Source organism: Ranitomeya variabilis, chromosome 6 (assembly GCF_051348905.1).
Source record: "Ranitomeya variabilis isolate aRanVar5 chromosome 6, aRanVar5.hap1, whole genome shotgun sequence".
Classification (NCBI taxonomy): domain Eukaryota; kingdom Metazoa; phylum Chordata; class Amphibia; order Anura; family Dendrobatidae; genus Ranitomeya; species Ranitomeya variabilis.
In genome coordinates, this window is record NC_135237.1 from 489165344 (window position 1) to 489309522 (window position 144179).

Below are 144179 nucleotides of genomic sequence, written 5' to 3' on the forward strand. Positions count from 1 at the left end.
TAGCATACTCACCCTCCTGGCACATCCCTGCTTTTCCGTTGGAGATCGCGGTGTGCGTTCAGTGCTTACACATACCGCGATCTCCTGGGAGCGTCACTCTGTGGGGTCCAGACTGCGCCGGCGCTTGCGCAGTCTATAAAGGCTTTGGACAGAGTGACGCTCCCAGCGTTATATTATAGATTTAACAAGAAAGGCCTCCAGGCCCTCCTTGAATTTTAGTAGTGAATCAACCATTATAACATTATGTGGCAGAGAGTTCTGTAGTCTCACTGTTTTTACAGAAAAGAATCTGTGTCTGTAATTAAGATTAGATTTGAGTAAATGTTTTTGCCTTATTCGTTGAACACAGCCAAACGTCAGAGTCAATGGGAGTAGAAATTACCAAATATATTCGGAACCGATCATCAAACATAAATTCGGCACAAATAGGGTACCAATATGGCACGAATATGGCAAATTCAGATTCGGCGACCGAATGCGAACAAATTTGCTCAACTCTAATTAAGATTAAACCTTCTTTCCTCTAGACGTAGAGGATGCCCCCTTGTCCCAGTTGCAGGCCTAAGCGTAAAAATATAATTACAAATATTTTAATACTGTCCCCTCATATATTTGTACATTGTAATAGGATCAGAATCCTTATCTAAAATTTTGTATGTAAAACGTAAAACTCTTTAGGTTTAGGTCTTATTATTTCCTTGAGTGTTGTACATGGCTGGTTTTAGCTCTGGTGAATTAAGGCAGGATTATGGCCAGTGGCAATTTATTTATTTTACTCTCTTATCTAGCACCATTAATTTTCATAGCCAACTTTACAAACATCATCATCATCGCTGTCGTAGTTGAGGATCACAATCTATCTATCAGTATGTCTTTGGTGTGTGGGAGGAAACGAGGGAAATAACACAAATACAAGGAGAACCCACAATTCCTTGCAGAGTTGTCATTGGTGGGAGTTGAACCTAAGTCTACAGTGTTGCTCACTCAGCCACCATCCTGCCTGGCTAGAGGTTAAGGTAGGTACATTAGATAGCTGTTGGTCTATTGCTTCTTTGGTCAGTTCTCATTCCCAATCTCCCAAACACATGAATGCTCATATTGGGGAAGCATGCATATGCTTTGTATGGGGAGAGAAGAGAAGAGAAAGTCATACCTAGACACCTCTGAGGGTGGTTTGTGTTTGGAGAGAAGGATCAGGCATCTGAATTCAAAATACCGGATCCTTCTCTTGGACAACATAATAATTGGGAGTCCTCAATCCTCTTTAGTCCTACCAATATCTCTAGAGTCAGCTTAGGGAAGCATGGTGGCTTAGTGGTTAGCACTGTTGCTTTGAAGCACTGGAGTCCTGGGTTCAAAACCCACCAACTCTGCAGGGAGTTTGTATGTTCTCCCCATGCTTGTGTGGGTGTTCTCTAAGTTCCTCCCACACTCCAAAGACATACTGATAGAGAATTTAGATTGTGAGCCCTAATTGGGACAGTGATGATAAATGTCTGTAAATATGATGGCATAATAAATAGTTTAAATTAATGTATGAGGCTTTTAGTTGCGTTGTCTAAAGGGAATCTATGGCTGACCTAAACCCATCTCCTTTCTCAGTCCGCATTTCTGCTCTTGCCAGTAGTTTACGCTGAAGATCTGTTTCTTCTGATTGGCAGCTACATATTGGCACAAGCGCCTCACAAATTCCCAAGGAATTCAGTGAAAGTAATAGTTAAAAGAGAAATAAACACACAATAAAGACATATACACAAGCTACATTTTTATTATTATGTCTGTCATTTTAGATTTCAACAAAACGTGCTAATGCTAATCCCATTTTACAGATAAGGTGGTAATTTCTTTACAATTAGTAATATTAACACTATAAATATTAATAGCTTTTATCAGTGGAATATAACAATGCAGTATTATTCATTTCTAAAGTGAAAATTCCAATATGTATTCAATAAACACGACACAACAAAAATGATGATGCATTGTAGAATATAGTGCAGTGCAAAAGAAAAGAATGATTTGATGGATTGTGTTCCAGTATTCCTGTAAATGTCATGCTTTATTGCTGCATTTTTATGAGGCCATTTTAATGTGTGCCTCTGCAGGCTGATGCTAGAAAGCTTACTAAAGAGATTAACTCAGCATGTCCTGTAATAATAGATAATCCTGGACTGTTAACAATATAGAATTTAGTAGCTGAATATATGCAGATTAATTCAGGGGTGCCAGAGAGAGAAAATAATCTGTAGGAAATAATGGCTACAGAAAGCAACAGACAGCACCCCTAAGTACCAATTCATATTAAGATGGAATTTACAGCAATGCTTTAAGATCATTTCTATTTATTCAATGAAAACTTACCAGGTAGATGCTCAAAAGGACTTGTGATAATCTCTGCCTTGTTAAATATGAGTTTTACTTATTTTAATAAAATGGGCAATTGGTACTATGACAAAATGAAAACTCAGATTAGAAAGAATACATATATACAGTATACATAGTATAGATAGATATAAAAATGTCAGTCACATATATGATTATTACAGTGCTTGGTTAGCTTACTAAACATGTATTTTATTAGTAAATAAATTATTTTCTGAAAAAAATGGCGTGAGGTACCCCTAAATTTTATTAACCAGCAGGGGGAAAGTGGACAGTTGGGGGCAGATGTTTATAGCCTGGGAAGTGTGCAATACTCATGGAGCTTCCTATGATTTTAATATCAGCTCACGGCTGTATACTTAGCTTTTACTGGTTATTAAAATGGGGATGCCCCAAAAAATGACATAGGGTCCTCTAATAATTGATAACCAGCAAAGGCTAAGCAGGAGATCCTGCATTGCGTAATGTAGATGCGTTTTTTTCTGGCAATGGGTTTGCTTTATGATGAACCTAATTCTGTGGATCAGGCAGAGAAGATCTTGCTGGCTTTGTGTCAGGGTCAGGATGAAGCAGAGGTTTACTGTCAGAAGTTTAGGAAATGGTCTGTGCTCACTCAATGGAATGAGTGTGCCCTGGCAGCGATTTTCAGAAAGGGTCTTTCTGAAGCTATTAAGGATGTTATGGTGGGGTTCCCCACGCCTGCGAGTCTGAGTGAGTCAATGTCTTTGGCCATTCAGATTGATCGGCGTTTGCGGGAGCGCAAACCAGTGCACCATCTGGCGGTATTTTCTGAGCAGAAGCCTGAGTCTATGCAATGTGACAGGATTCTGACCAGAATTGAACGGCAAAATCACAGACGTCAGAATGGGTTGTGCTTTTACTGTGGTGATTCTGCTCATGTTATCTCAGATTGTTCTAAGCGCACAAAAAACTTTGCTAGGTCTGTCACCATTGGTACTGTACAACCTAAATTCATTTTGTCTGTTACTTACTTTAATTTGCTCTCTGTCATCCTACTCAGTTATGGCTTTTGTGGATTCAGGTGCCGCCCTGAATTTGATGGATTTGTCTTTTGCCAGGTGCTGTGGTTTTGTCTTGGAGCCTTTGCAATTCCCTATTCCACTAAAGGGAATTGATGCCACGCCATTGGCCAAGAATAAACCTCAGTACTGGGCTCAAATGACTATGTGCATGACTCCTGTACATCAGGAGGTGATTCGCTTTCTTGTGTTACATAATTTGCATGATGTTGTCGTGTTGGGTCTGCCATGGCTGCAGGCTCATAATCCAGTCCTGGATTGGAAAGCAATGTCTATGTCAAGTTGGGGTTGCCAGGGGATTCATGGCGATGCTCCTTTGGTGTCAATTGCTTCTTCTACTCCTTCTGAAGTCCCTGAATTTTTGTCGGACTACCAGGATGTATTTGATGAGCCCAAGTCCAGTGCCCTACCTCCTCATAGGGATTGTGATTGCGCCATAAATTTGATTCCTGGTAGTAAGTTCCCTAGGGGACGACTTTTTAATTTGTCTGTACCAGAACATGCCTCTATGCGGAGTTATATCAAGGAGTCTTTGGAGAAGGGGCATATTCGCCCGTCCTCGTCCCCTTTGGGTGCGGGGTTCTTTTTTGTGGCCAAGAAGGATGGTTCTCTAAGACCCTGTATAGATTATCGCCTTCTAAATAACATCACGGTCAAATTTCAGTATCCTTTGCCACTGTTGTCCGATCTGTTTGCTCGGATTAGGGGGGCCAGTTGGTTCACCAAGATAGATCTTCGTGGAGCGTATAATCTTGTGCGTATAAAGCAGGGCGATGAATGGAAAATGGCATTTAATACGCCCGAAGGCCATTTTGAGTACTTGGTGATGCCTTTTGGGCTTTCTAATGCCCCTTCTGTGTTCCAGTCCTTCATGCACGACATCTTCCGAGAGTATCTGGATAGGTTTATGATTGTGTACCTGGATGATATTTTGGTCTTTTCTGATGATTGGGAATCTCATGTGAAGCAGGTCAGGATGGTATTTCAGGTCCTGCGAGCCAATGCCTTGTTTGTAAAGGGCTCTAAATGTCTCTTCGGAGTCCAGAAGGTTTCCTTTTTGGGCTTTATTTTTTCTCCTTCTACCATTGAGATGGATCCAGTCAAGGTCCAGGCTATTCATGACTGGACTCAACCTACATCGGTAAAAAGTCTTCAGAAGTTCTTGGGTTTTGCTAATTTTTACCGTCGCTTCATCACTAATTTTTCCAGTGTGGTTAAGCCTTTGACGGATTTGACTAAGAAGGGTTCTGATGTGACGAATTGGTCTCCTGCGGCCGTGGAGGCCTTTCAGGAGCTCAAACGTCGGTTCTCTTCGGCTCCTGTCTTGCGTCAGCCGGATGTCTCTCTACCTTTCCAGGTCGAGGTTGATGCTTCTGAGATTGGAGCAGGGGCTATCTTGTCGCAGAGAAGCTCTGATGGCTCTGTGATGAGGCCATGTGCTTTCTTTTCAAGAAAGTTTTCGCCTGCCGAGCGGAATTATGATGTTGGTAATCGGGAGTTGTTGGCAATGAAGTGGGCATTTGAGGAGTGGCGACATTGGCTTGAGGGAGCCAAACATCGTGTGGTGGTCTTGACTGATCACAAGAATTTGACTTATCTCGAGTCTGCTAAACGGCTAAATCCTAGACAGGCTCGATGGTCGCTGTTTTTCTCCCGTTTCAATTTTGTGGTTTCATATCTTCCGGGTTTGAAGAACGTGAAGGCTGATGCTCTTTCTAGAAGCTTTGTGCCTGACTCTCCGGGAGTTTCTGAACCGGCTGGTGTCCTCAAAGAAGGGGTGATTTTGTCTGCCATCTCCCCTGATTTAAGACGGGTACTGCAGGAATTTCAGGCCAATAGACCTGATCGTTGTCCATCGGAGAGACTGTTTGTCCCGGATAGATGGACCAGTAGAGTCATTTCTGAGGTTCATTCTTCGGTGTTGGCAGGTCACCCGGGGATTTTTGGTACCAGGGATTTGGTGGCTAGGTCCTTTTGGTGGCCTTCCTTGTCGCGGGATGTGCGTTCCTTTGTGCAGTCCTGTGGGATTTGTGCTCGGGCCAAGCCTTGCTGTTCTCGTGCCAGTGGTTTGCTTTTGCCTTTGCCTGTCCCGAAGAGGCCCTGGACGCATATTTCCATGGATTTTATTTCGGATCTTCCAGTCTCTCAGAGGATGTCTGTTATCTGGGTGGTTTGTGATCGTTTTTCTAAAATGGTCCATTTGGTGCCCTTGCCTAAGCTGCCTTCCTCCTCTGATTTGGTTCCACTGTTTTTTCAGAATGTGGTTCGTTTGCATGGTATTCCTGAGAATATTGTGTCTGATAGAGGATCCCAGTTTGTGTCCAGATTTTGGCGGTCCTTTTGTGCTAAGATGGGCATTGAATTATCTTTTTCATCGGCCTTCCATCCTCAGACAAATGGCCAAACCGAACGTACTAATCAGACCTTGGAGACTTATCTGAGATGTTTTGTTTCTGCTGATCAGGATGACTGGGTGACTTTTTTGCCATTGGCTGAGTTCGCTCTCAATAATCGGGCTAGTTCTGCTACATTGGTTTCGCCTTTTTTTTGCAATTCTGGTTTTCATCCTCGTTTTTCCTCAGGTCAGGTTGAGCCTTCTGACTGTCCTGGGGTGGATTCTGTGGTGGATAGGTTGCAGCAGATTTGGAACCACGTGGTGGACAATTTGACGTTGTCACAAGAGAAGGCTCAGCGCTTTGCTAACCGCCGTCGCTGTGTGGGTCCCCGACTTCGTGTGGGGGATTTGGAGTGGTTGTCTTCTCGTTGTGTTCCGATGAAGGTTTCCTCTCCTAAGTTCAAGCCTTGTTTCATCGGTCCTTATAAGATTTTGGAAATCCTCAACCCTGTGTCATTTCGTTTGGACCTCCCAGCATCATTTGCCATTCACAATGTGTTCCATAGGTCATTGTTGCGGAGATATGTGGTGCCTGTGGTTCCTTCTGTTGATCCTCCTGCTCCGGTCTTGGTCGAGGGAGAATTGGAGTATGTGGTGGAGAAGATCTTGGATTCTCGTGTTTCGAGACGAAAGCTTCAGTACTTGGTTAAATGGAAGGGCTATGGTCAGGAGGATAATTCCTGGGTTGTCGCCTCTGATGTCCATGCGGCCGATTTGGTTCGTGCCTTTCATTCGGCTCGTCCTGATCGGCCTGGGGGCTCTGGTGAGGGTTCGGTGACTCCTCCTCAAGGGGGGGGTACTGTTGTGAATTCCGTCTGGGCTCCCTCTGGTGGCCTTTAGCGATACTGCGGGTCTGGAGATGGGCTCAGCTGCCTCATTTCCTGCTTTGCTGGTTCCTATTTAATTCCACCTGCACCTTTGTTTGTTGCCTGCTGTCGTTGTATTCAGTACTGGTTCTGATCTCTCTGGACTTCCTTGTGACCTGTCTCCATCCAGAGAAGCTAAGTCTTGCTAGTTCATGTTTGCTCATTTTTCTCTTGAAAATGTGTTTCATTATATGATGAGTTCAGTCCAGCTTGCTTATATGTGATTTTTTGCTTGCTGGAAGTTCTGGGGTGCAGAGTGCGCCCCTCACATCATGAGTCGGTGTGGGGGTTCTTGTATTTTCTGCGTGGATGTTTTTGATAGTTTTTGTACTGACCGCACAGATCCCTTGCTATCTTCAGTCTATTTAGCGTTAGCGGGCCTCATTTGCTTAAACCTGTTTTTCATTACTACGTTTGTATTTTCCCCTTAACTCACCGTTATTATTTGTGGGGGCTGTCTAAACTTTGGGGTCATTTCTCTGAGGCAAGTGAGGCTTGGCTTTCTCTCTAGGGGTAGTTAGTTCCTCAGGCTGTGACGAGGCATCTAGGTTTTTAGGTAACGCTCCACGGCTGCCTTTAGTGTGTATTGGATAGGTTCAGTGTTGCGGTCAGTATAGTTTCCACATCCCCAGAGCTCGTCCTAATATTCTGGTTTACCTATCAGGTCAGTTTGGTGATCCTACCACCGGATCATAACACATAACATTAAAGGGTTCACAGGAACACTGATAATAATAAGACAAATAAATGGTAATGTAAATAATATAATCCTATGTCAAGTGTTATTCAAATGTGGATATAGTAAGGAAGAAACTCCAAGGGAATAAGAGAAGTGGAGTAATACATAATACATTTACAAAAAGGTATCAAAGAATTTTGTACAAAGGTGGACAAAGACAGGATTCACAGTTGGCACCCTGGGAATAGAAGATTTGGTGGGGGGTAGTCCCACAAAAGTGTCAATATTCAATATTAGAACATAGTGTAGACAAGAACTCTCTATGTGCAACTGGTGGCATTTAACTTCATGTGAAGCCAAAAATATGCCATTAGGAGATAAAGTGCTTGTGCTAAAGATGTGACTAAATCATGCTTACACTGGTTACTGATAATATCAAAATGAAGTAACCAGTGAGAGTGCATATATATATATAAAAATAACTTGTTTTACTGACACTTACCCATTTTATATATTGCACGTGCACTGACCGAGGGTTCCCAGGGGCAGAGCAGATCTGAATGGGGGAAACCCTGGAGCTTGGCATACTGATTTCAGTGGAAAAGCTTTGGCTGTCACTATACCGGGGCTCTGGGTGTCACTACTGTGAGTGGGGTAGGAGCTGGAGGTGGCTCGCGACCCTCTCTCATAGCTGAATGTGGCTCTTAAGGTCAGAAATGTTGGGGAACTGTGCCTTATAGTATTCTTCACCCGTAGTTAGTAACCCTGAAAAATTGCTACACCTTGCTCAGGCTGTTAGTTAAGTCTGCAAGAGGTTGTGATGACCATACATATGTCAGTAAAATGTAACGATTTACTTAAATTAGCCATAGAACCTCATGCCATAAACATTTCTGCCTTTTTTTGCAGATCTCCAAATCTAAAAATCCACTTAATTATAAGCAACAGTTTATGGAAACTTAGGGTTTGGAATTTTTCTCGCATCTGGAAACCTAAACACATCTTTCCTATGTGTATAACTCTTAGAAATTACTTCAGATTTGTCCAACTCAAAAAAACTGCATGAGAACATAAGTATCTCAGTATGTAGGTATAGATAGGCGTCCATATCAACAATTTCAAATCCGCTTGTTTCTCCAAGCTCTTCCAGCAGTTAAGGCTTAATACATATGAAGATGTGCCCTGTGAACTGTACTATTAGCATTCGCTCCCTCAGAAGTGTCTAATTGGCATTGCGCTCACACGGCCGCCGGTAACATTCACTTGGCTTTCTATAATAGTTGCTTAATCAAAATCTTCACATGAGCGCATCCGCCACCAGAAGGGCTTTTTCCTCACTTTTAGGCACAACTTTGTAATTTTCTGACACATTTACCATGTAAAGTTCTGCACAGTATTATTCCGCATTCTACAAAGAGGATACAAGTAAAAAAACATGAGTTTCTCTAAAAGAGGTCAAGTGCAATAAAGTGCATTAGTGCAGCAGACAGGAAACAAATACAGCGATTGCACAGACTCTACAGCCAATGGGAAAATCAATTCTATTTCATTGCCAACCAATAACAATATATTGCAAATGTCTAATAAAAGAGGGACATTAGAAAGACTCGTGGATCACGACAGATGTCTGGAGCAGGAGATCTCAACCCGAGGTCCATGGATCCCTCCTCATACTTAAAGGGTCTGTGGATAGCATCAGGGGATCTATAAACATGGATGGGGAAACATTACATGATTATTTTCTTAACCTAAAATTGAAATTTGCTGTTTTTCAATTACTAATATAGGCCTAGTTTATAATATCAGGTGCAGACACAGAAAAAAGGAGGTTCCCTGTGCAGAAACAATATATGGGCACAATGCAATCCAATAGCTCATCACAATGCACAATTCCACCTGCTTTGGATGGTGAAGTGGGCCCCTTACCTCTTGGGCCATTGTGCGGCTGACCAGGTTGTACCAATGCTATGTTCGTCCCTGCATAATATTATATTTGCTACAGGAATCTCAACATGTAATTTTCAAATTCTATTCTTAAGGTGAGACTATTGTCAAAAACAGAGTATTAAAGGGTCCATGATGTTGCTTTATGGTACAAGCTATAATCACAACGTACTTGAAAAGGTTGCGATAAGACACTTATCCATCAATATTAACCTTTTCTTCTGCGTTTCGTCTAAATCTATGTAAATGCAGACCTGAGTTAACTTTTTTGCCTTATGTTTGATGACTCTAAATATGACAATCAGAAAAAAACAGAAAACTTTCCGATTCACATAATAAACTTGTCATATCGCATCTTTCAAGAAAAGCAGCCAGACCTCTCTCAACTAATGATGAGCGGGTGTGCTCGTTACTCAAGATTTCCGAGCATGCTCGGGTGTTCACCCTGAACACATGCAGGGAATGCCTGTTTGGTAGGGAATCCCCACATGTATTCTGGCTGTCTAACAGCTGCAAATCATGCAGCTGCGGGGACTCAAACATAATATACGAGCACTCCCAAGATACTCGGAGATCACCCAGGCATGCTCGGAAAACTCGAGTTTCGAGCAGACTCACTCATCACTGCTCTCAACTGCTCTCTTTGATGCCAGAAAAACATGTCCATCACCAGGACGGATCTGCCCCCAGAGATGGCTGGCGGGAAAGTGCGGAAGGCACCGCCAGGAAAGCCGTGGAGGAGAGAAGGAGAAAGACGCTGGAATGCATGGCTGCATGCTACCTGGTAAAGACACTGGCGGACAGCAGTGGAGAGCCACCAGAATCTACCGACACCTGTGGAGATGTCCCCAGTCCGCAGCGGCAAGAAACCTCGAACCTGAAGCCTAACTTGGACCCGAAGCTCCGCGCCACGGAGATGGCGGAGCTGGCAAAGCTGGCCCAAGGACTTCTACAGACCCAGATGACAGCGGTGGCCACCTGGAAGGAGTCCCTGATCCGCAGAATGCAGACCAAAACCCACCGAAGCTTACCACCAGCGCTCACAGCCCCAGCAGAGTCGGAAGGAGCGATGCTGCTGCAGGAGATGGTGCCAGCGACAGATCTGGAGCCTGCACCTGTAACCCCGATGGAGCCAGAAAGTAAGTCGCTGCCGGAAAGAAAGACGACACCGACAGAGAACCCGGAGCTCGCACCAGTGACCTCAGCGGAGCCAGAAAGCGAGACACCGCAATTGGAGATGACCACGCCGCAACACCAGGCCCTGCAACCAACACATCAGGCCCTAACAAAAATGGAACAAGACACCAACACCGGCAAGACAGGTATGCAATCTGCCCCAGTAGCTGAAGACACCCTAGTGGGACCCCTAGCAACCCCCCACTGACTATACCACCTGGTCAGACAGTAATAGTCACAGTAACCTGGGACCGTATGACTGACATAGGAGACGCACTTACTGAGCCAATGACACCTGTACCATCGCCCCTGAAGGCATGCAGGCTTAAAGAGGCTGTCCATTGGAGTCACCCAAAAACGGACTTAATGGGATTCCCTATAGAGGCCCAATCTGTGGTTAATAGCGTTAAAATCACCGAAGACTACTGCAAACGGCAGATACAAATACTAACAGCAGAGGAAAAACAGTGTAAAACCAAATTGACGCTATGGAACAAAGGAACATGCTAGCTAAAGCCCAGTCCTGTACAGCTAGACCTACTAATAGTGGACCTATCAGAAGAGGAACTGTTGTCTCCTTCAACTTGGACAAAGGATGGGGATTTATCAGGGAACAAGTAGGACACAGGGAACTATTTGTCAACCGCAGAGAGGTGGAATCACACGTCTTAAGGGGACACCCTGACCGTGACTTATACCCTGGAGACAAAGTGACCTATACCCGGCACCATGGAGAAAGAGGATACTATGCTCTTCATGTTAAAAGGTGCCTAGGATAACATGCCTATAACCGTGTAGCCACTGCGAATGGACAGCAAACCCGGGCTACACAGACCTCTTTTGAACACTTTTCTAAGGAGTCACCTGCTGACCCCCGTGCTAAAGAACTTCCCCAGTCAGGAAGCTGTGCACACCAGGACCTGCCCTGGAAGAAACAGTAAAAAGACATTCACCTGCGTGAAAGTAAAGTTGTGAATATGTTATTTTGATGTTTTTCATTACAGTTTAAATGGACAATTGTTATCTGAGAGCTCTTTTATAAATAGTTTGGCACCTGTTCCGGTGCCCTTCTTTGATATTGTCATGCACTGGTAGCGTGAGCAGGACAGTATGTATACCTGTTTTGCTTTACAGATTTGGAGCAGAACTACCTGACGCAGCAGAGACCAGGACTGGTCAATGCGCCTTAATGTTTAAAAAGTTGTCACTTAACCTGTGTGCATTTGTATAATGTTATTTTTGCAACGTTTAAGAAACTGCACCTCCCATAAAGGGATTTTCAAGTTTAACCTGTTTACACGCACGTCTAAAAAAATTGTCTTTAACCTGTATTGCATTTTTTTCTTTTCCCAGTCTGGGAGTACTGGAGTTAACTGGGGGGAGTGTAACACCGCAGGTAACCGGTTCTTACAGTGATGTTGCCTCCCTTTGAAGGAGGGTGATATCATGCGTGGAGGCAAAAAGGATTCTCTTTACCAGGTAAGCACACACATGCAACACATTCTGAATGCAGGCCAGGAGGGGGAGCTCAGGACCTGGATTCAGGGGAGCTTCCCCAGCTTTAAGTCTGGAGGAGGAGTGAGCCAGTCTGAGAGAGACCGTGGACAGAGTTAGTTGGTCCAGTGAGACCAAGAAAGTTAGTTGGTCAAGGAAGACCAAGGAGTTCAGTTGGAGAGAGACATAGAGGCAGAAGGAAGTCTGAGAGAGAAGACAGCGGAGTTGTGCAGCCAGGACTGAGCTGTGGCTCCTGGGAAGATGAGAACCTGAAAAATTGTTGCATGCAGTGGAGCATTGAGGAAAGGAGCGCAGGAGTGGAGCACAGCTCAGAGAGGAACTGTGATTGGGCACTCTCAGAGTCAGAGCGCCGAAACTGGGTACCAGGAGCCCGAGACTTTTGTGGGACTCTAAGACTCGAAGCAGAACCGGAGGGCACTAAACTACATGTTAACCGCCAGCACCAAGCCTGAGGTACAGCAGTACTCTAAGAGCCCGGGTCGTGGTAGATACCCTATAAAAAGGCTCAAACTGCCTACCGTGCAGGCAACTGTCCCAGGACAGGAGAGAGAAGATTCCTTGCCAGCAAGCTACAAGCAGCAGGGACCTCACCATCTTAGCGCAAGTAGGAAAGGCTTACGGACCTCACCTGGGAGAGGGATCACCTTTGCCTCCAAGCCGGCCGGACCACATCACCGCCTGTACCTGGTACCCTGGACTGTGGCCTGCTATCAACAGTAAACCAGGTAAGGAATTTACAACTTGTGTCCTTCACTTATTCGTCAGCCCTCACCATCTTGCCACACACCTTGGGAGCCCTGGGGACCCCGCTTCATCTGTGGGAAGGGTTACTATCATTGCTGAAACAACATCCCCCAGAGGAACCCTTTAAAGCAGCGTCAGTCCACCTATTGACCGAACACCACAGGTGGTGTCACGACAGACTTTATCACAATTCCCCTTTAAAGACCGTTCCTCTTTTACAGTGAGTACCAGGGCCACGGACCGGGTCACAGCTACCGTGACATCCCCTTTAATAGTGACGGGACCCGGTGCTGAGTACCCCGCTGCCCTGGTGGGTGACTCATAGGCGACTCTTAGGATCTTCTGATCTATTTTTTTAGCCTTATTGTAGTGAGATGCAAAAATCAAAATGCGACATTTCTGGTGTTTTGATTTTTTTTTATTTTTGCATGGAATGTGTTAGATAGCCTTGAACACCTGCATTATATAGTGCTGTATGCCAAGATTGCAGTTTACAGTGAAAATTGTGGGCTCACATGAAGGTCAGCCTTTGGTTGTGCTTCACAGGAGTCCAAAGATTACAGGAGGTTCATGGCTGCCATTGCATCCTATTGACTCTGTAATCAAGCAAAAGGGTTATGAATGTCTAAACCAAACATGCAACTTATAAGCCACTATCAGTGACTTAATGTCATTTGAGTGGCGAACCAGCATTGATCAGTCAGCAATGATGTTTAGATCAGGGGACTGTGACGGCCATTGTAAAACCTTCAGCTTGTGCCTTTAGAGGTAGTCTATTGTGAATTTTTATGTGTGTTTAGGATCATTCATTATCCATTTGTAGAAGCCACCATGTTTTCAACTTCAGCTATATTACAGATGGTGTTATGTTTGTTTCAAGAATTTGTTGAAATTTCATTGAATCAATTCTTCCCTCTACCAGTCAAATTTTCCCCGTGCCATTGGCTTCAATACAACCTCAAAGCATGATTGATCCACCCCCATGCTTTTTTCTCCACACAATACCGTTGATCATTGTAGCCAAAGAGTTCTACTTCAATTTTATTGGTCAACATGATTTGTTTCTAAAATACACCAGACTTGTTTAGATGTTCTTTTGCATACTTCTGATACTAAATTTTATGGTGAGGACGCAAGAGATGTTTTCTTCTGATGACTCTTCCATGAAGGCCATATTTGTGTAGGTGTCTCTGAACAATATACCTCAACTCCAGAGTCTGCTAAACCTTTCTGAAGGTCTTTTGCAGTGTAGTGGGGGCTCTGATTTGCCTCTCTAGCAAACCTATGCACAGCTCACACTGAAATTTTGCCTGGTCTTTCAGACCTTATCTTGACCTATCCTCTACTGTTACTGTTAACTGCCTTTTCTTAATTACATTTTGAAAGGAGAAAAGGGCAACTCAAAAATGCTTTGCTATCTTCTTATAGCCTTCTCCTGATTTGTAGGTGCAGCGCCCCAGAGTTCTGGTCGTTGCAGTAATGTCGTTCTTCCACCAGGGGGAGTGATGTTACGTCTGAAGGCAATAAAGGAGATCTTCCTACCAGGTATCACAAACCATACACCACACTTCACACTCCAGACCACCAGGGGGAGCCTTGCTCCTATCTACTAGGGCACTCCTCACTCTATGGCTCTATGAATCTATGGCTACTGTTTTTTGGCACAAGGTTAGAGGAGGCTGGGTTTTTATAAAGCTGGGGAAATTTGTATCACCTGGCTCTTCCTAAAGATGATAGTCAACAAGACATAACCCTAACAAGCTACCGTAATTAAGTATTGAAACCTTGATCAAAGTTATCTGAGCAGACAAATCTCCAAGGGTGCCCAAACTTTTGCTTTGACCCATTTTCCTTTTTGTAATTTTGCAATTTTTAAAAAGACTATATATATTTATATATGTATGTTTTTTTTCTCAATATCTGACATGAAATCAGAATAATTTTTTCCACTTTTAGGTCAATTAGGATTACCATAATTATTAATATTCGCCAAATGCCAGAATAATGACAGAGAGAGAGAATGTTTTAAGGCATTTTAATTACTTACTGCAAAGTCAAAAGTTTACATACACTAAGATTACTTTGCATTCAAACAATTCTACACTGCCCATATGATGATGTCATGTGATTGAAAGATTCTGATTAATTAGAGACACACCTGTCAGGTCCTTCCGGACGTGGCTATACCAAATATGTGTAGTTTTATTGTTTTGGTTTTTTTTCATTCAAATATTTATTTGGAGATTCAATATCTTTTGATTTTTTTTTATTATTTATGATTTTTTGTTAAAATATTCTTACAATTATTTAAACTTTTCTTCACAGTGTGCGTGAGCATGCACAGTGTTCATCTTCCAAGGCCACCATTTTGCTTAAGGGCAAGTTTGCCCACAACATTCTGGCTCACAATACATGCATACTGAGGCTTAAATATAAATCAATTAAACCACGTAGGTCATAATAAGAGTGCATGGATGGATTACATCGACACTCCACGCCACATCTCCAAGCAGCCTTATGCACAGTATAATCATATGAACAAAAGCCTCCATCCATAGCCTTTCATATATCATGGCCCTTTATAGAACAAAACTGCAACCAAATAAGGCAGCCCGGGAGTGTCCAAAAAAGACTTCATAATGAAATTTTTGTTTTTCAATATTATTACATTATATATATAATAATAGTAACCGCCATACTTCCATGGATATTTTCTTTTTCACATATCTGAAAAGAGACAAAAATAAAACATGTGAGTATATATCATAAAATATATCATAAAATATTTAACATTAAATATTCCACAACCACATATACAGAGAATCAAAGCATACAGCTCCCATATCAAGGTGGGATTTATACTATTGTGTGTAATTTAAAGTCAATATTAAGTCCTCCATGCTTGAGAGTCTTAAGCTCATAAATCCACCTGAGTTCCAACTTTTTGAGAGTCTGAGTGCGGTTACCACCTCGCCTATGTATGGGCAAATGATTAATAATACGGAATCTCAATTGATTTCCGAATGACCTTTTTCACAAAAGTGCTTAGGTACAGATAGGTCCTTTCTTTTTCACGAATATCGCATCTATGTTGGTTGAGACATGTTTTAAGATCACGTCATCTCACCAACATAGTACTGTGGACAAGGGCATTGTAACATATAAATCACAAACTCAGATGAGCACGTCAGGAAGTGTTTAATCTTAATTTCTTCTCCCGTTGCTGGATTGGGGAAGGAAGGTCCTTTTAGCATCAGTGAGCAGTTGACACATGAGAGGAACGAAAAACACCCTCTCCTTTGTGTCCGCGTCATTGATGTTTGTATAACCTTTCTAAGAGGACCTACATCAGATTTCACCAGTTTATCACCGAGGCATTTGCTTCTCCTGTATGCCATAATTGGGGGATTTTGGAACTCACTTACCCCAACAAGTCCTTTACTCAGGGTTGACCAATGTCGTCTGATGATTTTTGCAATGGCATCACTCTCTTCACAATACTCACTAACAAAGGGAATTCTTTTTGAACTATTTTTTTCCTTTTGTACAAATAAATCCTTTTCTTCCACATTGCTAGCCTTAGCCCTTTGTCTATCCAGAATCTTTTTTGGATAGCCGTGCTCTCTAAACTTAGCTTCCATTGCGTTTAAGGTCATATCCAATTTCAATTCGTCTCCCACAATTCTTTTTGCCCTTAAGAACTGCCCATAAGGTATCGCCTCTAACATCTTTCTAGGGTGATGACTTGAAAAATGTAAAACATTATTCCTGCCTGTTTTTTTAGAAAAAAGTTCTGTACTCATTTTGACCCCTTCTTTGATCACAAGCACATCAAGAAATTGTAGTCTATTCTCAGAGCTTTCCATTGTGAACTTTCCAGTTGCATTAATCGTGTTCATATACTCAAAAAATATTTCAAGCTCGGTTAAAGTACCAGTCCAGATCAAAAAAATATCGTCTATGTATCGCCACCATCCCCCAACCTTAGAGAAACGGGGCGACACATAGACGAACTTCTCCAACATACCCATGAGTACATTTGCATATGAGGGTGCCATGTTAGCACCCATGGCGCACCCTCTTAGCTGTTGGTAATACTCTTCTCCAAATAAAAAGTAGTTTGTTAAAATCACTCTTAACAGATCCAAAATCATTTTACAGGCCTCCTCTGAAAAACTGCACTCACTCAGTCTTTTCTCAACTGTAGCTATACCTTCATTATGTGAAATTGACGCATATAGTGAAACTGCGTCAAATGAGTCCAACATATCCTGTTCCCCCCCTTTCAATCCTTCAAATTTGACCAAGAAATCCGTAGTGTCCTTAATAAAGGACTTTGCCACTTGTGCCAATGGATTTAAGACCCTATCAAGGAAGACCCCAAGGCGACTGAATACCGAATTAGATCCAGCCACAATGGGGCACCCTGAAGGACTCTGAATGCATTTATGCACTTTCGGTAAAGCATATATCACAGGTGTACATGGCAGAAGGTTAAACAGAAAATTAAATATATCTTTATCAATTATCTTTCCTTCTAAGGCAGAATCTAAAATTGCCCTGATTAGTCGATTCACTTGAAATTTAGGATCATAGTACAATCTTTTATAGACCTGTTTGTCCTCAATCTGTCCTTTTATTTCACTAACATATATATCCTTGTCCATGATGACCACGGCCCCACCTTTATCGGCTTTTTTTTATAACTATCGTGTTATCATGGACAAGATCATTTAAGGCCTCTAATTCTTCCTTCATAATGTTGGGATTTTTGAACTTTTTTTACAATTGATCATCTCAAATATTCAACATCTCTAGTCGCTGCTTCTATAAAGGCCTCCATCGCTGCTGGACTGCTTGGTGGCATGAACATACTTTTATTACTCAAACCAAATTTACTCAAACATAGCTCACTTTCCTGGACTGTCTCCTTTCTACTCTTGTTACTGAACCATTCTTTAAGTTTTATAGCTAAAAAATGTACCCAAATGAACTGTGCATTTGAACCAATCTATGTGTGAGTTCAAACCATACGACAAGCCTTTGTTAAGCAAATCTCTATGTAGATCAGTCAATACCTTTTTAGAGATATTTATAATTAGGTTTGTGGGCTGTTCCTGGTCACAGGGGGTCTCAACGGGCTTGTTGATTTTTCTGTTTCGCTCTTTTGTCTTGTCTGTTTCTTCCATTGCGGTCTTCCTCCTCTCCTCGTCCTCTCCTCGTCCTCCTTTCAGCAGAGGGGCGTCCAACTCTACTAGAAGTAATTATATGGTTAGCATTGGTTTTCACATTGTTACATCTCCTATTGTCTCAATTTTTATCCTTATGACCTCTCTTTCTCCATCTGATGTTATCTTTCTGCCAGTTATATACATTTCCTGACTTATAGTCCTCCACATCACAGCCCCATTTTTTCCTTTTAGAATCCTCCAATTCAGCTCTTACTTTATCAAATCTACCCTTTACCACATCTTGAAAAGTCTTCCACTCTTCCTCCTTCAAACTCTCCTTAATTTTGGTGGTTAAATCCAAAATGCCTTCCTGTAACCCTTTCAGTTCCAACTGTAAATACTCCACATTCAGTAAAATAATGTCCATTGCATATTTGTTAGATATGTGGCTGAACCGCATACAAAATTTAACATTGTTCATCATAAGATTAGGTCTAACATTTGATCTCAAGCCTATGGGTATAATTTTCGCTCTATAATACTCCCCCAGTGTAGTTAAATGTAGTTGGAGGGTTAAAATTCTCTTCATCTCTCCCTCGTATTTCCTTTTCAAATCCAACACAGTGGGATTATTTAAAAAGGCACCATCTCCTCCTATGAGCCGCTCACCATCCTCCTCTTTATGAGAATACACCTGGATACTTGGTAATATCCATAATCCACAGACACCAAACAAGAAAACAAATGAAAACAAAAAAATTTAAGAAAAAAAAAAAACTGTGTGCAAAAAAAACAAAAGGACAAAACTATACTAATTAAAGAATATATACTGTATGTATATACCGTATATACTCGAGTATAAGCCAAGATTTTCAGCCCATTTTTTTAGGCTGAAAGTGCCCCTCTCGGCTTATACTCGAGTCATTGTCCCAGGGGGATCGGCGGGGGGAGGGGGAGCAGCGGCTGTCACATACTCACCTGCTCCTGGCGCGTCCCTGCATCTCTGGTCTCCGGGTGCTGACAGCTTCTTCCAGCGTTGAGCGGTCACATGGTACCACTCATTACAGTAATGAATATGGACTCGACTCCACTACCATATTCATTACTGTAATGAGCGGTACCAGTGACCGTTCAATGCTGGAAGAAGCTGTCAGCGCCCGGAGACCATCGGAGTTGCAGGGACACGCCAGGAGCAGGTGAGTATAATGGGGAGGATGATCAGCATTGCGCGATATTCATCTGTCCTCGTTCCACCGCCGGGCTCCGTCTTCCGCATCCTCTGCTGTGATGCTCAGGTCAGAGAGCGCGATGACGTGGTTAGTGCGCACCCTCTGCCTGAATGTCAGTGCAGAGGACGCGGAAGACGCAGCGGCGCCCGGCGGTGGAATGAGGAGCAGGTGAATATTGCAAGTGCTGGGGGCCTGAGCGATGAGAGGTGAGTATGCCATTTTTTATTTTAATCGCAGCAACAGCAAATGGGGCAAATATCTCTATGGAGCATCTTATGGGGCCATAATCAGCATTTGTGCAGCATTATATGAGGCAAATATCTCTATGGAGCATCTTATGGGGCCATAATCAGCATTTGTGCAGCATTATATGTTGCAAATATCTCTATGGAGCATCTTATGGGGCCCTTATTAACTCTTATGCAGCATTATATGGGGCAAATGTGTCTATGGAGTATCTTATGGGGCCATTATTAACCTTTGTGCAGCATTATATGAGGCATATTTTAATATGGAGCATCTTATGGGGCCCATCGTAAACTTTATGGAGCATTATATGGGGCGTATTTTGTACGGAGCATCTTATGGGGCCATCATGAACTGTATGGAGCATTTTATGGGGCTCCTGATTCAATATGGATATTCAAAAACACTTAACCTGCTGATGTCTCAATTAATTTAACTTTTATTGGTACCTATTTTTATTTTTTCAATTTACCGGTAGCTGCTGCATTTCCCACCCTAGGCTTATACTCGAGTCATTAAGTTTTCCCAGTTTTTTGTGGCAAAGTTAGGGGTCTCGGCTTATACTCGGGTCAGCTCGAGTATATACGGTATATATATATCTAAGATAGCCTGCTGTATTGTTACCTAAATGGGTTAAAGGAAAACCTAAAGAGAAATGAAGGGTTGCAGGTATAAACTAACTCAGTGTTACAGGTTAATAATTAATTATAGTGACAGTGAATGATAAGAAGGAGATGTTGTGTTACTTGTTGCGCTGCTGATGTGCAGGAAATATATGTCACTTGTTGTCTCTGTTGATTTTAATGAAGATCTTCCAGGAGTGTAGAATGTGCTGGTGGGGTCACTGCCGGTTCACTTCAGCGGTGGTATACCACTAACCGACATGTGGAGAGTGACATCACTAAAGTTCCAACTTACAGTCAGACTGCTAGAAGGATAGAAGTGATCCGTTATCTGATGCATTTCAAAAGCATACGGCTTTCTTCATCCTCCCTGATGAAGATTAGGATTTATTTTAACTGTACTCCAATATACACATGCTTCCCCTGATCTAAAGCGTCATTTGGTATCTACATTTTTATCACTTATTATTACTATTTTAGACAACATGGTGGAAGTTGTTCACCAAACCAGGCATTTGCGGGAGATTTTATTGTATTTAGTGCCAGTGGTATCGTGTGGTCTGATGAAACTAAAATTGAACTTTTTAGGCATAATGACCATCCTTACGTTTGGAGGAAAAAGGGAGAAGCTTGGAAGCCTAAGAACACTATCCCAAACTGTAAAACACAGGGGTGGTGGCATCATGTTGTGGGTTTGTTTTGCTGAGGGAGGGACTGGTGCACTTCACAAAATAGATGGCATCATGAGAAAAGAATATTATGAAGCAACATCTCAAGACATCAGCCAGGAAGTTAAAGCTTGGGCAGCAATGGGTCTTCCAAATGGACAATAACCCGAAGCATACTGCCAAAATGGTAAAAAAGTGGCTTAAAGATAAAAAAAAGTCAATGTTTTGGAGTGGCCATCACATAGTCCTGATCTCAGTCCTATTGAAAATGTATGGGCAAAGCTGAAAAAGCAGGTGCGAGCAAGGCAACCTGCAAACCTGGATCAATTACATCAGTTTTATATTAATACACCTGCTTTTTGGAGCAAAAATGCAGCAAATCCGCAATCATTTTTATGCTCATTCATGAATTATTATAGCGTTTTTGACTGACTTAATTGAAATCAATGGGTGAAAAAGCACTGAAACAATTGAAATGCTGCAGATTTAAATATGTACCAAATCTACAGGTCACTCTCCTGGCATCAAGAATCCCCTCAGGTTTTGTGACAAATCCGTGTGGGAAAAACGCAATGTGTGCACGCAGCCTAAGGGCTTGTACCCATCAGAGTAAAAAAAAAATAAAGGCTATGTATATAGCTGTGAGCCGATATTAATAGCCTGGGAAGCTCCAAGGGTATTACCCCCTTCCCAGGCTGTAAACATCTGCCACTAGCTATCGGCTTTCCCTCCACTGGTTAATAAAATGTTGGGGGATTCCATGCCATTTTTTTCAGAATATAATTTAATATCTAATAAAATACATGTACAGTAAGCTACACACGCACTGTACTAATTCTGTATGTGACTGATATTTTTATATCTATTCTATGTGTATACTGTATATCCTATCTATTCTATTTTGTGTGGTCAGGCTGTGCTGTTACTGTACGCGACAGATGAATTGCCGGCTTTTCAAAGGACATGGGTGTGTACAAATCAGATGGCACTCGCATAGTTCGAGTGCCGTGCAATTTTTTTCTCGCACCCATTCACTTGCATTGGTTACTCTCATCCGAGATACGAGGACAATTGCAGCATGCTACAAATTCCCTGTCCGATTTAAAAAAAATCACAGATGAGCAGGGAATCATAGATTAACATTGGTCAAAGAGCAATACGATTTTTTATTGGATTGCACTTGTCCGTTTTCCTCGCAGATGAGTTTGAGCCCTAATTATGGAAACAATGAGTGTTATGAAGGATAGAGAAAGATGTTATCATATTAACATATGACTAGTATTTTATGTCTGCCCCTACAGTAAAGGCATTTGCACTACTTTTTAATGATACATACAGAGAAGTTTAATATTAATGAATGAAATTAATCATTAAAAGGGAAACTACAATTTCAGATGTGAAAATTGGCCCAATAAGCACAATCAACAAGAGCGTCTAAGATATTATTACTACACTGTTTTATATTATGTAATTATCCTACCCATGAATAAATGATTCCTTTGTGTTTGGATCCTTCATAGGATTTCAATAACCTATATTAAGAATACAATAAAAACAAACATAACTTCACCAGGTTTTAATATAAACATGATGAGAATGCAGATATTAAAAAAAAAAAATAAGAGAAATATTAAAACTGTAGGATTTTTATGGTACATTGTAAAATCTAAATGATTAGCCACTGTGGCATATGGAAAGGGTAATTTGAAAAGTAACTTATGAATTCAGAGGAAACTCCAGTAACAGAAACGTCATGAATCATTTTAGCCTTATTGTTTGCTAAGTAACAGTCTGAGTTTACAGATTTCTCAGTAAGTTGTGTTTGTCTATTTAGTACTGTGATTCTCTGTATATGGCCGGCGTCACACTACCGTATAACACGGGCGAGTGCTATGCTATAAAACATTGCGAGCACTCGCCCCAGTGTTATTCTATGGGGCAGCTCAGATCTGCCATTATTTTCTCATGTTGAATCGGTATGAGAGAACAATCGCAGTATGCTTCATTTGGCAGCGAGACTTGGCTCACTCTCACATATACAAGTCTATGGGTGTGAGTGAAACATCGGACTGTACTCAGATGTCATCCAAGTGCAGTCTGATATAGAGTATACCGAGACAGGCAATGGAGGCAATAGACAAATTAATTTCTCCGTGTTCTCTGTATCTGTGCTGCGATTCTGTCACGCAAGAGGATCAGAGCACTGACACTCGGCTCACAGTCGCTGCAGAGCAGGAGCCGAGAGTCATCAGTATATAACATCTGATGTCATATGCTAGTGTGATTCCAGCCTATACAGCATTTACTTTTGTATTGATATACAGGGTGGGCCAGTTATATGGATACACCTGGGTGGGCCATTTATAAAGTTGCATCCAAAATGGCCGACTTCAAAATGGTCGCCATGGTCACAACCCATCTTGAAAAGTTTTCCCCCTGCCATATACTAATGTACCACAAACAGGAAGTTTATATCACCAAACATTCCCATTTTATTTATGTTTATCCATATACATGGCCCACCCAGGTGTATGCATATAAATGGCCCACCCTGTACATTTATCTGACCCCAGTGGGCCTACAGTCACGTGGAAAAGCCTGATTTCAGCTCTGGAGCCTAGTGATTTAATAGTTCAGTTTGAGTTTTGGGGTTGACACAATCCCTTTCAGGAGAAGCAGGCCTATTCCTGTAATATGCTGCGCATATACGTAGTATGTTCACAAATATGATTTAGCATTTTTCTTTTCTTAACTATGAGATCTACAGTTGGAAGACAAGTCAAAAAAAAACATTATTGGATAGAAGACAGATTTGGCATATTGGATTTTAATGTGCAATCTGCATAGAGCAGCGACTAATTCTCCTCTCTCCTAGTCAGACTAAGCCCGGCTTCAGACGGATGTATTTCATGGTCAATTTACATGTAGACCAGGTGGACTCCCCAGGATACAGCAAAGCCGTGGACAAGAAAAGCTGCTAACACCAAACTTACCAGATTAACTTTTACTGATGAATGAAGATAGAGTGTAGTGATGAGCGAACGTACTCTGATAACTGCTGCAACCCTGCAAGTGTTGGGGCAATCCCTGCATGTATTGAGGCTGTCTACCGCTGCAGGGACTCAAATATACTCATATAACACCCAAGCATGCTCGGATAACAAGTTATCCAAGCACGTTCGCTCATCAATAAAGAGTGCTTTTCCAACAACAAAGAAAAAAAAAATTAGCTCACATGCATAGTCAGGACTGACCATGACCACTGTGCTGCACCACTCAGTAGGCCCGGAAGTAGTAATTACAATGCTATAATTTACCTAATCGTGCACCCTCATAAGTGCATTTTACCAATGACTCTGGAACAATCAAATGAATGTCAGAGATGGCCTATTGGTGGTGCAGCATAGCAGCTCACAAACTTACCAAAATGACTCTAAGCACAGCTCCCCACAAGTGTGCAGAAGACCTCAGCCGAAGTTGGCACGCGGAGGGTGGAAACAATCCTAGGTAGAATCCAGTTATCGATTTTTTTTTCCACACTGAACTGTGTATCCCAATGAAGGATGGCTTAAGTGTGGATAAGTTCACATAAAGAAAGATTTATAAACTGTGGTGTTCACTTTAAGAACCTCATGAGTATGATGGGTCTTCTCCCTGGAACACCTCTGTATACTCTGGTAGATTCCACTTTACTGCTGTGGACTCTATAAGGCACTGGTGGATCAAGAAGCTGAGTCTTCTGAACACTGGTTCAATCAAGTGTCTGTATCTGCAAGTCTACGTTTGGTGGCAAACTATGTATGTGTGTACACACTTCTGCCATGATCCCTGCAGTGAGCTAGAGATCAAGACTTACCGCTCTACGTCTAGTCGCTGTAACGCTGCAGAGTGATGTCCACCCTGGCTGATGACTGCATGAGCAGGGGGTGATGAGTCTCCAGCTGGCACATGATACCATTGCTGAATCCAGCCCTCCAGATGCATCTCCGATACCAGCTCCTAGGGATTTCGGCTCAGCTCTCTCCTGTCGATGTTGTAACTGTAAATTTCTCCCCTGTCGGTAGAACTGGAATGGGATGGTATCCTCTATTATCTGCTGTGGTCTTTGTCTCCCTGGGACACATGGCTTTGAAAATGGCACTGAATGAATATGCAACATATCCTCCTTCTTCTAGCTCTCACCTTCTTTTCCCCAAGATGATCAGGATCAGCACATTCCTGTGATGCACTTCTTCCTAGTTGTTTGTGAGTCGCCCGCCCCGGGCTGTGGGGTACTCGGTACCAGGTCCAGTACTTAAAGGGGATGTCACGGTGGATGTGACCCAGCCCATGGCCCTGGGTGCCCAATTGAAGGGAATGGTCTTTTAAGGGTTTAATAAAGTTTGTGTTCATGACATGACGCCACTTGTGGTATTCGGTCAGTGGGGACCGACGCTGCTTAAAGGGGTCCGCTGGGGTGATGTTATGGCAGCTAGATGGTATAACTTCCCACAGGTGAAGTAGGTTCCCAGGGCTCCTGGTGTATAGATGAGGATGGTGAGTGGTGCAGTAAAGAACGAGGACATGGGTTTGCAGCCTCTTTACCTGGTTTACTGGAGACTTCAGGTATCCACAGTCCAGGGCACCAGATCACAGGTATAGGCAGGGTCCGGCCGGCTTGGAAGCAAGTTCAGAGTCCCCTCTACCAGGTGGAGATGAAAGCCTTCCTCAAAACGCGGTGGTGTTGTAGTTCCTTATTGCCTATGGCTTCTAGCAAGGTCCTCACAGTTCGTCTCTGTCCTCCATAAAGGTGGGACACCAACCCGTATGACAGGTGTCTCTATCATGACCCAGGCTCTATGTGCCACTCTGCCTCCTGGGTTTTAAGGTGCACAGGTGATTTAGAATCCAGCTGTCCTGATAGTTTTTGCTGTGCCTCCTAGAGTCCGACACAACCTCGGTCTTCCGGCTAACAGAATCTGCGCTCAGCCAGGGAGGTAGCCCAGTCACAGCTATCCTTCCCAGATGTCACTCTCCTGTGATTTGCTCCCCTGCACACTTTCTACAAACTGTCCTTTCCTTCTCCGTTCTCTTGCTCCTGAAGCTGCAGCAACTCTGGCTACAAGGCCCCTTCAGTCTTTCCGACACTCACTGTCTGACTACTCTCTTCCTGTCCTCCTGACAGACTGCTCCCTCACTTCCCCTCCAGCCAGAATATATATCAAGCTTCCGGAAAGCCGGGTTCAGAGCTCCCCCTTCTGGCCTGGAGTGTGAATATGTTGCATGTATGTGTTTAACTGATAGAAGAGATCCCTTGCCTCCAAGCGTGACATCACTCTCCCATGAGGAAAGCAATGCCACTGTGACTACCAGGATCATGGGGCGTCACATTTGCACCTCACTCTGGCCAGGGCTCGATTTGGTGCTTTCAAAATGCAGCCTAAACTAGTATCACAGAGTCCGTTTAACATGGCTGCTGCTTCACACTGTTGACTCAAGTACAGGCTGTGATCTATTAGTATACCCAAGTCTTATTCACATGTGCTGTTGCTTAGTTCTATTCCTCCCATTCTGTAGATGTAATTTTCATTTTTCTTAACCAGGTGTAGAATCTTGCATTTCTCCCTGTTAAATACCATTCTATTAGTCACTGCCAATTGTTTAAGCATATCTAGATCCTTCTGAATCCTTTCTCTCTATCCCTCCTACCTTTGCATCATCTGCAACCTTCAGTTCTATTATCTAGATCATTTATAATAATGTTGAACAACACTGAGGCCGAAATAGAGCCTTCGGGTAACCCACTTGAAACACTCTTCCAATTGCATGTGCAACCATTTATTACCACTCTTTGAGAACGATCACAGAGCCAGTTATGAATGCACCAAACCGTAGCCTTGTCTGTCCCATACTTTATGAAATGCTGTGCTGAAGTTGAGATATACAGTGTAGGGTTGAGCGACTTTGACCTTTTTAGGGTCGAGTCATGTTTCACGAAACCCGACTTTTTGAAAAGTCGAGTCGGGCGAAATTGGCCGATTACTGCGAAAAGTCGAGGATCGGCCGGAACACGAAACCCTATGCACGTCAATGGGAATCATTTATTTATTTATTTATTTATTTATTTTCTCTCTCTCTCTCTCTCTCTCTCTCCCCTCCGTCCCAGCACAGAAAATCTCGTGTTACACATTGCAAATCCCTACTGCGCACAAGCAATAAAATGATGATAGCCATGCACGCCCCTAACCCCTATGTCATCACTCTGCCCACACTCCTTCATTGGCTGAAAAAATGGCGCTAAACGCGTCATACGAAACGCGACTTTGGCGCCAAGATCGCGTACCGCATGGCCGACCCCACACAGGGATCGGGTCGGGTTTCATGAGACGCCGACTTTGCCAAAAGTCGGCGACTTATGAAAATGAACGATCCGTTTCGCTCAACCCTAATTCTGACCCCTTTAAATTTTTCACTCTTTGTTTCATTGTAGCCATTTGGTCAATTCAAAAAAGTTCATTTTTTTTTACATTAATGTACACTCTGCACCCTTTCTTGACTGAACAAAAACAGAAATGTAGAATTTTTTGCAAATTTAATAAAAAAGAAAAACTGAAATATCACATGGTCAGACCCTTTGCTTAGTATTGAGTAAAAGCTCCCTTTTGAGCTAGTACAGCCATGAGTCTTCTTGGGAATCATGCAACAGGTTTTTCACACCTGGATTTGGGGATCCACTGCCATTCTTCCTTGCAGAACCTCTCCAGTTCCATCAGGTTGGATGGTGAACATTGGTGGACAGCCATTTTCAGGTCTCTCCAGAGATGCTCAATTGGGTTTAGGTCAGGGCTCTGGTTGGGCCAGTTAAGAATGGTCACAGAGTTGTTCTGAAGCCATTCCTTTGTTATTTTAGCTGTGTGCTTAGGGTCATTGTCTTGTTGGAAGGTGAACCTTTGGCCAAGTTTGAGGTCCAAAGCACTGGACATGGCAAAGAAGTACACCTGCGCAGGAGTGCTGTGCCAGGAGACAAAAGGATGCGTTATCCACACGAAGCAAGCAGCAGGGCGGGGATAGTAAGAAGATGGGCCGGAACAAGACCAACGACGCCCATCGGACTGGACCAAACGGCAGGTGAGTATAATAAAAGGTATTGTTCTTCTCTTGCTGATCGGTTTGGGGGCTTATATCCAGCATTAGACTGTAGAATGCTGTATATCAGCCCCCAAAGGTGATGGCCGTATCTCTTATCGGTCAAACCTGGTGACAGGTTTACTTTAAGCTCTGTGTTCATCCATCCTGATCTCTTAAAAACCTTCCAATTTTTCTTCTTTTTGGGATTGTTAAGGATTGTACAGTGAGAACTTTATTTAGCAAAATCTCCCATCCTTCTTGGATATTTCTGTCCTTTAGCCATTGGAACTTCCCTGCCCTCTTTCTGAGTCCATTAAAATCTGCCTTTCTGAAGTCCAACCTTAAAGTCTGAGTCCTCGCTGGTCTTCCTCCACTTGTAATCCAAAATTCGAGGATAGCATGATCGCTGCCTTCTAAATTACCAGCCAAAATAGAAGTAGTCCAGAGAAGAAATGTGGAAAAAACTGGTGGTAATAGTTTGCGAACCTTAGAAACCACTGGATGGCTTTCAGATCGTCTGGATAGGGCCACTTTAAGACGATGGATACCTTCTCAGGATTTACTTTCATGCCGGTCTTGGAGATGATGTACCTAAAAAACGGAAGAGATGTCTGCTCAAAGACACACTTTTCATATTTGCCGTACAGACAGTTCTTCCTCAATCTCTGCAGGACCTGGCGAACATCCCTTCAGTCCGAAGGCAGATCAGGAGAGAACAACAAGATGTCATCTTATTAAGATGTCGTATACTACCAGACATGTAGAGACGGTCCCGGAAGATGTCATTCACCAGTTTTTGAAAGACAGCAGGGGCATTACAGAGTCCAAAGTGCATTATCCGATACTCATAATGGCCATCTTGGGTATTGAAGGCCGTTTTCCATTCATCTCCTTGACGTATTCGGATCGGGTTGTATGCCCCGCTAATGTAGAGCTTCATATAAACTCTGGAACCTTTGAGTCAATTGAACAAATCAGAGAGGAAAAGCAGAGGGTATTTATTACTGATAGTATTTTGGTTGAGACCCCTGTAATGAATACATGGTCTCAGAGAACCGTCATTTTTGTTCATGAAAAAGAAACCTGCTTGAGCCAGGGAGGAAGATTTCCAGATAAATCCCCTGGCAAGATTCTCTACAATATACTCAGACATGGTACGGATCTTGGACTTCAATAGGGGATAGATTCAACCTCATAGAGGGGAAGCACCTGGTAGATGGTCAGTAAGACAGTCGTATGGTCTATGAGGTGGTAGATTCTCCCTCCTTTTTATCAAAGACGTCAGCATACATCCAGTATGCAACAGGCAAGCCAGGCAAATTAGATAGAGAAACTGGAGGTTGAGCAAGACGAAAGGGAACTAAACATCTCTCTTGGCACTCCTGACCCCAATGGAATACTAATCTGGATCTCCAATCCAAGACTGGTTCATGAATTTGCAGCCATGGCAGACCTAGAAGTAGAGGGTGAGACAGGCCCAACATTACATAGAGATTAACCGTTCTGAGTGTAGCATTCCTACTCGAGTTCTTCACGAATAGGATGGTCTCAGACAGGGGTTTGCCATCCACAGAAGAAACCACCAACAGATCCGGAAGACGTTAGATCGGAATCTGATACTGTACCACTACAGCTTGATGAATGAGGTTACCGGCGGAACCGAAGTTGAGGTAGGCCGACTTGACAAAATGGACGTTGCAACAGGACAAGGACACTGATAGAGTCAGTGATGGAGAGGATTGATTTTCGCCCTGGGTGACCTCTCCAGCAAACCATAGGCTCAGGCGTCTCCCAGTCTCTCTGGACAGGAGTGTATTACATGCTTAGGACTGCCACAATAGAAGCACCTTCCCTCGGATCGGTGAACCTCCTGACGATGCTTGGTCATTTTCTACCGGTCTACCTGCATGGACTCATGAGAGGATGCCGGAGCTGAGGTTTGCTGCATGACCAGTCTTTGAAAGGTAAGATAGGATCTTGTCCTGTTGGTCTTTCTGGCGGGAGACCTCCAGGTACAAGTCAGAGATAGAGGAAGCCTGAAAACCAGCAGATTCCATGGCCTGTACAAACTGTAACAGATGGGGTGGTGAAACCACTGTGCCATGATCCGTGGAGAGCCTGAAGGGGCGTGATTAGGTGATTCACCAAGTCAGACCTCGGGTGCATGGCGGCTGATGAGACTGCGATCTTAGGAGAGTCGAGGAAGGGGGAACCCGGAGCTACTCCAGAACTGATCTTGTGTGGATGGCAGCTGACCCATAAGGAACAGGAGGCAGGAACAGCCAGGAATGATAGACTTGGCAAGTACTGTCTGGCACGGCGGGTATAGTGACTGGCACCACAGACACACAGACAGGTACTGGTGGGCAAGATTGGTATCTTGGCAGACAGGTGCAGGTGGGCATGGCTGAAAACCCACTTTAGGTTGGTGCGTGCTGTCCCTTTAAGAGGGCAGGACCGCACATGTCCAAAGCACAGTGCCCGGGGATCTGCGAGCCGTGAGCAGACCCCATGCAGCAGCAGGAAAAGAGGGAAGGAGTGCGGGGCCACGGCTGTGGGTGCGTTGGCGTCACTTCTGGGAGGGTGGTATCATACAGAGATGCCAGAGCTACACTCTGTCTCCTCTGAGAGTTTGTGTTTAGGGCCAATTACATGTTGGCAGTGGATTAATCTCTGTGCTGTCCAACAGTTCACATTGCAAGATGTCATGCAAACGGTTGGTGGTTGATTTTGGATGACAGTCAGGAGCATATTCCCCATCACCTTATATAGAGACCACAATATTTAGAATGACCATGAATCTCCTGACTGAAAACTATACCCTCAGGTCCCAATAGAGCCAAGTCCATGTTATCCTGACCTCCTTTTTGTGACAAATACCGTCTTCAGCCACCTGCTTAAATGTATTGCCTTATAATACAGAAATGGGTCAGGAACTCCCAATCCACCCGAGGATCTTGGGTATGTAAGGAGTTTGTAGGGTAACCTAGCTGGCTTTCCATATAAATATAAGTATTAAGGATTTTAAATTCCTGAAAAAAAAATTGTGGTACATGTGCAGGTATCATATTCATAGTATATAAGATTACTGGCATTATGTATGTTTTAAAAACATTAACACGTCCCATCCAAGAAAGTGTAGGTAAGTTATAGGACTTCATCAGAGCGTCCACTTTCTTCAATAAAGGAGAATAATTTGCCTGAAATAGGTAGAAGTGATCTCTGGTTATCAATATCCCTAAATACTTTATGGAGTTTGTGGACCAGGAGAAAGGAGTCTGTCTGCGAAGAGTTGTTAGTTGAGAATTTGACAGGGTTATATTGAGCTTCAGATTTTGAGGTATTAATTTTAAAGTTAGATAACAGGCCAAATTGATGGAATATATCAAGAAAATTCGGGAATGCTTGAGAGGGATTGGTGATGAGAAAAAGTAGATGATCTGCAAAGGCTAATGTTTTAAGTTCTACCAAACCCACTTTTAACCCTACAATACGTTTTTCCTGTCTGACCTTTTGAATCAACGTCTCTATAACTAAAATAAATAGGGACGGGGACAACGGGAAGTCCTGTCTAGTATCATTATTGATACCAAAGCTTTCTGATAGAGTGCCATTAATCCTATCTCTGGCCGTAGGTTGTGAATAAAGAGAGAAAACAGCTGTAATAAACCACAGCGGGAAGCCAAATTTGATTAAAACCTTCTCCATATACCTCCAACTCACCCTATCGAAGGCCTTCTCGGCATCAGTGGACAGGAGAGTCAGAGGCATACCTTGATTCTTAGCGAGCATTATAGATTGTATAATTTTTGTCGAATTGTCCTTATCCTCTCTTCCCCTCACAAACCCCGCTTGATCCATATGAATTATCTTGAGAAGGATATTACTCAATCTTCCCGCTAAAATTTTGGACCATAATTTTGTGTCAGAATTAAGTAAGGATATCGGTCTATAGCTGGCACAAAGGCCGGGAACCTTTTGGGAGGACAGTGATAAAGGCTTCTAAGGATTGTTTAGGTAAGGACTGGCCATCCAAATAGGAATTAAATAGCATTACTAAATGGGGTAATAGAGTTTTACTGAATTTCTTGTAATGGACAATAGGGAGACCTTCCGGGCCTGGGGCCCTCCCGTTAGGAATAGTCGATAAAGTGTCTAATATTTCTTTAGGGGTAACAGGGGCCGTCAGTGGGGAGTGGTCTTCTAGAAGCAACTTATGGAGATTTAAAAAATTAAAAACGCCAAAGTTACATTTTTGGGGGCGTTGTAACATTGCATTAAAATGCAATAACGGGCGATCAAAAGATCGTATCTACACCAAAATGGTATCAATAAAATCGTAAGCTCAGGGCGCAAAAAATAAGCTGTCACTTACCTTCTGATCCAGAAAAATTGAGAGACTATGGGTCTCGTAAAATTGTGACTTTTTTTTTATTTTTTAGAAACTTTGGATTTTTTTCACCACTTAAATAAGGAAAAACCTATACATGTTTGGTATTTACGAGCTCTTAATGATCTGGATAACTTCAATGGCAGGTCAGTTCTAGCATTTAGTGAACATGGTAAAAATAAAAAAATAATTGTGGAATTGCACTTTTTTTGCAATTTCACCGCAATTTGAATTTTTTCCCATTTTCCAGTACACTATATGGCAAAACTAATGGTGTTGTTCAAAATACAACTCGTCCCGCAAAAAACAAGCCCTCACATGGCCATATTGACTGAGAAATATAAAAGTTATGGCTCTGGGAAGGAGGGGAGCGAAAAAAGGGAAATCAAAAATGGAAAAACCCAAGATAGTGAAGGGGTTAATTGTCTGGACTTGCACCTTTGATGAGAATTGGTTGTCCTCTCACCTATATCTCACCTGATGAGGTAATAGTGTCATTCTCCTGGTTCAAAATCTGAGAAAGTTTAGACTTAGGTGTGAGCATGCCAAAAATATCTGAGAAGGGAATATGCATTTATTGTATTGCTGAGAACGTAAATAAGTAATAGGTCTCTGAGTGTTTCAATTCTAAGGGAGGTTCAAAATGAACTGGAAATTAGACTGTGCAGGATTTAGTGTTGAGCGATACCGTCCGATACTTGAAAGTATCGTATCGGATAGTATCGGACGATACCCGAAAAGTATTGGATATCGCCGATACCGATACCCGATACCAATACAAGTCAATGGGACACCAAGTATCGGAAGGTATCCTGATGGTTCCCAGGGTCTGAAGGAGAGGAAACTCTCCTTCAGGCCTTGGGACCCATATTACTGTGTAAAATAAAGAATTAAAATAAAAAATATTGATATACTCACCTCTCCGGAGGCCCCTGGACATCACCGCTGGTAACTGGCAGCCTTCTTTGCTTAAAATGAGCGCGTTTAGGGCCTTCCATGACGTCACGGCTTCTGATTGCTCGCGTGCCGCTCATGTGACCGCCACGCGACCAATCACAAGCCGTGACGTAATTCTCAGGTCCTAAATTCGGAATTTAGGACCTGAGAATTACGTCACGGCTTGTGATTGGTCGCGTGGCGGTCACATGAGCGGCACGCGACCAATCAGAAGCCGTGACGTGATGGAAGGTGCTGAACGCGCTCATTTTAAGCAAAGCAGGCTGCCGGTTACCAGCGGTGATGTCCAGGGGCCTCCAGAGAGGTGAGTATATCAATATTTTTTATTTTAATTCTTTATTTTTTACATGGATATGGATCCCAGGGCCTGAAGGAGAGTTTCCTCTCCTTCAGACCCTGGGAACCATACACTGGGAACTTCCGATTCCCGATACCACAAAAGTATCGATCTCGGTATCGGAATTCCGATACCGCAAATATCGGCCGATACCCGATACTTGCGGTATCGGAATGCTCAACACTATGCAGGATAGAAGGTAAGTAATAGAAGAGGATTATTATGCTATATGTAGACATCACACACACGATAGAAACTCCAGAAAACTCTTCATAGATCTGTCCACCCAATGTCCTGCTCTACTGTATGTTTTATAGGTTCCTTCTAATCTCTTTAATCTGTCACATTCCTTAATGAATTCCACTATTAGTTTTTCATGCGAGTACAATCTGATTTTTCACACTTAGCATCTGATTTACATACTAATGCAGTGCGATTGTTATTCCATTGCAATGCGATTTTAGCATGAGCTTTTACATAAAGCAATTCTCTGTCATTTACACATCGTTTTCAAAGGAAATATTTTTCAAAACATATATACAGGATAGATAGATAGATAGATAGATAGATAGATAGATAGATAGATAGATAGATAGATTTTAAAAGAAGCCGTGTACAGGAAAATCACACCCAAGAGGATAGGACAGATAGATTATATACAGTACATATACATAGAATAGATATAAAGATGTCAGTGACATATACAATTAGTGCAGTGTGTGTGCAGCTTACTGTACATGTATTTAATTATTAAAAGATTATTTTTCAGAAAAAAAATTTGTGGGCTCCCTCATAATTTTCTTAATCAGTAGAGGGAAAGCCAATGACTGGGAGCAGATGTTTATAGTCTGGGAAGGGGGTAATACCCATATAGCTTCCCAGTTAATTAATATCAGCCCACAGCTGTATACTTAGCATTTACTGGCTGCTAAAATGGGGACTCCCCCAAAAAATTACGTACTGTCCCCCTATAACTAATAACCAGCAAAGGCTAGGCAGACAACTGCTGGCTGATATTAATAGCCTGGAAAGCTCAATTAATATTAACATCTAATAATAATAATAATAATAATCATTAATTTTATATAGCAACCAACATATTCCACAGCACTTTACAGTTTTTGCACACATTATCATCTCTGTCCCTAATGGAGCTCACAATCTAAATTCCCTACCAGTATGACATTGAAATGTGGGAGGAAACCGGAGTACCTGGGGGGAAACCCACACAAACACGGAGAGAACATACAAACGCCTTGCAGATGTTGTCGCTGGTGGGATGTGAATGCAGGACTTCCAGTGCTGCAAGGCTGCAGTGCTAACCACTGAGCCACCGTGCTGCCCAACATCTGCCCCTAGCCATCAGCTTTTCCTCTGCTGGTTAAGAAAATTACACGGGAGCCCATGCCATTTTGTTTCAGAAAAATAATCTTTTAATAATTATGTACATTAAACTGCACACACTGTACTAATTATATATGTCACCAACATTTCTATATCTATTTATTCTATGTGTATATACCGTATGTAATCTATCAATTCTTTGCTGTTGGTTCATGCTGTGATTTTACTGTACGCAGCTGCTGAATTGCCAGCTTTTCACAGGACATGTGTAAAAATTGGACAGCTCACATGGTCCAAGTGCTGTGCAATTTTTTTCTTACACATATTATCTTCCATTGCCGAATGCAATCAATTTCCAATTACAGTCGCAGCATGCTGTGATTTTTTTTCAGTCTGACCTTGATCCGATCCAACCTGGTAAAAAATTTGCAGATGAACACACAATGATAGAATAACAATTCTTGATTTTTAATCGGATTACAATTCGACCGATTTCATCAGAAGTGGAAATGAGCCCTTATGAGGAATTTAGTGGCAAAGTCTATTTTGCTAAGAAAACTTAAACATGAACTGATATATTTGTTTCAGCCATAAAATTTTATTTAAAAAACATTATCCTACATTGTATTTTTGATAGTGTGCCTTGAGGCTAACTATAATAAGGTACAGTCAACTAACTGTGCAGCAGCGCCCCTGGCGGTGTGGAGGTATAATAGTCTGATTGGGTATTATTTTGCTCCACATCTATAAATAATACATAATGAGGCACAACAGGCAAATGACTTTTCTAGAAGTAGTTCAGCAATACTAATATGAAATGCAATCCTGTTTTACGTGTAATCAACCTCTTTCAGTGAAGTTGATAGAGCAGCTGCAGGGTTTGACCTCACTTATACCCAGCAGATAAGAAATGCAGGATGTAGGTTTATTATTCTTGGGAGAATACAGTAGAGAGCACAGCTGCAATTGACAAGGACATTTATGATTTCTTAGAGAGAATCTATAAAAGGTTTAAAATATACACAGATGTCATTAAAGTAAGATAACAATACATGTCATGAATATACATTCAGTATTAAAAACCATTTTATGGTAATTAACTAGATTATAAATTAGATTAGAAAAAGGGTATGACAACTAAATAAAATACAATGGAGACGCAAAAAAAATTTGAAAAACAAATGTGACTTCCAACAATGATAAAATAACTTTGATGATTGTTAATAAGGCTCAAGTCCAACATCAGATTTACGGTACATCTCAAGAACCCATAAGCACAGATTGTTTGGGGCTTTAGGTTTCGTCTATTATGTAGGTCACGTCTTAGGTCGGGGTCACACTTGCGAGTGTGATGCGAGAAACTCGTGCGAGTCTCTCAGATCAATACCCCACACTGCCGCCGGTACTCGGGACCGGCGTGTGCGGCTGCATGTATTTCTATGCAGCCGCACACTCTGGTCCTGAGTGCCGGCGGCAGTGCCGGGTATTGATGTGAGAGACTTGCACGATTTTCTCGCATCACACTCGCAAGTGTGACCCCGGCCTTAAGTCAAGTATGGCTTTTAGTGTTTGTCTGTTCCTACAGAAAATAAAGTTAGACATTTTGAGCACTTCACAATCCTTAGTTTAGTGCCTTCTCGGATGACCAATTTCTTCTCTCACATTTGTCATCTGGCAGCTTAAAAATGGCTATCACGAACAGGCTTGGCGCAAGCTACTCCATTTTCTAAAGCTCAGGGGTTGCCCTGTCCTTCACTTTTTAACCCCTATACAGGGATCTGGACTTACACAAGGGTACTTGGGCTATGGCCACAGAGTCAGCTGCTGTTCAGTGGCGTAATCTGGCAAAAAAGTCACATAACCAGGTTGGATCCAGGAGGTCACATCAGGGACAAAAAGCTAGCGGGCAGTCAAAGGTCAAGCCAAGGCCAAATAATAGCAAAATCAGAACAACAAACAGCACAGCAGTGTACACCAGGATAGCAACACTTTGACTGGCAGTAGAAACTAGCTCTCAAGAGTTTATACAGAACAGCCCCACCCAGTGCTGACAGCAGAGAGAAACCAGGTGCAAGATTAACCCCTGTAGCTTCTGGACTGGCTAGAACCACAAGTCCCAGGACTAAAATAGGATTGATGCTATCGCGCATCAGCCACAACAACGGTGTGGTGTCGTCTAGTGGCCAAAGCAGAAACCAGCCCGGATGTTACAACACTATTATTTACATTTTCCCTTCAGCAGCTGCTGTTCCCTGGGTCTCATATGCAGATGCCTACTGTGCCTATAGAAAAATATTTTTTTCTCACAAGCACACAGTGACTCAAAGATCAAACAATCACATAACCTTTGACACAGTCTATTTACTCTACTATTAGCTTGCTTTTTCATTTGATTGTTTTAGACCTTTTTGTATTGTAAAAGTTTATAAAACCAACTATACAAAAAAAAGGACAGAACTGATTCAATTCAAAGGTGTAGCCTGAGGTCCTGCATGGGTAAGTAAAACACATCTGAGTGGACAGCCAACTTGTAGTCTACAAATAAAGAGGTGCACCATAATCTGAGTAGTTGTAGTGGGCACCTCAGCAAACAATAATTATTATTACTAAACAAAAGACATTATGCCGGAGTCACACTTAATGTATGAAAAATCAGTCCGTTTCTCTTGGCCGAGAGTAGCAAAAATGTTCTCTGTATGGTCATCCGTGTGTAATGCGTTTGCGATGCGATGATGAGATTTTCTCGCACCTATGTATCCGTATGACATGCGTATGGCTTTACATTTCTCACTGCTTTTCCCCAATGAATTTAATGGCTCAGTGGGCAGAAATGAGGAAAATGTGTGAGTATTTCTCGAAAGTCACGCTGATGGTCCGTGTGGTGTCGAGGACTGGGCCTCGGTGTGTCCATATCTGTGGCAGTGCAGACAGAAAGGTCTCTAACAGTGAGCAGTTTTGTCTGGAGGGGGACTTCTGGGTGGAGACACAGAGGAGAAAGTATTGTTCTGGGTTTGTTCCCTGGAGCGTGAAGGTGGAATAATCTGGTTTTTTATCTGCTGGGAGACTTGCTCAAGTCCTCTGGCAATGTCATCTACACAGGCTTCAAGGGATGCCTTGGAGTCCACAGCGGGAGTCTGATCAGTGAACCTTGCATGGTACCTGGCTATGTCATCTGGAAAGATCAAAGGGTAGCAGGAATAGACCCAGCTAGAGGAGCAAGGATGACAGTTTCCCTGTGTATATTTATTGCCGAGGACACGGATGGCTAGGGTCTTGAATTCTGCAAAGGTGAAGCTGGGGTGTTGTGCAGTAAACATGCGGAGTTGCCTATGCGGCAGTTCAGAACCCACCCCCTCTTTGAAGTGGTTTATCAGGATTTTGTCAGAGTCCACACTTTCACAAGGGTCAACCTGTAGAACAGTGGAGAAAGCCTCTTGGAGGGATAGAGCATGGCCCCGTAGGATCTCACCTGGCTGTTGTCGTCTTGCAAAGAATCTCATCTTGACCTCAGAGATAGTTGTAACTTCAAAGGCATCCTTCAGTTTCGCAAGAATTTGTTCAGGCATTCTCTGCTGTGCTGTGTTCAGTGCTGCTGCACTGTGTCTGGTGCTGCCGCTGCTGCGCTGTGTCCGGCAGTGCTGCGGGGGGCTCTGCTGACATTTTGTGAAAGGCCAGAGCCCTGGCAGTTCCGTGGTTTCCTGTTCGGTGGACTCCTGGAAAATGGCCGCCGGGGGGCGGTGCATGCACAGATGGAGATCTTGGTACCAAGATCTCAGGAGATGAGATCTCGCTGAGATTGAGTGTGGTCCATGTGTCAGACGACAAGTGCCAGAAGTTGCATCACCTCACGGCGTCAGCATCGCGGTGTGGGTCATGGGGAATTCCCCGATTACATAATTGACCCGCACGCTTCACTTCTTAGTGCCAGAAGCGATGTCCCGGTGAGACACCATATTGCTATAAAAAAGAATCAAAACTTAATTCTTCATTCAGACCAGCTGGCACCATAGTATCCAAAGTTGAAATCAAAGGGCACTCTCTTTGTGTGAGGATACGAATACTATCCCCACCTCTCATACCCATGAATTGTTTTTAGACAATCCACTTCACCCACATCTCAGGCGGTCATGATGTCTGTTATATACTCACGTGTACGAACACGTAATTCCCGAGATGTAAGTCCAATATAGATCAAATTACATGTACATCTAGCATAGTACACTACATTGGTAGTGGTACAGATGATATAATCATTGATCCTAAATTCCCTCATTCGTGAATAAGATGAAAGTCGAAACGCGTTGATCATGCTTTCCCTACTAGTGTGTCAAAGGGCTTGATGCAATATGTTTTTTACTCATGGAATAAATGTTATTTTTTAGCAACATAAGCCATTTGCTGGATTCTTCTCTATTTGGACTTCAGTATCAAGCTCACTTATACGTATCACCAACAGACAAGTTCTTTACTGGATATTGAGCTTAGAATGCAGAAGAATGGCTTTATACATACTGATATGTATCGGAAAGAAACCTCTGTGAACACTCTGCTACATGCCTCTTCTGCACATCTTGGATCAACTATCAAGGCTTTTTCTGTAGGTCAATACCTCCGTGCACGGAGAATATGCACATCATGTTTGAGAGGCAGGCAGTGGACCTTGGGCACAGATTTACAGATAGGGGATATAGTAGACACAGCATCAGGCAGGGATATCTGAGAGCAAAAAAGGCAGGGAGAAATTATTTACTGGTTCCACACAGAAGGGCAAAAAAGGATATAGGCACACGCTTCATTTCTACCTTTAACCAAGAATGGAATACCTTCTGTACCATCTTAAGTTGACACTGACTGACCCCATGCAACAAAAACATCTCTTTGCATCACCACTCATGACGGCATGTAGGGGTAGAAACCTTAAAGACATTTTGGTTAACAGTCACTACATGACCAATCTCTTTTCAACTCTGGGGGTAAACGAAATGGTTTCTTTCCATGCAGCAAATGTAAGAGCCACATTCGGGCCATGTGGTTCACATCCTCCGATAGCCTTAGGGAATTTAGGATAAATGATTATATCACCTGTACCATGTAGTGTACTATGCTAGATGTACATGTAAGCATATAACAGACATCATGACCACCCGAGATGTGGATATCATGGATTGTTTAAAAACAATTCGCAGACACTTCAAGCTAAGGCACAACTGTAATCCTAACGAGTAGAAGATTTGGGGGATTGATCGGGTACACGTGGGTATCAGAGGTGGGGATAGTATTCATACCCTCACACAAAGAGAGGGCCGTTGGATTTCAACTTTGGAGACTATGGTACCAGCTGGTCTGGATGAACAATTAAGTTTTGATTCTTTTTTATAACAATATGGTGTCTCTGGATTTAGTTTCATTTTTGTGTCTCCCCTTTCTGTTCTTTGTTTTTAGTCCCATGATGTGATGTATTACTGAATCTATAAAGTACTCATCTCAGAATACCCTACGCCAGAGTATGACTGATCCTCAGCAAATGTAGACCTCAGTCTAAAAGATTTTTTGCTATTGATTATGTGAGATTATGGACTCATGTAGCATATTTTATTGTGCACTTGTTTATAGCCTCTTATTATGTCACTTTGTGTTGATATTGTTTTAGCTAATTAATATGTCTATGCACTTTAATTCTTTATATGACGATATACAGTAATGTCTCCTACAATCTATGCACTGTCACTTTAAATAGGTAAATTCCTCACATGCCCACTGTATCTGCACAAATCTGGTCTTGTCTTTACAGTGAATGTTCTTATTGATGGTCACATAGACACAGTGTGTTATATACACTGCTGCATGATACAATGACTGTTCTTTATTAGTCCATATATTAAAATGCATCAACTGACATCCATGGGATCAGTCGTATGCCCATACTTATGTCAATACACAAAATGGAGCACTGACTGTTTATATGGGAGCGTTACTCACCGGTGTTAACTATGCCGCTATCGATTGGTGTGCATGTGTCCGACGCCACCTTACTGGAGCATTGCTGCCGGTGCCCAGAAGTGACGCTTGTGAGTCAATGACGTCATTGGGGACTTCCCTGTGACCCACACCGCCATGCTGGTGCCGTGAGGTGATGCAACATCTGACTCTCGTCATCTGACACATGCACCACACTCAATCAGTATTATCTACACTTGGTACATGTATATTTAAGGGGCATGGGGGACACTCTACTCACTAAGGCCCCCTGAGGAAGCCAACGTGAAACGCACGTTGGGGCTGTGTGCGTGGCCTCACAAACTGAAATATGGGTAAGTGTTCTTGACTGAAGAGATGTACTGTATTTTGCCTATAGCAACATTAGTAGTGTTAGTAAGGATTTAACCACTTATAATATGACTTCATTCCTTTCTTTAATGGCCTAATGCTACTATGCTGCACTGTCACTTTATACAAAAACTGTAATCTATTGTGTAAGTCCTTTTTACCCTATTTCTTTTGTGGGATACCACTGCTCCCTTATTATTGGTACCCTCTCTCTGATTTGAATTACTTTGTTCCCTGATACATATTTTATTACTAATTTTTGCCATGTATGTCTAACTTTGAATACAAAACTTTTTTATTGCATCTTGGATTATACACCCCAATTCTTTTTGTATGTGTAGTGAGCTGGCCGGCTGTGACTGTTCTGTTATCATTGACATAGAATCTGTGACAGACACTGCCCCCGTGTGGCCAGAAGTTATACCTATGCCGAATGTGATTACAGAGAAACAAACTGTATTGGCTAAACTCCCCCCTGTTGTGTCATGTGAACAGGAAGGGGAGGAAAAGAAAGAGCCTGGGAAACTTTTGGGTGCAGAGAGAAGTCTGTGTCTGCTGGCGTCCTCCTGTAGATGCGATATAAAAGACTGCCTGGATGACCTCTCTCTCTGGGAAGCTGACATCCAGATTGTTCCCAGCTTCCACACTGCGGAGCATTCAGCGGTGACATATTCACAGATTCTGGAGCCCATGAACTGTAAGCGGGTCCTCTGTTGAGAGGCCGAACATTCCACCCTTACCTGCTGAACCCCAAGGACTACAGTCTGGACCTGAGAGACAGAGTTTGTTTAAAGGGAACCTATCACCCCGTTTTTTAAAGATTAGATAAAAATAGTGTGAAATAGGGGCAGAGCTGGGCTTTACATTAGTGCCTTTTTGGTGCCTTTACACCCCCGTTAGGCTGCCAAAATACCTTTGTGAAGTGGCCGTTTTGTCCTGTCACTCAAGTTGGTCAGGTCGGATGGGCGTGGTCACAGCGCTGTTTCTCCCCCAGATCAGGTTCATCATTACGTTGGTGGCGTAGTGGTGTGCGCATGTCCAAAGAGAAGATCCACTGCCCAGGAGATTCAAAACAGCGCGGTCTTCGCTATTCGCCGTTTACCGGTGGGCGCGGCCATCTTTCCTGTGGCCGCGCCTGCGCAGATGGAGCGCTCTGCTGCCAGGGGCTTCAGGAAAATGGCCGCGGGATTCCGTGCGTGCGCAGATGGAGATCGCGGCGGCCATTTTCCTGAAGCCCCGGGCAGCAGAGCGCTCCATCTGCGCACGCGCAGCCACAGGAAAGATGGCCGCGCCCACCGGTAAACGGTGAATAGCGAAGACCGCGCTGTTTTGAATCTCCTGGGCAGTGGATCTTCTCTTTGGACATGCGCACACCACTACGCCACCAACGTAATGATGAGCAGGATTCTGGGGGAGAAACAGCGCTGTGACCACGCCCATCCGACCTGACCAACTTGAGTGACAGGACAAAACGGCCACTTCACAAAGGTATTTCGGCAGCCTAACGGGGGTGTAAAGGCACCAAAAAGGCACTAATGTAAAGCCCAGCTCTGCCCCTATTTCACACTATTTTTATCTAATCTTTAAAAAACGGGGTGATAGGTTCCCTTTAATCCCTGTTGTTTTTCTCTTCGGCCGGAGCGTCTCCCTGCAGTGACAGACAGGCCTGCGACGTGGGAAGATAACCTCCTGGAGCAAAGGAACTGGTAACGTGTGGATAGGGACAGTGAGGGACAGTTTGTTATTACACGTTATTTCTGTGAATAAGCATACTTTGTACTGTCTATTACTGTGTTCTGCTGTGTTAAGAAAAATGTATAACAGTAAAGATACGTTTGTTAAAATGGAATCTGAGTGTGGAGGTTTTGCTGGGCCAGATCATGGATATGCATGGGCGACCTTGCCCTCGGACACTTCGTATGCATCCTTGATAGGAGTATCCAGACACTTGTCTTTTCAGTCGGCCCTGCTATGTAGGCATACGACCTTACTATGTTCTAAGATATTAGATGATTATGTCTGTTTTGATGATATTGTATTAAGTCCTCTATTGTTTGCAGTATGGTTGCTTTGCAGCGCTGGGGTCCTGGACTAAATTCTCACCAAGGACAACATCTGCAAGGAGTTTGTATGTTCTCCATTTGTTTTTGTGGGTTTCCTCGCCCACTCAAAACACATACTAATATGGAATTTAGATTGTGAGCCAGAATGGGAACAGTGAGGATAATGTCTGTGAAGTGCTGTTGAATTTATGGAGCTCTATAAGTGAGTAAAATAAATAAATTATTGCATATCATGATACCACATTATTGTCCATGATCCACTTGTCACCCTACAGTGGGTACAGAAAGTATTCAGACCCCTTTAAATTTTTCACTCTTTGTTTCATTGCGGCCATTTGGTAAATTCAAAAAAGTTCATTTTTTTCTCATTAATGTACACTCTGCACCCCATCTTGACTGAAAAAACAGAAATGTAATGCAAATGCAAATTTATTAAAAAAAGAAAAACTGAAATATCACATGCTCATAAGTATTCAGAGCCTTTGCTCAGCATTGAGTAGAAGCACCCTTTTGAGCTCGTATAGCCATGAGTCTTCTTGGGAATGATGAAACAAGTTTTTCACACCTGGATTTGGGGATCCTTTGCCATTGTCTTGTTGGAAGGTGAACCTTCGGCCAAGTCTGAGGTCCAGAGCACTCTGGAAGAGGTTTTCATCCAGGATATTTCTGTACTTGGCCGCATTCATGTTACCTCCAATGGCAACCAGTCGTCCTGTCCCTGCAGCTGAAAAACACCCACATAGCATGATGCTGCCACCACCATGTTTCACTGTTGGGATTGTATTGAGCAGGTGATGAGCAGTGCCTGGTTTTCTCCACACATATGGCTTAGAATTATCACCAAAGAGGTCAATCTTTATCTCATCAGACCACATAATCTTATTTTTCACAGTCTAGGAGTCCTTCGTGTGTTTTCTAGCAAACTCTATGCGGGCTTTCATATGCCTTGCACTGAGGAGAGGCTTCCTTGGGCCACTCTGACATAAAGGCCCGACTGGTGACAGTTGACTTTGTGGAACTTTCTCCCATCTCCCTACTGCATCTCTGGAGCTCAGCCACAGTGATCTTAGGGTTCTTCTTTACCTCTCTCACTAAGGCTCTTCTCCCACGATTGCTCAGTTTGGCTGGACAGCCAGGTCTAGGAAGACTTCTGGTGGTCCCAAACTTCTTCAATTTAAGGATTATGGAGGCCACTGTGCTGTTAGGAACCTTGAGTACTGCAGAAATTATGTTGTAACTTTGGCCAGATCTGTGCCTTGCCACAATTCTGTCTCTGAGCTCCTTGGCCAGTTCCTTTGACCTCATGATTCTCATTTGGTCTGACATGCACTGTGACCTGTGAGGTCTTATATAGACAGGTGTGCGCCTTTCCAAATCAAGTCCTATCAGTTTAATTAAACACAGCTGGACACCAATGAAGGAGTAGAACCATCTCAATGAGGATCACAAGGAAATGGACAGCATGTGACTTAAATATGTCTGAGCAAAGGGTCTGAATACTTATGACCATGTGATATTTCAGTTTTTCTTTTTTATTACATTTGTAAAAAATCACTAGATTTCTGTTTTTTTTCAGTCAAGATGGGGTGCAGAGTGTACATTAATGTGAAAAAAATGAATTTTTTTGAATTTACCAAATGGCTGCAATGAAACAGAGTGAAAAATTTAAAGGTGTCTGAATAGTTTCCGTACTCACTGTAAGCATTACACTTCTGTCAGCCTCCAAACTGTTAGACTATACAACAGCAGCAGGCTTATGTTGTGTCCAGACTAGCGACAGCAGATGTTGCTGAGTTCTAGATTATATTGTATTGCCTCTCTGGCTTGTTTTGTATTGTTCTTCCTCTTAAGGGTAAGGGAGAGGATTCTTCCTCTCTTGCCAGAAATGCAGTGCAGATTTGATGCGTTTTTGATGCGTTTTTTATGCAAATTTTTGTGCGTTTTTGAAAGCTAAATAAAGATCTATTATTGAGCAAAAAAAAAAGAATTGTGATGTAATTTCTTGTACAACCTCTTCATTTACATACTCCATTGAAGAATAATGTTTACACACAGAAAGATAGATAGATGATAGATAGATAGATAGATAGATAGATAGATAGATGATAGATAGATAGATAGATAGATAGATAGATAATACCAAGCCCGATGTTTAGTAATAAACATAATAAAATGGTACTTAAAGATTTAAATAAAGACACACACAAAATCTGCATTGGCCCGGGTCACACTTGCGAGAAACTCGCACGAGTCTCGCACCTCAATACCCGGCCCTGTCGCTGGCACTGGGACCAGAGCTTTCAGCTACATAGAAATACATGCAGCCGCACACTCCGGTCCCAAGTGCCGGCGGCAGTGCCGGGTAGTGAGGTGCGAGATTTGTCCGAGTTTCTCGCAAGTGTGACCACGGCCTTAAAAGCAATATCTGTTTAATTTTAAAAACATGGAAAACAAATGTTGTGGGCTCCTGCACAATTTTCAAGTCCAGAGTGGGAAAGCCAGCGACTGGGGGCTGATGTTTGTAGCCTGGGAAGGGGTTAATACCAATGGAGCTTCCCAGGCTATGAATCTCAGCCCTCAGCTGTATATTTAGCCTTTACCGGCTATTAAAATAGGGGGACCTCTAAAAAACAAATGACGTGGGGTTCCCCTATAATTTATAGCCAGAAAGGCTATACAGACAGCTGCGGGCTCATATTCATAACCTAGAGAGGGGCCATGGATATTGCCCCCCCTCAGCTACAAATACCAGCCCGCAGCTGCCCCAGAAATGGCGCATCTGTAAGACATCAAGCCCGGTTAGTAATGGAGAGGCATCAATAAGACACCAATCCTTTACTAATCCTATAGTAGTGAAAGAGTTAAAAAAAGACACAGCCAGAAAAAAGTATTTTTATATTCTTAATTTCACCATACCTACAATCACGCCTAATTCCCCGAAGCCATCGATCACCTGCAAAAAATAAAAAATAATAACCCAACCGTATACTCCCTGGTCCAACGCAGTCCAATTAATAACGAGTGTCCTATGACGATTTCCCCTATAGAACAGTGACATTGGGTGATATTACTGCTCTATAGGGCCTCCAGTGACACACTGACAGGAGATAATGGCTCCTGCAGTGCAACCCTGAAGAGGTTACCTGAGTTCATTCTCTTGCTTTATGGCAATGCTGCGTGGGAATTTTCTCCCACAGCGCTGCCGGCGAGAAAATGAACTTAAGTGACCTCTCTCCCAGCAGCAGCAGAGGGATATACATCGTTGAGGATTACCCCCGCTGTCAGTTCATCGCGGGGCCCCTGTAGAGCACGGATATTGCCTGATGTCACTGTTCTACAAGGGAGATCATGGTGGGACACTCGTTATTAACTGGACTATGGCGGAAAGGTAAGAATAGGTTGGTTTATTATGTTATTTTTATTACAGGAGGGCTTCGGGGACTAGGTGTTTGGTAAGTATGTACTCTATGTTATGTGTTGTATGTTATGTGTATGTACTGTATGTTATAAGTTGTATGTTCTGTATGTTTTTTGTTTTTTTACTGCTGAACACAGCCATTGTCTGATGGGACTACTTTCCCATCATCGGCAATTCTTTCACTGTGAGCATTCATTGCCAGATGGGAGCAGTAATCCTATCAGAAAATGGATGCTTACACAGACATACACACACACAGGGACACACGCACACATACAGACACGCACACAGGGACACACACACAGAGACACATACACGCAGACCCCCACACACTATGCATGCACAAAGCTCCGCCCACACACTTCCCTCCTCCCGATCTGCAGCGTTTCATCCACAGCTAAACCGCAGATCTTTTTTATATCTGCGGGTTTGCTGCGGATGTGCCTGACTCAATGGAAGTCAATGGGTGCAGAAACACTGCAGATCCGCCAAAATAATTGACATGCTGCGGAAAAAAAAAGCCGCCAAGCCACACATTTTTTTCCACAGCATATGCACAACAAATGTCAATTTCACATAGAATAATTTGATGCGAATCCGTGTGGCCAAAAATGCCACGGAAGCGCATCAAAATCCTCAACGAGTGCAGATTGCATAATGGATTGTTCTATGTCTCAAATATAACAGTTTATTCTCTTGCAAAATACTGTATGATTCTGCTCAAAAATGAAATTCTGCAACATGTTATGGCCTCAAGCAAAACCAAAAGAAATTACCTGGAGTATAGGTTAGTATACAAGTAATGTGTAGGAGCATGTTCACACTGGCCATTAAACAGACAAAGCCTAAGATAATTACTAAAGTTTTGATGTTCATTTTGTTTTTAAGTAAAGAAGCAATAGTGCATATAACTAAGGCTGCAGTCACACTAGCAGTATTTGGTCAGTATTTTACATCAGTATTTGCAAGCTCCGTCCATATCTGTTAAACCCATTAGATGCTGCTGTCAATAGTGACTACTGCATCTAAATGGTTAACAGAGTGTGGGGGGCTTCCTATTTATCCCCATCGGCACCCTGAGATCATGATTGTGTGGTCTTGATGTTTGCCATGGCAATTCACTTCTAAATAGCATCCTTAGGCTACTTTCACTCTAGCGTTGTTGGCTGTACGTCGCAATGCGTCGTTTAGGAGAAAAAACACATCCTGCAAAGTTGTCTGCAGAATGTGTTTTTTCCCCATAGACTTACATTAGCGACGCATTGCGACGTATGGCCACACCTCGCAACCGTCGTGCGACGGTTGCGTCGTGTTTTGGCGGACCGTCGGCACAAAAAAAGTTACATGTACATGTGCGTCGAAACTCCGAAACTCCGCCCTGTGCCGACGCTAGTGTGAAAGCAGCCTTAGAGTCTGCCAGCTTTAGCGGCCTGTTCAGAAGTTAGCGACATTTAGGTGGTAAAAATACACTTTTTCATTCCTATCATGTCACCTTGCATTAATTCCTGAAAATCACCTGAAGGTTTAATAAACTACCTGACAAAAGTTTTCAATATGTCAGGGGGTGCTGTTTTTAAAATGGTATCACTTTTGGGGGTTTCCCACTATATGGGACCCCCAAAGTAACTTCAAACCTGGATAGGTCCCTAAAAAAATTAATTTTGTAAATTTCCCTAAAAAAAATGAAAAATTCCTGCAACAGTTTTAAAGGAAAGGTGCCGCATTTTATTTTTTGTATTAAAAATAATTGTTTATATAAACAATTATTTTTCATACAAACTTACTTTTTTTAACTTTAACATTTTTTTTATTATTAATTTTTTTTTCAGCCACTGGGCGCCGCCATTTTGCTTTGCAGGAGTGTAAGTGTAGCTGCGCGACACTTAGACTCTGCATTTACGGCAGCCCAGGGCATAGAGATCTGCGGTCGGGAGCCGACCATTATAAGCTGCTCCCTGCTCTGGTCTGGCCACGCCCCCTAAGCCGTCCACAGCACGGCAGAGGCAGGAGACCAGCGCCATCTTCCTGGAGCTCACACTGCAGCTGTGAGCTCCAGGCCAGCTTCCCAGGATGATCACAGGAGCCCTGCAGTCATAGGAGGAGGAGGAGACCATGGACGGGAGGGAGAAGCACTCAGCAGGCAGCCGTGAGTATCAGTGGGGAGGGGGAGAGGGAATCTAATCCTCTCCTTTGTGGTGCTGACTCTGAGCAGTTATCTCCTCCCATGTATGTTACTGAGCTGTGTATCTACTCCTCTCCTGTGTGATACTGTCTGCTTAGCCATGCATCTAATCATCTCCTGTGTGATACTAACTGAGCTGTGTACCTAATCCTCTACTGTGTGCTGAGCCATGCATCTAATCCTATACTGTGTGATACTTTGCTGAGCTGTGTACCTAATCCTATCCTGTGTGATACTGTGTGCTGAGCCATGCATCTAATCCTATACTGTGTGATACTATGCTGAGCCGTGTATCTAATCCTATCCTGTGTGATACTGTCTGCTGCGCCGTGTATCTAATCCTATCCTGTGTGATACTGTGTGCTGAGCCGTGTATCTAATCCTATCCTGTGTGATACTGTGTGCTGAGCCATGCATCTAATACTATACTGTGTGATACTATGCTGAGCCGTGTATCTAATCCTATACTGTGTGATACTATGCTGAGCCATGCATCTAATCCTATACTGTGTGATACTATGCTGAGCCATGCATCTAATCCTATACTGTGTGATACTTTGCTGAGCTGTGTACCTAATCCTATCCTGTGTGATACTGTGTGCTGAGCCATGCATCTAATCCTATTCTGTGTGATACTTTGCTGAGCTGTGTACCTAATCCTATACTGTTTGATACTGTGTGCTGAGCCATGCATCTAATCCTATACTGTGTGATACTATGCTGAGCCGTGCATCTAATCCTCTCCTGTGTGATACTAACTGAGCCGTGTATCTAATCCTATCCTGTATGATACTGTCTGCTGCGCCGTGTATCTAATCCTCTCCTGTGTGATACTATGTTGAGCCGTGCATCTAATCCTATACTGTGTGATACTGTGTGCTGAGCCATGCATCTAATCCTATCCTGTGTGATACTATGTTGAGCCGTGTATCTAATCCTATCCTGTATGATACTGTTTGCTGAGCCGTGTATCTAATCCTGTCCTGTGTGATACTGACTGCTGAGCTGTGTATCTAATCCTCTCCTGTGTGATACTGTGCTGAGCCGTGTATCTAATCCTATACTGTGTGATACTGTATGCTGACCTGTGTATCTAATCCTATACTGTGCTGACCTGTGTATCTAATCCTCCTGTGGAATACTGACTGCTGAGCCGTGTATCTAATCTGCTCCTGTGTGATACTGACTGCTGAGCTGTGTATCTAATCCTCTCCTGTGTGATACTCTCTGCTGAGCCGTGTATCTTATCCTATCCTGTGTGATACTATGCTGAGCCGTGTATCTAATCCTATCCTGTATGATACTGGCTGCTGAGCCGTGTATCTAATCCTATCCTGTGTGATACTGTCTGGTGAACAGTGTATCTAATCCTCTCCTATGCATTCCTTTCCCCCCTGCATGTCTTTCCCCATTGCACACACAACTCTATGCGTGCGATAACAGGAGCTGCAGGGGTCATGCTGTATTATGGCATTATGTGAGATCTATATGACGGTATTATGTGATCTGTATGGTGGTATTATGCTTGATCAGAATTGTGAGAATTATATGGTGGTATTGTGTGTGATCTATATGGCGGTATTATGTGAGATCTATATGGCGGCATTGTGAGAAGTATGTGGCGGTATTGTGTGATCTATATGGCGGTATGCGAGAACACTGGCGGTATGTGTCATCTATATGGTGGTATTATGTGAACTGTATGACAGTATTGTGTGATCTATTTGATAGTATTGTGTGTGATCTATATGGCGGTATTATGTGTGATCTATATGGCGGTATTATGTGAGAACACTATGGCAGTATTATCTTCAGAAAGCGGACCCATTCTATGGTGGTTCTGGCTGAGCACCTGCACGCGGGTCTGGGGTAATAGAGGGGGCAGCATGACCTCCAGTTAGGTGCAGTCAGGGCTGGTGAGGCAGCTTTAGAGAGGGGTCTCATTTTTATCGTTACTATATGGCTACATTTCCCCCCAGCGTCACCCCAGACTGCGCCTGTCGTCTCACTTTCACACATCGCCAAGACAGGATCTGAGGAGCCCGACGTACCGACGCATGCTGTGAAAGAAATGCCCGACGTGGGCAGCGGAAGCAGTCTTACAACGCTTCCGCTGCCCCATTGCAAGGTCCGGGCAGGAGGGGGCGGAGTTTCGGCCGTGCATGCGCGGTCGAAAATGGTGGGACTCGACAAACAAAAAAAGTTACATGTAACTTTTTTTGTGGCGGCGGTCGCATGACGGTTGCGACGTGTGGCAATACATCGCAATGCGTCGGTAATGTTAGTCTATGGGGAAAAAACGCATCCTGCAGACAACTTTGCAGGATGCGTTTTTTCTCCTAAACGATGCATTGCGACGTATTGCAAACAACGCTAGTGTGAAAGTAGCCTAAGGCTGCCGTCACACATTCAGTATTTGGTCAGTATTTTACCTCAGTATTTGTAAGCCAAAACCAGGAGTGGGTGATAAATGCAGAAGTGGTGCACATGTTTCTATTATACTTCTCTAAGTGTTCCACTCCTGGTTTTGGCTTACAAATACTGAGGTAAAATAGTGACCAAATACTGCTAGTGTGACGGCAGCCTTACTCTGCAGTCACCAACAAAATGGCTGCTCACTGGGTTCCTGAATATCATCCTCTTATCCCTTAGCAGACACCCAGAAGGGAAGGAGAGGAGTGACATCACACACGTCAGCAGACTCCGCCCATAATTACTGCAGTGCTGTAATGTGAGCTAGTTGTACACTAGGTTTTTCTGAAATTTCAGCAGCTGCTCCCCCTAGTGTTTAAAAGTGGAAATTCCAAAACTTTTCAAATTATTTTTCATATTTTACTAAATTATAAACAAATGATAATATTTTTTAAGAAAATGTAAACATTAATTCTTTACATTTTTACAATTGCTGTAAAAAAAAATTTTTTGATGGCACCTTCCCTTTAAACCTCCTAAAATGCTGACAAAATAAAATAACATTTTACAGATGGTGCTCATTTAAAGCAGACAAGAGGGAAATGTTATGTATTAATGTTTTGCTGTGGTATGACTATCTGGATTAAAATGATAATCATTCAAAGTTTGAAAATTGCTAATGTTTTAACATTTTTCTCAAATTTCTGATATTTTTTGTAAATAAACTCAAACATATCAACCTAAATTTACCATTATCATAAATTCTAAAGTGCCGCTAAAAACAGTCTCAAAATTACTGGAATTTGATGAAGCGTTCAAGAGTTATTAACACATAAAGTGACACTAGTCAGATTTCAAAAATTTGTCCCAGTCACTAAGGGGTTATATTTTTAGCATACAGCCAATGGTGCTGTGATCTTGTCCACATTGTATGACCACTCTGGTTTGGTTCGTCTTGTTCTCGTCTTGTTCTTCCTGTAATTCTCCATGGTGTGATTGCAACCTCTCCTTCTTTCATGTCACCCCCCGTGCATCTTACTTGTTTTGCACTATAATGCGGCATATGAGCTTACTGTCTTGATTATAGTATGTAATGTTCACTATGTGTCTTATTATAAAGTCTGTGCTTGTATTATTCTAATGTAATATATGTTATTGTATGGTATGGAGAATTGTGGGGAGATCTCCTTTAAGTACTGTTGTTAGATCAGGGAAAGCAACAGTTAAACTGGTGGGCTGGGCAAGCAGCAGAGAGGCTGGACTTGCAGCCACGAGGGAAGAGGATGCTTCCTCAGAACAGCCGGGATCGCTGACCAGTGCAGATGTACAGACAGATGGCGCACTTCCAGACCCCTCAGATGGGAGAGGTCTGTTGCTCCAGGCTAAAGAACACCAAGGACTAAAAAAGGACTACAACACATGCTGAATAATTGTGCTGAAAGCTAAAATTTTCCAACACAAACATGTTCTGCCATCTTTTTGAGTACTATTGATGCCATCTTTGCCTTCATTGATTTTTTAGCACTACTTAATGATGTTCTATTGTAAACTTGATCCTCTGTATTCTAAGTAATTTGCTTTAACAATATTGGCTTCTCAATGCTTGTAGAAACATAAGACAGAAAGTTTATTATACAGTATTTAAACAATAAGAGTAAGCCAAGCATTTCCAAATCACCAGCATACAATATCCAATACTAATGCTTGCCATCAGCAAATCAATGAGTAATATATACATGATGATGATGTTTAACCCCTTTCTGCCATATGACGTACTATCCCGTTGAGGTGACCTGGGACCTAATTCCCAGGGACGGGATAGTATGTCATGGGCGATCAGCCGCGCTCCCCCCGCCGATCGCTGCCTAGTGTCAGCTGAATATTAAAGCTGACATCCAAAACTATGTGCCAGAAGTGGTCACAGACCGCTCCCAGCAAATTAACCCCTGGAACACTGTGATCAAACATGATTGCGGCATTCCAGCGGCATAGGGAAGCATCGCGCAGGGAGGGGGCTCACTGAGTGCTTCCCTGAGACCCTCAGAACAACGTGTTGTGATTGCGTTGTTCTGAGCATCTCCTCCCTGCAGGCCCCGAATCCAAATTGGCTGCGGGGCTCCTTCCGTGTCCTGCAGGGAGGTTGCTTGCAAGCGCCTGCTGAAAGCAAGTGCCGGCAAGCCTGCAGCACTGCCTGTCAGATCGCTGATCTGACACAGTGCTTTGCAAAGTGGCAGATCTGCGACCTGACACTATACAACCATGTCCCACCCTGGGATAAAGTAAAAGAAAATATTTACATATGTAAAAAAAAAAAAAAAATTCCTAAATAAAGAAAAAAATATATATTTTTCTGTAACAACCCGACCTACAAAACTGTCCCACTAGTTAACCCCTTCAGTGAACACCATAAAAAAAGGCAAAAAACAACGCTTTATTATCATACCGCCAAACAAAAAGTGCAATAACACGCGATCAAAAAACGGATATAAATAAATATGGTACCGTTGAAAACGTCATCTTGTCCTGCAAAAAACGAGTTGCCATACAGCATCAGCAGCGAAAAAATAAAAAAGTTATAGTCCTCAGAATAAAGTGAAGCAAAAATAATTATTTTTTATATAAAATAGTTTTTATCGTATAAAAGCACCAAAACATAAAAAAAGATATAAATGAGGTATTGCTGTAATCGTACTAACCCGAAAAATAAAACTGCTTTATCAATTTTACCAAATTTGGAGCGGTATAAACGCCCCCCCAAAAAAAGTAATTCATGAATTTAAGGTTTTTGGTCATTCTGCCTCACAAAAATCGGAATAAAAAGTGATCAAAAAATGTCACGTGCCCAAAAATGGTACCAATAAAAACGTCAACTCATCCCCCAAAAACCAAGACCTCAGATGACTCTGTGGACCAAAATATGGAAAAATTATAGCTCTCAAAATGTGGAGGCGCAAAAACCATTTTTTGCAATGAAAAGCGTCTTTTAGTGTGTGACAGCTGCCAATCATAAAAATCTGCTAAAAAACTGCTATAAATAGTAAATCAAACCCCCCTTCATCACCCCCTTAGTTAGGGAAAAATAATAAAATAAAAAAATGTATTTATTTCCATTTTTCCATTCGGGTTAGGGTTAGGGTTGGGGCTAAAGTTAGGGTTAGGGCTACAGTTAGGGTTGGGGCTACAGTTAGGGTTAAGGTTGGGGCAAAAGTTAGGGTTAGGGTTGGGGCTAAAGTTAGGGTTAGGGTTGGGGCTAAAGTTAGGGTTAGGGTTTGGATTACCTTTACGGTTGGGATTAGGGTTAGGGGTGTGTCAGGGTCAGGGGAGTGGTTAGGGTTATGGTTGGGAATAGGGTTAGGGGTGTGTTGGAGTTAGGGGTGTGGTTATGGTTGGAATTAGGATTAGGGGTGTGTTGGGGTTAGGGGTGTGTTGGGGTTAGGGGTGTGGTTGGGATTAGGGTTAGGGGTGTGTTTGGGTTAGGGGTGTGGTTAGGGTTATGGTTAGGGTTGGGATTAGGGTTGGGGGTATGTTTGGGTTAGGGTTTCAGTTAGACTTGGGGGTTTCCACTGTTTAGGCACATCAGGGGCTCTCCCAACGCGACATGGCATCCGATCTCAATTCCAGCCAATTCTGCGCTGAAAAAGTAAAACAGGGCTCCTTCTCTTCCGAGCTCTCCTGTGCACCAAACAGGGGTTTACCCCAACATATGGGGTATCAGGGTACTCAGGACAAATTGGACAGCAACTTTTGAGGTCCAATTTCTCTTGTTACCCTTTGGAATATAAAAATTTGGGGGCTAAAATATCATTTTTGTGGGGGAAAAAATATTTTTTTTATTTTCACGGCTCTGCGTTATAAACTGTAGTCAAACACTTGGGGGTTCAAAGTTCTCACAACACATCTAGATAAGTTCCTTGGGGGACTAGTTTCCAATATGGGGTCACTTGTGGGGGGTTTCTACTGTTTAGGTACAGTAAGGGCTCTGCAAATGCAATGTGACGCCTGCAGACCAATCCATCTAAGTCTGTATTCCAAACGGGGCTCCTTCCCTTCCGAGCTCTGCCATGCACCCAAACGGTGGTTCCCCCCACATATGGGGTATCAGCATACTCAGGACAAATTGGACAACAGCTTTTGGGATCCAATATCTCCTGTTACCCTTGGGAAAATACAAAACTGGGGGCTAAATAATAGTATTTGTGGGGAAAAAAAAGAATTTTTATTTTCATGGCTCTGCATTATAAACTGTAGTGAAACATTTGGGACTTCCAATTTCTCACAACACATCTAGATAAGTTCCTTAGGGGGTCTCCTTTACAAAATGGTGTCACCTGTGGGGGGTTTCCACCGTTTAGGCTCAAAACGCGACATGGCATCCTATCTCAATTCTAGTCAATTTTGCATTGAAAAGTCAAACGGCGCTCCTTCCCTTCTGAGCTCTCCCATGCGCCCAAACAGTGGTTTATCCCCACATATGGGGCATCAGCATCCTCAGGGAAAATTGCACAACAACTTTTGGGGTCCAATTTCTTCTGTTACCCTTGGGAAAATAAAAAATTGGGGGCGAAAATATCATTTTTCTGAAAAAATATGATTTTTTATTTTTACGGCTCTATATTATAAACTTCTGTGAAGCACTTGGTACGTCAAAGTGCTCACAAAATATCTAGATACGTTCCTTAGGGGGTCTACTTTCCAAAATGGTGTCACTTGTGGGGGGTTTCAATGTTTAGGCACATCAGTGGCTCTCTAAACACAACATGGCGTCCCATCTCAATTCCTGTTAATTTTGCATTGAAAAGTCAAACGGCGCTCCTTCCCTTCCGAGCTCTCCCATGCGCCCAAACATTGGTTTACCTCCACATATGGGGTATCAGCGTACTCAGGACAAATTGTACAACAACGTTTGGGGTCCAATTTCTCCTGTTAACCTTGGTAAAATAAAACAAATTGGAGCTGAAGTAAATTTTTTGTGAAAAAAAGTTAAATGTTCATTTCTTTCTTAAACATTCCAAAAATTCCTGTGAAACACCTGAAGGGTTAATAAACTTCTTGAATGTGGTTTTGAGCACCTTAAGGGGTGCAGTTTATGGCATGGTGCCACACTTGGGTATTTTCTATCATATAGACTCCCCAAAGTGGCTTTAAATGTGATGTGGTCCCTAAAAAAATGGTCTTGTGAAAATGAGAAATTGATGGTCAACTTTTAACCCTTATAACTCCCTAATAGTGATGAGCGAATGTACTCGTTGCTCGAGTTTTCCTGATCACGCTCGGGTGGTCTCCGAGTATTTATGACTGCTTGGAGATTAAGTTTTCATCGCCTCAGCAGCATGATTTACTGGTATTAGCCAGCTTGATTACATGTGGGGATTACCTAGCTACCAGGCAACCTCTACATGTACTCAGCCTGACTAATAGCTGTAAATCATTCAGCTGCTGTGATGAAAACTAAATCTCCGAGCACTAACAAATACTCGGAGGTCACCCAAGCGTGCTCGGGAAAACCCGAGCAACGGGTACACTCGCTCATCACTACTCCCTAACAAAACAAATGTTGGTTCCAAGATTGTACTGATGTAAAGTAGACATGCGGGAAATGTTACTTATTAAGTATTTTGTGTGACATATGTATCTCTGTGATTTACGGGCATAAAAATTCAAAGTTGGAAAATTGTGAAATTTTCAAAATTTTTGCCAAATTTCCATTTTTTTTTCACAAATAAATGCAGGTAATATCACAGAAATTTTACCACTATCATGAAGTACAATGTAAGGAGTTAAAAGCACAAGAAGAGTCTGGGGGCGGTTACCTTCTTGGCTCTGTGCCCGGAACCATTGAGCTGTGCTGCGGGTTCCCTACAGAGAGACTGATAGACTGGGACAGAAAGGAAGCAGCCAGAGGGCGGGAAAGGGACGCGCGCAGGATACAGGGCAGCGTGCAGAGCAGGGTGCAGCTGCGCTTCAGAAGAGAGAGAGAGAGACCTCCCGGTCTGAGGACAAATAGAGAGAGACTGCCCAGAAAGACTGTATCTCGTGAGTACATAAAGCGGACTCTGCTGTGACTGGAGAGGGGCACTTTGAGACCCGTTTTAAAGACTATGACACCCTGGTCCCCGCGGTATCAGTACAGAGACTTAACAGTACAGAGCCCCTGACTCCTGGTACAAAGACTTAACATTGCAGAGCCCCTGTTTTCCTGGTATAGAGACAACAGTGCGGAGCCCCGATTTCCAGGTTGTGCTGTAAAAGTTAAAGACTTAGAGCCTGTGCATACCACATTAACTCCCGAAACCCCAGGCAGCAGGCTCTCAGAGACTACTCTGCCCATGGACAACAGAGGGACGACAAGTGCCACTGTTTCTCGGCGCCTACGTTGGAGAAGACGACCCTCCAAGCAAGTCATCTTCAGACTGATAAGTGTTCTTTTCTCAAGGAATCCTGCTTAATTCTGTTATACTGTTTAACTCCCGTATTTTTGCATAGTTTTATTGTTAGTTATTTTGCATTGCTTCCTCCCTGCGAGGAGAACCATATCCCTGTTATTAAACCCCTCAACTGTTGGTCTGTCTGTTCCGTGGTGACATACTCAGTACCTGCATACTATTACATTTGGCGTAGTCGGCAGGATGTCACACGGTAGCGCGGACAGGGCAGACCAAGCAGCTGGGGAAGTTCCCAGGTCTAGCATTTCCCTGGGAGCCATGTTGAATAATTTGCCAAGGTTCACTGGGAACAATGTAATGTTGTGGAGTTGGACAGAGCGTATCCGGGGAATGATGCGTATGCACCCCATGAAACCAGCCCTGGAGGCAGAAATTGCATTGATGGCCCTGGAGGGGGAGGCGCGGGATTCTGTCATGCATAGGTCCCCCTGGAAGAGAGAGACCCTGGACAAAGTGCTGCGCATACTTGAGGAGACTCATGGGGACCCCACTGACATAGGGGAACTTCGCATGCGACTGTTTCACCGGGTACAACGGGAGGGGGAGACCGTGACCCAATTCATGAACGCCCTACAAGAGCTTCACACTGCTATCAGACGAAAGGACGGTGTAGGAGTAGGGTCAGTTGATGTGGTGCTCAGAGATCAGCTAGTGACAGGACTGCGTGACGCAATGATGAAACAGGCACTGCGAGAGCGCATGCGAGTAAAGCCAGACATGACTTTCTCTGAGGTTGGCAGTGAGGCGCGTGTGCGAGAACAAGAACAGGGAGTGACGGGGCTGGTAGGAAGGGTGCAGAGCGGGGAGGTAACCACCACCGCAGGCAATATTCCCCAGTGGGTGGAGGACCTGAGAATGGAGATTAGACAGGTCCGTGAAGAAATGGCAGCCACCAGAAGAACTCTGGCAGAGGGGCCTGGCCCTCTGGTGCGAGACAGAGAAGCTGCCCCCCGAAGGGAGGGTGAAACTACCAGGAGGAGAAGCCCTCTTACATGCTACACTTGTGGAGAGTCCGGCCACATTGCTCGATGGTGTCCCCGGCGGAGCCGACCATCCCCACATCCTCCTTTAAACTAGGTGTCTCTGGGCTTGAGGGGCGCCGCTCAGAGCGTGAAGAACAGAGGAGGAGGAGTAAAAGTCCCCACAGCCTTGTTTCCATGTGCCCTCTGGTCTGGGCAGAAATCAATGGAAGAGCAGTGCGATGCTTGATGGACACCTGCTCACAAGTGACCACCATGCCTGAGAGATATTTCCGCCATCACTTCACAGAGGCGCTACGGCCCGAATGGGGCCCTGTGATCAAACTTATGGCGGCCAATCACTTGCCCATCCCGGTCGCAGGGGTGGTATGGATGAACATAGAAGTCTGCGGAAAAGACCTCGGGAGGAGAGGAGTGGTACTGGTGGATGGAGAGGTAGCTAAAGACCATACCGTGACCCTGGGCATGAATGTGTTAAAAGACCTCGGAAGCCTCGTTTTCAACGAGTCCCCGGAACAGTTCCTACAACAATGGAGCAACCAAACCCCCCAGAGAAGTGTCTTCCAACAACTGATACGGACCGCCCAGGTCCGGGAAGCATACAGCGACGGAAAGGAACTCGGCAAAGTCGTCGTCCCCGCCTCCGTCAATCGAGTGTTGCCCCCTGGGCAGACAGTGCTTCCCCTTCCTGTACGAGCTGGCATCCCGCTGGAGGGGGTCGAAGTCCAAATTGAGCCCAGCAGAGCCGACCAGCTGCCGTCAGGAATATTGGTCGCACGGTCCCTGGCTACCGTGCGGGATGGAACTGTCTTTGTGCGCTGTATCAATTTGGGGGAGACAGATACAACGTTGCCCCCTAGAAGCGAAGTCGCTCAAGTCCTGGGCCTTCCAGACGAGTTGGTCCCCACTGAGGCGGTACAGCTGACAGCAAGGCCAGAAGACCCGTGGCTGGTGACCGTCAAGGCGGAGGCAGCTCCGGACCCCAGATTAATGCAAGAAGGGCGCCAGATACTGGAACGCATGAGGGCGGAGCTCTCGGAACTTACTCCGCAGCAGGTACCTCAGGTAGAAGCTGTATTGGGGAAATTTCAGGATGCGTTCGCCAAAGATGAAGATGACTTTGGACGTACCACGGCCATCACCCACGAGATACCCACCGGGGATGCGGCACCAATCCGGGAACGGTACCATCAAATACCCCCACAGATGTACCAGGAGGTGAAGGGAATGCTGTCACACATGCTGAAGAAGGGAGTTATACGTAAGAGTCAGAGCCCGTGGGCTGCCCCTATCGTCTTGGTGAGAAAGAAAGACGGGTCCCTGCGGTTCTGTGTGGACTATCGGCGGCTCAACGCTTGCACAGTGCGGGACTCGTACCCACTGCCCAGGATAGAGGAGTCCCTGACGGCACTAGGGAATGCCAGATATTTCTCCACGTTAGACTTGGCCAGCGGCTACTGGCAGGTGCCCATGTCTGAGCAAGACCGCGCCAAGACGGCTTTCATCCTTCCGATGGGACTGTATGAGTTTGACCGGATGACCTTCGGCCTAGCAAACGCCCCCGGAACATTTCAGCGACTCATGGAGAGATGTCTGGGAGACCTGAACTTTGAAGCCACTTTCATCTACTTGGATGATATCATCGTCTTTGCCCCCACCTTTGAGGAGCATCTGCAGAGGCTAGAGCAAGTTCTGAGTCGGCTACAGAAGTATGGCTTGAAAGTGAAACCCCAGAAATGCCACCTCTTCCGTACCGAGATTGAATACTTGGGACATGTTGTCTCCGCTGAGGGGGTGAGGCCTTCCCAGGAGAAGATCACTGCGGTACAAGAGTGGCCAACTCCAAAAACGGTGAAAGATGTGCGTGCGTTCCTGGGACTCACGGGATATTTCAGACGCTTTGTAAAAGACTTTACCCGCCTTGCTAATCCACTCCAGGAGTTGTTGAGGGGAGTGCCCTCTTGCGCCAAAAACAGGAACATACAGTGGGGGAAGCATCAGGAGGAGGCATTCTTGGCTTTGAAGAAGGCTTTGACGGAGGCCCCCGTGCTGGCCTACGCTGACTTCACACAACCGTTCATCTTGCACACTGATGGGAGCCTGCAGGGCCTCGGGGCTGTACTGTCGCAGATGCAGGACGGGAAAGAGCGCGTCATCGCATACGCCAGTCGGTCTCTGCATGACTCAGAAAGGAATCCAGAAAACTACAGTTCATTTAAGTTGGAGTTGTTGGCGCTGGTGTGGGCAATGACTGAGAAGTTTGCGGAATATCTGGCTGGCTCAGAAGTTCATGTACGCACCGATAACAATCCGTTGGCCCATCTCGAGAATGCCAAGTTAGGCGCCCTAGAACAACGTTGGGTAGCCCGAATGGCCAAGTTCCGATACAGAATTTCGTATAAAAGAGGAGCTGAGAATGTACAGGCGGATGCCCTCTCCCGAGTAAACTATCGCAAACCAGCACCCAGCAAGGATGAAGAACTGGAAGATGTAGAGGTTCCAGGTTTTGGAGAGACTGCCAGGACGGTAGCAGCGGCGCGGGAAATTGAACAGGAAGAGGCCTGTGTGAACTTGCTGGAGCAGCCTCGCGATGAGTGGGTCCGAGTACAGCAGGAGGATCCGGAGCTAGCTCAGTTGAGAAGGTGGGTCGTGTCTGAACAAATGCCCAATCGACATGAGAGGAGGTCCATGTCACCTGAAGTACTGAAGATGCTACGCCAGTGGGAGAGGCTCGAGTTGCGGGATGGTATCCTGTACCGGAAGGTATTCCTGCAAACAGAACTCAGTCTTGTATGGCAGACAGTGATTCCCTCGTCCATGATAGACCAGGTGGCTAAGGAAGCACATGAGAAAGGAGCACACTTTGGGCCAGAAAAGACTATCCAGTGGTTACAGCGCCTATTTTATCACCCCCACTTAAGGAACACTGTGGATAAAGTATGCCGGCAATGCAGAAGTTGTGAGCTGGTCAAACCACCAGAACAACGAGCTCCCACAGAGACGGTGAGGTCTTCTTGCCCCATGGACCTACTGGCAATAGATTACTTGACAATTGGACCAGCACACCAAGGTTATGAGCATTGTTTAGTGATGATAGACCACTTTACTAAATTTGCCGTAGTGACGCCCACGCGGGACCAGACTGCCGAGTCTGCGGCTCACGCAATCTGCAAACACTTCATCCAGGTGTACGGGTGTCCCAAGCGCATTCATTCTGATCAAGGGGCCTGCTTCCTCGGAAGAGTGATGGAGGAGCTGCACCAGCTGTACAAAATCGATAAGTCCCGGACCACCCCTTATCATCCACAGGGGAAAGGGGCTTGTGAAAGATTTAACCGCACTCTAATTCAAATGCTGAGGACCCTGGAGGAGGACCAGAAGGCGAAGTGGACTTAGTCCGTCCCTGAATTGGTGTGGGCGTATAACAATCGTAAACACAGCACCACCGGATTCACCCCCTACTCTCTGTTCTTTGGCAGACCCGGGAAGGGATTGGCAGAGCTGGCGCTGGAACCCGAGGAGGACTACCCACGGACGGGGGTGTACTCCTGGGTTCAAGAACATCGTCGTCGGCTGCGGACAATTCAACGTCTCGTGCAGGACCGGCTGCAAGAATTGGAGCATCCCCAGGTAGCTCCTCAAAAGGGGACAGCCCTGGGGCCTGGAGACCGAGTCTTAGTCAGGGAAAAGCGCCCACACAACAAACTAGAGTACCGGTGGGAGAAAAGGCCGTACCGAGTGAAGCGGCGGCTCGGCAACGGGGGCCCCGTTTATGAGGTCCAGCCCGAAACGGAAGAAGGAACTCCCACCCGCACGCTGCACAGGAATATGTTGCGCCCATGTTTGTCTCGAGATCCTGAATCAGTCCAATTGACTCCAGCACCCCCACCGGCGGCGCCAGTGATCAATGTAGATGTGGAAGACGAGGAAGACTCCAAGTCTCTTCCAGTGAACCCAGGGACAGGGCTGGTGCCAGATTCTACCAACGTATCGGAGGAAGCCTCGACTCCTCCCACAGCAGCTGACACCACCACCCCTGTTGGTTTGAGACGCTCTGAACGTTTAACGGCTGGTGTACCCCCTGTTCGCTACAATCAGGACGAGTTCATCTGGCAGCAGATTGTGCAAGGACTGGAAGATTGCCAACAGGAACTCCTGAAGATCTCGCCCGTGGAATGGCGAGCAGAAAGAGGGGGGAATGTAAGGAGTTGAAAGCACAAGAAGAGTCTGGGGGCGGTTACCTTCTTCGCTCTGTGCCCGGAACCATTGAGCTGTGCTGCGGGTTCCCTAGAGAGAGACTGATAGACTGGGACAGAAAGGAAGCAGCCAGAGGGCGGGAAAGGGACGCGCGCAGGAGACAGGGCAGCGTGCAGAGCAGGGTGCAGCTGCGCTTCAGAAGAGAGAGAGAGAGCTCCCGGTCTGAGGACAAATAGAGAGAGACTGCCCAGAAAGACTGTATCTCGTGAGTACATAAAGCGGACTCTGCTGTGACTGGAGAGGGGCACTTTGAGACCCGTTTTAAAGACTATGACACCCTGGTCCCCGCGGTATCAGTACAGAGACTTAACAGTACAGAGCCCCTGACTCCTGGTACAGAGACTTAACATTGCAGAGCCCCTGTTTTCCTGGTATAGAGACAACAGTGCGGAGCCCCGATTTCCAGGTTGTGCTGTAAAAGTTAAAGACTCAGAGCCTGTGCATACCACATTAACTCCCGAAACCCCAGGCAGCAGGCTCTCAGAGACTACTCTGCCCACGGACAACAGAGGGACGACAAGTGCCACTGTTTCTCGGCGCCTACGTTGGAGAAGACGACCCTCCAAGCAAGTCATCTTCAGACTGATAAGTGTTCTTTTCTCAAGGAATCCTGCTTAATTCTGTTATACTGTTTAACTCCCGTATTTTTGCATTGTTTTATTGTTAGTTATTTTGCATTGCTTCCTCCCTGCGAGGAGAACCATATCCCTGTTATTAAACCCCTCAACTGTTGGTCTGTCTGTTCCGTGGTGACATACTCAGTACCTGCATACTATTACAACAATATGTCATGAGAAAACAGTGTCAGAATCACCAGGATCCATTGAAGCGTTCCAGAGTTATGATCTCATAAAGGGACAGTGGTCAGAATTGTAAAAACTGGCCCGGTCATTAACGTGCAAACCACCCTTGGGGGTTAAGGGCTTAATGGAGCAAGGAAGACCACGTATATAAATATAAAATGTATATACAGTACATATTTATTTATTACAAATGTTAAAGCTCATTTGACTTTTTTTCAAGCTATAGCAAAATCTAACTCAATATCTAAGCTTAAAGGAGGCTTGTCACAGATCAAAAGTGATTAGGTTTTGCTCTTGTTTAACTCCCGCTGCTCCTGAGTATGATGCTTTTAATGTTTTTCTTTTTTTAATCCAGAGTTAATTCCAGAAATGTGGGTCTTTTATTTAGTGCTAATTTTTATGGTCTTTACTAAGAGCGTGTGGCTCACATGGTAATTATGCAGAGCAGCCTAAACACACGTCCCAGAGGATCCTGTGAGCACCACTCCCTTGGTAAAGACCCTAAAAATTTACACTACATAAAATGGCCCTTATCTCTGAACTGTATGAAGTATTTTTTTAAAGAAATCAAAAGTAAAATACCGAGGAGAGCAGTGGGAATAAAACTAGAGTAAAAACTGGCCACTTTTAATCTGGAGACAGGTACTTTTTAATGGGGTTACCCAGCCAGACAGAAATTTGTTAACATGTAATAATATACTTTTATAATGGTATCAACACTAGTGTCCCAATTTCACAACCAGTCCTGCAGCACTTCCACGATCATTCCAACACAGAAATAGGGCTTCCCCTCATAACTAGAGTCATGCTCGATGGGGGCCAGCAGTCTCACTCTATTCTCACTCTAATCCCTCGATCCCCCTTCATATTCGCAAGGAAAGGAGGCTGGCTTAGCTAGTGCACTGAGCCTGACAGCCTGCCCCTTTTACGTACCCCACAAGTGATGAGCCAACAAGGAGAGGTGGGTGGTGTCAGTAGCAGCTTTAATAAGAAAGTGCTTATCTGTGATGAAACCATGCCTTTAAATAAATATTTCTATCTTAGACACAGCAAGCATGATAAGTAGATTCTGGATCTTTGGTTCCTTATTATGATACATTTGTTGTCAGGCTCGGACTGGCCCACCGGAGAACCGGAGGATTCTTCGGTGGGCCCAGGCACTGACACCTGCTGGCATACTTGCCAGCAGCTGCCTAGGGCCCCCACTGCTTTAAGGGCCCCCACTGCTCCAGGGGCCCCAAGCCAGTGGCTATGGAGCCCCTGAGTCAAGGGGGCCCGCCCTGTGCCAGCCTAGCAGCAGCTGGAGACAGGATCCTGTCCCCGCTGCTAAAGCAAAATGAATATTCACGCTTCTCCACGCCCCTGGTGGCGATAAGCAATGATGGTGGGAGAGGCAATGATGGAGGTGATGGGCAATCATGGTGGTGGGGGAGGCAATGATGGAGGTGATGGGCAATGATGGTGGTGTGGGGAGGCAATGATGGAGGTGATGAAATGGGCAATGATGGTGGGGGAGGAGGCAATGATGGAGATGGTGGAATGGGCAGTGGTGGGGGAGAAGAAGGCAATGATGGAGGTGGTGATGAGGACAATGATGGGGTAGAGAGGGGCTGAATTATACTTTGTGAGGGGGGCTACATTATATTCTGTGGGGGGACTGCATTATTCTCAGGGGACTACATTATATTCTGGGGGACTATATCATACTATATGAGGGGGCTACAGTATACTTTATGGGGGCTGCATTATATTCTGTGGTGGAGCTGCATTATTCTCTCAGGGGACTACATTATATTCTGGGGGGGCTCCATATTACTATATGAGGGGTGTAGAGTGTACGCTATGGGGGGCTGCATTATTCTCTCAGGGGGTGACATTATATTCTATGAGGGGGCTACCCCTCTATGATTCTACCCCAACACCTGCTACATAATTAAGATGTGTACTACCTTATATTATACCCTGATATTTTAATTTAAGGTTTTTGGTCATTCTGCCTCACAAAAATCGGAATAAAAAGCGATCAAAAAATGTCACGTGCCCAAAAATGGTACCAATAAAAACGTCAACTCATTCCCCCAAAAACCAAGACCTCAGATGACTCTGTGGACCAAAATATGGAAAAATTATAGCTCTCAAAATGTGGAGGCGCAAAAACCATTTTTTGCAATGAAAAGCGTCTTTTAGTGTGTGACAGCTGCCAATCATAAAAGTCCGCTAAAAAACTGCTATAAATAGTAAATCAAACCCCCCTTCATCACCCCCTTAGTTAGGGAAAAATAATAAAATAAAAAAATGTATTTATTTCCATTTTTCCATTCTGGTTAGGGTTGGGGCTAAAGTTAGGGTTAGGGCTACAGTTAGGGTAGGGGCTACAGTTAGGGTTAAGGTTGGGGCAAAAGTTAGGGTTAGGGTTGGGGCTAAGGTTAGGGTTGGGGCTAAAGTTAGGGTTAGGGTTTGGATTACCTTTACGGTTGGGATTAGGGTTGGGATTAGGGTTAGGGGTGTGTCAGGGTCAGGGGAGTGGTTAGGGTTATGGTTGGGAATAGGGTTAGGGGTGTGTTGGAGTTAGGGGTGTGGTTATGGTTGGAATTAGGATTAGGGGTGTGTTGGGGTTAGGGGTGTGTTGGGGTTAGGGATGTGGTTGGGATTAGGGTTAGGGGTGTGTTTGGGTTAGGGGTGTGGTTAGGGTTATGGTTAGGGTTGGGATTAGGGTTGGGGGTGTGTTTGGGTTAGGGTTTCAGTTAGACTTGGGGGTTTCCACTGTTTAGGCACATCAGGGGCTCTCCAAACGCGACATGGCGTCCGATCTCAATTCCAGCCAATTCTGCGCTGAAAAAGTAAAACAGGGCTCCTTCTCTTCCGAGCTCTCCTGTGCACCAAACAGGGGTTTACCCCAACATATGGGGTATCAGGGTACTTAGGACAAATTGGACAGCAACTTTTGAGGTCCAATTTCTCTTGTTACCCTTTGGAATATAAAAATTTGGGGGCTAAAATATCATTTTTGTGGGGGAAAAAATATTTTTTTTATTTTCACGGCTCTGCGTTATAAACTGTAGTCAAACACTTGGGGGTTCAAAGTTCTCACAACACATCTAGATAAGTTCCTTGGGGGACTAGTTTCCAATATGGGGTCACTTGTGGGGGGTTTCTACTGTTTAGGTACAGTAAGGGCTCTGCAAATGCAATGTGACGCCTGCAGACCAATCCATCTAAGTCTGTATTCCAAACGGAGCTCCTTCCCTTCCGAGCTCTGCCATGCACCCAAACGGTGGTTCCCCCCACATATGGGGTATCAGCATACTCGGGACAAATTGGACAACAGCTTTTGGGATCCAATATCTCCTGTTACCCTTGGGAAAATACAAAACTGGGGGCTAAATAATAGTATTTGTGGGGAAAAAAAAGAATTTTTATTTTCATGGCTCTGCATTATAAACTGTAGTGAAACATTTGGGACTTCCAATTTCTCACAACACATCTAGATAAGTTCCTTAGGGGGTCTCCTTTACAAAATGGTGTCACCTGTGGGGGGTTTCCACTGTTTAGGCTCAAAACGCGACATGGCATCCTATCTCAATTCTAGTCAATTTTGCATTGAAAAGTCAAACGGCGCTCCTTCCCTTCTGAGCTCTCCCATGCGCCCAAACAGTGGTTTATCCCCACATATGGGGCATCAGCATCCTCAGGGAAAATTGCACAACAACTTTTGGGGTCCAATTTCTTCTGTTACCCTTGGGAAAATAAAAAATTGGGGGCGAAAATATCATTTTTCTGAAAAAATATGATTTTTTATTTTTACGGCTCTATATTATAAACTTCTGTGAAGCACTTGGTACGTCAAAGTGCTCACAAAATATCTAGATACGTTCCTTAGGGGGTCTACTTTCCAAAATGGTGTCAGTTGTGGGGGGTTTCAATGTTTAAGCACATCAGGGGCTCTACAAATGCGACATGGCGTCCTATCTCAATGCCAGTCAACTTTGCTTTGAAAAGTCAAATGGCGCTCCTTCCCTTCCGAGCTCTGCCATGCCCCCAAACAGTGGTTTTACCCCACATATGGGGAATCAGTTTACTCAGGTCAAATTGAACAACAACGTTTGGGGTCCAATTTCTTCTCTTACCCTTGGGAAAATAAAAAATTGGGGGCAAAAAGATCATTTTTGTGAAAAAATTAGATTTTTTTATTTTTACGGCTCTGCATTATAAACTTCTGTGAAGCACTTGGTGGGTCAAAGTGCTCACCACACATCTAGATAAGTTCCTTAGGGGGTCTACTTTCCAAAATGGTGTCACTTGTGGGGGGTTTCAATGTTTAGGCACATCAGTGGCTCTCTAAACACAACATGGCGTCCCATCTCAATTCCTGTTAATTTTGCATTGAAAAGTCAAACGGCGCTCCTTCCCTTCCGAGCTGTCCCATGCGCCCAAACATTGGTTTACCTCCACATATGGGGTATCAGCGTACTCAGGACAAATTGTACAACAACTTTTGGGGTCCAATTTCTCCTGTTAGCCTTGGTAAAATAAAACAAATTGGAGCTGAAGTAAATTTTTTGTGAAAAAAAGTTAAATGTTCATTTCTTTCTTAAACATTCCAAAAATTCCTGTGAAACACCTGAAGGGTTAATAAACTTCTTGAATGTGGTTTTGAGCACCTTAAGGGGTGCAGTTTATGGCATGGTGCCACACTTGGGTATTTTCTATCATATAGACTCCTCAAAGTGACTTTAAATGTGATGTGGTCCCTAAAAAAATGGTCTTGTGAAAATGAGAAATTGATGGTCAACTTTTAACCCTTATAACTCCCTAATAGTGATTAGCGAATGTACTCGTTGCTCGAGTTTTCCTGATCACGCTCGGGTGGTCTCCGAGTATTTATGACTGCTTGGAGATTACGTTTTCATCGCCTCAGCAGCATGATTTACTGGTATTAGCCAGCTTGATTACATGTGGGGATTACCTAGCTACCAGGCAACCTCTACATGTACTCAGCCTGACTAATAGCTGTAAATCATTCAGCTGCTGTGATGAAAACTAAATCTCCGAGCACTAACAAATACTCGGAGGTCACCCGAGCGTGCTCGGGAAAACCCGAGCAACGGGTACACTCGCTCATCACTACTCCCTAACAAAACAAATGTTGGTTCCAAGATTGTACTGATGTAAAGTAGACATGCGGGAAATGTTACTTATTAAGTATTTTGTGTGACATATGTATCTCTGTGATTTACGGGCATAAAAATTCAAAGTTGGAAAATTGTGAAATTTTCAAAATATTCGCCAAATTTCCATTTTTTTTTCACAAATAAATGCAGGTAATATCACAGAAATTTTACCACTATCATGAAGTACAATGTAAGGAGTTAAAAGCACAAGAAGAGTCTGGGGGCGGTTACCTTCTTGGCTCTGTGCCCGGAACCATTGAGCTGTGCTGCGGGTTCCCTAGAGAGAGACTGATAGACTGGGACAGAAAGGAAGCAGCCAGAGGGCGGGAAAGGGACGCGCGCAGGATACAGGGCAGCGTGCAGAGCAGGGTGCAGCTGCTCTTCAGAAGAGAGAGAGAGAGAGCTCCCGGTCTGAGGACAAATAGAGAGAGACTGCCCAGAAAGACTGTATCTCGTGAGTACATAAAGCGGACTCTGCTGTGACTGGAGAGGGGCACTTTGAGACCCGTTTTAAAGACTATGACACCCTGGTCCCCGCGGTATCAGTACAGAGACTTAACAGTACAGAGCCCCTGACTCCTGGTACAAAGACTTAACATTGCAGAGCCCCTGTTTTCCTGGTATAGAGACAACAGTGCGGAGCCCCGATTTCCAGGTTGTGCTGTAAAAGTTAAAGACTCAGAGCCTGTGCATACCACATTAACTCCCGAAACCCCAGGCAGCAGGCTCTCAGAGACTACTCTGCCCACGGACAACAGAGGGACGACAAGTGCCACTGTTTCTCGGCGCCTACGTTGGAGAAGACGACCCTCCAAGCAAGTCATCTTCAGACTGATAAGTGTTCTTTTCTCAAGGAATCCTGCTTAATTCTGTTATACTGTTTAACTCCCGTATTTTTGTATAGTTTTATTGTTAGTTATTTTGCATTGCTTCCTCCCTGCGAGGAGAACCATATCCCTGTTATTAAACCCCTCAACTGTTGGTCTGTCTGTTCCGTGGTGACATACTCAGTACCTGCATACCATTACATTTGGCGTAGTCGGCAGGATGTCACACGGTAGCGCGGACAGGGCAGACCAAGCAGCTGGGGAAGTTCCCAGGTCTAGCATTTCCCTGGGAGCCATGTTGAATAATTTGCCAAGGTTCACTGGGAACAATGTAATGTTGTGGAGTTGGACAGAGCGTATCCGGGGAATGATGCGTATGCACCCCATGAAACCAGCCCTGGAGGCAGAAATTGCATTGATGGCCCTGGAGGGGGAGGCGCGGGATTCTGTCATGCATAGGTCCCCCCGGAAGAGAGAGACCCTGGACAAAGTGCTGCGCATACTTGAGGAGACTCATGGGGACCCCACTGACATAGGGGAACTTCGCATGCGACTGTTTCACCGGGTACAACGGGAGGGGGAGACCGTGACCCAATTCATGAACGCCCTACAAGAGCTTCACACTGCTATCAGACGAAAGGACGGTGTAGGAGTAGGGTCAGTTGATGTGGTGCTCAGAGATCAGCTAGTGACAGGACTGCGTGACGCAATGATGAAACAGGCACTGCGAGAGCGCATGCGAGTAAAGCCAGACATGACTTTCTCTGAGGTTGGCAGTGAGGCGCGTGTGCGAGAACAAGAACAGGGAGTGACGGGGCTGGTAGGAAGGGTGCAGAGCGGGGAGGTAACCACCACCGCAGGCAATATTCCCCAGTGGGTGGAGGACCTGAGAATGGAGATTAGACAGGTCCGTGAAGAAATGGCGGCCACCAGAAGAACTCTGGCAGAGGGGCCTAGCCCTCTGGTGCGAGACAGAGAAGCTGCCCCCCGAAGGGAGGGTGAAACTACCAGGAGGAGAAGCCCTCTTACATGCTACACTTGTGGAGAGTCCGGCCACATTGCTCGATGGTGTCCCCGGCGGAGCCGACCATCCCCACATCCTCCTTTAAACTAGGTGTCTCTGGGCTTGAGGGGCGCCGCTCAGAGCGTGAAGAACAGAGGAGGAGGAGTAAAAGTCCCCACAGCCTTGTTTCCATGTGCCCTCTGGTCTGGGCAGAAATCAATGGAAGAGCAGTGCGATGCTTGATGGACACCGGCTCACAAGTGACCACCATGCCTGAGAGATATTTCCGCCATCACTTCACAGAGGCGCTACGGCCCGAATGGGGCCCTGTGATCAAACTAATGGCGGCCAATCACTTGCCCATCCCGGTCGCAGGGGTGGTATGGATGAACATAGAAGTCTGCGGAAAAGACCTCGGGAGGAGAGGAGTGGTACTGGTGGATGGAGAGGTAGCTAAAGACCATACCGTGACCCTGGGCATGAATGTGTTAAAAGACCTCGGAAGCCTCGTTTTCAACGAGTCCCCGGAACAGTTCCTACAACAATGGAGCAACCAAACCCCCCAGAGAAGTGTCTTCCAACAACTGATACGGACCGCCCAGGTCCGGGAAGCATACAGCGACGGAAAGGAACTCGGCAAAGTCGTCGTCCCCGCCTCCGTCAATCGAGTGTTGCCCCCTGGGCAGACAGTGCTTCCCCTGCCTGTACGAGCTGGCATCCCGCTGGAGGGGGTCGAAGTCCAAATTCAGCCCAGCAGAGCCGACCAGCTGCCGTCAGGAATATTGGTCGCACGGTCCCTGGCTACCGTGCGGGATGGAACTGTCCTTGTGCGCTGTATCAATTTGGGGGAGACAGATACAACGTTGCCCCCTAGAAGCGAAGTCGCTCAAGTCCTGGGCCTTCCAGACGAGTTGGTCCCCACTGAGGCGGTACAGCTGACAGCAAGGCCAGAAGACCCGTGGCTGGTGACCGTCAAGGCGGAGGCAGCTCCGGACCCCAGATTAATGCAAGAAGGGCGCCAGATACTGGAACGCATGAGGGCGGAGCTCTCGGAACTTACTCCGCAGCAGGTACCTCAGGTAGAAGCTGTATTGGGGAAATTTCAGGATGCGTTCGCCAAAGATGAAGATGACTTTGGACGTACCACGGCCATCACCCACGAGATACCCACCGGGGATGCGGCACCAATCCGGGAACGGTACCATCAAATACCCCCACAGATGTACCAGGAGGTGAAGGGAATGCTGTCACACATGCTGAAGAAGGGAGTTATACGTGAGAGTCAGAGCCCGTGGGCTGCCCCTATCGTCTTGGTGAGAAAGAAAGACGGGTCCCTGCGGTTCTGTGTGGACTATCGGCGGCTCAACGCTTGCACAGTGCGGGACTCGTACCCACTGCCCAGGATAGAGGAGTCCTTGACGGCACTAGGGAATGCCAGATATTTCTCCACGTTAGACTTGGCCAGTGGCTACTGGCAGGTGCCCATGTCTGAGCAAGACCGCGCCAAGACGGCTTTCACCCTTCGATGGGACTGTATGAGTTTGACCGGATGACCTTCGGCCTAGCAAACGCCCCCGGAACATTTCAGCGACTCATGGAGAGATGTCTGGGAGACCTGAACTTTGAAGCCACTTTGATCTACTTGGATGATATCATTGTCTTTGCCCCCACCTTTGAGGAGCATCTGCAGAGGCTAGAGCAAGTTCTGAGTCAGCTACAGAAGTATGGCTTGAAAGTGAAACCCCAGAAATGCCACCTCTTCCGTACCGAGATTGAATACTTGGGACATGTTGTCTCCGCTGAGGGGGTGAGGCCTTCCCAGGAGAAGATCACTGCGGTACAAGAGTGGCCAACTCCAAAAACGGTGAAAGATGTGCGTGCGTTCCTGGGACTCACGGGATATTTCAGACGCTTTGTAAAAGACTTTACCCGCCTTGCTAATCCACTCCAGGAGTTGTTGAGGGGAGTGCCCTCTTGCGCCAAAAACAGGAACATACAGTGGGGGAAGCATCAGGAGGAGGCATTCTTGGCTTTGAAGAAGGCTTTGACGGAGGCCCCCGTGCTGGCATACGCTTACTTCACACAACCATTCATCTTGCACACTGATGGGAGCCTGCAGGGCCTCGGGGCTGTACTGTCGCAGATGCAGGACGGGAAAGAGCGCGTCATCGCATACGCCAGTCGGTCTCTGCATGACTCAGAAAGGAATCCAGAAAACTACAGTTCATTTAAGTTGGAGTTGTTGGCGCTGGTGTGGGCAATGACTGAGAAGTTTGCGGAATATCTGGCTGGCTCAGAAGTTCATGTACGCACCGATAACAATCCGTTGGCCCATCTCGAGAATGCCAAGTTAGGCACCCTAGAACAACGTTGGGTAGCCCGAATGGCCAAGTTCCGATACAGAATTTCGTATAAAAGAGGAGCTGAGAATGTACATGCGGATGCCCTCTCCCGAGTAAACTATCGCAAACCAGCACCCAGCAAGGATGAAGAACTGGAAGATGTAGAGGTTCCAGGTTTTGGAGAGACTGCCAGGACGGTGGCAGCGGCGCAGGAAATTGAACAGGAAGAGGCCTGTGTGAACTTGCTGGAGCAGCCTCGCGATGAGTGGGTCCGAGTACAGCAGGAGGATCCGGAGCTAGCTCAGTTGAGAAGGTGGGTCGTGTCTGAACAAATGCCCAATCGACATGAGAGGAGGTCCATGTCACCTGAAGTACTGAAGATGCTACGCCAGTGGGAGAGGCTCGAGTTGCGGGATGGTATCCTGTACCGGAAGGTATTCCTGCAAACAGAACTCAGTCTTGTATGGCAGACAGTGATTCCCTCGTCCATGATAGACCAGGTGGCTAAGGAAGCACATGAGAAAGGAGCACACTTTGGGCCAGAAAAGACTATCCAGTGGTTACAGCGCCTATTTTATCACCCCCACTTAAGGAACACTGTGGATAAAGTATGCCGGCAATGCAGAAGTTGTGAGCTGGTCAAACCACCAGAACAACGAGCTCCCACAGAGACGGTGAGGTCTTCTGGCCCCATGGACCTACTGGCAATAGATTACTTGACAATTGGACCAGCACACCAAGGTTATGAGCATTGTTTAGTGATGATAGACCACTTTACTAAATTTGCCGTAGTGACGCCCACGCGGGACCAGACTGCCGAGTCTGCGGCTCACGCAATCTGCAAACACTTCATCCAGGTGTACGGGTGTCCCAAGCGCATTCATTCTGATCAAGGGGCCTGCTTCCTCAGAAGAATGATGGAGGAGATGCACCAGCTGTACAAAATCGATAAGTCCCGGACCACCCCTTATCATCCACAGGGGACTGGGGCTTGTGAAAGATTTAACCGCACTCTAATTCAAATGCTGAGGACCCTGGAGGAGGACCAGAAGGCGAAGTGGACTTAGTCCGTCCCTGAATTGGTGTGGGCGTATAACAATCGTAAACACAGCACCACCGGATTCACCCCCTACTCTCTGTTCTTTGGCCGACCCGGGAAGGGATTGGCAGAGCTGGCGCTGGAACCCGAGGAGGACTACCCACGGATGGGGGTGTACTCCTGGGTTCAAGAACATCGTCGTCGGCTGCGGACAATTCAACGTCTAGTGCAGGACCGGCTGCAAGAATTGGAGCATCCCTAGGTAGCTCCTCAAAAGGGGACAGCCCTGCGGCCTGGAGACCGAGTCTTAGTCAGGGAAAAGCGCCCACGCAACAAACTAGAGTACCGGTGGGAGAAAAGGCCGTACCGAGTGAAGTGGCGGCTCGGCAACGGGGGCCCCGTTTATGAGGTCCAGCCCGAAACGGAAGAAGGAACTCCCACCCGCACGCTGCACAGGAATATGTTGCGCCCATGTTTGTCTCGAGATCCTGAATCAGTCCAATTGACTCCAGCACCCCCACCTGTGGCGCCAGTGATCAATGTAGATGTGGAAGAAGAGGAAGACTCCGAATCTCTTCCAGTGAACCCAGGGACAGGGCTGGTGCCAGATTCTACCAACGTATCGGAGGAAGCCTCGACTCCTCCCACAGCAGCTGACACCACCACCCCTGTTGGTTTGAGACGCTCTGAACGTTTAACGGCTGGTGTACCCCGTTCGCTACAATCAGGACGAGTTCATCTGGCAGCAGATTGTGCAAGGACTGGAAGATTGCCAACAGGAACTCCTGAAGATCTCGCCCGTGGAATGGCGAGCAGAAAGAGGGGGGAATGTAAGGAGTTAAAAGCACAAGAAGAGTCTGGGGGCGGTTACCTTCTTGGCTCTGTGCCCGGAACCATTGAGCTGTGCTGCGGGTTCCCTAGAGAGAGACTGATAGACTGGGACAGAAAGGAAGCAGCCAGAGGGCGGGAAAGGGACGCGCGCAGGAGACAGGGCAGCGTGCAGAGCAGGGTGCAGCTGCGCTTCAGAAGAGAGAGAGAGAGCTCCCGGTCTGAGGACAAATAGAGAGAGACTGCCCAGAAAGACTGTATCTCGTGAGTACATAAAGCGGACTCTGCTGTGACTGGAGAGGGGCACTTTGAGACCCGTTTTAAAGACTATGACACCCTGGTCCCCGCGGTATCAGTACAGAGACTTAACAGTACAGAGCCCCTGACTCCTGGTACAGAGACTTAACATTGCAGAGCCCCTGTTTTCCTGGTATAGAGACAACAGTGCGGAGCCCCGATTTCCAGGTTGTGCTGTAAAAGTTAAAGACTCAGAGCCTGTGCATACCACATTAACTCCCGAAACCCCAGGCAGCAGGCTCTCAGAGACTACTCTGCCCACGGACAACAGAGGGACGACAAGTGCCACTGTTTCTCGGCGCCTACGTTGGAGAAGACGACCCTCCAAGCAAGTCATCTTCAGACTGATAAGTGTTCTTTTCTCAAGGAATCCTGCTTAATTCTGTTATACTGTTTAACTCCCGTATTTTTGCATTGTTTTATTGTTAGTTATTTTGCATTGCTTCCTCCCTGCGAGGAGAACCATATCCCTGTTATTAAACCCCTCAACTGTTGGTCTGTCTGTTCCGTGGTGACATACTCAGTACCTGCATACTATTACAACAATATGTCATGAGAAAACAGTGTCAGAATCACCAGGATCCATTGAAGCGTTCCAGAGTTATGATCTCATAAAGGGACAGTGGTCAGAATTGTAAAAACTGGCCCGGTCATTAACGTGCAAACCACCCTTGGGGGTTAAGGGCTTAATGGAGCAAGGAAGACCACGTATATAAATATAAAATGTATATACAGTACATATTTATTTATTACAAATGTTAAAGCTCATTTGACTTTTTTTCAAGCTATAGCAAAATCTAACTCAATATCTAAGCTTAAAGGAGGCTTGTCACAGATCAAAAGTGATTAGGTTTTGCTCTTGTTTAACTCCCGCTGCTCCTGAGTATGATGCTTTTAATGTTTTTCTTTTTTTAATCCAGAGTTAATTCCAGAAATGTGGGTCTTTTATTTAGTGCTAATTTTTATGGTCTTTACTAAGAGCGTGTGGCTCACATGGTAATTATGCAGAGCAGCCTAAACACACGTCCCAGAGGATCCTGTGAGCACCACTCCCTTGGTAAAGACCCTAAAAATTTACACTACATAAAATGGCCCTTATCTCTGAACTGTATGAAGTATTTTTTTAAAGAAATCAAAAGTAAAATACCGAGGAGAGCAGTGGGAATAAAACTAGAGTAAAAACTGGCCACTTTTAATCTGGAGACAGGTACTTTTTAATGGGGTTACCCAGCCAGACAGAAATTTGTTAACATGTAATAATATACTTTTATAATGGTATCAACACTAGTGTCCCAATTTCACAACCAGTCCTGCAGCACTTCCACGATCATTCCAACACAGAAATAGGGCTTCCCCTCATAACTAGAGTCATGCTCGATGGGGGCCAGCAGTCTCACTCTATTCTCACTCTAATCCCTCGATCCCCCTTCATATTCGCAAGGAAAGGAGGCTGGCTTAGCTAGTGCACTGAGCCTGACAGCCTGCCCCTTTTACGTACCCCACAAGTGATGAGCCAACAAGGAGAGGTGGGTGGTGTCAGTAGCAGCTTTAATAAGAAAGTGCTTATCTGTGATGAAACCATGCCTTTAAATAAATATTTCTATCTTAGACACAGCAAGCATGATAAGTAGATTCTGGATCTTTGGTTCCTTATTATGATACATTTGTTGTCAGGCTCGGACTGGCCCACCGGAGAACCGGAGGATTCTTCGGTGGGCCCAGGCACTGACACCTGCTGGCATACTTGCCAGCAGCTGCCTAGGGCCCCCACTGCTTTAAGGGCCCCCACTGCTCCAGGGGCCCCAAGCCAGTGGCTATGGAGCCCCTGAGTCAAGGGGGCCCGCCCTGTGCCAGCCTAGCAGCAGCTGGAGACAGGATCCTGTCCCCGCTGCTAAAGCAAAATGAATATTCACGCTTCTCCACGCCCCTGGTGGCGATAAGCAATGATGGTGGGAGAGGCAATGATGGAGGTGATGGGCAATCATGGTGGTGGGGGAGGCAATGATGGAGGTGATGGGCAATGATGGTGGTGTGGGGAGGCAATGATGGAGGTGATGAAATGGGCAATGATGGTGGGGGAGGAGGCAATGATGGAGATGGTGGAATGGGCAGTGGTGGGGGAGAAGAAGGCAATGATGGAGGTGGTGATGAGGACAATGATGGGGTAGAGAGGGGCTGAATTATACTTTGTGAGGGGGGCTACATTATATTCTGTGGGGGGACTGCATTATTCTCAGGGGACTACATTATATTCTGGGGGACTATATCATACTATATGAGGGGGCTACAGTATACTTTATGGGGGCTGCATTATATTCTGTGGTGGAGCTGCATTATTCTCTCAGGGGACTACATTATATTCTGGGGGGGCTCCATATTACTATATGAGGGGTGTAGAGTGTACGCTATGGGGGGCTGCATTATTCTCTCAGGGGGTGACATTATATTCTATGAGGGGGCTACCCCTCTATGATTCTACCCCAACACCTGCTACATAATTAAGATGTGTACTACCTTATATTATACCCTGATATTTTAATTTAAGGTTTTTGGTCATTCTGCCTCACAAAAATCGGAATAAAAAGCGATCAAAAAATGTCACGTGCCCAAAAATGGTACCAATAAAAACGTCAACTCATTCCCCCAAAAACCAAGACCTCAGATGACTCTGTGGACCAAAATATGGAAAAATTATAGCTCTCAAAATGTGGAGGCGCAAAAACCATTTTTTGCAATGAAAAGCGTCTTTTAGTGTGTGACAGCTGCCAATCATAAAAGTCCGCTAAAAAACTGCTATAAATAGTAAATCAAACCCCCCTTCATCACCCCCTTAGTTAGGGAAAAATAATAAAATAAAAAAATGTATTTATTTCCATTTTTCCATTCTGGTTAGGGTTGGGGCTAAAGTTAGGGTTAGGGCTACAGTTAGGGTAGGGGCTACAGTTAGGGTTAAGGTTGGGGCAAAAGTTAGGGTTAGGGTTGGGGCTAAGGTTAGGGTTGGGGCTAAAGTTAGGGTTAGGGTTTGGATTACCTTTACGGTTGGGATTAGGGTTGGGATTAGGGTTAGGGGTGTGTCAGGGTCAGGGGAGTGGTTAGGGTTATGGTTGGGAATAGGGTTAGGGGTGTGTTGGAGTTAGGGGTGTGGTTATGGTTGGAATTAGGATTAGGGGTGTGTTGGGGTTAGGGGTGTGTTGGGGTTAGGGATGTGGTTGGGATTAGGGTTAGGGGTGTGTTTGGGTTAGGGGTGTGGTTAGGGTTATGGTTAGGGTTGGGATTAGGGTTGGGGGTGTGTTTGGGTTAGGGTTTCAGTTAGACTTGGGGGTTTCCACTGTTTAGGCACATCAGGGGCTCTCCAAACGCGACATGGCGTCCGATCTCAATTCCAGCCAATTCTGCGCTGAAAAAGTAAAACAGGGCTCCTTCTCTTCCGAGCTCTCCTGTGCACCAAACAGGGGTTTACCCCAACATATGGGGTATCAGGGTACTTAGGACAAATTGGACAGCAACTTTTGAGGTCCAATTTCTCTTGTTACCCTTTGGAATATAAAAATTTGGGGGCTAAAATATCATTTTTGTGGGGGAAAAAATATTTTTTTTATTTTCACGGCTCTGCGTTATAAACTGTAGTCAAACACTTGGGGGTTCAAAGTTCTCACAACACATCTAGATAAGTTCCTTGGGGGACTAGTTTCCAATATGGGGTCACTTGTGGGGGGTTTCTACTGTTTAGGTACAGTAAGGGCTCTGCAAATGCAATGTGACGCCTGCAGACCAATCCATCTAAGTCTGTATTCCAAACGGAGCTCCTTCCCTTCCGAGCTCTGCCATGCACCCAAACGGTGGTTCCCCCCACATATGGGGTATCAGCATACTCGGGACAAATTGGACAACAGCTTTTGGGATCCAATATCTCCTGTTACCCTTGGGAAAATACAAAACTGGGGGCTAAATAATAGTATTTGTGGGGAAAAAAAAGAATTTTTATTTTCATGGCTCTGCATTATAAACTGTAGTGAAACATTTGGGACTTCCAATTTCTCACAACACATCTAGATAAGTTCCTTAGGGGGTCTCCTTTACAAAATGGTGTCACCTGTGGGGGGTTTCCACTGTTTAGGCTCAAAACGCGACATGGCATCCTATCTCAATTCTAGTCAATTTTGCATTGAAAAGTCAAACGGCGCTCCTTCCCTTCTGAGCTCTCCCATGCGCCCAAACAGTGGTTTATCCCCACATATGGGGCATCAGCATCCTCAGGGAAAATTGCACAACAACTTTTGGGGTCCAATTTCTTCTGTTACCCTTGGGAAAATAAAAAATTGGGGGCGAAAATATCATTTTTCTGAAAAAATATGATTTTTTATTTTTACGGCTCTATATTATAAACTTCTGTGAAGCACTTGGTACGTCAAAGTGCTCACAAAATATCTAGATACGTTCCTTAGGGGGTCTACTTTCCAAAATGGTGTCAGTTGTGGGGGGTTTCAATGTTTAAGCACATCAGGGGCTCTACAAATGCGACATGGCGTCCTATCTCAATGCCAGTCAACTTTGCTTTGAAAAGTCAAATGGCGCTCCTTCCCTTCCGAGCTCTGCCATGCCCCCAAACAGTGGTTTTACCCCACATATGGGGAATCAGTTTACTCAGGTCAAATTGAACAACAACGTTTGGGGTCCAATTTCTTCTCTTACCCTTGGGAAAATAAAAAATTGGGGGCAAAAAGATCATTTTTGTGAAAAAATTAGATTTTTTTATTTTTACGGCTCTGCATTATAAACTTCTGTGAAGCACTTGGTGGGTCAAAGTGCTCACCACACATCTAGATAAGTTCCTTAGGGGGTCTACTTTCCAAAATGGTGTCACTTGTGGGGGGTTTCAATGTTTAGGCACATCAGTGGCTCTCTAAACACAACATGGCGTCCCATCTCAATTCCTGTTAATTTTGCATTGAAAAGTCAAACGGCGCTCCTTCCCTTCCGAGCTGTCCCATGCGCCCAAACATTGGTTTACCTCCACATATGGGGTATCAGCGTACTCAGGACAAATTGTACAACAACTTTTGGGGTCCAATTTCTCCTGTTAGCCTTGGTAAAATAAAACAAATTGGAGCTGAAGTAAATTTTTTGTGAAAAAAAGTTAAATGTTCATTTCTTTCTTAAACATTCCAAAAATTCCTGTGAAACACCTGAAGGGTTAATAAACTTCTTGAATGTGGTTTTGAGCACCTTAAGGGGTGCAGTTTATGGCATGGTGCCACACTTGGGTATTTTCTATCATATAGACTCCCCAAAGTGGCTTTAAATGTGATGTGGTCCCTAAAAAAATGGTCTTGTGAAAATGAGAAATTGATGGTCAACTTTTAACCCTTATAACTCCCTAATAGTGATGAGCGAATGTACTCGTTGCTCGAGTTTTCCTGATCACGCTCGGGTGGTCTCCGAGTATTTATGACTGCTTGGAGATTAAGTTTTCATCGCCTCAGCAGCATGATTTACTGGTATTAGCCAGCTTGATTACATGTGGGGATTACCTAGCTACCAGGCAACCTCTACATGTACTCAGCCTGACTAATAGCTGTAAATCATTCAGCTGCTGTGATGAAAACTAAATCTCCGAGCACTAACAAATACTCGGAGGTCACCCAAGCGTGCTCGGGAAAACCCGAGCAACGGGTACACTCGCTCATCACTACTCCCTAACAAAACAAATGTTGGTTCCAAGATTGTACTGATGTAAAGTAGACATGCGGGAAATGTTACTTATTAAGTATTTTGTGTGACATATGTATCTCTGTGATTTACGGGCATAAAAATTCAAAGTTGGAAAATTGTGAAATTTTCAAAATTTTTGCCAAATTTCCATTTTTTTTTCACAAATAAATGCAGGTAATATCACAGAAATTTTACCACTATCATGAAGTACAATGTAAGGAGTTAAAAGCACAAGAAGAGTCTGGGGGCGGTTACCTTCTTGGCTCTGTGCCCGGAACCATTGAGCTGTGCTGCGGGTTCCCTACAGAGAGACTGATAGACTGGGACAGAAAGGAAGCAGCCAGAGGGCGGGAAAGGGACGCGCGCAGGATACAGGGCAGCGTGCAGAGCAGGGTGCAGCTGCGCTTCAGAAGAGAGAGAGAGAGACCTCCCGGTCTGAGGACAAATAGAGAGAGACTGCCCAGAAAGACTGTATCTCGTGAGTACATAAAGCGGACTCTGCTGTGACTGGAGAGGGGCACTTTGAGACCCGTTTTAAAGACTATGACACCCTGGTCCCCGCGGTATCAGTACAGAGACTTAACAGTACAGAGCCCCTGACTCCTGGTACAAAGACTTAACATTGCAGAGCCCCTGTTTTCCTGGTATAGAGACAACAGTGCGGAGCCCCGATTTCCAGGTTGTGCTGTAAAAGTTAAAGACTTAGAGCCTGTGCATACCACATTAACTCCCGAAACCCCAGGCAGCAGGCTCTCAGAGACTACTCTGCCCATGGACAACAGAGGGACGACAAGTGCCACTGTTTCTCGGCGCCTACGTTGGAGAAGACGACCCTCCAAGCAAGTCATCTTCAGACTGATAAGTGTTCTTTTCTCAAGGAATCCTGCTTAATTCTGTTATACTGTTTAACTCCCGTATTTTTGCATAGTTTTATTGTTAGTTATTTTGCATTGCTTCCTCCCTGCGAGGAGAACCATATCCCTGTTATTAAACCCCTCAACTGTTGGTCTGTCTGTTCCGTGGTGACATACTCAGTACCTGCATACTATTACATTTGGCGTAGTCGGCAGGATGTCACACGGTAGCGCGGACAGGGCAGACCAAGCAGCTGGGGAAGTTCCCAGGTCTAGCATTTCCCTGGGAGCCATGTTGAATAATTTGCCAAGGTTCACTGGGAACAATGTAATGTTGTGGAGTTGGACAGAGCGTATCCGGGGAATGATGCGTATGCACCCCATGAAACCAGCCCTGGAGGCAGAAATTGCATTGATGGCCCTGGAGGGGGAGGCGCGGGATTCTGTCATGCATAGGTCCCCCTGGAAGAGAGAGACCCTGGACAAAGTGCTGCGCATACTTGAGGAGACTCATGGGGACCCCACTGACATAGGGGAACTTCGCATGCGACTGTTTCACCGGGTACAACGGGAGGGGGAGACCGTGACCCAATTCATGAACGCCCTACAAGAGCTTCACACTGCTATCAGACGAAAGGACGGTGTAGGAGTAGGGTCAGTTGATGTGGTGCTCAGAGATCAGCTAGTGACAGGACTGCGTGACGCAATGATGAAACAGGCACTGCGAGAGCGCATGCGAGTAAAGCCAGACATGACTTTCTCTGAGGTTGGCAGTGAGGCGCGTGTGCGAGAACAAGAACAGGGAGTGACGGGGCTGGTAGGAAGGGTGCAGAGCGGGGAGGTAACCACCACCGCAGGCAATATTCCCCAGTGGGTGGAGGACCTGAGAATGGAGATTAGACAGGTCCGTGAAGAAATGGCAGCCACCAGAAGAACTCTGGCAGAGGGGCCTGGCCCTCTGGTGCGAGACAGAGAAGCTGCCCCCCGAAGGGAGGGTGAAACTACCAGGAGGAGAAGCCCTCTTACATGCTACACTTGTGGAGAGTCCGGCCACATTGCTCGATGGTGTCCCCGGCGGAGCCGACCATCCCCACATCCTCCTTTAAACTAGGTGTCTCTGGGCTTGAGGGGCGCCGCTCAGAGCGTGAAGAACAGAGGAGGAGGAGTAAAAGTCCCCACAGCCTTGTTTCCATGTGCCCTCTGGTCTGGGCAGAAATCAATGGAAGAGCAGTGCGATGCTTGATGGACACCTGCTCACAAGTGACCACCATGCCTGAGAGATATTTCCGCCATCACTTCACAGAGGCGCTACGGCCCGAATGGGGCCCTGTGATCAAACTTATGGCGGCCAATCACTTGCCCATCCCGGTCGCAGGGGTGGTATGGATGAACATAGAAGTCTGCGGAAAAGACCTCGGGAGGAGAGGAGTGGTACTGGTGGATGGAGAGGTAGCTAAAGACCATACCGTGACCCTGGGCATGAATGTGTTAAAAGACCTCGGAAGCCTCGTTTTCAACGAGTCCCCGGAACAGTTCCTACAACAATGGAGCAACCAAACCCCCCAGAGAAGTGTCTTCCAACAACTGATACGGACCGCCCAGGTCCGGGAAGCATACAGCGACGGAAAGGAACTCGGCAAAGTCGTCGTCCCCGCCTCCGTCAATCGAGTGTTGCCCCCTGGGCAGACAGTGCTTCCCCTTCCTGTACGAGCTGGCATCCCGCTGGAGGGGGTCGAAGTCCAAATTGAGCCCAGCAGAGCCGACCAGCTGCCGTCAGGAATATTGGTCGCACGGTCCCTGGCTACCGTGCGGGATGGAACTGTCTTTGTGCGCTGTATCAATTTGGGGGAGACAGATACAACGTTGCCCCCTAGAAGCGAAGTCGCTCAAGTCCTGGGCCTTCCAGACGAGTTGGTCCCCACTGAGGCGGTACAGCTGACAGCAAGGCCAGAAGACCCGTGGCTGGTGACCGTCAAGGCGGAGGCAGCTCCGGACCCCAGATTAATGCAAGAAGGGCGCCAGATACTGGAACGCATGAGGGCGGAGCTCTCGGAACTTACTCCGCAGCAGGTACCTCAGGTAGAAGCTGTATTGGGGAAATTTCAGGATGCGTTCGCCAAAGATGAAGATGACTTTGGACGTACCACGGCCATCACCCACGAGATACCCACCGGGGATGCGGCACCAATCCGGGAACGGTACCATCAAATACCCCCACAGATGTACCAGGAGGTGAAGGGAATGCTGTCACACATGCTGAAGAAGGGAGTTATACGTAAGAGTCAGAGCCCGTGGGCTGCCCCTATCGTCTTGGTGAGAAAGAAAGACGGGTCCCTGCGGTTCTGTGTGGACTATCGGCGGCTCAACGCTTGCACAGTGCGGGACTCGTACCCACTGCCCAGGATAGAGGAGTCCCTGACGGCACTAGGGAATGCCAGATATTTCTCCACGTTAGACTTGGCCAGCGGCTACTGGCAGGTGCCCATGTCTGAGCAAGACCGCGCCAAGACGGCTTTCATCCTTCCGATGGGACTGTATGAGTTTGACCGGATGACCTTCGGCCTAGCAAACGCCCCCGGAACATTTCAGCGACTCATGGAGAGATGTCTGGGAGACCTGAACTTTGAAGCCACTTTCATCTACTTGGATGATATCATCGTCTTTGCCCCCACCTTTGAGGAGCATCTGCAGAGGCTAGAGCAAGTTCTGAGTCGGCTACAGAAGTATGGCTTGAAAGTGAAACCCCAGAAATGCCACCTCTTCCGTACCGAGATTGAATACTTGGGACATGTTGTCTCCGCTGAGGGGGTGAGGCCTTCCCAGGAGAAGATCACTGCGGTACAAGAGTGGCCAACTCCAAAAACGGTGAAAGATGTGCGTGCGTTCCTGGGACTCACGGGATATTTCAGACGCTTTGTAAAAGACTTTACCCGCCTTGCTAATCCACTCCAGGAGTTGTTGAGGGGAGTGCCCTCTTGCGCCAAAAACAGGAACATACAGTGGGGGAAGCATCAGGAGGAGGCATTCTTGGCTTTGAAGAAGGCTTTGACGGAGGCCCCCGTGCTGGCCTACGCTGACTTCACACAACCGTTCATCTTGCACACTGATGGGAGCCTGCAGGGCCTCGGGGCTGTACTGTCGCAGATGCAGGACGGGAAAGAGCGCGTCATCGCATACGCCAGTCGGTCTCTGCATGACTCAGAAAGGAATCCAGAAAACTACAGTTCATTTAAGTTGGAGTTGTTGGCGCTGGTGTGGGCAATGACTGAGAAGTTTGCGGAATATCTGGCTGGCTCAGAAGTTCATGTACGCACCGATAACAATCCGTTGGCCCATCTCGAGAATGCCAAGTTAGGCGCCCTAGAACAACGTTGGGTAGCCCGAATGGCCAAGTTCCGATACAGAATTTCGTATAAAAGAGGAGCTGAGAATGTACAGGCGGATGCCCTCTCCCGAGTAAACTATCGCAAACCAGCACCCAGCAAGGATGAAGAACTGGAAGATGTAGAGGTTCCAGGTTTTGGAGAGACTGCCAGGACGGTAGCAGCGGCGCGGGAAATTGAACAGGAAGAGGCCTGTGTGAACTTGCTGGAGCAGCCTCGCGATGAGTGGGTCCGAGTACAGCAGGAGGATCCGGAGCTAGCTCAGTTGAGAAGGTGGGTCGTGTCTGAACAAATGCCCAATCGACATGAGAGGAGGTCCATGTCACCTGAAGTACTGAAGATGCTACGCCAGTGGGAGAGGCTCGAGTTGCGGGATGGTATCCTGTACCGGAAGGTATTCCTGCAAACAGAACTCAGTCTTGTATGGCAGACAGTGATTCCCTCGTCCATGATAGACCAGGTGGCTAAGGAAGCACATGAGAAAGGAGCACACTTTGGGCCAGAAAAGACTATCCAGTGGTTACAGCGCCTATTTTATCACCCCCACTTAAGGAACACTGTGGATAAAGTATGCCGGCAATGCAGAAGTTGTGAGCTGGTCAAACCACCAGAACAACGAGCTCCCACAGAGACGGTGAGGTCTTCTTGCCCCATGGACCTACTGGCAATAGATTACTTGACAATTGGACCAGCACACCAAGGTTATGAGCATTGTTTAGTGATGATAGACCACTTTACTAAATTTGCCGTAGTGACGCCCACGCGGGACCAGACTGCCGAGTCTGCGGCTCACGCAATCTGCAAACACTTCATCCAGGTGTACGGGTGTCCCAAGCGCATTCATTCTGATCAAGGGGCCTGCTTCCTCGGAAGAGTGATGGAGGAGCTGCACCAGCTGTACAAAATCGATAAGTCCCGGACCACCCCTTATCATCCACAGGGGAAAGGGGCTTGTGAAAGATTTAACCGCACTCTAATTCAAATGCTGAGGACCCTGGAGGAGGACCAGAAGGCGAAGTGGACTTAGTCCGTCCCTGAATTGGTGTGGGCGTATAACAATCGTAAACACAGCACCACCGGATTCACCCCCTACTCTCTGTTCTTTGGCAGACCCGGGAAGGGATTGGCAGAGCTGGCGCTGGAACCCGAGGAGGACTACCCACGGACGGGGGTGTACTCCTGGGTTCAAGAACATCGTCGTCGGCTGCGGACAATTCAACGTCTCGTGCAGGACCGGCTGCAAGAATTGGAGCATCCCCAGGTAGCTCCTCAAAAGGGGACAGCCCTGGGGCCTGGAGACCGAGTCTTAGTCAGGGAAAAGCGCCCACACAACAAACTAGAGTACCGGTGGGAGAAAAGGCCGTACCGAGTGAAGCGGCGGCTCGGCAACGGGGGCCCCGTTTATGAGGTCCAGCCCGAAACGGAAGAAGGAACTCCCACCCGCACGCTGCACAGGAATATGTTGCGCCCATGTTTGTCTCGAGATCCTGAATCAGTCCAATTGACTCCAGCACCCCCACCGGCGGCGCCAGTGATCAATGTAGATGTGGAAGACGAGGAAGACTCCAAGTCTCTTCCAGTGAACCCAGGGACAGGGCTGGTGCCAGATTCTACCAACGTATCGGAGGAAGCCTCGACTCCTCCCACAGCAGCTGACACCACCACCCCTGTTGGTTTGAGACGCTCTGAACGTTTAACGGCTGGTGTACCCCCTGTTCGCTACAATCAGGACGAGTTCATCTGGCAGCAGATTGTGCAAGGACTGGAAGATTGCCAACAGGAACTCCTGAAGATCTCGCCCGTGGAATGGCGAGCAGAAAGAGGGGGGAATGTAAGGAGTTGAAAGCACAAGAAGAGTCTGGGGGCGGTTACCTTCTTCGCTCTGTGCCCGGAACCATTGAGCTGTGCTGCGGGTTCCCTAGAGAGAGACTGATAGACTGGGACAGAAAGGAAGCAGCCAGAGGGCGGGAAAGGGACGCGCGCAGGAGACAGGGCAGCGTGCAGAGCAGGGTGCAGCTGCGCTTCAGAAGAGAGAGAGAGAGCTCCCGGTCTGAGGACAAATAGAGAGAGACTGCCCAGAAAGACTGTATCTCGTGAGTACATAAAGCGGACTCTGCTGTGACTGGAGAGGGGCACTTTGAGACCCGTTTTAAAGACTATGACACCCTGGTCCCCGCGGTATCAGTACAGAGACTTAACAGTACAGAGCCCCTGACTCCTGGTACAGAGACTTAACATTGCAGAGCCCCTGTTTTCCTGGTATAGAGACAACAGTGCGGAGCCCCGATTTCCAGGTTGTGCTGTAAAAGTTAAAGACTCAGAGCCTGTGCATACCACATTAACTCCCGAAACCCCAGGCAGCAGGCTCTCAGAGACTACTCTGCCCACGGACAACAGAGGGACGACAAGTGCCACTGTTTCTCGGCGCCTACGTTGGAGAAGACGACCCTCCAAGCAAGTCATCTTCAGACTGATAAGTGTTCTTTTCTCAAGGAATCCTGCTTAATTCTGTTATACTGTTTAACTCCCGTATTTTTGCATTGTTTTATTGTTAGTTATTTTGCATTGCTTCCTCCCTGCGAGGAGAACCATATCCCTGTTATTAAACCCCTCAACTGTTGGTCTGTCTGTTCCGTGGTGACATACTCAGTACCTGCATACTATTACAACAATATGTCATGAGAAAACAGTGTCAGAATCACCAGGATCCATTGAAGCGTTCCAGAGTTATGATCTCATAAAGGGACAGTGGTCAGAATTGTAAAAACTGGCCCGGTCATTAACGTGCAAACCACCCTTGGGGGTTAAGGGCTTAATGGAGCAAGGAAGACCACGTATATAAATATAAAATGTATATACAGTACATATTTATTTATTACAAATGTTAAAGCTCATTTGACTTTTTTTCAAGCTATAGCAAAATCTAACTCAATATCTAAGCTTAAAGGAGGCTTGTCACAGATCAAAAGTGATTAGGTTTTGCTCTTGTTTAACTCCCGCTGCTCCTGAGTATGATGCTTTTAATGTTTTTCTTTTTTTAATCCAGAGTTAATTCCAGAAATGTGGGTCTTTTATTTAGTGCTAATTTTTATGGTCTTTACTAAGAGCGTGTGGCTCACATGGTAATTATGCAGAGCAGCCTAAACACACGTCCCAGAGGATCCTGTGAGCACCACTCCCTTGGTAAAGACCCTAAAAATTTACACTACATAAAATGGCCCTTATCTCTGAACTGTATGAAGTATTTTTTTAAAGAAATCAAAAGTAAAATACCGAGGAGAGCAGTGGGAATAAAACTAGAGTAAAAACTGGCCACTTTTAATCTGGAGACAGGTACTTTTTAATGGGGTTACCCAGCCAGACAGAAATTTGTTAACATGTAATAATATACTTTTATAATGGTATCAACACTAGTGTCCCAATTTCACAACCAGTCCTGCAGCACTTCCACGATCATTCCAACACAGAAATAGGGCTTCCCCTCATAACTAGAGTCATGCTCGATGGGGGCCAGCAGTCTCACTCTATTCTCACTCTAATCCCTCGATCCCCCTTCATATTCGCAAGGAAAGGAGGCTGGCTTAGCTAGTGCACTGAGCCTGACAGCCTGCCCCTTTTACGTACCCCACAAGTGATGAGCCAACAAGGAGAGGTGGGTGGTGTCAGTAGCAGCTTTAATAAGAAAGTGCTTATCTGTGATGAAACCATGCCTTTAAATAAATATTTCTATCTTAGACACAGCAAGCATGATAAGTAGATTCTGGATCTTTGGTTCCTTATTATGATACATTTGTTGTCAGGCTCGGACTGGCCCACCGGAGAACCGGAGGATTCTTCGGTGGGCCCAGGCACTGACACCTGCTGGCATACTTGCCAGCAGCTGCCTAGGGCCCCCACTGCTTTAAGGGCCCCCACTGCTCCAGGGGCCCCAAGCCAGTGGCTATGGAGCCCCTGAGTCAAGGGGGCCCGCCCTGTGCCAGCCTAGCAGCAGCTGGAGACAGGATCCTGTCCCCGCTGCTAAAGCAAAATGAATATTCACGCTTCTCCACGCCCCTGGTGGCGATAAGCAATGATGGTGGGAGAGGCAATGATGGAGGTGATGGGCAATCATGGTGGTGGGGGAGGCAATGATGGAGGTGATGGGCAATGATGGTGGTGTGGGGAGGCAATGATGGAGGTGATGAAATGGGCAATGATGGTGGGGGAGGAGGCAATGATGGAGATGGTGGAATGGGCAGTGGTGGGGGAGAAGAAGGCAATGATGGAGGTGGTGATGAGGACAATGATGGGGTAGAGAGGGGCTGAATTATACTTTGTGAGGGGGGCTACATTATATTCTGTGGGGGGACTGCATTATTCTCAGGGGACTACATTATATTCTGGGGGACTATATCATACTATATGAGGGGGCTACAGTATACTTTATGGGGGCTGCATTATATTCTGTGGTGGAGCTGCATTATTCTCTCAGGGGACTACATTATATTCTGGGGGGGCTCCATATTACTATATGAGGGGTGTAGAGTGTACGCTATGGGGGGCTGCATTATTCTCTCAGGGGGTGACATTATATTCTATGAGGGGGCTACCCCTCTATGATTCTACCCCAACACCTGCTACATAATTAAGATGTGTACTACCTTATATTATACCCTGATATTTTAATTTAAGGTTTTTGGTCATTCTGCCTCACAAAAATCGGAATAAAAAGCGATCAAAAAATGTCACGTGCCCAAAAATGGTACCAATAAAAACGTCAACTCATTCCCCCAAAAACCAAGACCTCAGATGACTCTGTGGACCAAAATATGGAAAAATTATAGCTCTCAAAATGTGGAGGCGCAAAAACCATTTTTTGCAATGAAAAGCGTCTTTTAGTGTGTGACAGCTGCCAATCATAAAAGTCCGCTAAAAAACTGCTATAAATAGTAAATCAAACCCCCCTTCATCACCCCCTTAGTTAGGGAAAAATAATAAAATAAAAAAATGTATTTATTTCCATTTTTCCATTCTGGTTAGGGTTGGGGCTAAAGTTAGGGTTAGGGCTACAGTTAGGGTAGGGGCTACAGTTAGGGTTAAGGTTGGGGCAAAAGTTAGGGTTAGGGTTGGGGCTAAGGTTAGGGTTGGGGCTAAAGTTAGGGTTAGGGTTTGGATTACCTTTACGGTTGGGATTAGGGTTGGGATTAGGGTTAGGGGTGTGTCAGGGTCAGGGGAGTGGTTAGGGTTATGGTTGGGAATAGGGTTAGGGGTGTGTTGGAGTTAGGGGTGTGGTTATGGTTGGAATTAGGATTAGGGGTGTGTTGGGGTTAGGGGTGTGTTGGGGTTAGGGATGTGGTTGGGATTAGGGTTAGGGGTGTGTTTGGGTTAGGGGTGTGGTTAGGGTTATGGTTAGGGTTGGGATTAGGGTTGGGGGTGTGTTTGGGTTAGGGTTTCAGTTAGACTTGGGGGTTTCCACTGTTTAGGCACATCAGGGGCTCTCCAAACGCGACATGGCGTCCGATCTCAATTCCAGCCAATTCTGCGCTGAAAAAGTAAAACAGGGCTCCTTCTCTTCCGAGCTCTCCTGTGCACCAAACAGGGGTTTACCCCAACATATGGGGTATCAGGGTACTTAGGACAAATTGGACAGCAACTTTTGAGGTCCAATTTCTCTTGTTACCCTTTGGAATATAAAAATTTGGGGGCTAAAATATCATTTTTGTGGGGGAAAAAATATTTTTTTTATTTTCACGGCTCTGCGTTATAAACTGTAGTCAAACACTTGGGGGTTCAAAGTTCTCACAACACATCTAGATAAGTTCCTTGGGGGACTAGTTTCCAATATGGGGTCACTTGTGGGGGGTTTCTACTGTTTAGGTACAGTAAGGGCTCTGCAAATGCAATGTGACGCCTGCAGACCAATCCATCTAAGTCTGTATTCCAAACGGAGCTCCTTCCCTTCCGAGCTCTGCCATGCACCCAAACGGTGGTTCCCCCCACATATGGGGTATCAGCATACTCGGGACAAATTGGACAACAGCTTTTGGGATCCAATATCTCCTGTTACCCTTGGGAAAATACAAAACTGGGGGCTAAATAATAGTATTTGTGGGGAAAAAAAAGAATTTTTATTTTCATGGCTCTGCATTATAAACTGTAGTGAAACATTTGGGACTTCCAATTTCTCACAACACATCTAGATAAGTTCCTTAGGGGGTCTCCTTTACAAAATGGTGTCACCTGTGGGGGGTTTCCACTGTTTAGGCTCAAAACGCGACATGGCATCCTATCTCAATTCTAGTCAATTTTGCATTGAAAAGTCAAACGGCGCTCCTTCCCTTCTGAGCTCTCCCATGCGCCCAAACAGTGGTTTATCCCCACATATGGGGCATCAGCATCCTCAGGGAAAATTGCACAACAACTTTTGGGGTCCAATTTCTTCTGTTACCCTTGGGAAAATAAAAAATTGGGGGCGAAAATATCATTTTTCTGAAAAAATATGATTTTTTATTTTTACGGCTCTATATTATAAACTTCTGTGAAGCACTTGGTACGTCAAAGTGCTCACAAAATATCTAGATACGTTCCTTAGGGGGTCTACTTTCCAAAATGGTGTCAGTTGTGGGGGGTTTCAATGTTTAAGCACATCAGGGGCTCTACAAATGCGACATGGCGTCCTATCTCAATGCCAGTCAACTTTGCTTTGAAAAGTCAAATGGCGCTCCTTCCCTTCCGAGCTCTGCCATGCCCCCAAACAGTGGTTTTACCCCACATATGGGGAATCAGTTTACTCAGGTCAAATTGAACAACAACGTTTGGGGTCCAATTTCTTCTCTTACCCTTGGGAAAATAAAAAATTGGGGGCAAAAAGATCATTTTTGTGAAAAAATTAGATTTTTTTATTTTTACGGCTCTGCATTATAAACTTCTGTGAAGCACTTGGTGGGTCAAAGTGCTCACCACACATCTAGATAAGTTCCTTAGGGGGTCTACTTTCCAAAATGGTGTCACTTGTGGGGGGTTTCAATGTTTAGGCACATCAGTGGCTCTCTAAACACAACATGGCGTCCCATCTCAATTCCTGTTAATTTTGCATTGAAAAGTCAAACGGCGCTCCTTCCCTTCCGAGCTGTCCCATGCGCCCAAACATTGGTTTACCTCCACATATGGGGTATCAGCGTACTCAGGACAAATTGTACAACAACTTTTGGGGTCCAATTTCTCCTGTTAGCCTTGGTAAAATAAAACAAATTGGAGCTGAAGTAAATTTTTTGTGAAAAAAAGTTAAATGTTCATTTCTTTCTTAAACATTCCAAAAATTCCTGTGAAACACCTGAAGGGTTAATAAACTTCTTGAATGTGGTTTTGAGCACCTTAAGGGGTGCAGTTTATGGCATGGTGCCACACTTGGGTATTTTCTATCATATAGACTCCTCAAAGTGACTTTAAATGTGATGTGGTCCCTAAAAAAATGGTCTTGTGAAAATGAGAAATTGATGGTCAACTTTTAACCCTTATAACTCCCTAATAGTGATTAGCGAATGTACTCGTTGCTCGAGTTTTCCTGATCACGCTCGGGTGGTCTCCGAGTATTTATGACTGCTTGGAGATTACGTTTTCATCGCCTCAGCAGCATGATTTACTGGTATTAGCCAGCTTGATTACATGTGGGGATTACCTAGCTACCAGGCAACCTCTACATGTACTCAGCCTGACTAATAGCTGTAAATCATTCAGCTGCTGTGATGAAAACTAAATCTCCGAGCACTAACAAATACTCGGAGGTCACCCGAGCGTGCTCGGGAAAACCCGAGCAACGGGTACACTCGCTCATCACTACTCCCTAACAAAACAAATGTTGGTTCCAAGATTGTACTGATGTAAAGTAGACATGCGGGAAATGTTACTTATTAAGTATTTTGTGTGACATATGTATCTCTGTGATTTACGGGCATAAAAATTCAAAGTTGGAAAATTGTGAAATTTTCAAAATATTCGCCAAATTTCCATTTTTTTTTCACAAATAAATGCAGGTAATATCACAGAAATTTTACCACTATCATGAAGTACAATGTAAGGAGTTAAAAGCACAAGAAGAGTCTGGGGGCGGTTACCTTCTTGGCTCTGTGCCCGGAACCATTGAGCTGTGCTGCGGGTTCCCTAGAGAGAGACTGATAGACTGGGACAGAAAGGAAGCAGCCAGAGGGCGGGAAAGGGACGCGCGCAGGATACAGGGCAGCGTGCAGAGCAGGGTGCAGCTGCTCTTCAGAAGAGAGAGAGAGAGAGCTCCCGGTCTGAGGACAAATAGAGAGAGACTGCCCAGAAAGACTGTATCTCGTGAGTACATAAAGCGGACTCTGCTGTGACTGGAGAGGGGCACTTTGAGACCCGTTTTAAAGACTATGACACCCTGGTCCCCGCGGTATCAGTACAGAGACTTAACAGTACAGAGCCCCTGACTCCTGGTACAAAGACTTAACATTGCAGAGCCCCTGTTTTCCTGGTATAGAGACAACAGTGCGGAGCCCCGATTTCCAGGTTGTGCTGTAAAAGTTAAAGACTCAGAGCCTGTGCATACCACATTAACTCCCGAAACCCCAGGCAGCAGGCTCTCAGAGACTACTCTGCCCACGGACAACAGAGGGACGACAAGTGCCACTGTTTCTCGGCGCCTACGTTGGAGAAGACGACCCTCCAAGCAAGTCATCTTCAGACTGATAAGTGTTCTTTTCTCAAGGAATCCTGCTTAATTCTGTTATACTGTTTAACTCCCGTATTTTTGTATAGTTTTATTGTTAGTTATTTTGCATTGCTTCCTCCCTGCGAGGAGAACCATATCCCTGTTATTAAACCCCTCAACTGTTGGTCTGTCTGTTCCGTGGTGACATACTCAGTACCTGCATACCATTACATTTGGCGTAGTCGGCAGGATGTCACACGGTAGCGCGGACAGGGCAGACCAAGCAGCTGGGGAAGTTCCCAGGTCTAGCATTTCCCTGGGAGCCATGTTGAATAATTTGCCAAGGTTCACTGGGAACAATGTAATGTTGTGGAGTTGGACAGAGCGTATCCGGGGAATGATGCGTATGCACCCCATGAAACCAGCCCTGGAGGCAGAAATTGCATTGATGGCCCTGGAGGGGGAGGCGCGGGATTCTGTCATGCATAGGTCCCCCCGGAAGAGAGAGACCCTGGACAAAGTGCTGCGCATACTTGAGGAGACTCATGGGGACCCCACTGACATAGGGGAACTTCGCATGCGACTGTTTCACCGGGTACAACGGGAGGGGGAGACCGTGACCCAATTCATGAACGCCCTACAAGAGCTTCACACTGCTATCAGACGAAAGGACGGTGTAGGAGTAGGGTCAGTTGATGTGGTGCTCAGAGATCAGCTAGTGACAGGACTGCGTGACGCAATGATGAAACAGGCACTGCGAGAGCGCATGCGAGTAAAGCCAGACATGACTTTCTCTGAGGTTGGCAGTGAGGCGCGTGTGCGAGAACAAGAACAGGGAGTGACGGGGCTGGTAGGAAGGGTGCAGAGCGGGGAGGTAACCACCACCGCAGGCAATATTCCCCAGTGGGTGGAGGACCTGAGAATGGAGATTAGACAGGTCCGTGAAGAAATGGCGGCCACCAGAAGAACTCTGGCAGAGGGGCCTAGCCCTCTGGTGCGAGACAGAGAAGCTGCCCCCCGAAGGGAGGGTGAAACTACCAGGAGGAGAAGCCCTCTTACATGCTACACTTGTGGAGAGTCCGGCCACATTGCTCGATGGTGTCCCCGGCGGAGCCGACCATCCCCACATCCTCCTTTAAACTAGGTGTCTCTGGGCTTGAGGGGCGCCGCTCAGAGCGTGAAGAACAGAGGAGGAGGAGTAAAAGTCCCCACAGCCTTGTTTCCATGTGCCCTCTGGTCTGGGCAGAAATCAATGGAAGAGCAGTGCGATGCTTGATGGACACCGGCTCACAAGTGACCACCATGCCTGAGAGATATTTCCGCCATCACTTCACAGAGGCGCTACGGCCCGAATGGGGCCCTGTGATCAAACTAATGGCGGCCAATCACTTGCCCATCCCGGTCGCAGGGGTGGTATGGATGAACATAGAAGTCTGCGGAAAAGACCTCGGGAGGAGAGGAGTGGTACTGGTGGATGGAGAGGTAGCTAAAGACCATACCGTGACCCTGGGCATGAATGTGTTAAAAGACCTCGGAAGCCTCGTTTTCAACGAGTCCCCGGAACAGTTCCTACAACAATGGAGCAACCAAACCCCCCAGAGAAGTGTCTTCCAACAACTGATACGGACCGCCCAGGTCCGGGAAGCATACAGCGACGGAAAGGAACTCGGCAAAGTCGTCGTCCCCGCCTCCGTCAATCGAGTGTTGCCCCCTGGGCAGACAGTGCTTCCCCTGCCTGTACGAGCTGGCATCCCGCTGGAGGGGGTCGAAGTCCAAATTCAGCCCAGCAGAGCCGACCAGCTGCCGTCAGGAATATTGGTCGCACGGTCCCTGGCTACCGTGCGGGATGGAACTGTCCTTGTGCGCTGTATCAATTTGGGGGAGACAGATACAACGTTGCCCCCTAGAAGCGAAGTCGCTCAAGTCCTGGGCCTTCCAGACGAGTTGGTCCCCACTGAGGCGGTACAGCTGACAGCAAGGCCAGAAGACCCGTGGCTGGTGACCGTCAAGGCGGAGGCAGCTCCGGACCCCAGATTAATGCAAGAAGGGCGCCAGATACTGGAACGCATGAGGGCGGAGCTCTCGGAACTTACTCCGCAGCAGGTACCTCAGGTAGAAGCTGTATTGGGGAAATTTCAGGATGCGTTCGCCAAAGATGAAGATGACTTTGGACGTACCACGGCCATCACCCACGAGATACCCACCGGGGATGCGGCACCAATCCGGGAACGGTACCATCAAATACCCCCACAGATGTACCAGGAGGTGAAGGGAATGCTGTCACACATGCTGAAGAAGGGAGTTATACGTGAGAGTCAGAGCCCGTGGGCTGCCCCTATCGTCTTGGTGAGAAAGAAAGACGGGTCCCTGCGGTTCTGTGTGGACTATCGGCGGCTCAACGCTTGCACAGTGCGGGACTCGTACCCACTGCCCAGGATAGAGGAGTCCTTGACGGCACTAGGGAATGCCAGATATTTCTCCACGTTAGACTTGGCCAGTGGCTACTGGCAGGTGCCCATGTCTGAGCAAGACCGCGCCAAGACGGCTTTCACCCTTCGATGGGACTGTATGAGTTTGACCGGATGACCTTCGGCCTAGCAAACGCCCCCGGAACATTTCAGCGACTCATGGAGAGATGTCTGGGAGACCTGAACTTTGAAGCCACTTTGATCTACTTGGATGATATCATTGTCTTTGCCCCCACCTTTGAGGAGCATCTGCAGAGGCTAGAGCAAGTTCTGAGTCAGCTACAGAAGTATGGCTTGAAAGTGAAACCCCAGAAATGCCACCTCTTCCGTACCGAGATTGAATACTTGGGACATGTTGTCTCCGCTGAGGGGGTGAGGCCTTCCCAGGAGAAGATCACTGCGGTACAAGAGTGGCCAACTCCAAAAACGGTGAAAGATGTGCGTGCGTTCCTGGGACTCACGGGATATTTCAGACGCTTTGTAAAAGACTTTACCCGCCTTGCTAATCCACTCCAGGAGTTGTTGAGGGGAGTGCCCTCTTGCGCCAAAAACAGGAACATACAGTGGGGGAAGCATCAGGAGGAGGCATTCTTGGCTTTGAAGAAGGCTTTGACGGAGGCCCCCGTGCTGGCATACGCTTACTTCACACAACCATTCATCTTGCACACTGATGGGAGCCTGCAGGGCCTCGGGGCTGTACTGTCGCAGATGCAGGACGGGAAAGAGCGCGTCATCGCATACGCCAGTCGGTCTCTGCATGACTCAGAAAGGAATCCAGAAAACTACAGTTCATTTAAGTTGGAGTTGTTGGCGCTGGTGTGGGCAATGACTGAGAAGTTTGCGGAATATCTGGCTGGCTCAGAAGTTCATGTACGCACCGATAACAATCCGTTGGCCCATCTCGAGAATGCCAAGTTAGGCACCCTAGAACAACGTTGGGTAGCCCGAATGGCCAAGTTCCGATACAGAATTTCGTATAAAAGAGGAGCTGAGAATGTACATGCGGATGCCCTCTCCCGAGTAAACTATCGCAAACCAGCACCCAGCAAGGATGAAGAACTGGAAGATGTAGAGGTTCCAGGTTTTGGAGAGACTGCCAGGACGGTGGCAGCGGCGCAGGAAATTGAACAGGAAGAGGCCTGTGTGAACTTGCTGGAGCAGCCTCGCGATGAGTGGGTCCGAGTACAGCAGGAGGATCCGGAGCTAGCTCAGTTGAGAAGGTGGGTCGTGTCTGAACAAATGCCCAATCGACATGAGAGGAGGTCCATGTCACCTGAAGTACTGAAGATGCTACGCCAGTGGGAGAGGCTCGAGTTGCGGGATGGTATCCTGTACCGGAAGGTATTCCTGCAAACAGAACTCAGTCTTGTATGGCAGACAGTGATTCCCTCGTCCATGATAGACCAGGTGGCTAAGGAAGCACATGAGAAAGGAGCACACTTTGGGCCAGAAAAGACTATCCAGTGGTTACAGCGCCTATTTTATCACCCCCACTTAAGGAACACTGTGGATAAAGTATGCCGGCAATGCAGAAGTTGTGAGCTGGTCAAACCACCAGAACAACGAGCTCCCACAGAGACGGTGAGGTCTTCTGGCCCCATGGACCTACTGGCAATAGATTACTTGACAATTGGACCAGCACACCAAGGTTATGAGCATTGTTTAGTGATGATAGACCACTTTACTAAATTTGCCGTAGTGACGCCCACGCGGGACCAGACTGCCGAGTCTGCGGCTCACGCAATCTGCAAACACTTCATCCAGGTGTACGGGTGTCCCAAGCGCATTCATTCTGATCAAGGGGCCTGCTTCCTCAGAAGAATGATGGAGGAGATGCACCAGCTGTACAAAATCGATAAGTCCCGGACCACCCCTTATCATCCACAGGGGACTGGGGCTTGTGAAAGATTTAACCGCACTCTAATTCAAATGCTGAGGACCCTGGAGGAGGACCAGAAGGCGAAGTGGACTTAGTCCGTCCCTGAATTGGTGTGGGCGTATAACAATCGTAAACACAGCACCACCGGATTCACCCCCTACTCTCTGTTCTTTGGCCGACCCGGGAAGGGATTGGCAGAGCTGGCGCTGGAACCCGAGGAGGACTACCCACGGATGGGGGTGTACTCCTGGGTTCAAGAACATCGTCGTCGGCTGCGGACAATTCAACGTCTAGTGCAGGACCGGCTGCAAGAATTGGAGCATCCCTAGGTAGCTCCTCAAAAGGGGACAGCCCTGCGGCCTGGAGACCGAGTCTTAGTCAGGGAAAAGCGCCCACGCAACAAACTAGAGTACCGGTGGGAGAAAAGGCCGTACCGAGTGAAGTGGCGGCTCGGCAACGGGGGCCCCGTTTATGAGGTCCAGCCCGAAACGGAAGAAGGAACTCCCACCCGCACGCTGCACAGGAATATGTTGCGCCCATGTTTGTCTCGAGATCCTGAATCAGTCCAATTGACTCCAGCACCCCCACCTGTGGCGCCAGTGATCAATGTAGATGTGGAAGAAGAGGAAGACTCCGAATCTCTTCCAGTGAACCCAGGGACAGGGCTGGTGCCAGATTCTACCAACGTATCGGAGGAAGCCTCGACTCCTCCCACAGCAGCTGACACCACCACCCCTGTTGGTTTGAGACGCTCTGAACGTTTAACGGCTGGTGTACCCCGTTCGCTACAATCAGGACGAGTTCATCTGGCAGCAGATTGTGCAAGGACTGGAAGATTGCCAACAGGAACTCCTGAAGATCTCGCCCGTGGAATGGCGAGCAGAAAGAGGGGGGAATGTAAGGAGTTAAAAGCACAAGAAGAGTCTGGGGGCGGTTACCTTCTTGGCTCTGTGCCCGGAACCATTGAGCTGTGCTGCGGGTTCCCTAGAGAGAGACTGATAGACTGGGACAGAAAGGAAGCAGCCAGAGGGCGGGAAAGGGACGCGCGCAGGAGACAGGGCAGCGTGCAGAGCAGGGTGCAGCTGCGCTTCAGAAGAGAGAGAGAGAGAGCTCCCGGTCTGAGGACAAATAGAGAGAGACTGCCCAGAAAGACTGTATCTCGTGAGTACATAAAGCGGACTCTGCTGTGACTGGAGAGGGGCACTTTGAGACCCGTTTTAGAGACTATGACACCCTGGTCCCCGCGGTATCAGTACAGAGACTTAACAGTACAGAGCCCCTGACTCCTGGTACAGAGACTTAACATTGCAGAGCCCCTGTTTTCCTGGTATAGAGACAACAGTGCGGAGCCCCGATTTCCAGGTTGTGCTGTAAAAGTTAAAGACTCAGAGCCTGTGCATACCACATTAACTCCCGAAACCCCAGGCAGCAGGCTCTCAGAGACTACTCTGCCCACGGACAACAGAGGGACGACAAGTGCCACTGTTTCTCGGCGCCTACGTTGGAGAAGACGACCCTCCAAGCAAGTCATCTTCAGACTGATAAGTGTTCTTTTCTCAAGGAATCCTGCTTAATTCTGTTATACTGTTTAACTCCCGTATTTTTGCATTGTTTTATTGTTAGTTATTTTGCATTGCTTCCTCCCTGCGAGGAGAACCATATCCCTGTTATTAAACCCCTCAACTGTTGGTCTGTCTGTTCCGTGGTGACATACTCAGTACCTGCATACTATTACAACAATATGTCATGAGAAAACAGTGTCAGAATCACCAGGATCCATTGAAGCGTTCCAGAGTTATGATCTCATAAAGGGACAGTGGTCAGAATTGTAAAAACTGGCCCGGTCATTAACGTGCAAACCACCCTTGGGGGTTAAGGGCTTAATGGAGCAAGGAAGACCACGTATATAAATATAAAATGTATATACAGTACATATTTATTTATTACAAATGTTAAAGCTCATTTGACTTTTTTTCAAGCTATAGCAAAATCTAACTCAATATCTAAGCTTAAAGGAGGCTTGTCACAGATCAAAAGTGATTAGGTTTTGCTCTTGTTTAACTCCCGCTGCTCCTGAGTATGATGCTTTTAATGTTTTTCTTTTTTTAATCCAGAGTTAATTCCAGAAATGTGGGTCTTTTATTTAGTGCTAATTTTTATGGTCTTTACTAAGAGCGTGTGGCTCACATGGTAATTATGCAGAGCAGCCTAAACACACGTCCCAGAGGATCCTGTGAGCACCACTCCCTTGGTAAAGACCCTAAAAATTTACACTACATAAAATGGCCCTTATCTCTGAACTGTATGAAGTATTTTTTTAAAGAAATCAAAAGTAAAATACCGAGGAGAGCAGTGGGAATAAAACTAGAGTAAAAACTGGCCACTTTTAATCTGGAGACAGGTACTTTTTAATGGGGTTACCCAGCCAGACAGAAATTTGTTAACATGTAATAATATACTTTTATAATGGTATCAACACTAGTGTCCCAATTTCACAACCAGTCCTGCAGCACTTCCACGATCATTCCAACACAGAAATAGGGCTTCCCCTCATAACTAGAGTCATGCTCGATGGGGGCCAGCAGTCTCACTCTATTCTCACTCTAATCCCTCGATCCCCCTTCATATTCGCAAGGAAAGGAGGCTGGCTTAGCTAGTGCACTGAGCCTGACAGCCTGCCCCTTTTACGTACCCCACAAGTGATGAGCCAACAAGGAGAGGTGGGTGGTGTCAGTAGCAGCTTTAATAAGAAAGTGCTTATCTGTGATGAAACCATGCCTTTAAATAAATATTTCTATCTTAGACACAGCAAGCATGATAAGTAGATTCTGGATCTTTGGTTCCTTATTATGATACATTTGTTGTCAGGCTCGGACTGGCCCACCGGAGAACCGGAGGATTCTTCGGTGGGCCCAGGCACTGACACCTGCTGGCATACTTGCCAGCAGCTGCCTAGGGCCCCCACTGCTTTAAGGGCCCCCACTGCTCCAGGGGCCCCAAGCCAGTGGCTATGGAGCCCCTGAGTCAAGGGGGCCCGCCCTGTGCCAGCCTAGCAGCAGCTGGAGACAGGATCCTGTCCCCGCTGCTAAAGCAAAATGAATATTCACGCTTCTCCACGCCCCTGGTGGCGATAAGCAATGATGGTGGGAGAGGCAATGATGGAGGTGATGGGCAATCATGGTGGTGGGGGAGGCAATGATGGAGGTGATGGGCAATGATGGTGGTGTGGGGAGGCAATGATGGAGGTGATGAAATGGGCAATGATGGTGGGGGAGGAGGCAATGATGGAGATGGTGGAATGGGCAGTGGTGGGGGAGAAGAAGGCAATGATGGAGGTGGTGATGAGGACAATGATGGGGTAGAGAGGGGCTGAATTATACTTTGTGAGGGGGGCTACATTATATTCTGTGGGGGGACTGCATTATTCTCAGGGGACTACATTATATTCTGGGGGACTATATCATACTATATGAGGGGGCTACAGTATACTTTATGGGGGCTGCATTATATTCTGTGGTGGAGCTGCATTATTCTCTCAGGGGACTACATTATATTCTGGGGGGGCTCCATATTACTATATGAGGGGTGTAGAGTGTACGCTATGGGGGGCTGCATTATTCTCTCAGGGGGTGACATTATATTCTATGAGGGGGCTACCCCTCTATGATTCTACCCCAACACCTGCTACATAATTAAGATGTGTACTACCTTATATTATACCCTGATATTTTAATTTAAGGTTTTTGGTCATTCTGCCTCACAAAAATCGGAATAAAAAGCGATCAAAAAATGTCACGTGCCCAAAAATGGTACCAATAAAAACGTCAACTCATTCCCCCAAAAACCAAGACCTCAGATGACTCTGTGGACCAAAATATGGAAAAATTATAGCTCTCAAAATGTGGAGGCGCAAAAACCATTTTTTGCAATGAAAAGCGTCTTTTAGTGTGTGACAGCTGCCAATCATAAAAGTCCGCTAAAAAACTGCTATAAATAGTAAATCAAACCCCCCTTCATCACCCCCTTAGTTAGGGAAAAATAATAAAATAAAAAAATGTATTTATTTCCATTTTTCCATTCTGGTTAGGGTTGGGGCTAAAGTTAGGGTTAGGGCTACAGTTAGGGTAGGGGCTACAGTTAGGGTTAAGGTTGGGGCAAAAGTTAGGGTTAGGGTTGGGGCTAAGGTTAGGGTTGGGGCTAAAGTTAGGGTTAGGGTTTGGATTACCTTTACGGTTGGGATTAGGGTTGGGATTAGGGTTAGGGGTGTGTCAGGGTCAGGGGAGTGGTTAGGGTTATGGTTGGGAATAGGGTTAGGGGTGTGTTGGAGTTAGGGGTGTGGTTATGGTTGGAATTAGGATTAGGGGTGTGTTGGGGTTAGGGGTGTGTTGGGGTTAGGGATGTGGTTGGGATTAGGGTTAGGGGTGTGTTTGGGTTAGGGGTGTGGTTAGGGTTATGGTTAGGGTTGGGATTAGGGTTGGGGGTGTGTTTGGGTTAGGGTTTCAGTTAGACTTGGGGGTTTCCACTGTTTAGGCACATCAGGGGCTCTCCAAACGCGACATGGCGTCCGATCTCAATTCCAGCCAATTCTGCGCTGAAAAAGTAAAACAGGGCTCCTTCTCTTCCGAGCTCTCCTGTGCACCAAACAGGGGTTTACCCCAACATATGGGGTATCAGGGTACTTAGGACAAATTGGACAGCAACTTTTGAGGTCCAATTTCTCTTGTTACCCTTTGGAATATAAAAATTTGGGGGCTAAAATATCATTTTTGTGGGGGAAAAAATATTTTTTTTATTTTCACGGCTCTGCGTTATAAACTGTAGTCAAACACTTGGGGGTTCAAAGTTCTCACAACACATCTAGATAAGTTCCTTGGGGGACTAGTTTCCAATATGGGGTCACTTGTGGGGGGTTTCTACTGTTTAGGTACAGTAAGGGCTCTGCAAATGCAATGTGACGCCTGCAGACCAATCCATCTAAGTCTGTATTCCAAACGGAGCTCCTTCCCTTCCGAGCTCTGCCATGCACCCAAACGGTGGTTCCCCCCACATATGGGGTATCAGCATACTCGGGACAAATTGGACAACAGCTTTTGGGATCCAATATCTCCTGTTACCCTTGGGAAAATACAAAACTGGGGGCTAAATAATAGTATTTGTGGGGAAAAAAAAGAATTTTTATTTTCATGGCTCTGCATTATAAACTGTAGTGAAACATTTGGGACTTCCAATTTCTCACAACACATCTAGATAAGTTCCTTAGGGGGTCTCCTTTACAAAATGGTGTCACCTGTGGGGGGTTTCCACTGTTTAGGCTCAAAACGCGACATGGCATCCTATCTCAATTCTAGTCAATTTTGCATTGAAAAGTCAAACGGCGCTCCTTCCCTTCTGAGCTCTCCCATGCGCCCAAACAGTGGTTTATCCCCACATATGGGGCATCAGCATCCTCAGGGAAAATTGCACAACAACTTTTGGGGTCCAATTTCTTCTGTTACCCTTGGGAAAATAAAAAATTGGGGGCGAAAATATCATTTTTCTGAAAAAATATGATTTTTTATTTTTACGGCTCTATATTATAAACTTCTGTGAAGCACTTGGTACGTCAAAGTGCTCACAAAATATCTAGATACGTTCCTTAGGGGGTCTACTTTCCAAAATGGTGTCAGTTGTGGGGGGTTTCAATGTTTAAGCACATCAGGGGCTCTACAAATGCGACATGGCGTCCTATCTCAATGCCAGTCAACTTTGCTTTGAAAAGTCAAATGGCGCTCCTTCCCTTCCGAGCTCTGCCATGCCCCCAAACAGTGGTTTTACCCCACATATGGGGAATCAGTTTACTCAGGTCAAATTGAACAACAACGTTTGGGGTCCAATTTCTTCTCTTACCCTTGGGAAAATAAAAAATTGGGGGCAAAAAGATCATTTTTGTGAAAAAATTAGATTTTTTTATTTTTACGGCTCTGCATTATAAACTTCTGTGAAGCACTTGGTGGGTCAAAGTGCTCACCACACATCTAGATAAGTTCCTTAGGGGGTCTACTTTCCAAAATGGTGTCACTTGTGGGGGGTTTCAATGTTTAGGCACATCAGTGGCTCTCTAAACACAACATGGCGTCCCATCTCAATTCCTGTTAATTTTGCATTGAAAAGTCAAACGGCGCTCCTTCCCTTCCGAGCTGTCCCATGCGCCCAAACATTGGTTTACCTCCACATATGGGGTATCAGCGTACTCAGGACAAATTGTACAACAACTTTTGGGGTCCAATTTCTCCTGTTAGCCTTGGTAAAATAAAACAAATTGGAGCTGAAGTAAATTTTTTGTGAAAAAAAGTTAAATGTTCATTTCTTTCTTAAACATTCCAAAAATTCCTGTGAAACACCTGAAGGGTTAATAAACTTCTTGAATGTGGTTTTGAGCACCTTAAGGGGTGCAGTTTATGGCATGGTGCCACACTTGGGTATTTTCTATCATATAGACTCCTCAAAGTGACTTTAAATGTGATGTGGTCCCTAAAAAAATGGTCTTGTGAAAATGAGAAATTGATGGTCAACTTTTAACCCTTATAACTCCCTAATAGTGATTAGCGAATGTACTCGTTGCTCGAGTTTTCCTGATCACGCTCGGGTGGTCTCCGAGTATTTATGACTGCTTGGAGATTACGTTTTCATCGCCTCAGCAGCATGATTTACTGGTATTAGCCAGCTTGATTACATGTGGGGATTACCTAGCTACCAGGCAACCTCTACATGTACTCAGCCTGACTAATAGCTGTAAATCATTCAGCTGCTGTGATGAAAACTAAATCTCCGAGCACTAACAAATACTCGGAGGTCACCCGAGCGTGCTCGGGAAAACCCGAGCAACGGGTACACTCGCTCATCACTACTCCCTAACAAAACAAATGTTGGTTCCAAGATTGTACTGATGTAAAGTAGACATGCGGGAAATGTTACTTATTAAGTATTTTGTGTGACATATGTATCTCTGTGATTTACGGGCATAAAAATTCAAAGTTGGAAAATTGTGAAATTTTCAAAATATTCGCCAAATTTCCATTTTTTTTTCACAAATAAATGCAGGTAATATCACAGAAATTTTACCACTATCATGAAGTACAATGTAAGGAGTTAAAAGCACAAGAAGAGTCTGGGGGCGGTTACCTTCTTGGCTCTGTGCCCGGAACCATTGAGCTGTGCTGCGGGTTCCCTAGAGAGAGACTGATAGACTGGGACAGAAAGGAAGCAGCCAGAGGGCGGGAAAGGGACGCGCGCAGGATACAGGGCAGCGTGCAGAGCAGGGTGCAGCTGCTCTTCAGAAGAGAGAGAGAGAGAGCTCCCGGTCTGAGGACAAATAGAGAGAGACTGCCCAGAAAGACTGTATCTCGTGAGTACATAAAGCGGACTCTGCTGTGACTGGAGAGGGGCACTTTGAGACCCGTTTTAAAGACTATGACACCCTGGTCCCCGCGGTATCAGTACAGAGACTTAACAGTACAGAGCCCCTGACTCCTGGTACAAAGACTTAACATTGCAGAGCCCCTGTTTTCCTGGTATAGAGACAACAGTGCGGAGCCCCGATTTCCAGGTTGTGCTGTAAAAGTTAAAGACTCAGAGCCTGTGCATACCACATTAACTCCCGAAACCCCAGGCAGCAGGCTCTCAGAGACTACTCTGCCCACGGACAACAGAGGGACGACAAGTGCCACTGTTTCTCGGCGCCTACGTTGGAGAAGACGACCCTCCAAGCAAGTCATCTTCAGACTGATAAGTGTTCTTTTCTCAAGGAATCCTGCTTAATTCTGTTATACTGTTTAACTCCCGTATTTTTGTATAGTTTTATTGTTAGTTATTTTGCATTGCTTCCTCCCTGCGAGGAGAACCATATCCCTGTTATTAAACCCCTCAACTGTTGGTCTGTCTGTTCCGTGGTGACATACTCAGTACCTGCATACCATTACATTTGGCGTAGTCGGCAGGATGTCACACGGTAGCGCGGACAGGGCAGACCAAGCAGCTGGGGAAGTTCCCAGGTCTAGCATTTCCCTGGGAGCCATGTTGAATAATTTGCCAAGGTTCACTGGGAACAATGTAATGTTGTGGAGTTGGACAGAGCGTATCCGGGGAATGATGCGTATGCACCCCATGAAACCAGCCCTGGAGGCAGAAATTGCATTGATGGCCCTGGAGGGGGAGGCGCGGGATTCTGTCATGCATAGGTCCCCCCGGAAGAGAGAGACCCTGGACAAAGTGCTGCGCATACTTGAGGAGACTCATGGGGACCCCACTGACATAGGGGAACTTCGCATGCGACTGTTTCACCGGGTACAACGGGAGGGGGAGACCGTGACCCAATTCATGAACGCCCTACAAGAGCTTCACACTGCTATCAGACGAAAGGACGGTGTAGGAGTAGGGTCAGTTGATGTGGTGCTCAGAGATCAGCTAGTGACAGGACTGCGTGACGCAATGATGAAACAGGCACTGCGAGAGCGCATGCGAGTAAAGCCAGACATGACTTTCTCTGAGGTTGGCAGTGAGGCGCGTGTGCGAGAACAAGAACAGGGAGTGACGGGGCTGGTAGGAAGGGTGCAGAGCGGGGAGGTAACCACCACCGCAGGCAATATTCCCCAGTGGGTGGAGGACCTGAGAATGGAGATTAGACAGGTCCGTGAAGAAATGGCGGCCACCAGAAGAACTCTGGCAGAGGGGCCTAGCCCTCTGGTGCGAGACAGAGAAGCTGCCCCCCGAAGGGAGGGTGAAACTACCAGGAGGAGAAGCCCTCTTACATGCTACACTTGTGGAGAGTCCGGCCACATTGCTCGATGGTGTCCCCGGCGGAGCCGACCATCCCCACATCCTCCTTTAAACTAGGTGTCTCTGGGCTTGAGGGGCGCCGCTCAGAGCGTGAAGAACAGAGGAGGAGGAGTAAAAGTCCCCACAGCCTTGTTTCCATGTGCCCTCTGGTCTGGGCAGAAATCAATGGAAGAGCAGTGCGATGCTTGATGGACACCGGCTCACAAGTGACCACCATGCCTGAGAGATATTTCCGCCATCACTTCACAGAGGCGCTACGGCCCGAATGGGGCCCTGTGATCAAACTAATGGCGGCCAATCACTTGCCCATCCCGGTCGCAGGGGTGGTATGGATGAACATAGAAGTCTGCGGAAAAGACCTCGGGAGGAGAGGAGTGGTACTGGTGGATGGAGAGGTAGCTAAAGACCATACCGTGACCCTGGGCATGAATGTGTTAAAAGACCTCGGAAGCCTCGTTTTCAACGAGTCCCCGGAACAGTTCCTACAACAATGGAGCAACCAAACCCCCCAGAGAAGTGTCTTCCAACAACTGATACGGACCGCCCAGGTCCGGGAAGCATACAGCGACGGAAAGGAACTCGGCAAAGTCGTCGTCCCCGCCTCCGTCAATCGAGTGTTGCCCCCTGGGCAGACAGTGCTTCCCCTGCCTGTACGAGCTGGCATCCCGCTGGAGGGGGTCGAAGTCCAAATTCAGCCCAGCAGAGCCGACCAGCTGCCGTCAGGAATATTGGTCGCACGGTCCCTGGCTACCGTGCGGGATGGAACTGTCCTTGTGCGCTGTATCAATTTGGGGGAGACAGATACAACGTTGCCCCCTAGAAGCGAAGTCGCTCAAGTCCTGGGCCTTCCAGACGAGTTGGTCCCCACTGAGGCGGTACAGCTGACAGCAAGGCCAGAAGACCCGTGGCTGGTGACCGTCAAGGCGGAGGCAGCTCCGGACCCCAGATTAATGCAAGAAGGGCGCCAGATACTGGAACGCATGAGGGCGGAGCTCTCGGAACTTACTCCGCAGCAGGTACCTCAGGTAGAAGCTGTATTGGGGAAATTTCAGGATGCGTTCGCCAAAGATGAAGATGACTTTGGACGTACCACGGCCATCACCCACGAGATACCCACCGGGGATGCGGCACCAATCCGGGAACGGTACCATCAAATACCCCCACAGATGTACCAGGAGGTGAAGGGAATGCTGTCACACATGCTGAAGAAGGGAGTTATACGTGAGAGTCAGAGCCCGTGGGCTGCCCCTATCGTCTTGGTGAGAAAGAAAGACGGGTCCCTGCGGTTCTGTGTGGACTATCGGCGGCTCAACGCTTGCACAGTGCGGGACTCGTACCCACTGCCCAGGATAGAGGAGTCCTTGACGGCACTAGGGAATGCCAGATATTTCTCCACGTTAGACTTGGCCAGTGGCTACTGGCAGGTGCCCATGTCTGAGCAAGACCGCGCCAAGACGGCTTTCACCCTTCGATGGGACTGTATGAGTTTGACCGGATGACCTTCGGCCTAGCAAACGCCCCCGGAACATTTCAGCGACTCATGGAGAGATGTCTGGGAGACCTGAACTTTGAAGCCACTTTGATCTACTTGGATGATATCATTGTCTTTGCCCCCACCTTTGAGGAGCATCTGCAGAGGCTAGAGCAAGTTCTGAGTCAGCTACAGAAGTATGGCTTGAAAGTGAAACCCCAGAAATGCCACCTCTTCCGTACCGAGATTGAATACTTGGGACATGTTGTCTCCGCTGAGGGGGTGAGGCCTTCCCAGGAGAAGATCACTGCGGTACAAGAGTGGCCAACTCCAAAAACGGTGAAAGATGTGCGTGCGTTCCTGGGACTCACGGGATATTTCAGACGCTTTGTAAAAGACTTTACCCGCCTTGCTAATCCACTCCAGGAGTTGTTGAGGGGAGTGCCCTCTTGCGCCAAAAACAGGAACATACAGTGGGGGAAGCATCAGGAGGAGGCATTCTTGGCTTTGAAGAAGGCTTTGACGGAGGCCCCCGTGCTGGCATACGCTTACTTCACACAACCATTCATCTTGCACACTGATGGGAGCCTGCAGGGCCTCGGGGCTGTACTGTCGCAGATGCAGGACGGGAAAGAGCGCGTCATCGCATACGCCAGTCGGTCTCTGCATGACTCAGAAAGGAATCCAGAAAACTACAGTTCATTTAAGTTGGAGTTGTTGGCGCTGGTGTGGGCAATGACTGAGAAGTTTGCGGAATATCTGGCTGGCTCAGAAGTTCATGTACGCACCGATAACAATCCGTTGGCCCATCTCGAGAATGCCAAGTTAGGCACCCTAGAACAACGTTGGGTAGCCCGAATGGCCAAGTTCCGATACAGAATTTCGTATAAAAGAGGAGCTGAGAATGTACATGCGGATGCCCTCTCCCGAGTAAACTATCGCAAACCAGCACCCAGCAAGGATGAAGAACTGGAAGATGTAGAGGTTCCAGGTTTTGGAGAGACTGCCAGGACGGTGGCAGCGGCGCAGGAAATTGAACAGGAATAGGCCTGTGTGAACTTGCTGGAGCAGCCTCGCGATGAGTGGGTCCGAGTACAGCAGGAGGATCCGGAGCTAGCTCAGTTGAGAAGGTGGGTCGTGTCTGAACAAATGCCCAATCGACATGAGAGGAGGTCCATGTCACCTGAAGTACTGAAGATGCTACGCCAGTGGGAGAGGCTCGAGTTGCGGGATGGTATCCTGTACCGGAAGGTATTCCTGCAAACAGAACTCAGTCTTGTATGGCAGACAGTGATTCCCTCGTCCATGATAGACCAGGTGGCTAAGGAAGCACATGAGAAAGGAGCACACTTTGGGCCAGAAAAGACTATCCAGTGGTTACAGCGCCTATTTTATCACCCCCACTTAAGGAACACTGTGGATAAAGTATGCCGGCAATGCAGAAGTTGTGAGCTGGTCAAACCACCAGAACAACGAGCTCCCACAGAGACGGTGAGGTCTTCTGGCCCCATGGACCTACTGGCAATAGATTACTTGACAATTGGACCAGCACACCAAGGTTATGAGCATTGTTTAGTGATGATAGACCACTTTACTAAATTTGCCGTAGTGACGCCCACGCGGGACCAGACTGCCGAGTCTGCGGCTCACGCAATCTGCAAACACTTCATCCAGGTGTACGGGTGTCCCAAGCGCATTCATTCTGATCAAGGGGCCTGCTTCCTCAGAAGAATGATGGAGGAGATGCACCAGCTGTACAAAATCGATAAGTCCCGGACCACCCCTTATCATCCACAGGGGACTGGGGCTTGTGAAAGATTTAACCGCACTCTAATTCAAATGCTGAGGACCCTGGAGGAGGACCAGAAGGCGAAGTGGACTTAGTCCGTCCCTGAATTGGTGTGGGCGTATAACAATCGTAAACACAGCACCACCGGATTCACCCCCTACTCTCTGTTCTTTGGCCGACCCGGGAAGGGATTGGCAGAGCTGGCGCTGGAACCCGAGGAGGACTACCCACGGATGGGGGTGTACTCCTGGGTTCAAGAACATCGTCGTCGGCTGCGGACAATTCAACGTCTAGTGCAGGACCGGCTGCAAGAATTGGAGCATCCCTAGGTAGCTCCTCAAAAGGGGACAGCCCTGCGGCCTGGAGACCGAGTCTTAGTCAGGGAAAAGCGCCCACGCAACAAACTAGAGTACCGGTGGGAGAAAAGGCCGTACCGAGTGAAGTGGCGGCTCGGCAACGGGGGCCCCGTTTATGAGGTCCAGCCCGAAACGGAAGAAGGAACTCCCACCCGCACGCTGCACAGGAATATGTTGCGCCCATGTTTGTCTCGAGATCCTGAATCAGTCCAATTGACTCCAGCACCCCCACCTGTGGCGCCAGTGATCAATGTAGATGTGGAAGAAGAGGAAGACTCCGAATCTCTTCCAGTGAACCCAGGGACAGGGCTGGTGCCAGATTCTACCAACGTATCGGAGGAAGCCTCGACTCCTCCCACAGCAGCTGACACCACCACCCCTGTTGGTTTGAGACGCTCTGAACGTTTAACGGCTGGTGTACCCCGTTCGCTACAATCAGGACGAGTTCATCTGGCAGCAGATTGTGCAAGGACTGGAAGATTGCCAACAGGAACTCCTGAAGATCTCGCCCGTGGAATGGCGAGCAGAAAGAGGGGGGAATGTAAGGAGTTAAAAGCACAAGAAGAGTCTGGGGGCGGTTACCTTCTTGGCTCTGTGCCCGGAACCATTGAGCTGTGCTGCGGGTTCCCTAGAGAGAGACTGATAGACTGGGACAGAAAGGAAGCAGCCAGAGGGCGGGAAAGGGACGCGCGCAGGAGACAGGGCAGCGTGCAGAGCAGGGTGCAGCTGCGCTTCAGAAGAGAGAGAGAGAGAGCTCCCGGTCTGAGGACAAATAGAGAGAGACTGCCCAGAAAGACTGTATCTCGTGAGTACATAAAGCGGACTCTGCTGTGACTGGAGAGGGGCACTTTGAGACCCGTTTTAGAGACTATGACACCCTGGTCCCCGCGGTATCAGTACAGAGACTTAACAGTACAGAGCCCCTGACTCCTGGTACAGAGACTTAACATTGCAGAGCCCCTGTTTTCCTGGTATAGAGACAACAGTGCGGAGCCCCGATTTCCAGGTTGTGCTGTAAAAGTTAAAGACTCAGAGCCTGTGCATACCACATTAACTCCCGAAACCCCAGGCAGCAGGCTCTCAGAGACTACTCTGCCCACGGACAACAGAGGGACGACAAGTGCCACTGTTTCTCGGCGCCTACGTTGGAGAAGACGACCCTCCAAGCAAGTCATCTTCAGACTGATAAGTGTTCTTTTCTCAAGGAATCCTGCTTAATTCTGTTATACTGTTTAACTCCCGTATTTTTGCATTGTTTTATTGTTAGTTATTTTGCATTGCTTCCTCCCTGCGAGGAGAACCATATCCCTGTTATTAAACCCCTCAACTGTTGGTCTGTCTGTTCCGTGGTGACATACTCAGTACCTGCATACTATTACAACAATATGTCATGAGAAAACAGTGTCAGAATCACCAGGATCCATTGAAGCGTTCCAGAGTTATGATCTCATAAAGGGACAGTGGTCAGAATTGTAAAAACTGGCCCGGTCATTAACGTGCAAACCACCCTTGGGGGTTAAGGGCTTAATGGTGCAAGGAAGACCACGTATATAAATATAAAATGTATATACAGTACATATTTATTTATTACAAATGTTAAAGCTCATTTGACTTTTTTTCAAGCTATAGCAAAATCCAACTCAATATCTAAGCTTAAAGGAGGCTTGTCACAGATCAAAAGTGATTAGGTTTTGCTCTTGTTTAACTCCCGCTGCTCCTGAGTATGATGCTTTTAATGTTTTTCTTTTTTTAATCCAGAGTTAATTCCAGAAATGTGGGTCTTTTATTTAGTGCTAATTTTTATGGTCTTTACTAAGAGCATGTGGCTCACATGGTAATTATGCAGAGCAGCCTAAACACACGCCCCAGAGGATCCTGTGAGCACCACTCCCTTGGTAAAGACCCTAAAAATTTACACTACATAAAATGGCCCTTATCTCTGAACTGTATGAAGTATTTTTTTAAAGAAATCAAAAGTAAAATACCGAGGAGAGCAGTGGGAATAAAACTAGAGTAAAAACTGGCCACTTTTAATCTGGAGACAGGTACTTTTTAATGGGGTTACCCAGCCAGACAGAAATTTGTTAACATGTAATAATATACTTTTATAATGGTATCAACACTAGTGTCCCAATTTCACAACCAGTCCTGCAGCACTTCCACGATCATTCCAACACAGAAATAGGGCTTCCCCTCATAACTAGAGTCATGCTCGATGGGGGCCAGCAGTCTCACTCTATTCTCACTCTAATCCCTCGATCCCCCTTCATATTCGCAAGGAAAGGAGGCTGGCTTAGCTAGTGCACTGAGCCTGACAGCCTGCCCCTTTTACGTACCCCACAAGTGATGAGCCAACAAGGAGAGGTGGGTGGTGTCAGTAGCAGCTTTAATAAGAAAGTGCTTATCTGTGATGAAACCATGCCTTTAAATAAATATTTCTATCTTAGACACAGCAAGCATGATAAGTAGATTCTGGATCTTTGGTTCCTTATTATGATACATTTGTGGTCAGGCTCGGACTGGCCCAGCGGAGAACCGGAGGATTCTTCGGTGGGCCCAGGCACTGACACCTGCTGGCATACTTGCCAGCAGCTGCCTAGGGCCCCCACTGCTTTAAGGGCCCCCACTGCTCCAGGGGCCCCAAGCCAGTGGCTCTGGAGCCCCTGAGTCAAGGGGGCCCGCCCTGTGCCAGCCTAGCAGCAGCTGGAGACAGGATCCTGTCCCCGCTGCTAAAGCAAAATGAATATTCACGCTTCTCCATGCCCCTATGGGCGTGGAGAAGCGTGAATACCATTTCTCTTTAATAGTGGGCAGCGTTAGCCGCAGCTTGAGGCTAACGCTGCCCGCATGAAAAGTCCCACCACCGCACCACACACACGCACCGTCGGCAGTGGCACCACATACACACAGGCACACAGTCAGACACACAGCGCAGTTCACCTCCTGGCAGCAGCAGCACATCCCGGCGTCCTGCTTCCTGTCTGAGACAGCCCAGCTGGACGACGTCATCATCCAGCACGCTGTCTCACACAGAAAGCTGCCGGCAAAGAAGAGGCTGCAGGGAGGTGAGCTGTGCTGTGTGAGTGTGCCTGCGTGCCTGTGTGTGAGTGTGCCTGTGTGTGAGTGTGCCTGTGTGTGAGCGTGCTTGTGTGTGAGCGTGCCTGTGTGTGAGCGTGCCTGTGTGTGTGTGCCTGTGTGTGTGTGTCTGTGTGTGAGTGTGCCTGTGTCTGTGTGTGCCTGTGTGTGTGAGTGTGTCTGTGTGTGAGTGTGCCTGCGTGTCTGTGTGTGAGTATGTCTGTGTGTGAGTGTGCCTGCGTGTCTGTGTGTGAGTGTGCCTGCGTGTCTGTGTGTGAGTGTGCCTGTGTGTCTGTGTGTGAGTGTGTCTGTGTGTGAGTGTGCCTGCGTGTCTGTGTGTGCCTGCGTGTCTGTGTGTGCCTGCGTGTCTGTGTGTGAGTGTGCCTGTGTCTGTGTGTGAGTGTGCCTGCGTGTGTGTGCCTGCGTGTCTGTGTGTGTGCCTGCGTGTCTGTGTGTGTGCCTGTGTGTGTGTGCCTGTGTGTGAGTGTGCCTGTGTGTCTGTGTGTGAGTGTGCCTGTGTCTGTGTGTGAGTGTGCCTGCGTGTGTGTGCCTGCGTGTCTGTGTGTGTGCCTGCGTGTCTGTGTGTGTGCCTGTGTGTGAGTGTGCCTGCGTGTCTGTGTGTGAGTGTGTCTGTGTGTTGGTGGGGAAGCACAATGATATTGGTGGGGGACGCAATAGTGCAGGCGATGGGCAATGATGGCGGTGGGGGAGACAGTGATGGAGGTGATGGGCAATGATGGCGGTGGGGGGAGACAATGATGGAGGTGATGAGCAATGATGGTGGGGGGCAATGATGGTGAGGGGAGGCAACGATGGAAGTGATGGGCAATGTTGGAGGTGATGGGCAATGAAGGTGAGAGGAGGCAATGATGGAGGCGATTGGGCAATGATGGTGGGGGAGACAATGATGGAGGTGATGGGCAATGATGGAGGTGATTAGGCAATGATGGAGGTGATGGGCAATGATGGAGGTGATGGGCAATGATGGTGGTGGGGGAGGCAATGATGGTGGGGGAAGGCAATGATGGTGGCGATAAGCAACGATGATGGGGAGGCAATGATGGAAGTGATGGGCAATAATGGCGGTGGGGGCAGGCAACGATGGAGGTGATGGGCAATGACGGTGGTGGTGGAGGCAGTGATGGTAGGGGGAGGCAATGATGGAGGCAATAGGCAATGATGGTGGCGATAAGCAATGATGGTGGGAGAGGCAATGATGGAGGTGATGGGCAATCATGGTGGTGGGGGAGGCAATGATGGAGGTGATGGGCAATGATGGTGGTGTGGGGAGGCGATGGAGGTGATGAAATGGGCAATGATGGTGGGGGAGGAGGCAATGATGGAGATGGTGGAATGGGCAGTGGTGGGGGAGAAGAAGGCAATGATGGAGGTGGTGATGAGGACAATGATGGGGTAGAGAGGGGCTGAATTATACTTTGTGAGGGGGGCTACATTATATTCTGTGGGGGGACTGCATTATTCTCAGGGGACTACATTATATTCTGGGGGCCTATATCATACTATATGAGGGGGCTACAGTATACTTTATGGGGGCTGCATTATATTCTGTGGTGGGGCTGCATTATTCTCTCAGGGGACTACATTATATTCTGGGGGGGCTCCATATTACAATATGAGGGGTCTAGAGTGTACGCTATGGGGGGCAGCATTATTCTCTCAGGGGGTGACATTATATTCTATGAGGGGGCTACCCCTCTATGATTCTACCCCAACACCTGCTACATAATTAAGATGTGTACTACCTTATATTATACCCTGATATTAGCGTGTTTTACCACACAATTGGTGGTCTTGTATTTCTAGGTAGCTGCATAGTGGGCCCCAAGAATGATTTTCTCTGGTGGGCCCAAGGTGCTCCAGTCCGATGCTGTTTGTGGTTTATAGCATTATATAGTATTATTTTATAGAATGTAATTATCCATTCTGCACTGTTATGCTGCTCATATCATTCCATTTGCTCATGTAATATGAGGTCTATTACTTTACTCATTTGCAATATCATGATTTGTGTTCCATCTGATTGCACGAACAGTCATATTATGTGAACCATTGATACTTACACTCACCGGCCACTTTATTAGGTACACCATGCTAGTAACGGGTTGGACCCCTTTTGCCTTCAGAACTGCCTCAATTCTTCGTGGCATATATTCAACAAGGTGCTGGAAGCATTCCTCAGAGATTTTGGTCCATATTGACATGATGGCATCACACAGTTGCCGCAGATTTGTCGGCTGCACATCCCAAAGATGCTCCATACAAGGCAGGATGGATCCATGCTTTCATGTTGTTTACGCCAAATTCTGACCCTACCATCCGAATGTCGCAGCAGAAATCGAGACTCATCAGACCAAGCAACGTTTTTCCAATCTTCTACTGTCCAATTTCGATGAGCTTGTACAAATTGTAGCCTCAGTTTCCTGTTCTTAGCTGAAAGGAGTGGTACCCGGTGTGGTCTTCTGCTGCTGTAGCCCATCTGCCTCAAAGTTCGACGCACTGTGCGTTCAGAGATGCTCTTAGGCCTACCTTGGTTGTAACGGGTGGCGATTTGAGTCACTGTTGCCTTTCTATCAGCTCGAACCAGTCTGCCCATTCTCCTCTGACCTCTGGCATCAACAAGGCATTTCCGCCCACAGAACTGCCGCTCACTGGATTTTTTTTCTTTTTCGGACCATTCTCTGTAAACCCTAGAGATGGTTGTGCGTGAAAATCCCAGTAGATCAGCAGTTTCTGAAATACTCAGACCAGCCCTTCTGGCACCAACAACCATGCCACGTTCAAAGGCACTCAAATCACCTTTCTTCCCCATACTGATGCTCGGTTTGAACTGCAGGAGATTGTCTTGACCATGTCTACATGCCTAAATGCACTGAGTTGCCGCCATGTGATTGGCTGATTAGAAATTAAGTGTTAACAAGAAGTTGGACAGGTGTACCTAATAAAGTGGCCGGTGAGTGTATATTCCCTCTATAATCCTTAAAGTAGTGGATTAGATGTTTCTTTTGACAATTACATACAAGCTACATGCTGGCACTTCTCGGCCATTATCGTTAATGTATGGAGCTGCTATTTCGAGCATCCCCACACTCTCAGGAATGATCTCATGGCATGCTGTTGTGGAGGCACCTGCTACGTGTGATCCATCATATGTCGGTGCTGTACGTGATGCACGATTCTTGTAACTCGTCACTGACTCACACCTCGGCTGCAGACAAGAGGATGGATTTACCCATAATGAGTAGATTCTAGTAACTGAGAAAATGACATAAGAAATTCTCTTCTGCCTGGAAGGTCGTTCCTAGGAGCTGATGGGAATTCTCTCAGGTCTCTCATCTATACATCAGAATTACAAGTGGACGAGCAGCGGTTCTCCTCTGATAGTCTTGGATAGCAATTGAAAGGATGTGTATTAAAAGAAGGTCCCTACAGCAGAACACGTCTTATCCCAGGGACTTGAACCATTGAATTTTAAATTTTCAGTAACAGCCTTCTGGCCAAAACACACCGTCAACTCATCTATTATCTATCATTAGTGATGAGCGAGTGTACTTGTTGCTCGGTTTTCCCGAGCACGCTCGGGTGATCTCCGAGTATTTGTTAGTGTTCGGTTCGGAGATTTAGCTTTCATCGCTGCATGTGAATGATTTACAGCTATTAGCCAGCCTGAGTACATGTGGGGATTCCCTAGCAAACAGGCAACCCCCACATGTACTTAGGCTGGCTAACAGATGTAAATCATTCGGCTGCTGTGATGAAAGCTAAATCTCCGAACACTAATAAATACTCGGAGATCACCCAAGCGTGCTCGGGAAAAACCGAGCAAAGAGTACACTCGCACATCACTATGTATTATCTATCTATATAGATCCGCATTCAGTCGTCCAGATGGCGGAATATAAATCTGTAGTGCTACGCTCTGCACAGGAAGCAACTGAGATGACCAAGGCTATGATTTGCTTTCCCACACCTTCCAACTTGTCCTCTCACTTGAAATTTTGTTAGAGGAGAGAAGGAGACCTGTTGTTTATGCTATCCCAAACTTAAGGTTGTCTCCTCTGAAAAATATCTATATTTGTGGTAGATTGACTCACTAGGCTGCTCTCAGAGGTAGACACAGGAACGTTTCTTCTGCTGGTTTATTTAAAGGGAACCTGTCACCCCCAAAATCGAAGATGGGCTAAGCCCACCGGCATCAGGGGCTTATCTACAGCATTCTGTAATGCTGTAGATAAGCCCCCAATGTATCCTGAAAGATGAGAAAAAGAGGTTGGATTATACTCACCCAGGGGTGGTCCGGTCCGATGGGCATCGCGGTCCGGTCCGGAACTTCCCATCTTCTTACGATGACATCCTCTTCCTGTCTTCAAGCTCTGGCTCCGGCACAGGCGTACTTTGTCTGCCCTGGCCTCTCTGACCTTTCCCGGCGCCTGTGCACTGCAGTACTTTGCTCTGCCCTCAACAGGGCAGACAAAATACGCCTGCGCCGGAGCCCCAGCGTGAAGACAACAAGAGGATGTCATCGTAAGAAGATGGGAGGCCCCGGACCGGACCGCGTTGCCCATCGGACCAGACCGCCCCCCAGGTGAGTATAATCTAACCTATTTTTCTCATCTTTCAGGATACATTGGGGGCATATCGGTGGGCTTAGCTCATCTTCGATTTTGGGGGTGACAGGTTCCCTTTAAACATGGCATAAACCAGTGCAAGATTTTACAAAATAAACATGGCCTTTCTGGCAAAATGACAAAACAAACAATAACTTGTTGCTCAGTCCATATGCCTGCTAGATTCGCCTGCTCAGGATACAACAAACTTCAGCTCCCACTGGAACTCCAGCCTGGAGACTACCTTTTCTCCAAACACACAGACATTAAAAAAAAAAAACTCAGTGGCTGAACATTTAACTTGAGGAAGGACACCCTTGAAGTGCAGCTATGGTGAGTGACCCTCCCAACCATCTCTTACAGCTACTCACAAAAAACAACAACCCTGTCATGGCTTAGTAACCCCTCCCAGCACATAAAAATGCTGGAGCTACACATCACGTAAGTTAGCAATCTCCGTGATACATATCTCCCCTCAGATATATTGCCAGTGACCCTGTCACTATATATATATATATATATATATATATATATATATATATATATATATATATATATATATATATATATATATATATTTATATATATATAAAAATCTTGCGTCAGGTATAGTGATAGATTTAGAGCTAAGGTCCCAAAAAAGTTACACTTAAAAAGAAATGTAAGAAATAATGAAAAAGTAATACAAATTATAACAATGTATAATTGTATTTTTCCATTTTTAAGTCTTATGGTCCATGGGTTAGGGGGCGCAGTTAACTCTTGCAACACCAATAATCAAGTCTACTACAGTGCTTTGCGAAAGTATTCGGCCCCCTAGAACTTTTCAACCTTTTCCCACATATCATGCTTCAAACATAAAGATACCAAATGTAAATTTTTGGTGAAGAATCAACAAGTGGAACACTTTTGTGAAGTTGAAAGAAATTTATTGGTTATTTTAAATTGTTGTGGAAATTCAAAAACTGAAAAGTGCGGCGGGCAATATTATTCGGCCCCTTTACTTTAAGTGCAGCAAACTCACTCCAGAAGTTCAGAATGATGATGCCTAATGATGATAAATATAATCCACCTGTGTGTAATCAAGTCTCAGTATAAATGCACCTGCTCTGTGATAGTCTCAGGGTTCTGTTTGAAGCACAGAGAGCACAACAGGCAGGGACCAGTGTTGAGCATTCCGATACCGCAAGTATCGGGTATCGGCCGATATTTGCTGTATCGGAATTCCGATACTGAGTTCCGATATTTTTGTGATATCGGAAATCGGAATTGGAAGTTCCCAGTGTATGGTTCCCAGGGTCTGGAGGAGAGGAGACTCTCCTTCAGGCCCTGGGATCCATATTCATGTAAAAAATAAAGAATAAAAATAAAAAATATGGATATACTCACCCGTCCGGCGGCCCCTGGACCTTACCGATGTAACCGGCAGCCTCCGTTCCTAAGAATGCAGTGAGTTTAGGACCTGCGATGACGTCGCGGCTTGTGATTGGTCGCGTGAGTGGTCACATGAGTGGTCACGCGACCAATCACAAGCCGCGACGTCATCGAAGGTCCTTCACTGCTCATTCTTTGGAACGGAGGGTGCCGGTTAAATCGGTAAGGTCCAGGGGCCGCCGGAGGGGTGAGTATATCCATATTTTTTATTTTAATTCTTTATTTTTTACATGAATATGGATCCCAGGGCCTGAAGGAGAGTTTCCTCTCCTTTACACCCTGGGAACCATCCAGGATACCTTCTGATACTTGTGTCCCATTGACTTGCATTGGTATCGGGTATCGGTATCGGTGATATCCGATATTTTTTGGATATCGGCCGATACCATCCGATACCGATACCTTTGAGTATCGGAAGGTATCGCTCAACACTAGCAGGGATGTCATACTGTTGTGGAGAAGTTTAACCCCTTCAAGTCGCGGCCCTTTTTCATTTTTGCGTTTTCGTTTTTCACTACCCTCCTTCCCAGAGCCATAACTTTTTTATCTTTCCGTCAATATGGTCATGTGAGGGCTTATTTTTTGCGGGACGAGTTGTACTTTTGAACGACACCATTGGTTTTACCATGTCTTTTACTAGAAAACGGGAAAAAAATTCCAAGTGCGGTGAAATTGCAAGAAAAGTGCAATCCCACACTTGTTTTTTGTTTGGCTTTTTTGCTAGGTTCACTAAATGCTAAAACTAACATGTCTAGGTTATTTTTTATCCAAGTGGTGAAAAAAAATTCAAAACTTTGCTTAAAAAAAAAGTGCCATTTTCCGATACTCGAAGCGTCTCCATTTTTCGTGATCTGGGGTCGGGTGAGGGCTTATTTTTTGCGTGCCGAGCTGATGTTTTTAATAATATCACTTTTGTGCAGATACGTTCTTTTGATCGCCCGTTATTGCATTTTAATGCAATGTCGCGGCGACCAAAAAAACGTAATTCTGGCATTTTTTATTTTTTTTTCGCTACGCTGTTTAGCGATCAGGTTAATGCTTTTTTTTTATTGATAGATCGGGCAAATCTGAACGCGGCGATACCAAATACGTGTAGGTTTGATTTTTTTTTTATTGTTTTATTTAGGATGGGGCGAAAGGGGGGTGATTTAAACTTTTATATTTTTTTATATTTTTTTCATATTTTTAAAAACTTTTTTTTTTACTTGTGCCATGCTTCAATAGCCTCCATGGGAGGCTAGAAGCTGGCACCACTCGATTGGCTCTGCTACATAGCAGCGATCATGAGATCGCTGCTATGTAGCTGAATTGCAGGTGTGCTGTGAGCGCCGACCACAGGGGGGCGCTCACAGCAGGCCGGCATTAGTAACAATAGAGGTCTCAAGGACCTCTATGATTACCATCCTGATGCATCGCCGACCCCCGATCATGTGACGGGGGTCGGCGATGACATCAATTCCGGACGCCCGGCCGGAAGCGCCGGTTAAATGCCGCTGTCTGCGTTTGACAGCGGCATTTAACAGGTTACTAGCGGCGGGTGAATCGCGATTTTACCCGCCGCTATTGCGCGCACATGTCACTTGTACAAAACAGCTGACATGTCGCGACTTTGATGTGGGCTCAGCGCCGGAGCCCACATCAAAGGGGGAGACACAACATGCGCAGTACATGTACGGCGCATGTCGTGAAAGGGTTAAAGCCAGATTTGGATACAAAATGATTTCCAAAACTTTAAACATCCCAAGGAGCACTGTGCAAGCGATCATATTGAAATGGAAGGAGTATCATACCACTGCAAATCTACCAACACCATCAGAGATGCAGCCAAGAGGCCCATGATCACTCTGGATGAACTGCAGAGATCTACAGCTGAGGTGGGACAGTCTGTCCATAGGACAACAATCAGTCGTACACTGCACAAATTTGGCCTTTATGGAAGAATGGCAAGAAGAAAGCCATTTCTCAATGATATCCATAAAAACTGTTGTTTAAAGTTTGCAACAATCCACCTGGCAGACACACCAAACATGTGGAAGAAGGTGCTCTGGTCAGATGAAACCAAAATCGAACTTTTTGGCAACAATGCCAAACGATATGTTTGGCCTAAAGGCAACACAGCTCATCACCCTGAGCACACCATCCCCACTGTCAAACATGGTAGTGGCAGCATCATGGTTTGGGCCTGCTTTTCTTCAGCAGGGACAGGGAAGATGGTTAAAATTGATGGGAAGATGGATGGAGCCAAATACAGGACCATTCTTGAAGAAAACCTGTTGGAGTCTGCAAAAGACCTGAGACTGGGGCTGGGAATCATCCCAAACATAAAGCAAAATCTACAATGGAATGGTTCACAAATAAACGAATCCAGGTGTTAGAATGGCCAAGTCAAAGTCCAGACCTCAATCCAATCAAGAATCTGTGGAAAGAGCTGAAAACTGCTTTTCACAAACGATCTCCATCAAATCTCACTGAGCTTGAGCTGTTTGCCAAGGAATAATGGGCAAGAATTTCAGTGGTCATGATTAAGGGAGCTTAGTCTCCAGAAACGCGTTGAGATTCTTACCCATATGGTTCGTGCTGAAGTCTGTATCCTCTATGCTTAAAGTTTGTGAATAAAGAAAACTCTTTTTTACTGATTCGGTGAAGCTGGACATTCTCTTCTTTTTTGGGTTCTATACGCCTGGACACAGCGGGTCCGTGCTCCCGAAGATTGGTTTATGCATCACGGGTGAGCTGGTTTATATTCCTTCTTGCTGAATAATATTGCATGCCTCACTTTTCAGTTTTTGAATTTCCACAAAAATTTAAAATAACCAATAAATTTTGTTCAACATCACAATTGTGTTCCACTTGTTGTTGATTCTTCACCAAAAATTTACATTTGGTATCTTTATGTTTGAAGCATGATATGTGGGAAAAGGTTGAAAAGTTCCAGGGAGCCGAATACTTTCGCAAGGCACTGTATTTATTGTTATTTATTGTTATTCCCTGCCTTTTCCTCTCTTTTTTTTTACTGTTACTTGCACCATCATCATCAGAATGATCTAAAGATACAATCAAAACCTTGACAATATTGTCTTTTTTCTTCTTTGGTTACCAACCTTTCAGCACTAAGTGATGGTTGTGAGTCACATTAACATGCAAAGAAAGCATCGCATCTGGTATACGGGGTATGCGGAGATAAGAACCTTTGATTTCTATATCGCATGACACATGACCGCAGCTCCATACACTGGAGAATCCTCGCAGCGTGCAGTGCGCACGATGTAAGGTCTCACACACCTGCAGTCACATAGAGTGACTTCAAACTTTTTGTTTAAGACTGGACAATCCCTTTAATCCTTTCTGGTACATGTGTGACATATTGACAGGATAATCCATAAATTTCTTATGGATGTAAGGACCATGGCTATCTTGAAATGGGGTCTCTCTTTGCACACTGTCAGACATGGAGAGATATTCATTATCACCACAATGTACAGTGCCTTGCGAAAGTACTCGGCTCCCTGGAACTTTTCAACATTTTCCCACATATCATGCTTCAAACATAAAGATATCAATGTAAATTTTTGGTGAAGAATCAACAACAAGTGGAACACAATTGTGAAGTTGAACGAAATTTATTGGTTATTTTAAATTTTTGTGGAAATTCAAAAACTGAAAAGAAGGGCGTGCAATATTATTTGGCCCCTTTACTTTCAGTGCAGCAAACTCACTCCAGAAGTTCATTGTGGATCTCTGAATGATTAAACGTTGTCCTAAATGCCTAATGATGATAAATATAATCCACCTGTGTGTAATCAAGTCTCTGTATAAATGCACCCGGCTTGTGTTCCACTTGTTGTTGATTCTTCACCAAAAATTTACATTTGGTATCTTTATGTTTGAAACTTGATATGTGGGAAAAGGTTGCACACAGGACCCTGTAGGTTTAGATTTCTTTTTCCCTTAATATTAAAGACCTTCATTTAAAAACTTCATTTTGCTTTTACTTGTGTTTTCTTTGTCTAATATTTACATTTGTTTGGTGATCAGAAAAATTTAAGTGTAACAAACATTCAAAAGAATAGGAAATCAGGAAGGGGCAAACATTTTTCACATCAATGTACATGTAATAAAGTGCCCTGTAAGAGAAGTACCTGCACTACCTGTTACTTGCTGTACTACACAAAGACAAAAATATCCCAGACATACATTTTTTTAAAACGGAACAACTAGTAATAGCTTGTACATCAAGATGGTTTACCATTTGTATCAAAATAGAAGCTGTAATGAATGGAAACGGAGGCACAGATGGTGAAGTGCGCATTCGTTTATTGAAATTTTTGTGAAACCACGGGACCACTACCCAGGGGGCTTCGAAGGGGGCGTGACTAAGCAAACCCCAGACTCCCGTAGTAAGACCCCTCGAACAGGGTCAGAATGGAAAGTTTGGGAGACGCAGGGTGCTACCTCCAGCTAGACCCTGGGTACGTGGAAACTGACGCTGCCGGACTGTGGGGAAGGCAAGTACTGCAAGTAGCGGAGAACCAGGCAGAAGATATGCGGCTCTAGTGGGTGACAGGCGACAGCAGGCACAGAGAGCAGCAGGTGGTGCTGGCATAGTCCCGGAAGGTGTGGGAAAGCACGGTGGAAGCTCTGAGGAAACAAACCAGTATTAGCAAGGTTCTAGCAGAGCATAACACACAGGCACAGGGAACTCGAGAACTAGCAACAGGAAACACTTGTTGCTCAGGCACCTCCCTAAGGGCAGAGGTGCCTGAAATAGTACGATACACTCAGCCATTGGCTGAAAGCTAATTAGAAAATGGTGTGCTTTCTCTATAAGAGACCGGGAGTGCGCGTGCCCTTAGAGATGAGCCCAGAGACCTGTGGGGCGCATGCAGAGTCCAGGAAACAGCAGCACAGGCAGACAATGCATGAAATGGGACAGAAGCCCCAGGAGACCGGCATCCCCATCGGGTACCATGCCTAAGCGGCGACCCTGAGACCACAGTTAAGGACCAGGGAGCAGAGCGGCACAGAGGCACTACAGAAGCCAACTCCCAATACTCAACTGTTATAGGCTGGTCATGCCCATAACCATTAGTATACCTATCTCACAGTGCAGTACAGTAGTGTAAATGCAGAAAATAATATCATTCCTGGATATGCTATTCACTTGGCCTGGTGAGAACTCCCCCATTGGATCTCTTATGTGAATTAGTTTTTTTTACTGGATTACTTAGCATGGCTTTCTTCATGCTTGCACAAGCATTAGAATCAATATTTCTGGGAATGAAGTCTTCAATAAAAATGCTCTTTGGCAAGTCATCTGTTCAACCTAATGATCTCCAGCCTTCAATATACACTGTTACATCATAAATGTGAGTATCCCAATGCCACCAGCCATTGTTTCATGTAGTTCACAGAATAGCAATGTAACCCTTCACTGATCAAACCAAAAAGCCAGAAAAAGTAGAACAGAAAAATGATAAAGCTCGTAATCGAGAAGCGATGAATCATTGGGCTGCGTTGGGAGTCGCTGTTTTCTCGGGACAGATCCGTTATTGCAATGAATTCTATTTTTCTGCTCCTATAATGAAAAGGAATATGCAGAAGTACAACCCAGCCACATTTTCGTAAAGCATAAAAATGGCTTTTGCGGCATTTTTTAATGCTTTGTGCTGGATAACTTAGTTCCGCACAAAGTAGAGAATAATTAATCGTTATTGACACCTTTATTCACGTTATTCACACCTGGTTGCCCTTAACTGGGGATATATTCACATGCAGGCGTCTGCTACAGACGCAGTCTGCTGCATTTCATCTTTTAACTTCCATCTTTTAAATTACATCTTTTTAATTATGAATTTGAATTAGACTGAATTGGACTGGAATTGACTGGAAGGTAACAGAGTACCAACCACTGCAATGTTTCGGTTTCTTTGCTCTTTCACCCCCATACTACTTTCCTTTTTGCAATCTCCTGCAATCCCTCTGCAGCGCCCCAGAGTCCTGGTAGTTGCAGTAACGTCGCTCTGCCGCTAAGGGGAGTGATGGTACGTCTGATGGCACTAAAAGAGTTCACCTGACCAGGTATCACAGTCACACATTACACTTCACACTCCGGCCACCAGGGGGAGCTAAAGGTCCTATTTCCTAGGCCACTCCTCACACTTGGGTAAAACTGGGGGTTGGATAGGAAGTTAGGGAGAAAGCAGCCCGGGAGAGTTCGGGAGAGGACCTGTCAGGGGTGGGATCCTGACAGCGGCCTAGCACAGACAGATCGTTACGGAGCCATGCCTGTACCTTATAGCGGCAGTCTCCTAAGAAAGGACACGAAGCGAAGTATATTGTGGAGAAGTGAGAAACGAGATCACAGCACAGAGCCGATAGAACTAGAAGGAGTTGTTCCCCAAGATCGCCAACATCCTTCTGAGGCGCGTAGCCGGTGGCCGGAGCACCGAGGAAGTAGTAGGCTCTACGCATTACTTTGAACTACGGCAGGGCAGTTAACTTTAGGTTGCTGTCTCACCTTTTACACCTAATGAAGACAACGGAGGCAATTGTGGGAGAGGGGCGTCTCTAGGGTCGCTATAAAATAACTCCAGGCCTACCCCGTCATACGGGTGCGTCCTATCCATATCATCTGGGGGACGGAGAGAAAGAACAGAGACAAACACGACAGTTGTGAGGACTATCCCGTGGTGCTCAGCAGGGAGGTACTACAACACACAGGCGCTGGTAGGAAGGCTACTGATTTCCACCTGCAAAGGGAACTCTCGATGTGCCTTCGGACCGGCCGGTCTCAGCCAGCCCTGTTAGCAGTGCTCTGGATTGCGGATGCCGAAGCCTTCAGTAAAGAGGTAAAGAGACTGCAACTCTGTGTCCTCGTCATTTACTGCGACCTACACTGTCACCTACATCTTTAATTGGGCGCCCTTTAGCAGGGCCACGGACCGGGTCAGGCCACCGTGACATCCCCAGAACCGAGAGAGACCCGGTACCGAGTACTGCCCTGCGTCTGGGGGCCGCTCCAAACTTGGCGTCACAAACAGGATCTACTTAGGCCTGAAAATCAGGTCATGTGTGCCTTGGAACTGTGACTGAATTGTGCTGAATCGTGATTTATTGCAAAGACTGTGTATTGCTGTTTGCCGCCAAAATCCGCCATCGCCGCGCCGTGTGGGGCACGAAGGGAGGAGCCATAGCTTCGTGGGCGGAGCCGGCCGAAAAGAGTGCGGAGCAAGAAGACGCGGTGAGGTGCCGATTCTGGAAGAGGAACCCCGACTTCCACCAGGTTAGCAGAGGGGAGGAGCGGCCATGTCTGATCCCGGAGGAGCGGAGGCGGCGGTCGCAGCCGCAGACTCAGAGGCACCTCCGAGCCCCGCAGTAGGCGCAGCCGCAGGCCTTGTACCACTGCCGGGTTCCGCAGAGCTTGCTGCCCCCAGCAGCCAGCCGGATACTGCCACAGCTACAGCAGCCATAGTGCCCTTCTCCATGCCGTACCTACCTGGAGCAGCCTGGCTCCCGCGATATTCTGGAGAATCACATACATTAACTTACTTTAAAGAGTGGATCTGCTGCCTGCTTGAGTTTTATCCCCTGACAGAGCCTCAGAAAGTTCATATGATAACAGGCCAACTCTTTGGAGCGGCTCTGAGAGAAGTGAAGTCCTGGCCCGCCGCGGATAAGAGGACTGCGCAGCAGGTCTTTGCAAAGCTTAAGACCACCTTTGACACCCGCACCGCTACAGAAATTCAATTGACGTTTTATGGGTGCAAGCAGAGGCCACAGGATAGCTTACGGGACTACGCCCTTAATCTCCAGGAGGCATTGCGGGCCATCAAGCAGAATGACCCAAACAGCATGCAAGATGAGGATAAACTCCTGAAGGAGTGGTTCATCGAGGGGCTCCTGTGCAGTCACCAAAGGGCCCAACTGCACTTCCTGGCCATGCAGAATCCAGACCTGACTTTCGCACAATTCAAAGATAAAGCCATCCAGGCGCTACAGGAGCGACAGCCCAGCCGTGCAGTACTTCCCAGGCGTCAAGCTCTCACGTACCACCAAGAGGTGACACCAGATGCTCCAGTTTCCACTGAGGCCGATGCCCAGATCCTGGAAGACGATTCCCCTGCAGGACTACGCCTCCAGGAGCTGACCAAGAGCGTTGCTACCCTAGCCCGGACCGTACAGTCCCTACAGGAGGCCCCCAAGGAGAAGATCCAGCTGGCTTCCAGACCGGAGGATGTCCCCTGGCAGCGACAGAGGAGGATTCCGCCGACCAGAGGCAGGGACGATGATCGCTTCCATCGGGACAGACGACCTATCTGCCGCCGCTGCCACCAGGTGGGCCACCTTGCAAGGTACTGTCATTAAAACGAGCAACCCCTGGGGCAGAGGGCCAACCCCCAGGAGTAGGACGATCAGGCCTGCAAAATTGAAGAACCAAATACATTGGAGGTCGACCAGTTCTTCCCATCGTGATCGATGGTATCCCCATGAACGCTTTGTTGGACACCGGTTCTCAGGTGACGACTATGCCTTACATCCTTTATAAACGTTATTGGGAGGACACCGACATTACTCGTGGCCCCGATGACGATTTCACCATAATCGCCAGTAATGGTCAGCCATTGCCACAAGGGGGGGTATAAAGAGGTCACCATTAAAGTGGGGCGGGTGGAATTGGAGGCCCAAGGGATTGTAATTGTTGATATTGACCAATGTGAATTTAATCCCATGATGACCATTGGTACTAATGTCATAGAAAAGTGTCTTGCAGAGGTTATTGTCTTGTTACAGCAGATAGCAGAAACAGCTGGTTACAGTGAACAACGTGCCCTGGAGAAAGAAATCAGAGCTCTGATGCAGAGACAGCAGGTGGAGCTGACTGATGGTGAAATTGGCCGTGTCACAGTGAGTGATTCAAACCCCATTGCGATACCCCCCAGGAGTGAAATGTTAATATGGTGTCGGGCAGCCATAGGCCTCAGGGGTAAAGACCATCAGGCCCTGGTAGAACCTGTATATTCAGATAATAGGCCTACCCTCCTGACAGCCAGAGGGGTGGTGGACGTCCGCAAGGGGAGGGTGCCAGTACGTGTTCTCAACTGTGGGGAGGAAGAAGTCCACCTAACCAAATATGCCACACTTGCCAAACTGTTTACTGTTAATAATAGTGTGATACAGGCACCTGGACCCTTGGTCCCGTCCAATCCGGCGGAGAACAATGGTTCTGCAGGGCAACTGAAAGATTGGTGTCGGGAATTGCACGTGGGCACTGACTCTACCCCACCTCACCAGAAACAGGGGGCCTACAGGGTGGTTCATGAGTATGAGCAGGCATTCAGCAAGCACCCCCTAGATTTTGGGCAGGTCAAAGGGATTCAACATCATATCCCCACAGGAGATCATCCACCCATAAAAGAGAGATACCATCCTGTACCCCCAGCTCATTATCAGTGTGCTAAAGACATGTTGCGAGAGATGAATGAGGCTGGGGTAGTGAGAGACAGTTGTAGCCCATGGGCAGCTCCGTTAGTCCTCGTTAGGAAGAAAGATGGCACAATGAGGATGTGTGTTGATTATAGGCAGCTAAATCACATTACACATAAAGATGCATACCCACTGCCCAGGATAGAGGAGTCCTTGGCTGATTTAAAATCTGCTAACTACTTCTCTACCTTGGATCTCACCAGTGGGTACTGGCAGGTTCCCGTGGCAGAGGCGGACAAGGAAAAGATGGCCTTCACAACGCCGATGGGTCTCTGCGAGTTCAACTACATGCCCTTTGGGCTGTGCAACGCCCCGGGAACGTTCCAGAGGATGATGGAGTGCTGTCTGGGACACAAGAACTTTGAAACCGTGCTGCTATATCTGGACGATGTCATTGTCTTCTCCAAGACCTATGAAGACCATCTGAAGCACCTGGCCGAGGTGTTTGATGCCCTGTCCAACTTTGGCGTAAATGTGAAACCGTCCAAATGCCATCTGCTAAAACCCAAAGTGCAGTACCTGGGCCATGTGGTGAGTGCTGAAGGAGTGGCCCCAGACCCCGACAAGGTCACTGTGATCAAGGACTGGCTGAAGCCCAGCAACCTCCATGAAGTCCGGCAGTTCTTCGGGTTGGTAGGCTACTACAGGAGATTTATCAAGGACTTCACCAAGAAAGCCGCGCCATTGCAAGACCTGTTGGTGGGCCAGTCCAAGAAGACCAAGTGTAGGAATACCCCATTTAACTGGAACGATGGACTGAAGGGATCCTTCACTTGTTTAAAGTCGGCACTAACGGGAGAAGAGGTACTGTCCTACCCTGAATATGACCAACCGCTTGTGCTGTACACGGACGCCAGCAATGTGGGGTTGGGAGCCGTGTTGTCCCAGGTCCAGAAAGGCAAGGAGAGGGTAATTGCTTACACCAGAAGGAAGCTTCGTCCCACTGAAAGGAACCCTGACAACTATAGTTCCTTTAAGCTGGAGTTCCTCGCCATCATTTGGGCAGTGACGGAGAGGTTCAAGCACTACCTGGCCTCAGCGAAATTCACTGTCTTCACGGATAATAATCCACTAACACATTTGGACACAGCAAAACTCGGTGCCTTGGAACAGCGGTGGATGGCCCGGCTGTCCAATTACGACTTCACCATCAAGTACCGGGCAGGGCACAAGAATGCAAATGCCGATGCATTGTCCCGGATGCCCAACTTGCCAGAAACGGGGGAAGACCCGGAGGCACTTGAAGAGGTAGAGCTGCCTGCTTTCCATCGCCCCAAGGCCACCCAGTGTTCCCATCATGTAGAGAACAGGTGCAAGAACAAGCAGGATGCCACGCTGAATCCCCTGCCCCACCATGGATGGGCAGAGACCCAGGATGGTGACCCCGCGGTCCGTTGAGTGAAAGAGCTCCTGACGCAGGCAGGTTTGCATCCCGGCCCTGATGATCTACAAAAGACACAACAGCTGTGGAAGGGCAGAAGCAAACTGTTTATTCACACAAAACAAAGAAACGGAGTATAAAAGTCCCAATACACATTTTTTTTAAAAAATATATATAATTTTATTGATCTCATATGATAAATCTCAATACAAATAATCCATAATCAATACAATACATCTATAACAGAAAGTGAAAAGGAGGAAAACAAAAAGTAGCAGCGGAGCAGGTAGGAGACCTATCACATCACCTCACAGGTGCTGCTGTATGGAGATCAAAATGTAAGAATGCTCTATGGCAGTTGCCCAAATCTCCATACATCAATTACTGAACAAAAGTGCGGTAGTGCAATCAACATAGTTACCTAAGGTGCCATAGTGCTACCCCGGTCAAACAGTTCAAATCATATGCAGCAGCTTACCCATTGAATCTGGATGTCCCACCGTGCTCCACACGCTACCCCCTGACGCACGTTTCGCGGTCGCTTTCTCAAAAGGGGTTTGTTAATAGCTTGCTCTCTCACCAATTAAAATAGGACGCAGACCGGAACTCACATCAGGCATAACGGCGCGCACCTGCCTGGGATCCAGCTCCATTGTACCCGGCGATCGTCAACGCCGCACACACAGAGGGCGGAAATCCGCTCAATGACGTCACATGGTGTGTGTGTGGCGTATAGTGATAACCGCCCAGGAAGTCAGAAGCATGGAAGCCAGAGCACGTGTGCGCACAGCCCTAAGCCCTCCCACCGGAGACCATGGGAGCCGCCATTTTCAAGGTGGAATCTAATAGGTAAGATACCATATACCTAGCATATATTAAATAGAAAACGGCAATGATCAAAAGCCATTGAGAACACTGCATATTAAGTAAGCTGCGTGTGCACACAGGCCGACAACCTAGTACAAAAGACAATACTAGCTACCTTTATCAGAGCAATCTCTAGTAAATAAAATTCCGGATAGCTGATATATAAATAAACAATAAACAATAAAAAATAATAATTACTTAATGAATAATCAGAAAAATAATAATAAAGGAAATAAAAAAAAAAATAAAAAAAATGTATAATACAAAATAAAAATAATAATAATAAATAGGTAATAAGTAATAATAAGAAACAATTGCAACCAAAGACCATTAAAGACATAAATCACCGCATACAAAACGGTGTTAAAGGCTACTGTGTCAAGTGTAAACAACATTATTTATATCTCAAAATGTCCTATTCAGGGACCATAAAAGATGTGCTAACTATACCTAAATGCACACCATAAAGATCCAGACACAGCCCTTGGGAAACCATAGAGGTGACTGGAAAGTAATGACCTAAACGTTCAAAATGTGATGCATAATCAGCTCTAATAAAGTGTAGTCAAAGGTGATGAAACATCCCCAACCACAGTACAAATTAAAAACACTTACTTAGTAAAACCATAATAATATGCTCCATAACAGAAGCTAAAAAATACAAACAATACATAATTGAAATGTAATTACCACAAAAATTCAGTGAACACTACGTGCATATGTTGCAAAATATGAAAAATAAAAAAAAATATATATATATAATAATAAATAAAAAAATAAAATAAAAAATGAAAAAAAGAAAAAAAATATATATATATGAAAAATAAAAAATAATAATTATATAAATAAGAAATAATGAAAATTAAAACAAACACATATAGTACATTGCACAAATGACAATAATATTGCACATAATACAACACGCAGTTATTCTATTCATATTATCTCCAATAATGTCATATGGTTATCATTCCAGTACATCTCAGGATCTCAAGTAGGTCCGGTAGGTGATCGCATGGTGGATTACATTATGGCAGCGTCCCATAAATAAAATAACTAAAAACAAGAAAGACAAACATATTAGTATAAAGAATTAAAAATGTGTGGAAGGGAATCCTCTGGGAAGAGGATGTGTAACGAATCAAAAGTTGTACAGAATACTGAATGAAAAACTGGGTGAAACAGACAGCACCAAAATACTCCAGTAAGGACCAAGCTGCGATGGAACACGGGTCAATCATAAAAATTACCCATAGAGGGTGGAATATCATGTCAAAAATGGAACGAAGCTTAGTTGTTCGTTAAGTCCCTTGGGGGACATGGTATCAAGGGTGACAATCCACCTACATTCACATTGCGCAAGAAGTTGTTTAAGATTGCCACCCCTGATACCCCCGTGAATCCTATCAATGCCCCTCACTTTTAAACCGGCGGGATCGGATCCGTGGTGGACGCGGAAATGCCTTGGTAGAGTTTTCAAAGTTGAAATATCTTTCGTCTCCTTTGCGGCCAAAATGTCCCGAACATGCTCGCGCGTCCCAACCTTCAACTCCCTAGACGTGAGACCAATATAGATCAGGGAGCAGGGACATGTAGCATAATATACCACATGGGTGGAATTACAAGAGATGTATTCACGAATTGTATATTCCCTGCTCCCATCAGATGATGAAAAGGTCCCACATCTAAGGATGTTAGGACACGCGACGCATGACCCACAGGGGAAGCAACCCAGTCTGGGATTCATCCTTGCCAAAAAAGTATCACATTTTGCCACATAATGGCTCTTCACCAGACTGTCTTTAAGGTTTCTTCCCCTGCGCTGTACCATGCATGGGGCTGGAGACAAGTGTTTGGCCAAAACATTATCCGTCATCAACACCGACCAATGTTTGGTCAAAATATCACGGATCCGATCCCACCGGCAGTTTGCTGTGGAGATAAACCGTATCTCAGGGTCCCCTACTTTCTGAGTTTTCTTAGATGGTACTAACAGATCCTCTCTCCGGGTCTGTTTTGCCCGTCTATACCCTGCCTTGATGCACCGACGACTGTACCCCCTGGCTTTGAACCTATCTGAAAGAGTCGCGGACTGTCCCTCGAAGCGGGCCTCTGTGGAGCAGACACGCCTATTCCTCAAGAATTGGCCAACTGGGATGGCCTTAATAGTTGAATAATTGTGTGCCGAGGATGCATGAAGTAAAGAATTGACAGCCGTCTCTTTACGATAGAGATCCGTCTCTATAGAGCCATCCCCGGCAACACAAAGTGTAATATCCAAAAAATTATTCCGAGTTTTGTGCCAACAATACGTAAATTTCAAATTAAAACAATTTTGATTAAGGTACTGCATAAATTGGGTCAGGCTGGTCTCGTCACCATTCCAGATCATAAGTACATCATCGATGTAACGAAACCAGCCCACCACTTGGTCCGCGGCGTGCGCCCCGTCCCCCTGGAAGATGGTTCTTTCCCAGTACCCCAAAAAGAGGTTAGCATAAGACGGAGCACACGCCGCGCCCATTGCAGTACCTTGTAACTGTAAAAAAAATTTGTCCTTGAAAACAAAAAAATTATGTGTCAAAACAAATTCCAATAACTCTAAAATAAATTCCGAAAAATGTCCATCCCAGTTGGCCGTCTCGAGAAAAAAGCGTGCCGCCCTCAGTCCATCACTATGTCTAATTGACGTGTATAGTGATTCTATATCTATAGTAACCAAGAGCATACCCGCCTCGAGGGACAGGCCATCGACCCTTGTTAAAACATCAGTGGTGTCCCTGACATAGGAGGGAAGCGTCTCCACGAGTGGCTTTAAATAGTAATCAATGAATTTACACACGTTGTCACACAAACCTCCCATGCCAGAGACAATTGGTCTGCCAGGGGGATTAACAGCATCTTTGTGCACCTTCGGCAGTAAATAGAAAGTGGCTATCTTACGATGGTAAGCTGTGCCGGAGAAGCATCGACCCCCGCACCCATGAATTGGTATGGCAGATAGTGGTCCCAAGGCAAGATGCGCCAATGGTTCTGGGAGCGTACCACGATGGGGCAGGACACTTCGGATGGAGGAAGTTGGAGAGGCTACTCCATGGGAGGTTCTACTGGATTGGCATGAAGAAAGCCATCGAGAAGTGGTGTCGAGAGTGTGGCCCATGTAGCCTACGCAGGAAGGACCGTGACAGCCAAAACCTTACAGCAGTACTTCTGTAGACCACATGGGTACCCGGAGAAGGTACTGACTGATCAGGGGCCAGCATTTGAAGCGGAGGTGTTCCAGGAGTTATGCAATCTGTACGGGTGTAAAAAGATCAGAACCACACCGTACCATCCACAAACCAACGGGATGTGTGAGAAGATGAACCAAGTGGTAATCGACTTACTGAAGACCTTGCCTGTGGAGGAACGGAACTTGTGGCCAACAAAGTTGCCTGACTTGGTAGACATGTACAACCACATCCCAGTGAATTCCACCAACTGCACTCCAGCGTACCTGATGCGAGGAAGATCTAGCAAGTTACCTGTTGATCTAGCATGGGGGACCTAACCCCCGAAGATGCCTCGCCAGATGCCGATTGGGATACAGAAAGGCAGCAAAGGTACCGCAAAATACAGGAATGCGTGGAAAGAAGTCTAGCCCAAGCCAGACAAAAACAAGAAAGGGACTACAACCAGCATGCTTCTGCTGGTCACCCGGTGAGCAAGTACTCAAACGGAAGAGGAGATTACACAAGCTTGACGACCAATGGGAAGCGGAACCGTATACCATCCTGCCATCCGATTTTGACAATACTAAGGTCTGTCTCATCAGCAAAGATGGAGGGGAAACCTCAACGGCAATATCCAGAGACCACCTTAAAATATGCCCTGACAAGTTGAGAGAGAGGGAAACAAATCCAAGAACTTCTCCACCTGTAGAAGAGGAGAAGATGATACACACTGTTCTTGGCGATTTTTCCCAGTCCTGAACTCAAATAAATCAGGCCATCGTGGTACCTGTCATAACGTTTCGTCAACTGAAACCGCCAGAACTAAATGTGGTGCCAGATCATCCGGACTCGCAATCACAGCAGACCCCACCAGAGGATGCCATGCCAACCGTTGAACCGGCAAGTCCTCCCTCTGCTATCGGTGAATCTGCCATGCCCACCATTAGTAGCAGCAGCCCTGAGAGCTCCAGCGTGCCAGTGCTACCCAGACTCACTAGAAGTGTAGCTAGAAGACAGTGCACTACACCAGCGATAGCAAGCGCAGCGGGCCCTGTTAGGCCAATAGCAACCCCTGCACTGCGGAGGTCTACACGTAGCACCAAGAATCAAACTACACTCCGCTACAAAACTTGGAAATATTAACGATAGTTGTTATTTGGTTGAAAATGTTGGTGTAAATATCTTTGTTACAGGTTTTAAAAAAAATGGACAATGGAGTAATGGACAGTGCATTGCTCCAAAGCTTTCAAAAGGGATCCCCTTGTTTACCCGGGATCCCTGCTGTTTCAAGTTTGCAACCACTGAACTGGGAGTCATGAACTGTGCATGACCAAAACTTTCGCAACGTTCAAGTGTCCTTACCTCCCATAAAGGGAAGCACTGTTATATTTACTTGTTCGTAGCATTTACTTGTTCATAGCATTTCAAAAATTTTGTATGTCTTTTACTAACATGTATTGTTGTTCTTCTTTTCCCAGTCCGGAAGTACTGGATTTAACGGGGGGGCAGTGCAGCGCCCCAGAGTCCTGGTCGTTGAAGTAACGTCGCTCTGCCGCTAAGGGGAGTGATGGTACATCTGATGGCACTAAAAGAGTTCACCTGACCAGGTATCACAGTCACACATTACACTTCACACTCCGGCCACCAGGGGGAGCCAAAGGTCCTATTTACTAGGCCACTCCTCACACTTGGGTAAAACTGGGGGTTGGATAGGAAGTTAGGGTGAAAGCAGCCCGGGAGAGTTCGGGAGAGGACCTGTCAGGGGTGGGATCCTGACAGCGGCCTAGCACAGACAGATTGTTACGGAGCCGTGCCTGTACCTTATAGCGGCAGTCTCCTAAGAAAGGACACGAAGCGAAGTATATTGTGGAGAAGTGAGAAACGAGATCACAGCACAGAGGCGATAGAACCAGAAGGAGTTGTGCCCCAAGATCGGCAACATCCTTCTGAGGCGCATAGCCAGTGGCCGGAGCACCGAGGAAGTAATAGGCTCTACGCATTACTTTGAACTACGGCAGGGCAGTTAACTTTAGGTTGGCTGTCTCACCTTTTACACCTAATGAAGACAACGGAGGCAATTGTGGGAGAGGTGTTGTGAATTCTGTTGTGGGTTCTGCTCTTGGGCTCCCTCCGGTGGTTATAAGTGGTAGTGCTGCTGTTTGTCCTTCACAGCAGTCATCAGGTGCTTCCACTTTGGACGGGGCTATTTAGTCTGGCTTCACCCTTTAGTGAGTGCCAGTTGTCCATTGTTTTTCTGGAGGATTCACATCTCTGCTTGGTTTCTCCTGCTGGATTGTCCAAATCATCAAAGATAAGTCCTGGCTTTGTTTTTGCAGTCCACATGCGGTGGACTTTATAGTTCAGTGAATTGCTATGTTTTTTCTTGTCCAGCTTTGCCTGTGTAATGATTTATTCAGCCAAGCTGGAAGCTCTGGAGTCGCAGAGTTACCCTCCATGCCTTTAGTTAGGTGTGGAGATTTTTGTATTCTCTGTAGTGGATTTTTGTAGTATTTTAATACTGACCGCACAGTACTCTGTCCTGTCTTTTCTTTCTAGGTAGCGTGGCCTCCTTTGCTAAATTCTGTTTTCAGTCTGCGTTTGTAATTTCCCTCTCCTCTCACAGTCAATATTTGTGGGGGGCTGTCTTTCCTTTGGGGATTTTCTCTGAGGCAAGATAATTTTCCTGTTTCTTTCTTTAGGGGTAATTAGTCCTCCGGCTGTGACGAGGTGTCGAGGGAGTGACAGGAACATCCCACGGCTACTTATAGTTACGGTGTTAAGTTCAGGGTCTGCGGTCAGTATAGAGGCCACCTACTCCAGAGCTCGTCCATGCTGCTCCTAGGCCACCAGATCATAACAGAGAGGGGCGTCTCTAGGGTCCCTATAAAATAACTCCAGGCCTACCCCGTCATACGGGTGCGTCCTATCCATATCATCTGGGGGATCAAGAGAAAGAACAGAGACAAACACAACAGTTGTGAGGACTATCCCGTGGTGCTCAGCAGGGAGGTACTACAACACACAGGCGCTGGTAGGAAGGCTACTGATTTCCACCTGCAAAGGGAACTCTGGATGTGCCTTCGGACCGGCCGGTCTCAGCCAGCCCGGTTAGCAGTGCTCTGGATTGCGGATGCCGAAGCCTTCAGTAAAGAGGTAAAGAGACCTCAACTCTGTGTCCTCGTCATTTACTCTGACCTACAGCGTCACCTACATCTTTAATTGGGCGCCCTTTAGCAGGGCCACGGACCGGGTCAGGCCACCGTTACTTCCCTAGAACCGAGAGAGACCCGGTACCGAGTACCCCGCTGCCCTGCATCTGGGGGCTGCTCCACCTCCACCTAGTAAGGAACTAGTCATTTCTTCTTCCATCCTCCCCAGCCATCTCACCTTCTCAGAACTGTTCCTCCACATACAATCCTTTTTCTCCAGACACACACGGCCGCATCATGTCCTATCCTGCACCCACCTTCTAACGCTCTGTCTGCTACTCCTTATTGCTAGTGATGTATCCCCAAATCCTGGCCCTCCTCAACACATCCCCACACTCATTTCGAACCCCCTACCTCGATCCTCCACACATTTTCCCAACCATGACAACTTCATACCCATTCATCCAGCCCCCACTGCCCCGGTCCCCTTACCTGGAGCACTATGGAACGTACGCTCTGTCTGCAACAAACTGCCATTTATCCATGACCTCTTCATCACCAACAAACTCTCCTTCCTTGGCATCACGGAAACCTGGCTCACCCCCTCTGACTCAGCCTCTCCAGCTGCGCTTTCCTACGGCGGTCTCCACCTCTCTCACACCTCTCGCTCCACCAACAAACGTGGTGGAGGGGTTGGCTTGCTCCTGTCCGACACCTGCTCCTTCACTCCAATCCCGCTACCACCCTCCGCTACTCTTCCCTCGTTTGAGGTGCACTCCATCCGCATCTATTCCCCCTCCAACCTCCAGCTGGCTGTCATCTACCGCCCCCCAGAACTAGCCATCTCCACCTTTCTCGACCACTTCACCACATGGCTACTTCCTTTCCTCTCTGTTGACATCCCCACTATCATCATGGGTGATTTCAACATCCCCATTGACACTTCCACCTCAGCTGCCTCTAAACTTTTATCACTGACTGCCTCCTTTGGCCTCACTCAATGGTCCTCTGAGGCCACTCACAAAGATAGCCACACGCTGGACCTCATCTTCACCCGCCTCTGCTCCCTTACTAATCTCACTAACACACCCCTCCCCCTGTCTGACCACAACCTACTGACATTCTCTTCCCTCTCCTCTCCTAGTGTGCAACCCCCACTCCACAAACTCCCTCGCAGAAATCTCAAACATCTCAACTTACAATCACTCTCTGAGTCCCTTCTCCCTCTTACCGACATAGCCTCCCTTCATGACACAGATGCTGCTGCTGCTTTTTATAACACCACAATAACAGCAACACTCAATTCGGCCGCCCCGCTCATGCATAGCAAAACTCGTACAATCAACAGGCAGCCTTGGCTGACCAGCCTGACCAAAGAATTGAGATGGGCTTCTAGGATCGCTGAGCAGAGATGGAAGCGATCCCGCTCTGCTGACCACTTCACCGCATACAAGCAGTCCCTCGTCAGCTTCAAGTCCGTGCTCACTGCCTCAAAACAAACTTACTTCTCATCTCTCATATCCTCCCTGTCTCACAACCCTAAACAGCTTTTCAACACTTTCAATTCTCCACTCCATCCCCCTGCACCCCCTCCCTCCCCTCTCATTTCTGCTGAAGACTTCGCCTCTTTCTTTAAACAGAAGATCGATACAATCAGAGAAAGCTTTGGCCCACAGCACCCACTGCCCCTCTTAGCTGCTCACCCCTGCTCCTCCAAAACCAGATTCTCCACCATGACAGAAGATCAGCTCTCCACCCTCCTGTCAAGATCACACCTCACCACCTGGACGCTCGACCCGCTCCCGTCCCACCTCATCCCTAACCTTTCCACAGTCTTCATCCCAACCCTAATGCACCTCTTCAACCTCTCAATCACAACAGGTGTCTTTCCCTCATCCTTCAAGCATGCCAAGATCACACCTATCCTCAAAAAGCCCTCCCTCGACCCATCCTCTGTGTCTAGCTATCGCCCGATATCTCTTCTCACTTATGCCTCCAAATTGCTGGAGCAACACGTCCATCTTGCACTGTCCTCCCACCTCTCCTCCTGCTCCCTCTTTGATCGGTTTCAATCTGGCTTCCGTTCCCATCACTCAACTGAAACTGCCCTAACTAAAGTCACCAATGACCTCCTAACTGCCAGGAGCAAGCAACACTACTCTGACCTCCTTCTCCTGGGCCTGTCTTCCGCCTTTGACACTGTGGACCACTCCCTTCTGCTACAAATCTTCTCATCTCTTGGCATCACAGACTTGGCCCTTTCCTGGATCTCGTCATATCTGACAGACCGGACATTCAGTGTCTCCCTCCCCCACACCACCTCCTCACCTCGCCCCTTGTCAGTCGGTGTTCCTCAAGGCTCTGTTCTAGGACCCCTACTCTTCTCCATCTACACCTTCATTCTGGGACAGCTCATAGAATCCCATGGTATGCAATACCATCTCTATGCCGGCGACACGCAGATCTACCTATCTGGACCTGACCTCACCTCCTTACTTACCAAAATCCTGCACTGTCTGTCTGCTATTTCAGCCTTCTTTTCGGCTCGCTTTCTACAACTGAACATGGACAACACAGAATTCATCATCTTTCCCCCATCTCACTCTACCCCTCCACCAGACCTATCAATCAATGTCAATGGCTGCTCACTATCCCCAGTCCCACACGCCCGGTGCCTCGGGGTGATCCTCGACTCTGCCCTCTCTTTCAAGCCACATATCCAAGCCCTTGCCTCCTCCTGCCACCTCAAACTCAAAAACATTTCCCGGATCTGCGCATTCCTTGACCGTGACACCGCAAAAACACTAGTGCATGCCCTTATCATCTCCCGCCTCGACTACTGCAACCTCCTACTCTCTGGACTCCCCTCTAGCACTCTGGCACCACTCCAATCCATCCTACACTCTGCTGCCCGACTAGTCTATCTGTCTCCCTGCTATTCTCCAGCTTCTCCCCTATGCCAATCCCTTCACTGGCTTCCTATCGCCCAGAGACTCCAGTTCAAAACCCTGACAATGACCTACAAAGCCATCCACAACCTATCTCCTCCATACATCTGTGACATGATCTCCTGGTACCTACCAACACGCAACCTCCGATCCAAACAAGACCTCCTTCTCTACTCCCCTCTCATCTCTTCTTCCCACAACCGCAACCAAGACTTCTCCCGTGCTTCCCCCATACTCTGGAACTCTGTACCCCAACACATCAGACTCTCGCCTACCTTAGAAACCTTCAAAAAGAACCTGAAGACTCACCTCTTCCGACAAGCCTACAGCCTGCAGTGATCCTGAACCTACTGAACTACCGCACAACCAGCTCTACCCTCTCCTAGTGTATCCTCACCCATCCCCTGCAGACTGTGAGCCCTCGCGGGCAGGGTCCTCCCTCCTTATGTACCCCTGTGCCTTGTTTTTTGCTCATGTTTAATGTATTTGTCTATATTTGCCCCGTATTTCACATGTAAAGCGCCATGGAATAAATGGTGCTATAAAAATGTATAATAATAATAATTGACCAATCTCACCAATGTTTTTGTGTTAGTATAGAGACAACAATCCCATGCTTTTAAAATTAGGGATACATTTACCCAACAGGGAGGACACAAATGAATGTCTAAGTCCTTGGATACAATGTTCTATGTGTCTATGTATCAGTAATATCGTTCTACATCGTGTAACATTCTAGTAACACATGTGTTTACAGTGAATAGATATCTGTACAAGGATAAAAGCGATTCCCACCCCCGCCTGTCTTTATCTATATCTGTCACTAAGAAACTGAGACATCTGTTACAGTATATAGGCTGATAAAATTTAGGGTCATTTATTAGTGAGGGAAAAATACCAACAAATCAAAATAAAAGGAAAACGCGGTCTTTGCGGAGCGCTGAAGCAGAAAAGGCAGGCAAATAGTAAAATGGAAAGGCGCAAACCTTTATTAATCCACAACACGTTTCAACAGCGGATTGCTATCGTCATCACCACCTGATGACGACAGCTCTTACTTGGCTACAAAGTATAATTTGGATAAAATTGCAGTTTTATCAGCAGGAGATAATCACTAGTCCTCCATATTCATGAGCTCTGTATAACGCCACACCCACCACTAATTTGAAGCTTTCTGCCTATGTATAAGAAGAGATACCGGACCAGGGGTACCTTTTCCGTGCCGGGGCCAGAACTGTCAGGACTGTTAACTTTGTTGTCCTGGGGGAAAACTTAGAGACCCGGACCAACCTTTGCACTCGACAGCAAGGGGCATAGCTAGGATAAAAAGGGCAGAGCGCATGAAATGGGAGAGAAACTTGGCGGGAACATGTAGCGCACAGCAGGGGAAGTTTGGTGCTCCGTCCTCTGAGCACCGTGACAGCGCTGGTCCATGCTACATTGTCCATGCTGCACCTTACAAAGACTGTGACCAGAGAAGAGAACTGTATTCCGCCCATTGGCCCCTACACTCACCGGCCACTTTATTAGGTACACCTGTCCAACTTCTTGTTAACACTTAATTTCTAATCAGCCAATCACATGGCGGCAACTCAGTGCATTTAGGCATGTAGACATGGTCAAGACAATCTCCTGCAGTTCAAACCGAGCATCAGTATGGGGAAGAAAGGTGATTTGAGTGCCTTTGAACGTGGCATGGTTGTTGGTGCCAGAAGGGCTGGTCTGAGTATTTCAGAAACTGCTGATCTACTGGGATTTTCACGCACAACCATCTCTAGGGTTTAAAGAAAATGGTCCGAAAAAAAAAAAAAATCCAGTGAGCGGCAGTTCTGTGGGCGGAAATGCCTTGTTGATGCCAGAGGTCAGAGGAGAATGGGCAGACTGGTTCGAGCTGATAGAAAGGCAACAGTGACTCAAATCGCCACCCGTTACAACCAAGGTAGGCCTAAGAGCATCTCTGAACGCACAGTGCGTCGAACTTTGAGGCAGATGGGCTACAGCAGCAGAAGACCACACCGGGTACCACTCCTTTCAGCTAAGAACAGGAAACTGAGGCTACAATTTGTACAAGCTCATCGAAATTGGACAGTAGAAGATTGGAAAAACGTTGCTTGGTCTGATGAGTCTCGATTTCTGCTGCGACATTCGGATGGTAGGGTCAGAATTTGGCGTAAACAACATGAAAGCATGGATCCATCCTGCCTTGTATGGAGCATCTTTGGGATGTGCAGCCGACAAATCTGCGGCAACTGTGTGATGCCATCATGTCAATATGGACCAAAATCTCTGAGGAATGCTTCCAGCACCTTGTTGAATCTATGCCATGAAGAATTGAGGCAGTTCTGAAGGCAAAAGGGGGTCCAACCCGTTACTAGCATGGTGTACCTAATAAAGTGGCCGGTGAGTGTATTTCTCAAGGTACTCAATGCCACGGGTCAGTGAATAATGCGCGCGTGCCACCTAAGAGATACCGGGTGACTTACCGAGAACCTTACCCTTATTTACCTGCATGCTACTGTCAAGCTTCATTAACCCTTTACAGTGTGGGAGATTGCTCTCCTCTCTGCGACCCAGGACCCCGTGCAAGACGTCGAGGACTCATCGTCACCGCAAGGAACTGGATCGTCAATGCCTGCAGGTCTACACCGGACTAACCACGTGCTGACCGTGTCGGCACCACCGTGAACAACAAAGACTCTGCACGCAGGAAGCCGTCAGACTGATAAGTTTACTCTTAATGAACAGTTGTTATACCTTTTGCCCTCATTACCTCCCCCAGCACACCGATTGTGCTAATATCACCTGCCTCTACTTTTCCCTCATCCTGGAGTAGACCCCTGTTATAGTAACACGCATATTCTAATATGGAGTACCATAGAAGAAAAGAAGTGAAAAGAGGATCATATAAAAATTAATGAATTTATTTGATAAATATTAAAATGAGTTTAACAAAAAAACAAACAATTATAATAAGAAGGGGAAGGAAAATACCACCAGTACTAAGGGGGAAATTTAGCAAGGTACAAACCCAACAAGGGAATATCAAATAACCAATAATCATATATGTTTAGTAAAAATGGCGGTTATATAATTAAACAATAAAGGCACAGCGGTTTTTAAGTAGGCCTATACAGGAATTACTATTGTATATGTAAGTATATCCCTCCTTAGACAAGAGGCAAAAAGAAAATAGTATATGTCCAGGGAATGCAACACCAGGTTTCTAATAAACCGGAAAATACATATGCTCAGAATACCAGAAAACGAAAAAGGGAAAATCACATATTAAGGTTAGTTTACCTGTAGTGCAGAGGTAAAGCAGAAATGGCCGTGTGCCAGAGTTGGAGTGCCTGTGCCAAATTATCCCAAGCCCCCCTGTTATAGTAAAGTTAACTTTAACCCTTGCTACTGCATC

At 46.3% G+C, this 144179-nt stretch overlaps 1 long non-coding RNA gene across 3 annotated transcripts; it reads right to left on the reverse strand.

Moving 5' to 3' along the window:
* Positions 1-14840: 14840 nt before the first annotated feature.
* Positions 14841-113700, reverse strand: LOC143781381 (uncharacterized). 3 transcript variants are annotated; one of them, XR_013216680.1, is made up of 4 exons: positions 23672-23690; positions 22159-22210; positions 17820-17992; positions 14841-15468 (listed from the first exon to the last, which is right to left on the reverse strand). It is a non-coding gene; the product is annotated as an uncharacterized LOC143781381 (long non-coding RNA). The 3 variants fall into 3 exon arrangements; XR_013216681.1 differs by lacking the exons at positions 22159-22210; positions 23672-23690 and adding an exon at positions 113531-113700; XR_013216679.1 differs by lacking the exons at positions 22159-22210; positions 23672-23690 and adding an exon at positions 47398-47468.
* Positions 113701-144179: the final 30479 nt, after the last annotated feature.